A 143,239-nucleotide genomic window follows, 5' to 3' on the forward strand; every position below is an offset into this window, starting at 1 on the left:
GTCAGCTCCCCAGCTGCCACTGTCCACGCTCCATCTTTGGGCTTTGGCTCCCATGTCCCCTGGCCGTGCTGACTGGACGCCTCTGTGCAGCTGTGGGGATGTGCGGGTTTGTGTGTGTGTGTGTGTGTGTGTGTGTAGTGGGGGGGTCAGGTCAGGTGACAAGCCATTTGTCTCACAACACATAGACACACACACACACAAATATGTGACTTAAGACAGGGTCTTACTTATCATTTCAAAGTGGTGCATTCGGTTGCCATGGAGTTTTGAGAACAACAGAATGAGTTCCCATCTTCAGCTCGGTCTCTTATTGGAACATTACCACGGGAGTTTACTCTCACATGACAAGGATGACCACCAAGGAACTATAAAATAACACATGAAGATCTTAGGAACACCTGTTGGTGATGTTTCACCTCTTTTGTATAAGGATAATGACTAATTACCCACTCTTGATGAGTCTGCTACATGTTTTAAAATAAATGCATACATATATATATTTAACCATTATACCCCACTTCCGTCTAACGCATCAAAAAAAAAAAAAGAAGAAGAAGAGAGTAGTGCTAATTAGAACAAGAGTGAAGACAGAAGCATTTATTTATCTGTTCTCCATCTTCCTCCTAGCAGGGGGCAGCTGGCCAGCAGCAATCAGCCCTGTCCCCCATAGGCATCTTCTGGCTACCAGCTGGGAACAGCTGGTCTCCCCTTCTGCTAGCAGTGGAACTGGGCCCTGCTGGAAGTCCTGCAAAGGAGAGAGAGCCTTATAGGATCTGACAAACAGGCAGCATTCACTCATAGACACGTTCTGCTAACGAAGGGGCCTCATTAGGCTTCATTTACAGTTTCTCTCGGGGTGCATCTATTGTTTGGTCCAGATGGGGAAGTGCAGCGTCAGGTTTCCACGGGACAGTTAAGGAACCTCGTCAGGTTGTGTTGCTAGTTTCACCGCAGCTTCAACATGGAGTCAACGGACCGCTGTGTGATGTCAGTGGCAAACTGTTGCTATGTTTAAACAACTAGAGGGAGGGGTGAGGTGGGATTGTTAAATAGTTGCTGGTGGTGCTGGGGGTGATGACCACTGAACGGAAACAGGACTCTGCCGTTATTAGATTTGCAACAAGCCGTAACACTGTCTCCCATTGTGTATCCCTCCACCCTTGTCCTCCCCCAAGCCGCTGACCGTAGAGAGAAAACTACCAGTCCTGCCTGAACGCCCCCCCTCCCCACCTCCACCTAACTCACATGCACACTCACTCCCGACTAAAGCTCTCTCCAGGCAATTGCCACTGGAGTGGAAAGTATTCCAGAGCACAATGCCCATGCTCTCAATGGGTGCTTTAGCATGCCACCAGTGCGCTGTCACCAGCAGATGGGGAGCTAATTAGAAGCCATTAAAGGGCTTTGATAGTGTGTGTGGGAACCAGGCGGAGGGAGATGGCCACAGGGGTGTAAAGGAGGGGTGAGGTTTGGGTCCGGTGAATGCACACACACATAAACACAAGTGAGAGAAAGAGATAGAGAGAGAGAGCAAGCTGTCTCTGCGACTCCTCTCAGGCCAAGGACGCAGAGCAGAGGACACCTGTGGGGCTTCAAGGATCTCTGAGGTTCCGGCGCGCACCAACTATCAGATGGAGATAATGTCCATGTAACCTGCCCCTGGCTCTCAGGGAAGGGCATCTATCTACCCACCCAGTCTGCAAAATAAAACAACCAACGGGCGCCCAGGCTCCAGTCGGTCTGTGCTGCTCATGACACATCTCTGAACCAGGACTCCCACAGGAAGTGAGTCCTAACCACCGGCCCTCAGTCATTACAGAGCCGGGGCTGCCCAGCGCAGTGCCAGGCCATGCCCAGGAATCCAAGAATAAACATGCCTAACACACCCCCACGGGAGCATTGCAAACTCCTACATTCACACACATCCTGCTCTTGTACCTGCTGCTGACAAGTCTTATGTGTCACCAGTCAGTCATCACTCAGATTTGACACTGTGTTGCGCTAAAAGTTTTTGTATCTGACACCAGGCTCACCCCTCCCAGTCCCATATGAGCCTCTCCACACACCTGCACACAGGTGTGATCATTATCGAGCAAACAGGAAGAGCCTGACTGGGAACTGGAAACTAATCCCACAGCTGCGGGGAGATGGCCCGTGTGTGTTAGTAAGAATTGTTGAAAACTTGCATGTAGCGCTCTCCTCTCATAATCAAATTCCTCCTTTTTTCTTTTTATCTCTCGTGTAAAATCCTCCATCTAAGAAACCGTTTTTTTTTTTCTCATCCGCTGTTATTACGCTTTGGTCACTTTTCATGTTTCAGGAAGTAGTATGAGCCCTACTCATTGTTCTCTCAGCAATAATAACAGCAGCAAAAGTGTCAAAGCATTGCTGGAATGTCCCTTTTCCTCTGAATGAATTCCTGCACCAACGTCTCCCCATGTGCCTTCCTGTCCTGTGCTTTTGTAGATCTATTTGCCATAGTGATAAAGAGGGCGTATCAGTTAATTTGTTTCCCTTCTACTGAACAGAACAATTTCTCCTGAAATACGCTACTAGGAAACTGTTTGGTGTGCTGGTACAAATATAGCCAAGACACACATTGTATTGCAAAGAAATACAAGTTTTGATGGATGTGTGATGTTGCAAGAGCTCTGAAAACAAACAGTAGCCATCGCGGGAGCAAAACACCAAGCGATAATCAGTTCACACGTGAGGGGTCCACTGGGAAATGAATTCAGTGTCTGCGTCGAGGGAGCTCAGAGAGGGCACTGTCGCTCTGTCAGTTAAAATCAGGAGCTAATATGTTTCACTTTTCTTTCCCCTCCTCTGCCTCTTCCCTCGGTCTTCCCTCTCCCCTTGCCTTGATGTGCTGTAAACAGGCTAAAAAGGGCCCAGCTGTGTGGAGTTATTGTTGGTGTCAGTAGGAAGTGCTGATAGCTTTTGCAGCTGAACAAAAGCTGGATGAGGGGAGTGGAGGGGCGCTCCAGACACTGTGGCTCCAGCCTAGATTCTCTCCCACAATCCCTGCACCGCACTCCCATTGTTCTGCCCACCCGGCCTTCCCTCTGCCCCGTCAGCTGCGACCTAGGACAGAGGGCAGAGAGAGAGAGAGGGAGAAAGAAAGAAAGTTTTTGGAAAAGTTTTTATGGGCTACTGCGACAGCTAGAAGAAACAGCCGGCGGTAGTTAACTTTGTTACTGACATTAGTTGTGGTATGCTGCAACATCTGTGCAGATATGAGCAGGGACACTTTATGTAGCATTTATATTGAAACATGAAGGGAACACACGGCTTATAACCGCTCTAGGACATTTCAAATAGATTCAAAGTTACTGTGGAACTGCACTTCACCAGTCAAAAATCTTGAATTAGCAGAAACGGACAACAGCATGTTCCAAACGTGATCAGTGAAAGAAGTCATATTAGGCTAAATATGGCATTGAACTATTACTGTCGGGGTCTGAAGTCAGAAGTTAAAAAAACTTTTTGTTCCTGTATCCTAATGCATCATTGTATGTGTGTTTTTTTATTTTGTTTGTTTTTTTGCATTTTTGGCAGTTTAAGGTGAGAGTAATCTAAATCCCTGCAAGAAATCCATGGCATGGAGTGGAGTTTTTACTTTCAAACATTCCTAGTAACCACAGTGAGAGTTGGATGTTTGAAGGAATGCAATAGTTATTTTGCCTTCAAATGCGGCAGCAGCGTAAAGGAGGAGCCTCCCTCCTTTACGCTGCCCCGCCGTAAACCGGCTGACAGCCTTCTGTGTGCAGGTGCGCAGGGCGGTAATCTCATCCCGCTGCTTTAAGGTGATAAATGAACGACAAAAGCTCCAGAGCTGGTTTGTTCTCAGGGCTTCAGCGCAGGTGAATGGAGGAGTGAGGAGCGCGAGAGCTCTCTTGTTTGACATCTCCATGGAGACCGCCCGAGCGGCGCCAGGCTGACAGGCGTCAAGGCTCGGATGAATGGGTGACGTCACCGCGCTGGCGCCTGCCAGTCTGCTCGGGCTTGTTTGGACAATCTGGGGGGAAGATTCGGAACAGAGCGATGCGATCTGAGTGTGCACACAAGGCTGAGCACACACTGCAGAAACATGTGAAGGAATCCGTGAAGCTGCTGCTCACACTGGCTCTCCTTCAGTCCAGAAAAATAGAGACTCTGTGCCTCCAGAAAAAAAAAAAAAGTGTAGTTTGTGAGCATAAAGAGAGCATTGAGTTAAAAGACTACGGATTTTGTCCAGGGTGCGCTGGTGGTGTGGGGATGACCGCGCAGCGTGCTTTACCAAATCTGTCACAAACATGACATCAGATCACAAAGCTCTTTAAATGAATGCTGGGATAAATTCAATAAACCGCTAAACTTGCTCAGCTCAAACTTAACCATCATCTTGAATTCATTAAAGTTAGAAAAAGGGAAAGATCCCCCTCAGTCTGCGGGGCCACTCTGTGTGATTAATCCCATGAATTTACTGTACCATTGTCTGCCACATCTGCACCGCCACCAACAATTGTGAAAGGCAAATCTAGGGCACTGTGGTAGCCTAATTGTCATTAGCCATTCATCCCATTCACCCCGTCCCCATCCCACACACATTCTCACAGCACACATACCCAAGCATCCACCACCCATTGACTGTCCCCAGGCAATCTACACCTGCAGAGTCCCCAAGCCATGGACAGCTGGATTCCCACATATTACCCATAAAAGACACACATTTGTTTCCATTTGTAACGCCATTCCTCAAACAGATTGTAAATTCCGATAAGCAGCCGAGCGCGCTCATTGGCTGGGAGGGCGCCGTGAGGCCGCCCCTACAACACAAACACAGCCGTCTCATTGGTCGACTTCCTTCAAACGGGACGATTCCGACACGCCCCCTTGCTGCTCCTCCGCTATAAAAGCGAGGTTGTCTCCCCATGTGGATGTTGCGAACTGTCAACATTGACTTACCGACACCTCCAAAAGAAACGCTACTTCTGAAGACTTTTTTTCCCCCCCTCCCCTCTTACTATTTGTGGAAGCTACACGTCTGATCGCACAAGATGAAGGTTGTCGGATCTACCTGCGCCCTGAAGAGCAAGGTCGGCGGTGAGATCGGGCTGTCCGATCAGAGCCTGACCATCTCCAAGTGCAAGATCCCGCTGCTGGACGAGCAGATGAACGTCTTCCTCCAGGACATGAACAGCTGTTACAGCAAGCTGAAGGAGCTGGTGCCCACGCTCCCCACGAACAAGAAGGCCAGCAAAGTGGAGATCTTGCAACATGTCATCGACTACATTTGGGACCTGCAGGTCGAGCTGGACGAGCCGGAGAAGAGCCGTCAACACTCTGCCGGCGGCGTCCCCCGCACGCCGCTGACCACATTGAACGCAGAGCTCGCCAGCATCGCAGTGGAGGTAAATATTTTGCCGTGGTTACCATGTAGCAAAGTAACAAATCTGTAAAGGCTAATGTTGGATGTCGCCAGACGTGCGTAAAATGGCAAAATCCGTGCGTAAAAGGTCGTTTTTGAGGCCTTTCTGAGACACTCTGTGTATCACCACAACCAGCATGTACTGACCAGATTCTTCTCTCTTTTTTTTTTTTTTGTCCCAGCAGAATGGCTGCTCAGACGACAGGATTATGTGCCGCTAAGAGCTCGTGGAGCATCGCCCCATCATCCCACAGCGTGAACCCGCGAAGAGCGAACAGGGCGACTCTTATGTGACCTCTGGGCCACATCAACCTCTAGAGCCCGTGAACTGTGTAGGGACGTTTCAAACTCCCATTCTAGAAAAAAATTGAACCATGCCGTTGTGTGGACATCCTCCGGCAGCGATGCTCTCCGTCACTCACGGCTCTCGATTTATCCGAGGGCCCCGAGACAAGAGGAAGACATGTGGTGTCCAGCTTATTGACTGGGTTAGTCAGGGGGACCAAGACGAGTTCAGAGCAACAGGCGTCGCTTGTTGCATGTAGAGTTTCTAAAGCAAACCTATGTTTCTGTCACGCGCTTTGTATCATGTGTAAACCATATAGAGAATTCAACATTTTGTAAAAGGAAAAAAAATAATTTCTCAGATTCCTGAGCGACAAAATCTGTATTGTATATTACAATGCCATAGTATGTGAAGATATTGTTTTCTTACAATGTACCTTATCTGTGTTTTTATTAAAACAAGACAATTATTTTTTGAACAATGATTCTTCTGTGTTGTCTGTTTGTGGGAGAGCTATAGGTGGTGACGCAAACTAGTTTTATAGACTCATAATCTAAGGGGTTGCTGAAGCCCATGAGTTTATTTCCCATGAAGCATACACGTGACGACCAACACGTCGGCTGCTATCACATACTGTTACAGCCCTATTATCATTTAATTTAAGAGCAGGTCTCTTTATATTCGCCTGAACAGCTTTCCTGGTGTAAACAGGTTGTCTCTAAAAGGCTTTGTCACCTACTAGAAGCTGTTAGGTCATTCAGGTAACATCAAACCACAGCTGGTGGTAAACATAATGGCTCATAGCCAGTTAAATTGGTCATTTGCTTCTTTTGTGGGTCATTAACGTATCACGTTACAAGAGGAAGTCTCTAGACCAGCAAGATCTTGATTAAAAACAGGCTAAGTTTGAGATAAACTTTAAAATCACTGCTGCCCGGACACTTATTTAATGTTCTATGTGTGTTAAAGTAACTCTCTTATGGAGATATCGCAGCCAAAAAAAAAAAGTTTGCTTCACGTCATAAAACATTCATTTAAAACCTGGTGTTTCAATATGTTATAGTGTAAATCAGAGTGTTTTATATGTATATTTTTTTTCCCCCGTGTCTTTCGGCACCGCAGGGGTTAAAATGGCTTTGGCGAGGCGATTCGTTATAAGATTTATTCTGTCTCCCTGGTGCAATGTTTTTCCCATTTCCCTGCGGTGCGATGCGCACAGCTGCAGCCCCGGCGTGGCCAGTGTGTGATTGTGTTTGTGTGATAGCTTTGTGCCAAGGGCAGGGGAGGGCGGCGGGGCCCAGACTGAGCGGCGCCTCGGCACACCTGGGGAAGTTCAGGTTAAATAGCTCCACATTCCTCAACACACAGCTGATTGAAACATTAACAAACAGTAACGGGCCAGGCCGCAGATGGGCCGGGAACCACGCCAACAGAGAGTGAGACAGAGAGTTGCTCTCGGGTAGAGATTCCCACAGTACACTCATAAGTTTGCTGTCTATAGATAAATATATATATATAAAAATACATACACACCTAAAAACAAAACAAGAAGAAAAACGTCCACGGTTTTAGCAGTCAGCTTGTATCTAGTTCAATAGAATAATTCAACAGAAAAAAGTCCTTTCTGATTGCTCATTCATCCTTTTTATTTGAGCTTTTAATGAGATATAGGCTAATTATTTACATAGCACATACATATGTCCCCAGAGTTGTGGAGACAATGAAGAGCATGTAAGTAGTCTCCATAAAGACTCTTCACTCAATATTCCGTCACTACTAAATCCGATTAAGGCTCTGCGATAGCTTTTCCTCTCGCTTCAGTCTTAATTATCATTATAATTTTAATCCCAACGTCTTCAAAGAGAACGAGTTTAGCTCCAGTTTGTATGTAGCGCCCTCTTGCGAGCATAAAACGAGCTGCAGTCATGTGAAGCGTAAAAACAAGCCCGCATGCGCAAAGGGTTGGAAGGTGGGGGAGGCACGAGAAGGCAACAGCGCCATCTGCCGGAAATAAGTTCACAATACATGCTGTTCCAGCACACTCGGTGCGATGATGCAGAAGAAAACTACCAGAGGTGCAGGTCTGAATCCTTTAGATGAGTAAAAGTTGTGACGCCAGACTGTAAAAGTATTCGGTAGAAATTAAATGAAAGCACCTCTGTGACTGAACCATTAAACAAACACTATTTCAAGAAAAGTTGGGAAGTTTTCCTAAAACGCAACAAAACACCTTCATCTGTACATTGTTTATTCATCTAAATTTTTATCAAACAGACACAAGTGCGAATAAATGACTTCTAGAGACTTCAGTGACCAGCTTGGGTTGTATGAAAGGAACCTGAGTTTGATGCCAGCAACACACTCAAAGAGGCTTGTGTTCCACTCGGTTTCAGCGCCCTTCCATTTAATTACACCTTTAAAAGGGTTGGAAATGAAGATACTTGTTGCAGATTTGCAAGAGGAATCTCTGTCCATCCTGGCTCAGTGGTTCATAGTTGTCATCTGATTCTCCTCCTTGAGATGCACCGTACATTTTTGATAAGAGACAGATCTCGATGTTGATCTTCAGCACATAGAACCAGAGGACAGTCTTTTTGAATCATTGACCTATGGGACCACCGAACGTGTGTCCACCCGTCTTTCTTTACATCTGAGATGAGCTCCTGTCCAGAGAACTCGTCTGCGTTTCCGCACTGAGCCGATTGACGACTTCTCCCAGTGTAATACTTTGCCAGACTGTGTTTCTGGATGCAGACTGTGTTGAGTGAAAACGGTTTTCTGCGGTACCCTTGGCCCATGTAGCTAAACTGATCACGATGACACGATGGTTTATTGTGCAGAGCTGCCTGAGGCCTTACAAGCTGCACACCTCCATTATGTGTTTCCATCCTTGGCCTTTAACTCGCTGAGATTTTCCCAAACTCCATGAATCTCTTCTCAATGTTATGCACGGTAGATGTGAAAAGACCAAAGTAACTTGCAATAGGCTATTGCATAAAGAATGCTTTCTTTTTTACCTCATCAACGTTTCTCTGACTGAGTTTGGCACAAAGTGGCGGGCTGTGACCCATCCTTGTTTGGAAAGGCCTTTGGGAAATGCTTCCTTTGTGCCACCAATTAACCTGCCGATTGCAGAAGCTTCCAGAACACTGTTACCTATACTATCTATAAACGTTTCTGCCCTTTGCTGCCTGTCTTTTAGATTTGTTTATATTTTCTAAGCACAATGAAGCTGGTCAGTGAAGTCTGTGAAAATAACATTCTTAAAAACGTCCTCCTTTGCTGCAAATGTGCTTTGTACAATTAGATTATCGTTTCTAAAGCAGCCATGTAAAAGCAAGACTTTTGCTATCGGACTTTAAGATATTTCAAATCCAGCTGTAACCAATAACTGTTTTTTTTTTTAATTAGTATTATTAAGGATTCATTTGCTAATTATTTTCTCCATAAATCAAATGGATTGATGGGGTTGTTAAAACTATGAAAACGGAGAGAGATTTCATAACAATTTGTCCAAAGCGACACCTTCATCATGCTCGTTTTGTCCAAAGAAAAACTGTCCCAACTTGCTCTCTCTCGGCTTACACGAGCTGAAAAATTAAACTCGAGCATCTGCCCACAACTAACACTGACAGGCAGATCAAGTTATCATCCATCATGTTGGAGTGGGATGAAAGCTTTGAAGGTTTTGCCTGAAAATGTTACATTGAACTAAGTGGTTTTCTTTTTCTTCTCATGTTTTTAAAAACCACTGCATCTACACGTTTGTCATCTGCACTTATTCACCGCGTTTCCACTTCAGGCCAAAGTTTATTTCCTCCGTTTATGGGTGAGAAAGTTGTTCTTTATATCAGTGCCCGTCTTGCAAATCTGCAAGAAAAAAAAAAAAAAGGAAAATATCTGTCAGCAAAACTCAAATGCAACACATCCCTATTAAGACATATTCTTATCCCAAAATAGATGAGTCGTAACAGTGTAGTGAAGTAAACAGTATGAAGTGGAGTGGGAAGACATCGTATAGTACGTATAGTACGTATAGTACGTATAGTACAAGTCATCCATCAATTCTTTTTTAATTGCTTAGAAGCAGTGATGAATGCTTTTGAGTTCCTCCTTGTCTATGGGGGCATTTCCACTTCAGTTAAAAAGGAAACACCGTACACTGGTCCATTTGACAGCTTTAGTCACGAGTTACTTTTAAGATCACATCTTTTACTCACTGGATATTACACTTTATTACAATATTACAACGTAAATTTTTAGTTTGTGGTCAAATGAGCCAACATCTCATCAAAAATCGAAGACTAGAATCATTTCGCTTGCTCTCAAGACTCATTTGCACATAAAACTGTACATGAAGCAGAACTAAAAAGTAGCGTAAATAATCACGGTTTGTCATGTTCGTAAGTGTGTTGAAGACTCATAAAACCCTGGAGCTGGCAGAGCGGGGGAGCGCCAGGTTAGATGATTGTTGATGAAGTTGAGTTACGCAGAGGACTTGCTGAGGACTGCGGCTCCTCGACTGGCCCTGGGGACCGAACTTACCACTGGGAACTCTGCCGAACGCTTGAAAGCATAGAAAGTGAACGCATCGTCATGGTGACACCTCCACTTGCATTCGACATGCAACTCTTTCAGCTTTAATAGACGTATAGTGTAGTTATCACATCAATATTTTAGAATTTATTGAGTAGCGGAGACAGGAAATACCCGTGTCAGCCGCTGATGGGTGGAGATGTGGGGTGGGTCAGTTTAACATATTCACTAAATGAGGATGTGGTCATAACTAGCTGTTTATACTTAGCTGTTATGCTGCAAACAAGTGGAACAAACTGCCAGTGGAGATTAAACTTTCACCAAATGGAGACATTCTTAAATCCAGGTTAAAAACATTTCTGTTCTCATGTGTCTATGCATTAAATCTGCACGCTATCTTTTAACTTATCTGGACTGTTGCTTGTTTTTAAATTCATTTAAATTATTTTATTTGTTTCTCTTTATGTTCTTTTATGTATTTTTGATGCTTCTTACACTCCCCGCTGCAATGCTTTTATTTATGTAAAGCACTTTGAATTGTTTTGTACATGAAATGTGCTATATAAATAAATTTGATTTGATAACTAAGAGCTGTTCAATTTGGAGCTACCCAGAAGACTTTTTCTTTTTTCTTTTACAGGATTAATAACTTGGGACTTTAATCATGGGGCCAAATCAGTAATTACTGCATTGTTTTGCTAATGCTCACTGATAACTTCACGGCATCTATTTCCTTATAAATGCACCACACTTAACTCAGTGAGATGCATTTATCTGGCAGTGACTGAAAGGAACCCGAGGTCACAGCTGGATTTATTATCGACTCCTTCATATCCGCATCTTTGTGCAAATATTTCTCCGTCATTTTTCCCTTGTCCAGTTGAATCTTTTCCGATGAATTAACCTAAATGGGAATGTTACAACAAAAGACGGCACAAGGAGTCCATTTGCTTTGATTCTTCAGTCCAACTGTCTCGATCATTCCGTGAGCCTGAACACCCAACAGTGTATAGCGTAGTTGAACAGGCCAGCATTTACATCCGCTGGCAATTTAGGAAAAATAACACCATACGGGTTTGATAATGACCAGAAATTAGCAACTGTTTCCAAGATTTCTTACTGACCTTTTGGTCAGTGCAGCGAAGCTCCTGATATGCATTGTTAAAACACAGCGTGCACAGAGGTTCCTGCTGTTCTTAACCCAAGGCAATAGGTAGTCGCAGAGGCAAGACTCAAGAGTGTTTAAATATAAATTTGTATTTACATCAATATCAACATCAACAGAAAAGAAGGAAAAAAAAAATCTGTAATATACATACTGTAAAATGACAGCTTATCTGACCTCCAAAGAAAGAAAGCTCAAGTTTTTTTGTCTCTTTTGCACTTCATTTAACTCTACAAAGTTCCTTTTTCCTGAAGTAACAAAATCTGGACATAAAATGAAGTTGTTTCCTGAAAAAATAGATGAGATCTTGATATGTTTTAAAGTGGATTTCATTCCATTGGTATTTTCTTTGAGATAGCAAAACATGCCCCCCCCCCCCTCTTGGATGTTCAAACTCTGTTGAGTCGAGAGTTTCAGGCCCTCTTCACACTGCGCCGTTTCGCAACCTCTTCAGTGTCCAGAATCATCCTACGCTTTTACAGAGCCATGATATGTACCCATTTACCATCACAATAGATATCATATTTCATCAAAAGAAATGTACACCAGAAACCTCAGAAACTATACACAGATGTGGAAAAATATCTTTGGATTGCGCGTGTTGGAAAAAAAAAAAAAAAAGGTAGATTCAGTTGAGTTGATAACAGTCAAAACAACAAGGAGAATAGAAAAAAATACAGGTGGGGGAGAACACTGCAAGAAACAGAGCTGTTGGGGAACTGAGGAATTCACTGTTCTGCAGACACACAGCACACCGAGCACAGAACCCTACAAAAATCAGCTCTTTTTGTCACCTTCCTATAAAAGTCGACGGTGTCGAGGCTCAAACCTTCAACACGTCACACGTAAAAAATAAAAAAAAAAAAGGAGAAAAAGTGCCTCGCTAAAACATGACAGACGGCACTTTTTGGGGGTGGTCAAATAGCAAATCTGAAAATGACAAGAGAACAGGAAACCCAAATGTGCCTAAAATATTTCCAAAAGCCTGAAGAGAAAGACAGAGAAAATGAATCAAGTCAGTATTGACCTATGGAACACAAAAATACAACCAGGTCTCATACTTTGTGCAAGAATGGGCCTTTACAAAAAAAAAAAAAAGCAAGTCTGATATATTTTGTTGAATATTTACAATTCATATTCACAGAGGACACTTGAGACATCTAATACTGCAGTACCATGTGTTTGCTTATAACAGGGAGTATGATGCTCAGCTACAGTCGAAAGCATAGAGGCAGGAATTATTGCTCTAATTTGCATAACATGGTAAACTGTGTGCTTATAGCTTTCAATGACTTAAGAATGAGGCTCATTCAAAGGATAAGAAGGAAAAAAATAATAATAAACTCACTGCTGTGAAGGCATTGAATCTCTAATAAGGCTGTAATGATGAAGAAATATTGCATCACCCCCCACCCCCCCCATCCCCACCCCCCATCACACACAAAGAATCCTCCCGATAAAGTGCAGCCGCAGCCAGTTGTACCGTAGTCCTGTTCTGCAGCCTGGCTGCGACGCCGAATACTGCCTAACAGTCTGACGTTAGTCACCTGAACAGACACACACACACACTCACACACGCACACGCAGGCGCGCACAGAGCTATTTCATCTTTGTGCATGCGAGGATTCAGCTGGGGATGAAACCTCGCACAGTTTAGTCTTTGCGGCCCACTTCTTCTATTGCAACCGATGCATTATGCAGAGTCTTGCATCACATTTATTTGCTGGGGAACTCCTACTCTGTGTGTGTGTTTGTAAGCGTTTCTCTGGTCCTGGTCCAGACCATTTGTCAACAGCTGAAAGTGTCCACATTCTGGCATCAGCCACAGGTCCTCAGCAATACTTCTGAAAAGACAGAACAAGGGTTAGACGTGTAAACCCTCCGCAAGGTGAGAAAAACTTACACGTCTTTGAGAAGGTATGAAAATATCTGCTGAAGCACTATGTTCACCAGAGTATTATCTACCTGATCAGGTCCCATTGGCATTCTGATCATTCCCATAGGGTTCATGCCCATTTGACCCTGCATCTGTCCTTGCATTTGGGCCATCTGTCCTGCACCGGACCCGCTTACTGGTCCAGGTCCACCCATTGTGCTGTTCATCATCATGGGTCCAAACTGGCCCTGGTTGCCCTGCTGAGGGAACTGCTGCTGGGGATACGGACTGGAAAACCAAAGGCATAAAAGAACACCACTTTTAGAGGTAAGACAGGCAGAAACCTCTATGGATTTGGTCCTAAATTTGTAATTAAGCAACAAATAATCAAGCCATAAATATCTAATGACTCAGTAATGGTAGGAAGCTCAAATAGCTGATGATGCATACTTGTTACGAGGCATGCCGCCCTGTGGCCAGCCTTTCATGTCTCCAGACGGATACATGTGTCCTCCCTGTGGATTCCCCTGCATCCCTGGCATCATGGTGTTCTGCGGAGGACCTCCCATTCGTCCTTGGATCATATTTCCTGGTGGACTGCTAACAGGAGCCATGAAAGAGGAGTCCCCCTGCTGGCTCATGCCTGAAAACACAAAGAAAGAGCAAAGAGAGATCCGTCATGACGGTGAAACATGAAAATCTACAGCAGGTAGACTGGATGTGGCATTTGGCTCCGTCTCAGTTAACTCACCGTAGTTACCTCCATAGGTGAAAGCCTGCTGTCCAGGTTGGTTCATGGGGGGGCCTCCCATGGGGCTGTCCATGCCTCCTGGCGCTGTGACATTAGGAGGAGGGCTGAAGGCTCCTGCTGCTGCCTGACCTTGTTGCTGCTGCTGCTGCGGTTGCTGCATCAGCATCATCATCCTCTGCCTCCTCATCTGCATGGTCGTCATCACCTCTCTGCTGCGCTGAGCCATCATCTGGGCATTCAGGAAACCGGGCTGTGGGACAAACAACACTTGAGCTTAATTAGGCATGTGCTGACTTGGCTGTGGTTAAAGTGTCGGAATCATGTGACCTGCTGACGACATACCTGACCACTCATTCCTGTGGGCTGCATGCCAGGTTGCATGCCTGGGCGCATGGCGGGGTTTCCTCCAGGGGCATTTTCCATCTTCATACCTTGTCGTGCCTGGTTCATAAACTGCTATACGAGATGAGAAAGACGGTTAATTGTGCCCGCTTGATTCTACTGTTATTCACGGTTAACCGAGACGTTGAAGGAGGCGCACACTTAATATATGAGGGCACCTTCAGGATCCTTTTTTTCTGTGTGTGATCACCTGCTGTCCTTGTATTCTCTGTTGTAAGTGCAGTCGCAGAGGCTTGGCGGCAGTCATCATGCGAGGTCTTGGCATGTTTGCACGAGGGTTACCCATGCCCCCCATGCCTGCCATGCCAGGGAAGCCTCCCGTCTGACCCATCTGACTCATAATGGGGTTGAAGCCTCCAGGAGACTGGCCCTGCATCGTGTTGCCAGCATATCCAGGCTGCATTCCCATGGAAGGGGGCCCTGGAGGCCCCGGATAGCCCTGGCCATACATGGGTTTTTGATCCATGCCCATGGGGGAGCCCAGGCCTGAAAACGACTCTGACGGTGGGCACTGACTCTGGCCTTGATCCTGGCCCAAGTGGTGGCCTTCAGGTCCGTGGGTCTGGTACATTAAAAGTAAAAATAGTTAGCAGGTAAAGCAAACTTTAATAAGACAGATGTTCAGAAGTCATTGAAGTTTTTAGGTTTAAGAATAAGAAAAAATAAGCCAACTCCACAACAGAGGAATAAATTCTGAAGCCGTGGGTAAGTTATGTCCTCAGAAGAGTGGGATTTAATCCATCAACAATTAAACCCATCTCATGGTCCAATGCAGTCATCATAGTTTCTTATAATGTCAAGTAAATGCATGACATTGTATTTTGTACAGTGTAACTCTTGAAGCTGACACCAATAACAACAGACCAGTGGAGTAAAATATGATGTCATTTTGGAACACAGATATATTAATATTAAAAAGAATAGGTTAGAACAGTTTCATTGACTTAAACCTAATTTTTCACTTCTGTCTTTAGACACGACCACTTCTAAATGCAAAGTTGCATGATAGACACATGTGTGAAAGGCGCATATGCAATGGAAATGCATGCTCCAGATAGTCTTATACCTGGCCAACTATTTCAGGGATGCCTAGGGCTCGATCTATCTCCTGCAGAGCAATGACATCAGCAGTGTTCAGCAGAGAGTCCAGCTGGTCCAGAAGGGCCCTTTCATCACTTGGGCCATCACTACTGGTCAAGGGCCCTAGGAGCTCCTCCAGGGGGTGCACAAACTGGTTCCTATAACCCAACACATGACATAGATGGTGCTGAGTCACCTCTTGCAAAGATGACTGACAAGCTGAATTACCGCCTGCTTCTGCATTTAGCTTCAGGCTCAGTGCAACAGAATCTGGAAAAATAAAGATCTGCCGTTGTAAAGACTTTACCTGTTTGTGCTTCTCTGTGGTGGGTCTATTCCCATCCCAGAGTCTGGCCAGGAGGGGGACTGCGGTGGGGGCCCATGACCACCAAATGGGCTCATGCCCATATTAGCTTCATTGTTACCTACAGAGGTAATAGAGGACAATGTATGATCAGAGACAACTACTTAAATGATACACCAGTGAATTGACTGAAAACTGTGCTCATTTGATCCAATTACAGGACTGTGGACACAAACTCCAGGGTCCATCGTGTAAAATATCACTTCACTATATTTCAGCTGACATACCCATATCCATAAGTTGCTGCTGCAGCATAGACCGGGTGTTTTCAGGTGCACTGATGGAGCGGTTGATCATAGGTAGTCCCATCTGGCCAGGGCGACCCATGCCTGGATGTCCTGGTCCGGCCACAGGGCTTCTGGTGGACCTCGGCGTGCCCCATTCCCCTGCACCTGCCATGGGAGGGCGCTGATGAACACCCATGCCTCTACCCATACCTCCTGAGTGTCAGAAAAACATGGTCTCATCAGTAAGTTTTGACAACACACAGTGAGCACAGAGCAAAAAAAAAAAAAAACTCTACTTTCAAAGATGGTGAGTTTAACCAAAAAAAAAGAGAATTCTGTAAATACTCTGAGACCCAGGTCTTCATAGAAAGTGTAAAGATCTTGAGCATGTGAGGTTGTAAGTGTTTAAGTTACTTGTTGGATTGCCCCGCGGTGGACACACACCCATGCCCCCAGGAAAGCCATTGGGTACAGTTCGAGGTCGGATTGGTGCATCCATGATCTCTTGTTTGACCAGCGTGGGGCAGGGAACGTTCCGTCTTGTTGCCAGTCCACCTCCCATCGCTGTCTCTCCACCCATGGGCTTGGAATCCACAGACAGGGCTCTTTGATAGGCCCCACGTTGACCTGGCAGTATGGGGCCTCTCTCCCCATCTGAAACACAAGCTAACATGTTTACGATGCCTGTACCATGTAAAATATTGTGGTTTTTTTTTCCCCTCATCAAACACGTACTGCATTATAGAAAAAGTTTAAAATGCTGAAGATTTAACTGACACACGTACCATGCAAACTATCAGGTATAGTTTCCTGTTTGTTTCCCACTTCCTTTCCAGCTCTGGAGTCTGGTTTTGGGTAGAAACCAGCGTTGCTCCGTGGGACACCCAAAATGGTCTCCAGGGTCTCCGTCTGAGGCATCAAACAACAAAATTAGTAAAAAAAAAAAACATGTCTGTGGAGATATTTCAAACTTTCTTAAACAACATGCATGCAAAACAGATTTTAAGCAAGAGCTCTACCTCATCAGATGGCTCCAGTTTCACCTTGCCATCCATGCAGTGGAGGTCTGAGCTGGTGACACCTGCCCCCTGAGCCCCTCTCCCATCTAAATCCTCTAGCTTTGGCTTCATATCACCACCTTCTTTAGAGTCATCTTTATTGAGGAGATAATGAAGGAGGGCATGGGGTTTCTCCTTCTTAGGGCTGTGCTGTTCCTTCTTTGATTCTGATCCCTTAAGTCCTCCAGTGGGTGCAGGCCCTGGTTCTGGTGCCCCTGAATCCAAACTAGCCTTACCTGTGGCCTCAGCTGTGATGCGGGCCACATCGTCAGGGGTGTTCCCGTTCTGCAGGAGCTTATGGAGGATTTTGTGCTTCTCCTGCAGTGACTGGCTTGTAACATGTCCAGGGCCACCAGAGGAGGACACGGCGCCATGATTTCCACTTGTGGAAGAGGACACGCCTGTTGTGGACGAGGGACTGGTAACACCAGCTGCTCCATTCTTAGTGTCGGGTGTGGAGCTGGGTCCGGAGCCTGGTGTGTGACTAGGTGGCACCATCTCATCTGTATTGGAGGTCAGGAGCTGCAGGAGCTTCTTGTTGCACTTGTCAGGGACCCGTCGGTTGGATTCTCCCCCACCAAGGCAAGCCTGACTGTCTGGCTTGTCAGGAGGACCCTCGCTGGTGGGAGTGTGTTGGTGCTGCTGTGACTGCTGCTCTCCACCAACTCCAAGTGAGCTGCCTGGGCTCCTGGATTCAGAGTATGGTGGGAGGCCTGCTTTACAGGGCCCCCCTGCAGCCTGATTGGTGGAGTGGATGCTTGGGGAGCTGTCAGGCTTGTGAAGTGGAGGAGATGTAAGGGGTGAGGGCATTGGATTGCCAACTCCCTCACTTATTGCTTGGAGGGCATTCAATGAGCTGCTTGAGAAGGTGGTGCCTCCTCCTCCGCCTCCAGAGATCGCAGTGTGAGTGGAACTCATGGGAGAGTTCATAGCTGCAAACGACAACCATGAAGAAAATAAAACAAATCAGTCGTGAGGTCATGAGGACTTACATCACCTCTAACCAATCTCAATGAACCTGCATCTTAGAACTCTGTAAAAGTTTGGTTTGTACCTCCAGGAGAGAAGGGGCTGGCTCCCATCTTGGGGCTTCCTCGGACTCTGGGTGAACCCATGACGTTGTGCGGAGGACCGTTGATCCCTGGGCTGGCCTGGGGAGGGCTAGTCATACCCATCCCGTACCCTCCACCTCCAGATCCGCCTCCACCTCCGTGGAACTGACCCATCTGCGGATGCTGGTGGTGCTGCTGATGCATTCCGTGATGACCTACCTGGTTCATGGACCCCATTTGGTTTACAGAGTTCATTGGATGTATGGGATTCATTTGATTCATCTGACCCAAGCTGTTCATCTGATGCATGGAGTTCAATTGATTCATGGGATTCATCTGATGCATGGGGTTCATGCGACTGCCCCCAGCGTATGGCGGCACTCCTCTTTGCGACATGTTGCCCTGTTCGGTCATGCCATAGCCCCTGTTCATGCCCATGGCACTTCCTGGGCCCATGTTCATTTGTTGGTTGGGGTTGTTCACACCCATGTTTTGGGGCCTCATACCACTACCCTGGTTCCCACGGTAACCATTGTGCTCCCTACCCAAAAACAGAAATAATAATAACAAATTAAAACAGAAACAATCAAAACAAAAATGAGTTGAGTGAAATCATGTTCCCATTTTCAATCGCATCTGCACCTTTGTAGGAAGTGTGTGGAGAGGAAAAAGTGCGGTTCATTTGTATTGGGATTCCTACAGAGATCACTCCTTGTCTGAGCGGTAACTGGAGTGCCATCAGAAAGAGAGAAGCGGTAGAGTGGCGTCTCCGCATGGCCGGTATGGAAAGCTGAAATACAAAAAAGAAGTAGATAAGGTACTCCCCCCAAAAAAAGCTGACAAACACACACAAAATTGCTCTTTATGCCTATGATGGTGGATAATATCTTTAACATCTGCGACCATGCTCCACTGTAAGGTAATCCATTCAAATGTGTGGATGAGTGTAGAAAATAATCTACTGGGTTACAGACTGAAAAAGTAGGATAAACTGAGCAACTGCTAACACAAGGCTTCTTGGTTAACTTACAGTTACGGTAACTAGAGTTGTGATGGCAGGGACAAGAAGGAATACATACCATCTTGATAGTGGCGTTTGTAGGACCATGGCTGTCCATCGCTTCTATGGAGGAACATCTGCATGCAGCGTCTGACTAGGTCCTCCCAGCCTGGACGCATTGTGGTGTGAAGAGAGCCCTGCTGTTCAATTTCAATCAGTTTACCTACAACGGAAGATGCACAATTAGAACTGCACAACAAAAGATGGAACTTTGTGTGTAGTATTCATTTCAAAAACAGCATTCACCCGAGAAATCCTCCTCAAACATGGCTTAAAAAGGCACATAGTTATAGGAATAAAAATGATGAAAGTAAAAGTGATGATAAAGCATCAAAAATACCACCTCAGGGAGAATTTCTGCACCATTGTTTGCCCATGATTAAGGCCTAAAACGTTTCAAAACTGAATGCAACATGTGGGTGCAAACATGTTTTTGAAATATAAAATGACAGAGATACAAATGCAGTAGGGCTGAACGATATGGACAAAATTTCATATCTCGATATTCATGCCAGATATCTCGATATCGATACGATATGACTGTGGGTTCAGTGAAAACTAAGCATTTTTCTGAAAAATAAAAAACATAATACAAAAGAAGGACGTCTGCAGACCTCGGGTCTTGAGTTCGAAGTTCGTTGTTATAAAATGGACCGTTAAACTGATGTAAGGTTCAGTCGTCCGGCTCGACCACAGGTCCGTGGTTGTGGCAAATGTTCAATTTCACGGAGCTCGGATTCAACATTCATTTTACATTCGTTGTAGATTTTTGGAATGGCCACTTGATTAAAATATGTTCGGGATTGTATTTTGTAACGTTTGTCCAGCGTCCAAACCATTTTCTGAAAGCCCTCTTTTGTGACGGTGTACACGGGCACCATGTCTTTTGCAATGTGGTATGTTACAGCACCTGTAATGTCTTTGTGCCTGGTGGACGTAGACTCATATGGCGTAACGCTACTGAAAGCATCAGCAATCAAACTTTGCTTGGGCTTCACTTTAGATGACTGAGAAGTCTCTGCCATTTCTCTTATTGCAATGCACTCTTTGTGCAGCGGTGGTGTTGTTTCAGGTGGTGGAACATGTTTGTTGTGCTGCCTTACCTCATCGCAATTTTTGCCAAGCACGACCTGCACAACACCTCACTCTGGTTCACATCCTCTTTTCTGAATCCAAAATACCTCCAAATAATGGAGAATGACTTATTTTATGCCACTAAATCCGTCGACCGTGCAGATTCTGCACCGGCCTCATCATCCGCACTCATGTTTCTCTTTTTAATTTCCCCGCTGTGAATGTAGTTTGTGTGTCTCCCGTCTCCCTCTCTCCCTCCCTCGGATGTTTGTCATTGGCTGGCTTCAGCTCTACATAAGGGCAAGCCGCAAGCGTAAGAATGATATTTGCGACTGCCTGAGCTGCACATGCAGGGGAAATATATCGTTGATATTGTTGAATTTGCGATATTAATATCTTGAATGTTCATATATTGATACGATAACGACATATCGTTCAGCCCTACTCTGTAGTATGATTTATTGCTGCCGATTCCTCCAAATCCCTTTCTATAAAAGGTCAAAACGGTCAACCCACTCACATATGGCTCTTAACTGCAATGTGAAAATGTTCAACCGGCATTTCGTCCAACATGAAATGGTGGTCCTGGGTTTTTAAAAATCGTCTCTGCCTCAGTATGGAATCAACGGAAACGCAACACCCGGGTTGACACACAAATTTTCACTTAAGGTGCTGCAGTTGGGGCAAGAAGTGTGGCTGCAGCTCACATTTTCCTTACAGAAAGGAACTTCTTGAAAAATTAGGCAGTGGAAATACAGAGCTGGAGGCTCTTTGATAACTGCTGAGAGCAATCCCATGCTTTTTAGGCCTCAATAATTTTCAAACCCTCTGTTGTTCACATTAACCAAAACTTAAAAGGTCTGAGTACAAGGTTTGAAGTGTCAGCCAATTCACCAAGCTCTTGAACAAGTTGGCAGTTCTTAACCTTTCATTTAAGTCTTAACGAGTCAATTAAAATGAAGGGAATTAATAAAGTTCAGAGATTTTTGAAGCAGAAAAGTGCCCAGACTTTGGAAGTGTTTAGACTGCATCTTTGAAGAGGATTTGTTGTGATTTGGCACGAAATTAATAAAAAAGTGAAATATGAAAATTAAACAGAAAAGCATTTTCAACTATGGTTTGCTGGAAGAGTTCCAAACCAAATTCCTAGAAGAAGAAAAACAAAGAAAAACAAAGAAAAAAAAACTAAGAAAAAAACACCCTAGAACTTATGCAACCTGCCTGAGCAGTAATAGCTCTACGCAGTTCGATGTGGACACTTACCAGACAGTTCATGCCGAGTGCTGAACCTCTCCGTCCTCTCTACTGCAGTGATTCGTCGTGCCACGCAGATCATACACGACTGTAAATCTGAGGAAAGAAGCAACACTGTGTTAGGTTCTCATTTGAATGCACTGAAGAAGAAACTGGACAATCGACATTTTCACTGTTGAGACAGTGCAGTTTAGAACATTTTAACTAAGCTGAGCGATAAAAAGCTGAATCACACTAAGCCGAAGACGAGAAGCATTAAAACAAGTGATGAAAATGTTTATGTTCTGTAGCAGAAAAGCTTCTTAAATAATACACCTTATTATCAACAAGTTGAAATGGATTATGTGTTTTATTTTCACATCTATTTTTTCATCTGAAACCACTTCACACCCATGTGTGCATACAAACGCATTTAAAGCTGTGAACAATGACTTTTACCATCTCCCTCCTCCATCATGGCCCGGGGCTGAGTGAGAGCAAAACACTGCATGGTCTCATAACGCTGCCCCCCTGGTCTTTCTTCAGACAACCCACGACTCTGACCGTGAACAAGGTTCACCAACATGCGACAGTTGAAGGTGTGGCTTTTCTGACGGGGTGCCTCTCCACCCCAAGGTGCCCCATTGGGTGCTGTGAAGAGAATAACAGACACAGGAAAACAGGTAATGATCACTGTGTGTGTTTGGTTATTTCTATTCATATTTGTGTTTGTAAGCCTTAAGCCTCAATGTGTTAGCCATAACACAGGCGCACACACACACACACACACACACACACACACACACACACACACACACACACACACACACACACACACACACACACACACACACACACACACACACACGCCTCACCATTAGACTTGGGTAGGTTCTTGTGAAACTCCTCTCTGTCGTCATCGTGGATAATGTTGTACACGCTGGTGTTGATCAGCTCCTCCTGCTTGTACTGCAGATACTGCGTCACGTTGTCAGACACAAATACGATGCTCCTCTCTCGGTTGACCACAAATAGAAAACCATCCAAAGCCTAGGAATAGCAGGTCCACAGCTAAATGAACGATGAACTTATAAATGCAATTTTTGATTATAAAAAATGTACTACTTTAGAAAGCAGCTGAGATCCATCTATCACCATTATGCAAGAAAAGACTGCAAGGTATCAGCCCAGCTTTGGCATCATCTGTTGGCCAAGAATGATTGTCCCCACACTGACCTGCAGAAGCAGTGGTCCCAGATGGTCCTTGTCAATGACCCCTTGACCAGTGGAGGATACATCTGCCTTCTGTACATCGTCATCACTGCAGGAGCTCTTTCCTGAGGACAGATGAAGCACATGGTACTGTTGATGTTTTACAATGTCGCACCTAAACACTTTACTACATTCCTTGTATTCTGCAAATGATTTATACAGTGAAAATGTTCCATTTTTACAACACTATAAAGATGGATTTTTTTTTTAATTATTATTATTTTTTGGGGCTTTTTTATGCCTTTATTAGATAGGACAGTGTAGAGAGACAGGAAGCAGGGGGCAGAGAGAGGGGGAACAACACGCAGCAAAGGGCCGTCCGATGCGGGACTCGAACCGGGGCCAGCTGCAGCGAGGACTGTAGCCTCTGTACATGGGGCGCCTGCTCAACCCACAACACCACAGACCACCCCAAGATGGACTTTTAAAAATATTTTTTTCTGCCTTTCCCATCATTATACAAGTCAGTCATTATTACAAATGAACAGTGCAATGAAATAGAAAATAGAAAATCAATCTTATATCCGCCACCAGATGGCAGCATAAGTCCTAGATGCATGGCCTGCATGCCTTTCTATTTTTAAAATCAGCATGTGTCTGAGGCTTTGGCAGATACCACTCAATATAGCAGGGTCATCCGTGGCTCCAGAGAGAGACTCTACACAAGACGAGAAATCGTACAATGCTGGAATTAAAGCCATTTCAAACCAAAAGCTGTCCAGGCAAATGAATGACTAAATGAATAATCTAAAAAACAAAAACAAACACATCCACTCAAAATAAGCTAACTGCAAAGCAGTTGAAATGCGTTGAAATAGAGAAGCCCTCTATCACCCCTCTATTTCCACCCTGTAACTATGGTAACCGGGCAAGCTGCACAACGCCATGACCGTTTAGATCGATTCCAATATGACTATTCATCTTCCAGACGAATTTGTCCTCACAGATCTAATCTTAGTCGGGCAAAAACAGATGACAGAAAATATCTGTCTTTGTGCAATTAATACTTTCAGATCTGCAAAATGATAAGAAAAAGGCTTCGGTAAAAGAGCAACACTCTATAACAATTTCTGAGTCTCTGGTGTCATCGGTCTCCCAGTAAGAAGCATGGTTTGGCACTAACAGATACACACTGTCACCATCGGCCTCGAGCCATGACCACCAAGGATTGGTTTCAATTACTGGTGTTCATTTACCCCAGGCAATAAAAAACTGGCTGTTGCTCTGAAACGTCCTGGCCACAAACCAAACAAACTACTTAATCACTGGCATCATCTGTCCTGCAGCACGGTACTTGACATACCCAACTTCATCCAGTCCCCAAATAATAAAGGTAGACAGAAAAAAATTCTACTTTTTTTTGTCTCTGCTCATGACCAGGAGCGTATAGGTGTGATTTGGACAGAGGTGTTACCTTGCTCTTTGATTTGTCGGATCTGCCTCACGGTCTCCTTGAGGATAGCGCATTTGTCTGGCTTGACGTTGAAGCTGTCAATGTTCGAGAGGTTGGCAGAGATGAGCTCAGCCAGCTCCTCGATGTACTTGCTCTCCTGTTCTCTCCGACGCTTGTCACACCTGCCGGGGACCCAAAGGGGATTAGACATGTTGTCATAACAACCTTACCTCCCCCAAGCCCGATCTGCATGCAGGCCATCCAAAGCTCAGATACCGCCAATATTCTAAGAGCAGCAGACACATGTTTTGAACCACGTATGTTTACAAAACGCTTGCAGTAAGAATGTCACCTTTTACGCTTGCTGCCATTTGGAGTAACAACCACAGCAGGTAGAGTCACCAGATATTTAAAACACAATTAACAGAAGTTGGAGCACTTACCCTAGTCCTGGTGTGTCACAGGTGGACAGCTTTCGTTTGCGGTCGGAGCACAGCGGCTCTAACGAGTTGTCTCCTACGCCACTCATCTTCAGCGCATATCAGCACCTGAAAGCACACATCCGTATACATACAGCATAAGCAACATGATCAGAGGGAATAAAGCAAGAGTGCTGTGGTATGCTCATACGTGTGGCGGTAGAAACTGATCAAAATATAAATGTGGATTGGAGAGAGCTCTTAACTGTGATCCCCCCCCTAACAAATCCACTCAGAAATGAATTACTATAAATCAAGTGACTTCCATGGGAATATAAGACTGTAGCTTCCTACAGTATTATAGGGAAAGACTATCCATGTAGTAAAGCAGCCTTGGTTTCTGCTCCATGTTTGATGGGAGTGAAATCTCATCCGTTCCACTGTGAAGAGCGACTGATGATGATGTAGTGATTTGGAGCCTCGGGGGAGATGGGTCATCCTGCGTTCAGCCAGCCTACCCGCAAGAACGTTGCCATTCTGCTTGCAGCAGCAACACGTACACACTGCTCATACAAACCATTTCCAGAACACTTACATGCTCAAGCATGCTGCAGCACAATCTGTGACAGAGAAGAGTGCAAGCAGCCACTGTCCCATCCAGGAACATATTCACCAGCCCGTCTCCGCCTTCACAGTCTGGAACTGTGCAAGCGAATAATACACACAAGCTTGAGGAACCTCCAAACTACCGAGACAAGCCACCACAGTGTACTCCAATAACTAGCAAGAATTATAACCATATTCTCCTAATTCTTCAGTCTCCGCACAAGGCTACATCCATTATTTTAACTTCCATTTCACCCATCTCATTCTTATACAACCCCTCCCCTCTGTCCGTGAGTGTAGGAGTACAGAGTTGTGGACCCTGCCCTTGTTTTCTTGCTCTGGTATTGCCCTGTGTCTGACCCCTCAAGAGTTCACATTAGAGGAAACCCTGTAGCAAGTTTCTAAGGTCGCTGCTCTTTCCTTTTCCCACCCAGAGAAGTGCACAAAGCTCCAGCATGTGGCTGTCCAACCAGATTGTTCTACTACAGCCCCATACTGGACTCTGTCTGCATGTGTGTGAAAGCACACACATACGCTCCGAGTGAGCTCATTCCTGAGAGGAAAACTGTAGAACGGATGGGAGGCATTATGCAACTCCTGCTCTTTAACTACAGGCTAGGACATGTAGCCCAGTCACCACCACAACTACTATTACTATAAGAGCACCAGGTCTCAGACATGCATCCTGTGCTGTAAATCTACATCTCAAACTTTCTGTCCGTCTACGTTTCAGCACTCGTCAAAATCTGTCTGTCGTGCTCTGGCTGGGACTCTCTGCCCTCCCTTTTCTCTTTCTTCCTTCCTGGTTTCTGTCCTAAAGCTCACCTCTGCAGTAGTGGAGAGAGATGACATCAGCCCTCAGTCAGGCTCACATCCTGAAAGAGACAAACAGCAGAACTGTGGCTGCTGGAAACATTTTTTCTGAACAGGGAACACATTGCATGACAGCAAATGTAAACGTAAACAGGTTCCAACGTGGACGGATAATCTTCTTTCACAAAACCTTCTGTCACCAATGTGCACAACTGCAGCACAACACGTGACTTGAATTACTTCAACGAACAAACTGCTGCGTTTTAAAGGTGCACATTTCACTGGCACGTTCCTGTGGACATTTTACAAGTGCTAAAAGTTTGTAACAGCTCAGATCACAAAACAGAAAGTGGATAGGCAACACCTCCAGAAAAAAAAATGAGATGTCGCGAGCAGCAGCCCACCAAAACCACAGCCAAGTCTCAACAGGCTGGTGGTATGCCACTGACGTGTATCAACTTCACTTGACAATGTGAAACTAGCTCTGAGACAAGACTGTTTTAGTACAAAGCATCAGGTATGCATACTGTAGCTGCCTGTCACAGATAACACAACGTAGCTTCAAACTAAATGGTGGAAATCTTTAATGAACTGAACAGCTCACCTTAGCCAGTACAATCCCCAGTCTAACTCCATGCAGGGCCTATGTGACTTCAGTGTCTTAACATTTCCTGAAATAAGAAAAAGAAAACAAGGTCAGGAACTATGGTTCTCTGGAAATCTCTGGATGTGTCAATGAGTGCATTGTCTTAACAAGACTGCTTCCTATAAAAATAGCATTGGCTTTATAGGTTTAGTCTTTCAGAGATTCATGGGAAAAACTAATTTCTAAAATTGCACAGGAAGCCACAGCAGATAGCATCCTGTTTGCGTTCTCCTCTCAGCCCGTTCCACCGCGTCATCACTTCCCTTTCCTGGAAATGTGGCCACTCATCCACCCCATTTACATATTCTGTTTATCAGTCTGGTTCCCTGCCATCCCATTTCTTACTCTCAGCTTGTATGATTGCTGCTGGCCATAAGGGGTTCTATCCAAGGCTTAGTTAATTCACCAATAAACAGAAAAACACAGAATGCAAAGTCTCCCATTCTAACAAAATGTAAGAAAATTCCAACCATTTCAAACACTGAATTTAAACTTTTCACTATTTGAGGGAAGCAAGAAGCTTCTGAGGATGCTATCTTTCCGTCTCCACCACAAACCATTATATTAAAAGTACTTTTGGTAGTTTAGAACCATATTTCTGAGTAAAGACATACTGTTAATATTTAGTGTTTTCTGTATAAACTTTAATCAGCGGTATCTTTGTACAATAACATCCATCCATCCATTTTCTATACCCGCTGAATCTGTCGGTCGGGTCGCGGGGGGGCTGGAGCCTATCCCAGCGGTCATTGGGCGAGAGGTTGGGTACACCCTGGACAGGCCGCCAGTCCATCACAGGGCCACACAGAGACAAACGAGACACACAACCACATACATGCTCACATTCACTCCTAAGGACAATTTTAGAGACACCAATTAACTTAACATGCATGTTTTTGGACAGTGGGAGGAAGCCGGAGTACCCAGAGAGAACCCACGCATACACGGGGAGAACATGCAAACTCCACACGGAAAGGCCCCAGCTGGGAGTTGAACCTGGAACTTTCTTGCTGTGAGGCGACGGTGCTAAACACCACACCACCATGCAGCCCGACAAAAACATTACACATTGATGATTTTTTTTTTCCTCTAGATACAAATTCATATTAAAATTCCTTTAAAAGTCTGAACTCAAATACTGAGCGACTGGAGTTCCGTGTTATAGGATACCAACTACTCATAAAACCAGCAATCCAGTGCTGAGAATAAACTTATAAACTACTTTTATTCTGCAAGGAAAGACAAATAAATTAAACATTTATTTGAAATGGTTTGAAAAAAAAAAAAAAAAAAAAAAATCCATGTAGGATTAGCCCCATTATTCAGCTAACTCAAAGTCAGAGCCACATGCAGAGTGCTAGTTGCAAGCTGCTACTCCCCCGAGCGTTACTTTGTGTGTGTGTGTGAGTAAGTGTGATCCCCCATCACAGACCACTGATCACATCAGTCCTAAACACAGAGCTGCAACTGATCTAATGCTGCAGCTGAATAATTTAAACACAGAAAAATGAAGGAAAGTGCCCACCCCCCCTCTTTGCTGTCAATGTTTAACAATCATTAGACAGCTGTTAATTATTCCCATAGAATCTTTAAAAGACTGTTAATCTTTTATGATCGGTTGCTCTTGTTCTGCTTTACCGACACAAAAACACAAAATGCACATACATGCGTTGCCTCTGTATGTGAAATGTAATTCACACAAGGAGATATGAGCACCATGTGATTATGGGCTGCAGGAGGTGGAGGAGGAGTCAAAGCAGACCGAGTGGAATTAGAATAAAGAGAGGAAGGGGGAGGGGCAGAAATAGGAGCTGCTGCACTGAGTTAAACGGTATCCGAGAAGAATTCCGAACAAAATGTTAGTGGTGAAATGTTAGTGGTGAAATGTTAGTGGTGAAATGTTATGCAGGTTATATGACTTTAATGAAGTTAATTCATCATGCTAAATGATGCCGTCTCACTTTAGTTCCAAAAAACTTATTAGATCACCGAATGTCCCATAATACTTTTATGTATCAAAATAAATAAATAAAAGCAACCATATAAACAGTTTTAGTTTTTGTTAAATAAACAACAAAATAGTTCAAAGTAGGTTGTTGTTCATCTGGGGTTGTATTGACGGCTTGCTTATTTTTTAACGTGACAACATTAGGCAGCAAATGAGTCAGTTCTTCATGTCGCTGTGTCAGAGGCAGAAACAAATGAGCAAATATCCGATTGACTGACTGGGTTACATGGCACTGAAAGGATCGGATTATTGGCTAAATTACAATAAGACCGAGTTATTAAGTGCATGTAGACACCTTAATCTGACAAGATCGGATCGGGTTACTCGCAGTCGGATTAAGACCCCGAGATAACTCGGTTGAAAGTCAAATTAAACGTGCTTGTAGACGGTGAAGCACGTGGTGAATTAGACTTTGCGTTCTGCACATGTTTGAGATTTTTTCCCGGGGTGGTGAACCAGAAGAGACGATATTACTGTTGTCGCCGCCGTCGGAAAGAAACAACGCGATGGAGAATGCGCCGTTGTGCATGGCGTTGGTGCAATAAGCAGCTCATCACAAACGAAACGTCTGAGTTTGGCGTTGAAGGGGTTAACCGGAAGTGGCTCTATTAGCAATAGTTGAAATAGGTACAGCGCCACTTATCGTATCGGAGTATGACATGCTTTGTGCCTCTGATTCGATTCATTCACCGCCATATAGCCAAGGATAATTAGCCTTGCTCAAATAAGGAGCATAACCCTACTCTCATCATGTAACCCCACTGACTGTGAAGGCTAAATGACTGGACACAGACGTGAATATCCCAAAAAGACAGATTTTGTTGGGAGGATCCGAGTACCTGCAAATACCCACAAAAGTGTCTCCCAAAAGGAGAACTATGGTACTTTTTCATTGCTCATTATGATTTGATTAGTCACAGCTGACATGACATGCCTCTTTCTTGCCAACTTCGCCTCTATAGAAGGTATCCCCTCGACGTGGGAGAGCTCAGGTGTTATTATCGCAGAATTTGTAAAACTGCAGTGACACAGAAGTTGGACACACAACTCCCCAGTGTGTGTGTGGAGAGGTTAAAACCCTAAATTAGTGGCTGTTTTTCCACTGGGGAGCGATCACATCGACTGTGAGCTGCAGAGTTCATCTTTGATCGATCAACCTGTTAGTCCAAGCGGGCACGTTTTTACATGTAGCTATCCGTGTTTTAGTCTGCATTTAACGATATTTCTGTCATTGAAGTCCGCGACTGTGCTGGTTTAATGTTTCAGACTCGTCAGTGGTCATATGATACGTACAGTAAAGTAAAGTACAGTAGGGTTCACTTCGGCATACCTCTGCTATGCCTCATTTTCGACTACAAAAAATATGTCTTCTACATAGTAGGGATCATCCATTTGTCATTGCAGCGTGTATCTTTTGGGAGTGATCCAAAGGACCAAGAGCGACAGAGCTCAGTTTCAGCAAGGACAGCAAAAAAACAAAAAGAAAAACAAGATAAATCTACAAATTTATACTACATACTTTGTGCACTGCGTGTGCAAATTAAATGTTGGCTATTCAATTTATTGCTATAAATTGTGTGCCAGACTTTCAAATGACTTTCCATCAAACACGAAATCTAAAATGAAATAAATAAGCAACATACTCTTCCATGTAATAAAGAAACACCTAAATTAGTCTGGCTGTGGTATAATCATGCTTCAGGACCTCTGGTATTATTTAATGTTCAGCTGTTTTGTTTTATTTCTGAAAAATTAATTAACCTTTTGCCTGTGAGCTGCTTTATGAGGAATTCAGTGCATTAATATACAGTAAATGAAAGCAGAGAAGCAAAAGAAGAGAAACAACCAGATGTTCATTGCTGACAGTGTTTGGCAGTCCCATGGGCAGAGTCTAAGAGGATTTCTTGGATGACTTTATTTTCTTTATAAAAAATAAAAAAAATCTGACTGAAATGGCCATCCAGTATAAAATGTTCACATTCCTGATTAAACTTTTATCAATGTTGAAGAAACTAAAAAAGTAAGCCGTCTTTTACAAACTAGTTGGCCAGCACCGTTTGATTAAACTTGAGACTTAATACAAACTTTTAAGTTAATTTTTCTGTTAGCATTACCACATGCCTGAATTCAATATATATTAGGTTGGCTCAAGGCCAGGCCAGAGCAGCAGTCAGTCAGGACGAGAATAGCAAGGACATTCCTGCACAGCCTTAAATAAAGCCTGCAATCTGAGCTCTCCAAGACAAAGAGTGGCAGCCTAACAATAAACACTGGCCCACCCAAAACAAAGATCAAACTGGGGCACACACAATAACCCCCGCCCGCCCCCAAAAAAAAGCATATCCCAAACTTATGGGAGAGGACGTCTTTTGTAAATATAACACTGTAATCAGTACATTTTCAGTCCACTTTAACTCATCACAGACCTGGGCTACTAAAAAAAAAGAAAGTTGCTTTCTCATTTCATTGCAGTCAAATATGAACACAAACACAACTGAGACAAGGTTATAAAGCAACAAAATGTGTTCACTGGAGTCTGGGACCTCAAGTGCAAAAAGGAAACAAAAGGACAGAATGACTTCCTGTTTTTCTTCAAAGGACTTCTCCGCCTCCAGCAGGGCATAAACCCAGTTAGATACTGGGCTGAGTGCACCTGGAGGCTCCACCAGCTCCAGCCTCACCATAGTTTTTGTGGGACATTTCATTCTGATGCCATGTCTTATTGATAATCAGTCATGGTTGGTAATTTCACCCTATACCTGATTGTAATGCAAGCCATGCAAGTCTAATTTACTGTTCTCAGATCATTTGCCAAACTCTTTATGATGTGCCGGTTTCCTTTAGCATATCTGGCACTCCGTTACCCCCATTATAGGAGTCATCTTTCCATTCTCAAGTCATCTGAAACCGTAGACTGTATCTAGACATCTGGCTTTTTTATGAGTGTGTAGAGGTGCTTTACATCTGAGCTGAAGTTAAAACATAACGTGAGATTTTGAGAAATAAAGTTCATAAAGAGAACTTGATTAAACAAACAAGAAATAAATATTGGGCTTACTAATGGCGCTTTTCCACTAGCTCGGCACGGCTCGGCACGGCTCGGTTTGGTTGCGTTTCTATTTACAACTTCGTGCCTCTTCGACGTGGGCGGGGTCGTCGTAACACGGCTGCGCGACCAGAACAACAACAACATACGAGGAGGATAGCATGGAGGACATGGAGGCGCTCGTGTTGCTGCTCACCCTGTGGCTTTTTGTCGCACAGAGGGCAAGAGAAGAGAGCCAGAGAAGACTCCTGGCCGCCAGACAAAACAGTATTGAAAAGTGACGACACTCATCGGCCAATCAGTGGAAGGCAGTCGGCTGACGTCACGTTTTAGTAACGCTTCGGCCCGCTTGGAACCAGGGCTGAGGTGATACGGAAAATCTACCTGGTTGCAGGTACGGCGGGCTAGTGGAAACACGCAATAGCGCGCCGAGCCGAGCCGAAGCGAGCTAGTGGAAAAGCGTCATAATTTATTCATGAAGAAAAATAATAAATTACAGAAGTGTGAATGGCAAAGTTAACCCTCCAATATTAGCAGTTATTGTGGGTTAAATAAAGCATTTTCAATCAATGTGATGACATTCAGGTGTGAGTGTGTGCCCTCTGCTTGTTATAAAAAAACAGTGATATACCAGTATAAGCCGCAGGTAAGATGACCAATGAGGCTATTCAGGACATATTGCGGACAAAGTTGATCCGGTCTTTTTCCGCCGTCTCCATGCACAGCTCATCACAGCCAGAGGCTTTTTGCTGGAGCTACTCGAGAAGGAGGTACGGCGAGCACATAGGAGAAAGCATGTGATGCAGAAACCATGCTATGGAAATCTCTGCGTTTCCTTTAAAACACCTTGAGAATAGCAGATGCGGCTCCTTACTGTTTGAATACGAGTATTGCATGCATCTGCACGTATTCCCAACGGCTGGGAGTGTGCTGAAGCAGCATACACATCTGCAGAAAGGACAAACGAAAAGAAAGGACACGCTCGCATATCGTCTCACCTGCAGATGTTCTGGAGATTTCATTAGCGGGCTGGGTGAAATATCTATGCAACTTTCGCTCCAGAGTTCTTGCCGACATGTGCGTTCTTAACACATCATCGCTCTAGAACAGTTTGGGACGCCAGTGCATGTGTGAAAGCCGCTTTCATGCGACACTTCCAAATGACTGACTCCAAATAAAAAAAGCCATTTCATGATGGATTCAGGAATCTTCAGGATAACATTGTAGTCCCTCAGTCTGCGCAGTTGAGTCGGGCTACGTCTACAAGCTCGACTGGGCCATTTAATTGGAACACCATCCCTGTAACAGCTTACATGCACAGAAAAAAACAAAGCATAAGACCAACACTGTGGACTATGAGAAAACATTCAAGATCTTTTTTTGAAAGGAATGGTGATTTTGTCCGATAATGCCAACATCTGGATTGTTTTTTGCTAGGAAATGCTCTAACCAACAAAAAAAGAAGATTTAAACTTTAGAGTATTTTCAAAGTATTCAGTACCATTTGATTCTACCTGAGTGCTTAGAAGTAGGAGGAGTTATTCAAACCCGAATGGAATTATCTGGGTGTGTTAGTTCAGTTTGGAGAAACATAATTTTGTATGATCAGACTGTTCTACATGCATTTTGTCCAGATCTGGTTGGACTAACACAACAATTCAGTCCGAACTGCTTGATGGACCATAGTCACACAGTGAGATTCAATAAACTTGGAGGACAACATATGTGAAGCATGTGAGCTTAGCTGAAGAGCAGATTTATAAAAATCAAAGCTGTAAATTGTTAAGACAAAGCTTCTGATACAAAGAGTTAGCAAGGACATTTCTACGTGCTTAGTCCCTCATTTGCTCGCAGTGTGGCTGGTGATTATGTAAGATATCAGTCTTTTCCTCTGCATCCTTTCAAAAATACATTAAAAGCAGGTTTGAACTGACGCCACCAACAATAATAAAAAAAAATTGCTGAAACAGAAACTTTTCAAAGTGCTCTCATTATTGTAAGTGTACAGGCTGTTCAAATAAACAGTTTCTACAAGTATGACTTACTGAGTTAATGTAAGGGTCAAGATGGAGTTTACAAAGGAATAAAGCACACCTTTCAAAGCTGTGCTGAAAAGAGGAACGGGAGGTGGAGCTGGTAAAGCAGAGAAAAACATGTTTAAAATATTCAGTATTTTAAACGCAGTTCCATCAGAAAGACTACAAATCTTTATTCTATGGAAACCAATCACGAGTCAAATACTTTGGAGGAAAAAAAACATACATGTGGTGAAAACCTGAAACATAGTTTCAACCATCTGTGGCTTAAATACACACAATGCCTGCAATACCACAAAAATCACATTAGAAACTACATTAGAAATTTCCTCCAAAGAAACAAGTACGTAGGGGTGCGCGATTTGACGATATAAAATCGTGACTGGCGAGGAAGAGTGGAGAATCGCAGGCGATCTACCAAATTAGAGAAACCGTATAGATCGCGTTTGCCAATCAGCGCAATGATTTTTTTTTTTAATGCTGGTTCCCGCCGATGCGGCAGACGTAGGGCGTCCTTAACCTAACCGACCAATCATAGCGAACTGTGCGTCGTGACACTTTCTTACACGCCTCCATGTTGTGTTTGTAAAAACTTAGAAAACGCATGGACAGCCATGGCTTAAAGCCAAGCCGACGAGCTGGTGAAGAAGAGGAAATCCACCTCTGTAATTTGGAATTGGTTCGCAGTGCTTCCCACACAGACTAATTCGTGGCGGTGCGCCACAGATTAAACACCGGCCGCCACATATTGCGTTTCGTTATTTTTTTTTTTAACGCTATTTAAAAAATACTCGTATTCGTTAAGCTGCATTTCATTTCCCTGCTCTACCTCCGTCTCTCTGTCCCTCTCTCGCATAGCCTACTCACACACACAGCCCCTCCCCTCCGTGCTTCCCTGGAAGCATGGAAGCTTGCTAGCTTCAGCGTCGCGTTAGATTAGCTCAACCGAAAGAATTCACGAAAGGTTGGTATCACGTGCACCTTTATAAAATCACACATTAAAAAGTCCTATAAAAATATTTTATATTTTTAATACAATGTTGTCCCGTCTCGACCCATAGCAAACAAGCGATTACGCCTTCTTTATAAAGTTAACTAGTCGCAAGTTTGCCGTGAAAAAAAAAAAAAAAAAAAAAAATGTAGTTGGGTTTGTCGAGGTCAAAACACTAGCAGCTGTGAATCAAATAAAGTAGTTTTTTTAAACTCTTACAATGAATGTTTGTTGCTTCAATCCAGATGAGTATTGAAAAATATTTTCCGCGATTGAAAAAGAGAAGTGCGTGTTGATGATGATCGAGGACCAGCCTGAACCGGAGGTATCAGTCTGAAACAGCTGAACAGTCCCACCAGTGTAATTAATGTTATTAATTTGTTTACAATGAAGATGTGAAAATCTGCAGATAAGCCGCACCGGTGTCACCCACCGTGACACAGGTGTCACACATCCTTACGTCCCCCATAATTTTCCTTGATGGAGAAATTATCCAGGTTCTTAAGTCCCAATGTGACATATATGTCACATTACAGATCTCTGACAATGGGGGGTGGTATTTTGGAAAAAAATTCTGAAATGGGTTCTATGTGGTCTATTTAGAATTTTAATTTAAGCAGAAATGGGTCTGGTTAGACTCGGGGTGAAGGATAAGCATTAATTGGATCTATCGCTGTCTGGATAAAGACAGTATTCCTTTAGGGCGCTCTGGTGATGGCAGTGCGTGGCTGTGGCTGCAGTAAATGAACATGCAGCGTTGCTCATCTGTTGCTAAATGGCATCATGAGGTGGAGTCAAGTCGTCATCAGTGGTTCGTTTTTCTATTTCCGGTTGCTTCACTCTCACTGTGTCAGATGTCATTAATTAAATCATTATTTTTCATCTTGAATTTTACAGTTGAATTACAATGTGTTGATTGCCAAATTCTTTCTTTTACTCCTTAGCTCTTCTGTGGTTCAGCATGTCGACTTAACTCTACTGTAATTGGTCTTTTTTTTTTGGATGGAAGATCGTGATAAAAAAATCGAAATCGTGATTTTATGCAAAAAAAATCGTGATACAACATTTTTTCCATATCGCCCACCCCTACAAGTACGTAATGTGTATCGATGAATGTGTTGAGACAGAATGGGGCACTTCAAAGCAGAGAAACTCCCTTCGTAACATTGCTCTTTTCCTCTAGAAAACACCCCCCCCACCCTTGCACAACGCACACGAGCTTGGACAGGCTGTTTGTGCTTCTCCCTGTTTTTCTTGCACAATCTGCAAGGTGTAGAGAAACCAGGGAAGCAAATGAAGGTGAAAACAAAGAGATGTCCTGCTCTACATCACTTACAATTATCCATCATTACTACTGAGAAAGAACAGAAGAGGACAGAATGGGACAAACAAGGACATGGACTCAGTCGGCTAACTGATAGCACAACTATGAAGCTGTATTTTTCATAATCCCTTCATTTTACATAAGCTTGACATGTCGGTGTGTATAGAGAACTGATGAGCGCAGAGACGGAGAGATCAGAGTTATCGAAACAAAATGCAGTCTGCTGTGAACACACAAGGCTAATATTATGGAAATTAGTTCATGAATCAATGGGAAAACAGCCTTTTATCTGAGGAGCCAGAATGTCAGGGTCTGATCAGCCTCCATGCTGTCCAGTCTGATAACACATGAGAAACTGATACAGATGCAGGGAGGGAACAAGTCTTTTGTAACCAAAAACAATTCATTGTGAAAAGATGTTAACCACCGTAATTAAATGATCTGACGTCAATACATAAAACCCTTTTTACTTTGCTGTTCGGTGGTAAATTGTGCGTCTTTTTTGTACACGTTTAAATTGTGCCATTCTGGTTTTCTCTCTCTCTTTCCTTCCTTCCTCCCTCCCCCTCGTGCCTGTGTCTTTCTCTCCTCCCTCTCTGTGTTCCCTCCCCCCCTCCCCTTCCTCCTCTTCTCCCCTCTGTCCCTGTTGGATTGGTGGAGTAAACACAGGAAGAGAGCGGGCTCTGTTCCACCACGCCAGAGCTGAGCCTGGGCGTTCCTGCAGTGCTGCTGTGCCGGGGTCAAAAGTTTACCGTGGTTTTCATTTCACCTTTCCTCAGCCAATCACAGCGCCACACTGCAGCACCTGAACTCTGACCCCTGCAAAGAATTCCACTCAAAAGATGGTCTGACGCCAGTTTCACAACTTCAGCCCCTCCCATCTCCCATTTTTTCCCCCTTACTACTCCTTTTCCTTTCTTTCAACTGGCCGGTTTCATGTGTTGACAGAGCCTAGGTGAAAAAGATTCCAGAGACAGAGGATAGAGGGAAACAGAGAGCTCTACCTGCTTTATCCCCCGACTCAAGGAGGAGGAATGGAGGAAATACAACAACACATCCATAATTCTATTGATGAGGAGAATGATTTTACAGTCTGGCATGCAATAAGAAAACATTTTAGTTTGCCTTGTTTCAATCCCAGTGTGTGTGTGTGCATCTCGTTCTTCAACTCTATTTGTTGGTTGCTACTTCTTTATGTTACTTCATCTACCATTTGTACAAATACAACATTTAAGATGGGTTTAAATTGCTTCTAAATAAACAGTCACAAGGATCAGTTGTTGAGAGGCCGACAGAGTAGACAAGTATAAAGGAACGAAATGAGGATATCTACTGGGATTGTGCCACACCACCTGGGAACCTGGTAAACAATCGATTTAGAGCTGCCAAGTCTAACTAGATACAAACATACATGCACGCATGTAAACATACACACACGCAAGCATACACACCATAATCCAACTGTGGGTTTGTTTTTGCCTCTGTGACACTGCACTCAGTCCCATCTGCTGAGTGATTAAGTCTGCACTGCTAATCAAGTCATTTGCACTGTAAAGGGCGGATTATACTTCTGCGTCTATCGTCTTGACGTGTTGCTTTGCTCTGGTCGCGAACCACTTTTCATGTTATGGTTCTGCAACCTCGGTCTGGAATTTCTCGGGACGCACAGCAGTTTCCCCTCGCGAGAATTTCGGTGGGCGGTGACGAGAACTTCGGGGGTGCCGGCGGAAGTGTATATTTAAAAAAAAAAAAAAAAAAAAAAGTTTATGCAAGATATGGATCTAGAGTTGCTCGACATCGAAGAAGAACAGCTTATTTTATTGGAGTTGGTGAAAATGCAAAGGAGGAAGCTACACAGACAACCGGAAAGGCACACCGAGGACCAATCACAGCCGCTTTTGTCTGCGCACTTCCGTTGGTGGTCTGCGTGCGTCCGACGTGTAGTCAGGATTTTTCTGAGGTGCACGACAACGCGCGCAGAGCCTCTGCGTGGGGGAGTGGTCAAGATTTTGACGCTCGCAGAGGCTCTGCGTCCGAGCGTCAGAGGCTTTGCGCCTGAAGCATAAATCAGGCTTAAGGGAACAGGCAAAGGACCACACGGCCTACCTGAGTTGATGCACACCATCTATGCTTCATCCTGCCCACCTAGACAAAAAACAGCATTCACTGTGTCTTGTAGATTAACTGCAGAATTAAATCAATTTAGGAGTATAGAAAGCATTTTTAACTTTCAAACTAATACAATAGAGAGACATGCTGTAGTCTCTTTATTTCAACATGTGAAATCAAAGTAACGTAGCTAGGGCTGCTCATGAGAGAAATCATACATTCTCCAAAAGTGGTCAATGGGGCCTTTCTTTGTAGCATCATTAAAAATATATATATACTCCAGGGTTGAGCCTTGAACAATGTGGTCTTTAAGCTTTAAACTAACTCAACTAAAGCTGAGACGGAAAAAAAAAACAGTCTTTTAATTGATTATGCCAAAACAATGCTAGCACTGGTTTTAAATTATGATCCTCAAACCCAACTACTGAGGAGTAGTAGTACTCAGATTATTACGTAACTCTTTCATAATATTTATATGTAAAAAAAAAAAAAAAAAGAAACCAGAAAAACCTCACGGCAGCTTGCCTTTCAGGCCGACAAAAGAACAGGTATGGAAGATAAGGAATCTTTTATAATGAAGAAAACAGAGGGGTGGAGTCTAAACAATCCACACTGTGTCTGTACAGCTCACTACAAATATCTCAAATTTCCTTTTAACAACCAAACTGGCTTTGGGTTCGCTTTCAAATTCAAATTTCAACCTAAGAGAAGAGCGGAGAAGTTGCACAGCATACACTATTGAGAGATGTGCTTACTGCATGGAGATCTTTTTCTACCCCATTATGGTCATAAAGATTCACTTGTTCCAACAAGGCGATAGCAATTAGATGAGAAAAGGAAAACAATGTAGGAAATCAAGCTAATTGGAAATGATAATCAGTTGCCGAAGCTGGACTTTTTCTACACTAAATGCTGGATTAGATCTATGTCCAACTATTGAGTTTTGTTTGTTACTTACTTAAACGTAGGGTAGGAGATCCTGGATTTTGAGTCCAGCGAAGCTGCATTTTGAAAATACACAGGTAAAAAGTCCCAACCCTTTTCTTCACTTTCCCCCCGAAGGCACGCCTCTAGAGTACATGAACGCGCACGAGCACGAAGGTGCACGAGCGCTGTTCTGACAGCAAGCATCGATCATTGCCGTATTTAGTATTTAGTATATGCTAACTATACGTTTAATAATGCTAGGTGCTAGCCAAGCTGGCTCTAGTTTAGCTTCCTGCCAAGCTTCTGGACGCGTAATTCGTTCACAGAGCAGGGTACGCGCACAGGGGGAAGGAGGGGGAGGGAGGAGCAGATTGCAGTTTGATAGACGGCATCAGTATCCAATCATTGTGAACGGTCCGTTCACAATGATTGGATACTGTTTTTCCTAGATTGTACGTTCTAGAGGCCACTAAAACTTTTCATATTTGTGTCAAAACTTTTAATTAATTGGTTGCAATGAGGGTGTGAAGAGTATTTCAAGCAATATGTAAAAAAAATGTTCCAGAAAAAGATCCCCTACCCCGCCTTTAATGCATTCAATGCAAAGCTTTGTGTGATGTGGCAACGTCAGAAGGCGACTGTTAGCTTGTCTATTCTGTGGACAAACAGCGAGCTCCGGTGCAGCAACCTCTTGATGACTGTTGCCTTAACGACAAGCCACATAAACAGCGGTGACATCACCAGGCAGAGTGCAGAGCAGTTATGGAGAAAAGAACATTTTCCACTTCATCCAGAGTGAAAATAAAAACAGCCCAATTAAAAAATAAGCGTAATAAATTATGTGACATATGCCTCGCCAGTGCTGACATGCTGTATTACGTCTGGAGCCTTTAACGACAGCGTGTAAGTCTGTCATTTATGACTTGACTTTTCTGTGAACTCAAAGCTGCAATAAAGTAAATTCGCGGTGGAAAAAAAAATGGTGTGCAAAAAACAGTGTTGAGAGCAAATGCCTCCACATTTGTTGCAACCCGTGCTCATTTCCCTAATGAAAGGACTCTCTACATTGCAGATGGACCAGGAGACGGCGTCCTTACAGTCCATGCTTGCATGGTCACAGATCTTCTTTCAACATCCAACTGCAACGCCATGCCAACCACAGCTGCTATACAAATCCTGACAAGACCCAGAAACCACACCCCGCTGCCACATAAATTCAAATACAGCTTCGTTTTGGAGAAGCACAGAGAAACAAGAACACAATGCAAACGCAACAAGATTCGCTCAGGCGAGCCTTTGAGGTCGCTGCATTATGAACAACGGAGCACTGAGAACAGTAAGGGAAAACTTTCTGAAAACTAAGGAATGAGAACTTTGAGCATTTTGCTCTGGTTGTTTTGTCTTTATCCAGACAGCGATAGATCCAATTAATGCTTATCCTTCACCCCGAGTCTAACTCAGTTCTGTAGTGTAGACACACACACACACACACACACACACACACACACACACACACACACACACACACACACACACACACACACACACACACACACACACACACACACACACACACACACACACACACACACACACACACTTAACTTCTTCATCTGTCCATATCCGTAAAGCAAAACATGTTTGGTATTCATTTAATTCTCATTCATTCCCTCAAATTTCTGAAACGCTGATTTAATTTCCATCTTTGCTAGCAAAACACCGGGTTAACAAAATGAAGCAGCATGTGATACATGTCCAACCCCGACTGACAGGATGTTCAGCTGAAACATTTGAAACCAATACCCCACCGACAGGGGCATGATGGTCAGTTTCAATTAGAACAAATTTTTCAATTTGCTTGTAATTTACATCAAATATTCATAAGAGAAGAAATGGTAATCATGAAATAAGATAAGAAATGTATATTTAACGGTTAAATAAATGTATTCAAAAATGACAGCATCCATTTTCTCTTCCCTTCTCACCAGCCTCTTTCTCTTCTTCTTCATGCTGAATAACAGACAGAGAGGGAGCATCTGGTAGCAGTTATCTCAAACCATTTTTTTCACCATTGCTGTCTCTCTCCAAAGCGCTCTTTTTTTTTAATTTATTTTTTATTAAAGGGGGTCCTAAACAAAATACAAACAAGGTCTTACTAACATTTTACAATAGTAACAAAGCTAGGCCAGGGTTCTACCCTCCCACTGGCTTGTTCAGGTGAACCCATTTTACGAGCATTCTTCAGCTGGGGGAGCGAAAGTTAAAGGGGGAGTTGAAGTTAAAGAGGAAGGGCAAGAAAGGGAGGGGGACAAAGCTGTTGGCACTCCTTTTCCTAATAAACTCTTGCCCTCATCCAATCAATGGGGACTACAGCGAGAACTGTTCCAAATCCTTGCTGGTTATAAACTAGAATTGGGTGCAATGATTGCTTCAGGCTGCCCGTTTGGCTTTTAGAAGTGTGCATGGCTCACATATGGCTCAGCTAGCCTAACACTTGGGTTCTACCTCAGAGTTGAAGAAGAGGGGACCGAGGGGACGAATGAGAGTGACTTCAAACACAGTCAAGAGTGCAAACTGCACCACTTAACTTGGGTCTAAATGAGCAAGGAATATGTCTTTCTCTGGTCTATCTTGTTTCAGCAGCTCTCATTTCACACTCTTACTCTCACTTGTTTGGGCAAAGAAACTAAATATTTTAGCAGTGGAAACATGACTATCTTGTTGAGCAGAGATTTCTATATTTAGCTCTACAGAGGTAGGCAGAAAAAGCAAACCTACCTGTTGAGTTCTACCCCACCAGCATGCCACGAGCACTTTAAAACAGATTATGGTGACAGTACCAACGACCTTGAGATGTGTGGACTAAACAGGATGAGTTGACTCCAAGAGCCATAGTATGGACTTAATCTCAAAGTCTCAAACTGACTTGGAAAGAAAAAAAGAAAAGTTAAAGGTGTAAAAATGCATGTTCTAATTGACAAACAGTACTGGTTGAAAATTATCAGTCAGCAGGAGCAGTCATTTTCCTTGACTAACCCTGCACTCTGTGTACAGCTGCCTAACAAAAAGGTACTAAGACCACAGAGTCATATTTCAATTAAGAGAAACAATCAGGCTGTCCTTTTAGCTCTGCGTCATCAAAAGTACCCTGACAGTCACTCAAAACTGAATTATCTCTATTTCTTGATCTCCTTTAAAGCACACAGACGGACATAAACACTCAAAGAATGCCGTCCATTCAAATGTCACAGGCATAAAAATGCCACTCAACAAAGAGAGTGAGTCACCAAAAATGGCACGCCAAAGCCACTACCTCTCCACTTACTTTATTTCCTTGTCTGTGAGGGCACTGTATATAACAGTCAATGAGGCCACATACCAAAGAAATGTTTAAAATGTCCGTGCTGCGTTTTATTATCAAAACATGAAGCTTTTTCATGGTGCTGCAGATGTACTTTGTATAATTTACATATATCTGTTCCAAATTGTCTCAACATATTTTGATGAGCAATTCAAAGTTTGGCTTTAGAGATGTTTGATGGACATGGCAGAATTTGAAAAAGGTTTCTCAGTTAGCAAAAGAATTTTCTTAGACTTAACTTTTTAGAGAGAATTTGGGTACCTGAAGGGAGATGAGATCGCCCTAACTCAGATCAGTTATGACACACAAGTCACCCATATTACTAATTAACCCGTTTCTGCCTCAGGACAACAAACATGGCCAATTCGCACTGAAATGAAAGTAAAACACAGCACATCGATTTGAAAAGAATTCCTGAAGACCTATATGGCCAAAGTGACCCCAAGTAGGGTTTTTTTTCTGGTTATCAACAACTTCGCTGTTTATCAGAGCAAAAGGCATCTGAGCCTTCCCTGGTACCTGCTCACGATACTACACAGCCTAGTTTATTTGCTCCATGCCATCCAATACTTGTGTGTGCCCAACTTTACTGAGTAGCTATGAGAAATGTGATGATTCTTCAAAACCGTGGTTTAGATCATGCCTCATCTTTTCCTTTTAAAATACTTCCAGTGTTTCCTGTTCACTTGTTACATGAACAATCTTTATACACTTAACAGCTTTTGCTAGACTAAAAAAAAAAAAACAGCGGCACAAATCCAACGGCATTTGTTTCTGATGATTTGCTTTTGGTTTTAGATTTGTTACACTTCTAACAAGTGGATATATTTGACAACATCTAGTGTCTGTTTAATAGGTTTATTAATTGGCACGTCTACCCGTTACTAGACTTGTTTAGAAACTTACAGGGAAACAAAAAAAAAAACTATTTTCCCCAATTCTAATTGCACAGTTAACAGGATATTTAATCATCTGGATTCAATAAAAGAATATGTATGAGAATTAGCTAATTACAATGTAATGCCACCAAATGCTCATTTCAATATCAATCATGTGATGTAACTTCAGAATCTGACACCACAGGGAGACTTCTCCCAGACCCATGAGAAAAAGTGATAAGTTAATGAATTATTGAGAGCACAGGGGATAGCAGACAAAGAGCGAAAGCTATGGACCACAGTCACTTCTGAACCCCATCTGCAGTCAAAGAATCCCCCGAAAGATTGATTCATTGTTAACACAGCCTGACACCCTGTGTGAGGGAGAAAGAAAGTGGCAGATAAAGGAACAGAGAATAGGGGACAGGGGGCTCCATTTGCCAAGAATATGAGCAGAAGCAGTTCACTGGACAGGTTCCCACAGTGGATATTCTTCCACTTACAAAAATACCACATACCATCGCTTGAGTAATGGCTTTCTATCAAACATAAGAGAAAGGCAAGAAAGCTCATCTGATGGCTCCACACTGCCATCAGTATAATTCTCACTTGCTCAGTCCCAGTTTCACGCACTTTAATGTCCCCATTCTTTTTACTAAGTGACCAAACGAGGTACAGATATGCCAAAAAAAAAATTCAAGATGATTTCAGAGACTCTTTAATGAAAAAAAAGCACTGAGATGTATGTGCTCGCAAGTATTTGCAAGGATGGCCCCAGGCAAAGAGATACCTAGATCTCAACTGTTTCGCTGGAATGACTAACCTACCACCTCATTGTTTGCTTACACATGAGTACGCTGTCCAAGAATGTCCTCTTACAACTTCAGAAACTGAATTCTCAGCTTTTCTAGCACACAGAGACTCAGCCTAGACACTTAGTCTTCTTCTGCACTAAAATACATCCATCTGCCTCCGTCAGTTCATCTCACACGCATGTACCAACTCTATCAGCAAAGAAAACCAACATGTAATCATGTTGTAAGGGGAGTCATTGTAATAATGGATAACTACTCTGACCACAGTCCAATAAATGACAGATGCAGTGGATTCCCTCGAGCAGCCACGTTAATACACGGTCAGTTCAAGTTTGGTTGTCAGCACTAGAACAGAACTAGATAAAACAAGTCTAAGAGTCACAACACGACACTGTTTCACGTCATATAGGTACCGAGACAATAAAAAGACATGTCGGACAAGTAGCATTTTTTCCTAATTTGGTGTAATTTTCGAACAGCTTGATGCCATTTTTCATTATATGCGAAATAAAATTTAAAAAACTAAACAAAACTGTGAAAGCAGATACGCTCTACAGCATTCAGGTACACCCCCTGACAACACTCATGATGTAGACTAGACAAGGATAATTTTCCTTGACTGGACAGCTACTGCGGTGGAAATGAACATAGACGACTCCAAGAGCTGCAGTTGAACAGAAACCGTAACACAACACGGGCTCTGGTATAATATATAACGCCCAGAGCTGCTTAGTGGACAGTGGGAGCACCTCAATAGCACAAGAGTTGCAAATCAACATTTTGAAACACAAACTGGCACACTCAAAAGCAGTGTTCTGTATTAGGAGCAAGGCTACAGTACCCCAGCGAATCAGAGTCAACGTCTCGTAAACTTTGTGGCTAGCGCTTAATGGAAACGCTAATAAATACGAAAACTGGAGGGAATGGCCCGTAGTGAAGCCGAGTTTGATGCACATCATTGTCGCATTTAAAGCGGAGGGCGCAATTATATCTTGACTAACATTCCACAACAAATAGACAGTGATACGTTGGCTCGTTTTAACACGGTAGCTTAAAACACACAGCTTGGTCGGAGGCGAAGCAACACCAAGTGCTCCTGCAACAATTTTGCGCGTTCAAAAACACATAAAAGTACCAGAGTTAAAAACTTATCTCTTTAAAAAAAATAAACCAGTTGCCAAAACTCACCGGCTTCGACACTCTCATTGACTACACCAGTTTCTTTTACGTCTCTACAAACTCTCCGCCATCTTCGGCAAGACCGTGTTTGTTTAAATGGGAAACACTCCCGGAGCGGAGGGAGCCAGCTTGTAGAAGCGCAGTGGGACTTATGGGTAATGTAGTTACTTGTCCTGACAAGCCGCATCAAACTATCTGGCATGTTCTGAAAATGAACTACACGTACAACAGTACCCTGAGGTGACCAGTAGTCACTGATATTATTAGGGGAGAGATTTAAATTTTTATTTATAGTCTGGCAGAGAAGCAGCTTCACACAAATGAGTTATTATATCTACATGGTATCATTGTGTTATCAACAATACATGCAATTATAGAAACAATTTCTCAAAATGTAAAGGACGGAAGCTTCTAATGCTAATTTGCAATTTTGCTCTTTACTGAAGGTTAGTATGTAGGCTATGTAGAAGTAAAGTTTTTCTGTGAAATTAAATTGTAAGAATAAATATAATATCCAACATAAAAAACTTGTTATTATTACTTGCGTCTATGACTTGTGTACTTCACATTATTGATCAAAAACACTTCATTCACATCATCATTCACTTTAACTTTTAAGAACGTCTCAGTTATGGCAGTTACAAAGTGATAGCTGTTCACACATGTGTACACCCAGTGTAGCTTTAAACTAGTAGAGGCCAAGGTTGGTGGGAGATCAACAGGATGGGGTTGAAGGGGGTAAACTGACTGGTAAATCAGCTCGTTACATTTTTCATGTACGAACAAAATTCCCATGGCAATTTCCAACAAAAACTTTGATAAATGAAACTTTAAGGCAACCATTTGCAGGAGTAAAATGCTTCTGCCTGCTTATAGGACAAAAGTTGCAGCAATCACTGGAAACACAGAAGTGTTCGCTAAAGTGTAAAGGTCATTTGTACAAGATATCACAATATCAACAGAAAAAAATTGCATCCACATGAGTCCAGTTTTGAGCAGATTGATCGTTAAAAGGGCTTTTAATGTTTCACGAGAAGAATACTCACCAAACGTAAAAAGTGCATTGTTGTTGTGTCAGTGTTTGGTATATTTGTAGGTTCACTGTTTGAGAGCCTCAATTACATTCCATGGAGACGAAAAGAGGGGCCCTTGGCCCTCTGTTTGTGCCCCTTCCCCCATTAACCATGGTAAACTGGCCTCCCCCTTAGTAAGTGTGAGACACTTTATCCCAACCTTCCTCCCCACTCGCCCCCTCACGACTTTGAAAGGACAGGAGATAACACTTTGAAAGGACAGGAGATAGCCCCATAATCATTAATGTATTCAGATTGGTTTACCTGCAAACAGCTAACAGCATGCCTTTCTTTGGACCAAACCAATTTCCCCTCACCCTCCATTCAAGTCTATGTGAATCACAAAAATAAGATTCATCCAGTCATTATAAACTTTATGAACTCTATTACATTTTGAGGTTTAATTTCCAGGTTGGTAATGGAATCAAATGTTGATTTAACCTTAGACTGGTGCATAAAAAGTGTACATGAGGATTCAGCTATAATGACGTGAGCCAAAAATCATTTGAGTTCAAACTGCAGCAAAGTACAAAAGAAAGCAGTCCAATAAACAGGAAAATCCCTGCCATAATTATTGACATGAACTATCATTACTTTAATAAACCCTAAGAAGACCTTGTGATTAAAAAAAAAAATAAAAGTAAACATTTCATCCAGTGAGTAGAGAAACATAATTCAGATAAATGCCTAACCTTTGTTGGAAACTAGTAATACTAGTAATGGGGACATAAAACGGGGCCAGAAAGATTGAATTTACCCAGACCTGATATACTGGGAAAAAATAAAGAAATTACACAACCACTCCGGAGTTTGCTCTACGGGATGAATAGGTAGCTAGGGCGCCATCTTGGGGACTGTAAGAGTTATTACAAAATTCAGATTTTGAGGTCACTGCATGCACCCTGGACACCAAACGGTACTGTTGGAATCGAGTTATGTAATGCTAATACAGCAGTGTTGGTCTTTGGGTGTCACTGAATCGTAGTTTACTAGTTGTTTTTATCGTTTACACGTAGGCAAAGTATTTTCGGACGTCATTGGTCGACTTGTTCAGTGTCGTCTCGTGGAGGCTCACGTTGAATGTTCTCGTGCTAACTGGCAAATAACTGTGGCTTGATGTTAATCATGCAAGTTTTAAATTGCACGACATGTTTAGAATGCACTCTTACTAAAAATCGTATCATTGTCAAAAATACTCCTAATTGTAATTATCCAACGGAGTTTAGTCAGTTGTCATGATAACCCACTTTTTATGCTTGGGTGGAAACTAGGTTGTTAGCAAAGAAGAGAGACCAGTCCAACCACACAAAACTTCATTTGTCTGTAGTCTCAAATGTTATATCCAAAGATCCCCGCGTTTGCCAACTGTTTTGTGACTCATCATGTTTTCATTGCCTGCTTTTGGCAGGAAATGTGTTCTTCAGATATAGGTTGTCAACTGCTCTCCTTGGTTTAAGTCCTATTTATTGGTCAGTTCTTGATATGAACAATCCCTGCACTAACATGTAGTGTGCTTTCATAAGGTTCACCCACAAGAGGTCAGTACTGCCTTTCGCCCTGTTGAAGTTTGAGGCCATAGTCAACTGAAAAAGGCATTCATGTTTAACCAGTTTAACCCATTCACCCACACCTCAGGCCTGGACCACACTCCTAAGAAAGGTGGTATGAGGCAGTATAGGGCTAGTATTGAGACGACACAGGTAATGATGCTGTTTCAAAAGAGGAACTCCAATTCTAGTTCCTCAAAAAATATTGGATGTCAGTAGCACATTTCTCCCAGTGTATGATGTTACTTGATTGTTCAAGAAACCTGGAAGAATGTAAAGGGCGGGTGTCCTACCTGCAGTCTAGACCCATCCCAAATAGTGAGGGTTTTTGGGGATTTTGAAAGCAAAATTAAAAAAAGGGGAAATGCAACCACAACCCCGTGCTGTTACAACTTCTTTTGGAAATGGTTGTATGTCTGAAATGTAAAAATGGATGTTTATGAACAAGTGAGATTAAACTCAAATGAAACTCAATTAGGAAAAGCATGAACAATCTTGGGTTCATACTGCCTACAAAGAGAGAAATATCAATGTGAACTAAATGAGCTGAGGCTGTTTTTATGACCATTTCAAGTGAAATGAGCTGTTCCCATACAGTTCAGTCATTTATAAAGTTTGATTTTGATTGAATTAGATAGTTATGAGTGTAGTTTTTATCTTATTTTTAAAAAGCCTCTTTATTCCCATTGCATATGCCTCGCAACATCCTGAACATTTTTGATTGTAAAATAGAATACGATTTCCAGTCAGTAAAAGCAAGACAGGATTTTTCTGAAATAATATATTTTCAACCTCATCAGAAGAGGAAATTAGTAAGAAACTAAGATTAATGGCAATGAAGATGAGTGAACTACTATGGGTGTGATATGAAGTAGTATTCATTTCCTTTCTTCGTCTCTTAATCAGGATCACATTGTGAACGTGTAGTGACACCAGTTCAAAGGACACTGTGAGAGGAATCACATGACTGTATTTTAGCACAGTCATTAAACCTTTATAGGTCTAACAGAAGAAATTTCATGTAGTGCTTATCTTTTTTTAATTTTTTTTTATATAGCAGTTCTTTTTGATCTTTTCCCATGATGATTAGTTTGAAGGCGGGAGCTTGTTGGAGAAATTCCTTTTTAAGAACACACAGACTTATTCTGCACATAGCCCTCACAGTTGAAACAAAGGTCTCTTTTATAGCAAGCTAATGAAGCGGCCACAGTATGCAGTCGTCTTTTCAGCTGATGTGTGTACAGCAGCTGATTATTATGATCTAGGCCTCGGTTTTCTTGCTCCGAGTACTTTGTTTCAGCTTGCTTGGGTTAAACAAAAGACATGCAGCCAGGAAATGCACCAGCCAATCAGCAGCTGCCTTACATTTGGTCTGCATGTGGGGCCAGTCTCAGCGTGGCTTTCATCAGAACAGTGGAGTCAGACAGCTTGGAGTGTCGTGGCTGTGCTCTGAGCAGGGTGAGGGCTGACAGGGCTGTCCTCCATGTTTTACTAAGCATTGACATATCACACAGAGTTTTTAGCCATGCATCCACACAGGTAAGCCTTATTTTCATTTTTTCACATATACTACTTTGCTGATAAAGCACCAGCCACTGTGTGTGATCTGTGCCTGACTAATAATACAGGTTTGTCTGACAGACTGGGGGAAGGGGAGGAATATTTGTCACCCCACAGCATAGGAGTAGAGCTTGGAGGGAGTGCACAGTATGCCTCCACTGACTACATGGCTACGTGGGTACATACACCAGAAGGCTACGGGCCAAGTGCAAGGTTATTGTATACTCATTGTACACTGAACTCAAATCTGTTTTCTTTATTAAAGTTCAGAAGAGAGCTGTGTTTTACGGCTGGGCCTGGCCTATGTTGTCAAGATGACAGGCCCTGTGAGGGAACCAGGCAGGATGGGAGAGACAGTGAGCAATGCAGAGAGAAGTCCCCAGAGGAATTAACAGATGGTAAACTGACAGCACAGCAAGTTTAATCTAGGCCTCAAACTAGAATTAGAGCCAGGCAGCAGGGTACTCTTGTCCATTGTTTGCAACAATAGCAATGCAATGAAGAAGAGACTCTAACTCGTCGTATAGGATATTTCTAATCCTCCATTTAATCTAAAACCTTCACCTAGAAAGGTGCCCCCTTTTTTAATGTTTGAGAATTGATTAAAAAAAAAAGAAAGAAAAAAAAACATGCATTTGAAAGGCCTAATCCTGTGATTACTTCAAGAGTTTTCTAAAATACCAATTATCTGCGCACCAGATATGTTCCAGCAGCTTATTTATCGCAGGATTGGAGGAATAGCCAGAGCCTCATGGAGAGCACTGCCTCCCAGTGTTGTTCTCTGCTGCCGAGTGTCAGCCATTTTAGAAAGCTTCCCCTTTCTGTCCCTCTGCTCCAAACACACTGGCTATTTGTATGTAAGAGAGAAGGAAAGAAGAAAGGAAGTACTTCCTCTGAACAGGCTTTGCACTGAAACATGATCTCATCAAGAGAGGCTTGAAAACCCTTATTGAAGTCGACCAGGTTAGACTGAATTCTGTTTATCTGTAATGGTGTTGGTTATGCATGTGCATAGATAAGATAAAAAGGATGAAGTTTGATATAGTATCAGTATTATTTCTGCCAGTTTGATGACGATATTAGTTCTTCTTTTTATATGTATTATAATGAATATGTAATAAGTGTTTCTTTTATTATTCGTGAATATTTTATGACAGATGTGTTGAATATAACTAGTGAAGCTGTGGATGGCCTGTTTGTAATGGCAGACAAAATGTTGCTGGACCATGAGCAGCCTGCACTGACTGAAACAGCAAATCCACCCCTCAATGCTTTGTTTATGGTGCCTGGTAATGCGTTTAATCCCTTCATTCCACAACGATGTGACGATTGGTACACTTAAGTGTGTTTCACCCCTATGCACCCAGCCCATTTAGCTTGCTGTCTGTCTATGAAGGTCCTTTCAAGGTTGGTTTGAAAATATAGAAAGAAATATATACAACAATAATCCAACACAATTTTTTAAAAAGAAAAAGAAAAAAAAACCTCAGTTGCCTTGTTAGAGATTCGTACAATGGCAACTACTTCTCGACCTTCATGGAAAATTGATGAATTAATTAGGACACAACAGATCATGTCCAAAGACGGACTTCCTCATGTCAGACTTTAGGTGACTGCAGAGAAGCTTTTCCACTTTCAGCTGGAGAATTTGACAAATTTGCGATGTCAAACTAAATATATGTCATTTAAATGTCACTGAAGATCAAAAATCAAAGAGAAGCAACAGCCACTAAAACACATTGCTGAGTGGAGGGAGACACTAGCACATCCACTAGATAAACTTGTATCTTCTCGTATTTCAGACGGATTATACTTGGGTTGACTGTGTCTTTGCTACTGTGCTTCAATTATGTGCTCTGTTCAAGATGCATACGTCTGAAGCTCCTCTTTATGAAATGAAATGCATGTGTTTTGGTCGCTATAAGAGTGTATCTTTGTTCTCGTGGTCAGCTGACGTCATAGTTTCATGCTAAGATTTCCAGGCAGGTATAGATTTGAAAGCATAGTGTTCTCCAGATAAGGATTACGAGCATTTTCCCCTCTCATGCTGTCTGAGAGGCCTGTGACATTTTCAGGCCTGCCTTTGTGTCCACTATTTGGCCCAGTGCTACATATCCGCATGCTGAGCCACATAATGAGCTGCATGTGGTCCTGTACAGTTGATTTGCATGGTGCTGTGTGTACGTGCTGTGTGTGCAGTGGTGAGAGAGAGAGTGAGAGAGTGTGTCTTCAAAATGGAGGCACTCGCATACACAGGCTGAGAGTGTAGCGAGGGAGGGAATCTAATCCTCTTCTTGTCAAGCCTGCAGGGCTGCACCCACGTTTCTGATAAAAGGCACATAGCCAGCATATGTTGATATGAGGTTTTAAGAGGGTTAGGGACATGATTTTGACCAGTTTTGTATCCAAAGCAACGATCAGTCCTCTCTGCATTGCAGCACTGTGGTTGAGGAAAGCGGGGAGAAGAGAGCCTGTGTTGCATACCGAGCTGAGCACCCAATCAGGTACCTCCGTGTGGTGCCTGAGCCAATCGGCGGCTTGCAGCTGAGGTTAAAGATTGACAATTGCAGGAGAGAACAGCAGGGAGAGAAGGCCTTCTGGGAAACCTGGACCCATCTTTTCCCTCATCCCCCAACGTCCTCCATAATTGATACAAGAATTGATATAAGAATAGGCTGAAGAATCTGTATGTGAGAAAGGAAAAAGGTATGCTGTTATTTTCCTTCATTGAGGCATGATTGTGATGGAAATGGTGGGTGTGGACAGGGATGTATCAGTGAGTTTCAGTTGGCTGCATTAGATGTTCTGTGTTATTTGGTAGAAATTATGTGTTTTTGTAAGGATGGGCAGCATTGATTTTCTATATGTCCCTATCTTTCTCCGTCCTATTGTATCTTGATGTTGTATATCTTGGCCTGGACAGGACAAGATGTTGCTTATGTAAACTGTCTGAGGCTGTCCAGACTGGTTAGATGAGAAGGCCATCAAAAGCCATTTCAATGCACTGTCTTTGTGTCTGCAGATGTGCTGTCTCTGTATGTCATTCCATCCTTCTGTAGTGACAGAGGAGGCTGAAACATATCCGTGGGTTAGTGGACAAGATATCAAACTGGAGGCAGTGTTTTTGTTTTGAGTGAATGAAAAAGACACTTGAATGTTTTTCTTCAGGTGTAAGTGATGGGAAAAACAGACATAACTCGAGTCACGTGAACAGTGTGACCACGGCATCTGCAGTGGCTTCAAGGAAAATGATAACAACAACAATAGAATCGACATTAGGGTGTCTGCAGACCAAGGTGAATTGTGCTTACTGATACTGAGAAAAACCTGTTTGGCAGATTTTAAATCAAGCTCGGGTGACAGCACAATATGGCTTGCATTTTAAGATTTCCCTTGCCCTTCCACCTAGAAGAAAAGACACAGTGATTGTGCAATTCATTATGATTTGTTGTTTGCTAATAGGTCAGTGAGCATAGTCTGTTGACATGGTTATTATGTGCTAGATGTCCGACAGTTGTGACATTGTAGATTCTGCTGTTCTGTATTTTCATGTTGCCTATTTATAAACCTACAGGCCAGTGGAGAAAGGTGTCTGCTATTTATAATTGCTGTGACAGTGACGCTACATGTTGAGCTGCAGTTGCTCCAGCACTGTTGAATTTGGCTTTGCTCTGCAACCTATGCACGTTTAATCTTTTTGCTGTTGAATGATTTGCGCGATATCATTTCTGTAATGTCAGTATTTTCTGTCATTTTGGGTCTTGAAAGTTGCAAGTGATTGATTTTTGGTAAAAAAAACACAACCAGTGCCAGAATCACAAACGGGTGACACTTTGCATTAATATTAGGCCTTTTAGGCTTCTTGTATTTATGCAGTATATGTCAGAAATAGTTATTTTAAGATGTGTTTTATGAGGCTAACGCTTGTAAATGTTTAAAGCTGAACATCCAGCTCTGACCAAAAAGAGGGAGTCTATTGGCAAAACTTAACTTTTCTTTTTTTAGAGTAACTTAATTGTAGCAAGATAAAGCATCTCCTATCTGTGTCTGCTGCCGGTTCTTCCCAATGATGTGTATTTTGTAGATCATCGTTTGTCTCTGCACTTGTGTACCCCGCCAACAATTTTAACGTACATGAGAAAAAAAGAAAGATTTAAACTGCAACATATGAAAACTTTCCTCAGTTTTGCAAAAAAAAAACTTTTTATGTTTGCTTGAGTTGGTTTTTGCCCTTTTTTAGACAAAGGTTGGTGCGCTTTGAAGTGACTATTGACGGTCAGTTCTGATTAAGCTAATTGGTTACTTACAAGACTGATCAAATGAACAAGCAGCTAACTCTTTATTCAAACAATAAACAGGATCAGCGCTAATTTTCAGATGTGGGTCACACCTGACTGATGTACCACTGACGGTATTTTCTTTTCTTTTTTAATCAGTGTGTCAGAGGAGGGGGAAAAAGCAGAGAAACAGACCACAACAGAGGAGATGGAGATCTCAACAAGATCCAAAGGTAAAAGCATACTGTGCATGGTGTAGCATAGTAAGAGTCCAGGTCCTAAACTGATCTGTCCGCAGTTCAGAGCTGTTGTCTACTGAAAACACATTATGAAAACAAAAAAGGACGATGAAGGAGGTAAAAAACCTTTGAGCAACTCAACTGCACAGTGTCCCGTTATTTTTGTAAATAGGCTTGAATGCAAAGTGCTTTTGTTTAGGTGGTGTGGTGAAATACTCTTTCTAGAGACTGTGCTGTTTATTATCTTGCTGTGGTTCAATTGATAATCTGACTTCAGGATAAAATCTGGTGTGCCAGTGCTGGTAGTTTTCTTGCCTTTTAAAAAGACCAAGAGTTTGCCCTCCCAGATTTGTGTAAACTTTGACATTTGCCTGCCGTTTCAGACACGGGACCGACGGAGCGGATGGCCCCAAAACGAAAGATGCCCAGTCCTTCTCACTCATCCAATGGTCACTCCTCTGCTGAGACCTCGCCCTGCCCAGTTAAAAAGAAGAAAAAGCCAGGCGCTGTTGGTAGCAGCAAAGACCAGGTACCCATCATGTGCAAATGTAAAGAAACAGTTTACTTTTTCCAGCACTATTAACAAAAGGACATTAGACCTGGGATCTATTCTACAGAAATTGATTTGGTATCGTGGTAACAGATCCTGGAAACAGAACTTGCTCTGGAACAGATATGTAGTACTCACTTATCAGAGCAGCACCTACTGACCAATCGGACCAATTTTTGTGTGTTGATAGAGAGGTTCTCCTCTCACCGGCCTCACCTCCTCAAAAGTTTGACTGTAGAGGCCCGTTTTTTTTCCCTTAAATGCTTAAATCAGCTCAAATTAAGAACACCCCGGAGCCAACAAAGCTGCGCTCGTTTAGACTGAAACAAGCCTCCTATTTGTTAAATCACAAATGCAAATACATGGCTGTTTCAGCAGTGTGTTGGTGTGTCCATTAATCCCAGCTGTTTCCAGTTAAAATTTGTAACAGTACCAGGTGAAAAGTGAGACGAGTGTTGGTGGTGATCCTCAGTTTTATCACCATGGCTCTGCTCAAAAACAATCAAAGCTTTGATTCTGAGAGTAGGCACAGAGCACTTTAACATCTCAGGTGTGGTTCTGACTTTTCACTAAATAACTCCAGTTAGAATAAGTAGCTTACATTTAGCAAATTGTGGTATCCAAGCAAGATTTATTTACATGATCAAGGCAGGACAGTTAGCTGGCTTCTTGTCAGATATGCAGCTAGATGGCTAGGTTAGCCCTCAATGAATAGACTCACTACAAGGCTAATGAATCATAGTAGGCCTATTTATAACATTGAACCTGAACCTAAAAGTCCTGATTGAAAAAGAACTCCACAAATCTATTTTGCATCTCCACAGATCTGTGAAACATAGTTCTTAAGGGCAGATTATAGTTCTGCGTCTATCGTCTTGACGTGTTGCTTTGCTCTGGTCGCGAACCACTTTTCATGTTATGGTTCTGCAACCAACATGACTCTCGCGAGTCGCGAGAACTTCGGTGGGGGGAGTGTATATATTCCGCTGATCCTGGTCAAAACAACAATGGCGCATCTGCAAGATACTATGGAGATGGATATGGAGTTGCTCGACTTTGAAGAAGAAAGGATTCTGCTATTGGAGTTGGCGAAAAGACGAAGGAGGAAGCGTAGGTGGTATGTACGCCCGTTGAACCAGACCAGGGAAGAGACTGGGGAGTTTGCTACACTTGTTAAACCCGGAAAAGCACACCGAGGACCAATCACAGCCGCTTTTGTCTGCGCACTTCCGTTGGTGGTCTGCGTGCATCTGTCGCGTAGTCAGGATTTTTTTGAGGTGCACGAGAACGCGCGCAGAGCCTCTGTGTGGGGGAGTGGTCAAGATTTTGAGGCTCGCAGAGGCTATGCGTCTGAGCGTCAGAGGCTTTGCGTCTGAAGCATAAATCAGGCTTTAGTCTTCTAACATATTTTAAGCAACTGTTGTACAACAAATATAACATGTCTCCATTGCCAGTTTGTTCATTTGAGTCTGTGTTAACCACGGTAAAGGCCAAATGCTGTTTTTATTATGTCCTGATATATAAAAACATTAGAATTGAGAGAGGATACTCTTCCTTTTCACCTGAGAGTACATGCTGTACATGAGAGGGTTGGTTGTGATCAGCAGTTCATGTTCTGTCAATAGTCTAATGTCTATTTATTCTAGCCCAGTTCACTGGGCATGTATCCTGTTTTGCAGGAACAGGTTGTTCTACATCCTGCACACATGGCAACAGAAGCGTTGTTACACTCAGAATTGTTTACCACTTAGAAATGATTCAATTCAGTTGAACTTATTTAGTGTGAAAAGTACAATTTTCATTCATGCAGACTTTTGGTTTCCTCTTTATCGACACCCCTCTGCCCGTAACTTTCACCAGTGCTCGACAATATGTTCTACAGTTGGGACAAATTGCTCTGGAAAATTGTGTCTGTGGAGCTCAGTGGAGAAGTCTTGTGTAGTTTTGTGTAGTAAATCTAACTGACTTTTTATTGATGCTTTGCAAATGTGCTTGGCGTCTCTATTCTGTGGCCCAATTTTAACCTTCCCCATGTTATAATTGGCTTTGTTCCTAGACATTATGTATTCATATTCTGTATTTTACGAAATAATCTATGTTCCTAGTTTGTACTTTTCCACTCTGCTCATACAAACGCAATGTATATCCAAGACTTTAAGATGACGTAGCGGGATAAAGTAACTGGGTCAGATAAAGCGTCTGGTACAGTAGATACAGTAGATGCAAAAGTATTCGCCCCCCTTGAACTTGTCAACCTTTTGCCACAATTCAGGCTTCAAACAAAGATATAAAATTTAATTTTTTTGTGAAGAATCAACAACAAGTGGGACACAATCGTGAAGTGGAATGAAATTTATTGGATGTGTCAAACTTTTTTAACAAATAAAAAACTGAAAAGTGGGGCGTGCAATATTATTCGTCCCCCTTGCGTTAATACTTTGTAGCGCCGTCTTTTGCTGCAATTATAGCTGCAAGTCGCTTGGGGTATGTCTCTATCAGTTTTGCACATTGAGAGACTGAAATTCTTGCCCATTCTTCCTTGCAAAACAGCTCGAGCTCAGTGAGGTTGGATGTAGAGCGTTTGTGAACAGCAGTCTTCAGCTCTGTCCACAGATTCTCGATTGGATTCAGGTCTGGACTTTGACTTGGCCATTCCAACACCTGGATACGTTTATTTGTTTATTTGTGAACCATTCCATTGTAGATTTGGCTTTATGTTTTGGATCATTGTCTTGTTGGAAGATGAATCTCCGTCCCAGTCTCAGGTCTCTTGCAGACTCCAACAGGTTTTCTTCCAGAATGGTCCTGTATTTGGCCCCATCCATCTTCCCATCAATTTTGACCATCTTCCCTGTCCCTGCTGACGAAAAGCCGGCCCAAACCATGATGCTGCCACCACCATGTTTGACAGTGGGGATGGTGTGTTCAGGGTGATGAGCTGTGTTGCTTTTACGCCAAACATATCGTTTTGCACTGGGGCCAAACAGTTTGATTTTGGTTTCATCTGACCAGAGCACCTTCTTCCACATGTTTGGTGCTTCTCCCAGGTGGCTTGTGGCAAACTTTAAACAAGACTTTTTAAGGATATCTTTGAGAAATGGTTTTCTTCTTGCCACTCTTCCATAAAGGCCAGATTTGTGCAGTGTACGACTGATTGTTGTCCTATGGACAGACTCTCCCACCTCAGCTGTAGATATCTGCAGTTCATCCAGAGTGATCATGGGCCTCTTGGCTGCATCTCTGATCAGTCTTCTCCTTGTTCGAGATGAAAGTTTAGAGGGACGGCCGGGTCTCGGTAGATTTGCAGTGGTCTGATACTCCTTCCATTTCAATATGATTGCTTGCACAGTGCTCCTTGGGATGTTTAAAGCTTGGGAAATCTTTTTGTATCCGGCTTTAAACTTCTCCACAACAGTATCTCGGACTTGCCTGGTGTATTCCTTGGTCTTCTTGATGCTCTCTGCGCTTTGAACAGAACCCTGAGACTATCACAGAGCAGGTGCATTTATACGGAGGCTTGATTACACACAGGTGGATTCTATTTATCATCATCAGTCATTTTGGGACAACATTGGATCCTCACTGAACTTCTGGAGTGAGTTTGCTGCACTGAAAGTAAAGGGGCCGAATAATATTGCACGCCCCACTTTTCAGTTTTTTATTTGTTAAAAAAGTTTGACATCCAATAAATTTTCATTCCACTTCACGATTGTGTCCCACTTGTTGTTGATTCTTCACAAAAAATAAAAATTTTATATCTTTATGTTTGAAGCCTGAAATGTGGCAAAAGGTTGAAAAGTTCAAGGGGGCCGAATACTTTCGCAAGGCACTGTACATTCCTAAAACAACACTCACACACACGTTGTTTATCACATCCAAAGAACACGACAAAGACGGTGGTTGGCCTGCTCATGTCACTAACAACTGTCCAATTGTACTTTGTTGAGTGTAAGTACAACCTCTGCGAGATAAACGTGAACATAAATATTAATGTTTCCGGATATCGGGGCTCGGTCTGACGGAGGCCCTGCGAGGGCTCTGTCACTCCGAGTCAGCGCTGCCATACTCTACATGTTACCACTAATGAATACTTTGTTTAACTTAAGATTTCTCCAGCTTGTTCTTGGGCTTCCAATGAAAGAATCGGGCTAACACCCAACTTTGTGTTTCTTTTGCCTGCATTCCAGTCAGAACTAAGACATGGTCCCTTTTACTATGTGAAGCAGCCAGCACTCACCACAGACCCAGTTGATGTTCTACCACAGGACGGCAGGAATGACTTTTACTGCTGGCTGTGCCACCGCGAGGGCCAGGTGCTCTGCTGTGAGCTCTGCCCCAGGGTGTACCACGCCAAGTGTCTCAAACTGCCAGCCGAGCCCGAGGGCGACTGGTTCTGTCCAGAATGTGAGGTACTAACCCCAAAATGAGTGCTGTGAACCGTACTTACAACTTGCTGTCAAAAGCGTTTGTAATGGTATTCTAATTATGTATGGACATAACTTCCAGTCAGCGACAGAGTCTTTGTGTGTTCCACGCAGTACTTGGAAACAAATAAAGTGCTTATTTCTTTTTGATGTCTTTCAGAAGATAACAGTTGCAGAGTGTATAGAGACTCAGAGCAAGGCCATGATGATGCTAACTATAGACCAGCTCTCGTACCTACTAAAGTTTGCCTTGCAGAAGATGAAACAACCAGGTGTAAGTATTTTGTAGCCTCTTTCTAGGGTATAAAGTGATAACAAGCTGTTGTTATTCTGTTTGTTCTCACTTTAAATTATTTTCTAATTATACATTCATATATATATTATTTATATATATCAATATATATTTTGTTATAAGCATGCATTCTTTGCTGACTTGTCCTCATTTTTTAATTGCTTATGCAACCAAAATATATGATGTTCCTTTCAGCTGTGCCAGATCTGCACCTTGGTTCACTTTTCAGTCCAGCATGATGTAATAATGATTTGCATGTGCAGACAATTTCCAATAACAGAACTAACAACCACATTAATTGTATTATATTTGGCCTCTCGTGGCTGGAAACCATGCAAGTAAACATGCTAGCTGGTGGTGAGGATACAGCTGCCCCTCTCACTCTCTTTCAGGATCATCCCCGCTTGTCATCTCGCCCCCCCCATGCAGCTTCCACGCAGAGAAAGACTTTTAATTGGGTAATCAATTACATCACTAACAAGACCCCGTCATGATTTCTTCCTTCACTGGTTTTTCCTCCTTTTGTCTGAAGCGAGTTTTATAGCTTTTAGTAGTGTGGCTGTAGTATGTTGGTGTGCAGTAAGGGGAGGCGATTATGTGATGAGGAACAACCTTAGAGATTGTTACATTCACTCTCTTTTCTGTTGACTCAATTCTATAGACTGAACCCTTCCAGAAGCCCGTGTCTCTTGAACAGCATCCTGATTATGCAGAGTACATTTTTCATCCTATGGATCTTTGCACACTTGAGAAGGTAAAATCTGAGCACTGTGGAAAGCATGAATAGAAACAGAATGCAACAGTAGAAACAGGAACTAAATCATATCGGTTCCATTTTTTTGTATGTTTAGTGTGTTTGACGAAAAATAGCTCAAATAAATACAGAACCCAATGATTTGAAAATCATTGGGTTCTGTATTTATTTGTTTATTACAGTGTCTGAACACAAAAAAAAAAAATACCAAGCTGAGCAAAAAAGTACGGAAAAGTTGGAACAGCTGTCAGAGCAATGAATCATCTTTTCCTTTTGTGCTACAGAATGTCAAAAAGAAAATGTATGGCTGCACGGAGGCCTTTCTAGCAGATGTGAAATGGATTTTGCACAACTGCATTATATACAATGGAGGTATGTTGCATATTGATATAAATCCATATATTAACATACATACAAAAGTAATTGTCTTTCCAAGGAATCTGTGTCCATTCTTGCTGAGTATAAGTTCAGCTCCGTGGTTGTTATCCCCTCCTCATGTGCCATACATTTTTAATAGATCAGGGCCCCGATGCATAAATGATGGCTACACGCGAAAGCGCGTGTGCGCCTTTTCCTTTGAAGAAACTGGCGAATGAGCGCGCCTCGTGCATTCTTCAGACAATGCGTGCACATAGCTATTTAAGCCCGATATGAGAGGGAAGCCCGAAAAAAAAAAAGGCTGCATAACACAAAACCAAACAAACAGTTTTCACTTTAATTTTCCCCCCATCTATTCTCACATTGTACTCTTATTTACAGTAATTGTGGGTGCTGTAAGTAACTGAAGCCCTGCATCATGTGTAGGAGCTGTTGAAGACCTCTCTAAAGGGAGAAAAGAAAACAAACGGGGGCTGTTTGAGAAAACTGCAAACCAGCCACGCTCCAGTCCGTACGTCTGTGTCTGTTTACAGCGCAGGCCCTAAATGAATAATATAATTGCGGATGAAACACGAGTTGTCTGTCCTCCGCCGTAGCACTGATAGGATCCTTGCTTCTCTGATGACTATCCCAGTTTTATTAATGGTGGAGCGGCCCTTCTTTTACGCCACTTCTTTCATTGCCATGGTTATTTCAAGATTCAAGAAGTTTGAAATTCTTACTTTGCTTGCTTCACAAATTAGGTCCACATCCATTAATGGCTAGGAGGGAGTTGAACTCAAGTTTGTGCATATGCATATAGTTTCTTGATGATGTCGATTTTTAAAAGGGAACCATATGTACAAACGCCTTAATAAATCTGGTTAAGAAATATTATATATGGACATTCCAGCCTTTGTGCATGCACATGTTTTATGCATCTGGCCCCTGAACAGTCCCGACACCCTCACCATTCAGCATTTAATCTGCTGATTGGAGAATTTTCCACAACGCTGTTACTTTTTATTCTGTGAACTTTTCAGTTTTTCTTTGCCTCTTTCTCACATCTTTTTGAGCGCGCTTCTATCATCAAATTTTGAATTTGTTTGTATTACCAAATATAACGAAGATGGTCAGTGAAGACACTGAAAAGCAGTTCTTTGCAATTGAGAATATGATGTAACTTGTAGAATTTGTTACGGTGGTGAATGAAATGGGAATTAAACAGGGAATTCTTATGTTCTTATTACAGGCAATCACAAACTCACAGCGACTGCTAAAGTGATAGTAAAAATCTGTGAGCATGAGGTAAGGATGCCATTTGATACTTTCCTTTCAGTATTAGCATCAGACGGGCTGGTAGCTCAATTAGATCTGACATAATTTGTTTTCTTTTTTCCTTTTTGCAGATGAATGAGATTGAAGTTTGTCCAGAGTGTTATCTTTCTGCTTGCCAAAAGAGAGACAACTGGTTCTGTGAGCCTTGCGTAAGCTGGCTGAGTTTGCTGATACTTATTATTTACCCATACAAATATAGATCACTAGAATGAAATGAAAACTCCGTAGTTTCAGTGTTTTACTGTATGTCTGCAGAGTAACCCGCACCCTCTAGTGTGGGCCAAACTGAAAGGATTTCCATTCTGGCCTGCTAAAGCTCTGCGGGACAAAGATGGACAAGTGGACGCACGCTTCTTCGGTCAGCATGACAGGTATCAACCGTTTCTGCTTCTGTCACATGAACTTGAGAGCGCGTTTCAGGCTTTGTATGAAGACCTATTGTGCTGTTCATCTTCATCTTTCAGGGCTTGGGTTCCTTTAAACAACTGCTACCTCATGTCCAAAGAGATTCCATTCTCTGTGAAGAAGACCAAAAGCATCTTCAACAGTGCCATGCAAGAGATGGAGGTCTATGTGGAGAACATGAGAAAGAAGTTCGGAGTGTTTAATTACGCCCCCTTCAGGACACCCTACACCCCTGACAATAACTTCCAGATGCTCCTTGATCCCTCTAACCCCTCATCCACCCCCATCAAACCGGAGAAACAGGAGAAGATCAAGCTGAGCTTTGATATGACCGCATCGCCCAAGATTCCATTGACCAGGACAATGTTGTCTGGTGCTGGGGTGCCAGGGAGCGCGGCAGGGCGACGGCCCCCTCTCACTGACATGCCTCGCTCCCCGATGAGCACCAACTCCTCGGCCCACACAGGTTCTGATGGGGAACAGGAAACGGCAGACAAGTCCCAGATGAAAGCAGCAAACAGCCAGTACAGTACAGAAGAAGAGTCCATGGACTGCGCAGGTACTCAAACTGATGCTTTTTACTGTAGTGTGTCATTTACACCTGTAGTCCACCGCTGTGGCATTTATGAGCAAAAAATCTACATTTCAATATTTAACAGTTTCTGATGGATAATTATGTGAAAATATGCTGTTAAAGGAAATGTTACAATTACCGTAAATTACTCAACATCGGATCAACATCGCACACTTGCCTTCAAAATACATTAAAGAACGTCAGAACCCATTTATTACATGCTTTTTGATTACTTTGAAACTCAGAGGGGTATCACATTTGTGTCCAGTCGGTTAACGTGATTTTCTAGTAAATACCTCTACATTCGGTCACTGCTGCCCATCTTCAACCTGTTCCTGCAGGCAATTCCCCTGACGGCCCCAAACCACTCCAACCTCAAGCTCCTGGCATCACCAAGCAGGAGAAAGCACCACAAACAGGAAGCATTCTCAACCTTAATTTAGGTGAATCCTTCATGCCTTTGCAAAAGAACATGCTAAATGTGGCTCAATGTGTTTATCTAAGATAATACAGATCCCTACAAGTATCTGAAATGAGATCGTTCCATCTTGCTCATATGACCGAAATTCGTGTGTCCTTTCAGATCGAAGTAAAGCAGAAATGGACCTCAAAGAGCTAAGTGAAACGGTTCAGCAGAAACAGGGAGCCACGCCGGTCCTCACCTCCCCAAAAAGACAGATAAAGAGCCGTTTTCAGCTAAACTTGGACAAAACCATAGAGAGTTGTAAGGCACAGCTGGGTTAGTACCATAGATTTCTTTCTGCCGTATCTAAAGTACTTCTGTGTTGATAGCAGTGCTTTAATTGAGCGATGCTTTTTTGGGCATTTGCCTAGAACATGAGGTCCTTGCTGTTCTGTTACATTGGGCCTTCTTAAACTGCTCTTTAGTAGTTTAATCCTGTTGCGAACTAGTTTGTTGTGTGATGTGAAAGACTCTCTCTTTGCTTTGCAGGTATTGATGAGATCTCTGTGGATGACTATAAAGGTGTGGAACACAGTGACTCAGAGGACTCTGACAAATCCGACTCCAGTGAGAGTGAATATGCCAGTGATGAGGAGCAGAAGAACAAGGGCGGCCAGGACACAGCGCCCAAAGAGGAACCCCAGAAGGAGTCTACCAGAACTAAAGTGAAAGACCAACCTTTGGTAGGCAAAGAGGAGGTTGAAAAAGCCGATTTGGTTGTATCAAGTGACTCTGCAGCAGATGATTCCAGTGCAACACTGCAAGATGCATCAACTAAAGAGAAAATAAGCACTGATGTGGAAAAAGAAAACCTGGAGAGGATCAAACCAGCTCCTGAATCACCAGTTTCCAAAGAAAAGTCTCAGGTGAAACAAGAGACAAAGCAGAGTGTTCCAGTGGAGGACTCTGACTCAGAGAGGGAGCTGGTTATTGATCTTGGAGAGGAACATGGCGGCAAGGAGAGGAAAAGGAGCAGAAAAGATAGCAACAGTATTAAAGAGTCAACTGCTGGTAAATCTGAAGGTGAGAGTTGTTTTTCCCTACTTATCCACTGAGAAATGATCCAACACAGTGTGAACGTAGCCTCAACCTTTATTGTATGTGAAAACATCTGCAGTTTTGTGTAATCGAAACTGGTGAGTGATGTAATGCGATTTGTTTTGTAGGTAAAGCTCTGACCACGTCAGCACTCCCATCTCTAAACAGCACAGCTCCTTCCACTCCCTCCAGTGTTTCCACACAGTCCTCCATGACCATTCCTGTCACTATGGTCTCCTTTACTGCCCCTTCTCCAGCAACAATTAGCCTTGCGTCCATGTCCAGTGCCACCGTAACGCCCCCGTCTTCCTCCTCAGCCTCTGCCACACCAGCTTTAAAGAAACAGCGCCCTCTGCTGCCCAGAGAGACAGTGCCAGTGGTTCAGAGAGCTGTAGTGTGGAATCCCGCCGCCAAGTTTCAGACCTCTTCTCAGAAGTGGCACATGCAGAAGGTGCAGCGTCAGCAGCAAAGCCAGCAACCTGTGGCGGCCACGCACGCGCAGGCATCGTCTCCCAAGCAAGGCCAGGCTCAAGTGCCGACCCAGACACAAGCTGCAGGAAATGGCTCCACAGCGGTCCCCTCATCTTCAGCACAGCAGTCTTCACAAAGCACACGCTATCAGACCAGACAAGCAGTGAAGGGTAAGTAATGCGCTTTTGGTCACACACTTAACTGAGTCCATCTGCTTGTCCATAATAATGGGGCTGGTATTCTTGAATCCAGCTGTTCAACAAAAAGACACTCCACTCAGCACATCCACGTCAGCTGTCACTCTGGTATCCAGCAGCCCAGCCTCCGTTGCCATGATGGCAGCATCAAGTTTGGGCACAGCTGCAACAGCGTCACCAACAGACTTGTACATCCCAACAGCCTCAGCAGACGTGGCTGCAGACATTGCCAAGTACACAAATAAAGTTAGTATTATTGGCATTTTTCCTCGTGATGGGCCCGATCCATAAGAATGAACACATACTGTTAATTTCCCAGCAGGCACTGTGAGCAATTTGTTTCATTTCTCCAGGGAAAAACATTTCTGGTATCTAGTACAGTGAGATATATCAGCTGAAGGCAGATTTTTGACAAACTTTCTTTCCTAATTTTGTGGAGGACGCCAGGCTCGTACAACCGTAACATATCTATTTGTGTCAGCTGAACAATATAATGAAATCATTTTTCTCCTTTTCAGATAATGGATGCAATAAAAGGCACAATGAATGAAATCTACAATGACCTTTCTAAGAGTTCTTCAGGGAATACAATAGCAGAGGTAGGTGTTCAAGAGACTGTAGACTCTGCAGAGACTGAACACTTTTCAGATCACAACAGTGGTTTTACATAAGACTCTCATATCCGCATGTTTTTCCTTCAGATAAAACGACTAAGAATTGAAATAGAAAAGTTACAGTGGCTGCATCAACAAGAGTTGTCTGAAATGAAGCACAATCTTGGTGAGAACCTCATTGTTTAGCTTCGCATCAACCAGTCTTTGTTTTCCCAAAAATGTGTGTTGAGCTCTTTATCTTTGCCTGTGCTATTGCTCTCTATTCTAGAGCTGACAATGGCAGAGATGAGGCAGAGTCTGGAGCAGGAGAGAGAGAGGCTGGTGACTGAGGTGAAGAAACAGATGGAGCTGGAGAAGCAGCAGGCTGTGGATGAGACAAAGAAGAAGCAGTGGTGTGCAAACTGCAGGAAAGAGGCAATCTTCTACTGCTGCTGGAACACCAGCTACTGCGATTACCCCTGCCAGCAAGCCCACTGGCCAGAACACATGAAGTCCTGCACTCAGTCAGGTAACAGCCTGTGCCATGATAAACAGATTCACATAAAAATGATACCAACAAAAACACTTGCATGGACATCCACAAATTTGGTGACATTTTCACTGATGTAATGCAGTTTTTCACTTTTTTTGTATTTGTAGCCACAGCCCCACAGCAAGAACCTGAGGCTGAGCCAACAGCAGCAGACCTCCCAAACAAAGGTTTAGGGCAGACGAGCAGTGGCCCAATCTCTGTCAGAGACATGCCAGTCTCTGCGCCGTCAGACAAAGACTGTGACACGGAGAAGAGCACCGACGGTGTTGCTGTAACTTTATCTTAACCCGGTTTACAACACACGAAAATGTAAATGTGTAGATTGTCATTTTTTTCTTTTTTCCACTACGAGGATATGTCTATATGTTAGCTGTTCTGTTCAAGAGCCTGTTCCAAATTATCAGCTCAAATTATTTTTACTTATGTTTTGTTCATCTTTCAGGGTTCATATACTGTCCCTAGTGCACGGTGGTGTAACCACTTGAGGGGGGCAGCCTAAAAAACAGTTGTTGCATATATATCTATATATATATAGATATATATGCATATGCACACTCCTTTGCTGGTTGTACAGAGACGTGTAAGAGCATGCGCAAGAGTAAGAAAACACACTCGTAGTTCAGTGAACGACAGTTATACATTTTCTTGACTGTAAAAATGTAACCTATGTTTAAGAACCATCTTAATTTAGATTAGAGGACTGTTGACAGAGATGTCTGTAAATTACTTATTTTATATTCTTTGTTAATTTATTTGTTATATTAATGTTGCCTGATGTAAATTGCAAAGAAAACTATAAATACATTTTAAACAAGTTGTCTCTATGGTTGTACTGGGGTCTAATTAGCTACGACACAAGTAGCTTTGACACAATAGATGTTGGAAAAGTCTACTTTAAGCAATGGTTAGTGGGAACAGAAACGAAATTACTATTTTTGAATACCTATTAAAGAACGAGTAATAATTTAGATATACTGTTTAAATACGGCATAGGCAATGTGCCAGCCAGACACAAGCCCGGAAACCCCAGCACTATTTCCTTGTTGAGCTGAATTCACCTCCTGACCACTGGGGGCGCTGTGTGCACGAAGTGTTTTCTGTTCTGTAAACCGTCAGCCATCTGCCGCAGTCAGTTTGATCCAACGGGAATGGAAAATGGAGGACTGACCGAAGAAAAAAACGAGGGCATATCTTCGGTATTTCTAGAATGTTGGTGGGTAGAATGAATGCATTTGATATTTAAGTCGCATTTAAGCTTTCCACTATGTGTAGGCGACGCATTATTTCCAAAACTGTTACGTTTGTACCAATGTAGGCATTGAAGTTGAGGTTGAACGTGATGCCCCTAGCTTAGCGTTTCCCATTACTTGTGCACACCTGCTTTAAAAATGTAATTTGATTTCTCAACATCTATCATAATTGTTAATCTCTACGGAACTAGCATTTCGTACTGTTTGTGTTTTGTTGGGTTTTTGTTGTATTTTTTTTTTTTTTTTTAAGGTTGCCTAAATGCTAACGTAATCGGGTCAAGAGCGCCGTTAGCGGCTAACAGCGTTAGCTTTGCTTGCTGGTTGGAAGCGCACGTTTTGAAACACTCAGTTCCACGTTCGAGACTAAGGACAGACCACCAGAAACAAAATATAAATGTTTGTGTTAAATGCAGGTTTAAGATTGCAATAGTTTCGGGGTGTTCCTCTTCGTTACCAAGAACTACCTGTGACAGTGTCTGTGTGTTATTTAACCTAAAGGTAAATAGTGAAGTGGTTTGGCGGACTGTTTTGCGGCCACCGTTGGCAGTGTCGGGAGTACAGTGGGGTTTTAGTTACTATCGTAATATTTATATTGCCTTGTCTTAACCTTCGAATAAAGGCGGGCTTTCTAAACTTGTATGTTTTTTTTGTCGATATGCGTGTATTCAGGACGTATATTGTTGGTAGGAGATTACTCTTATGTCATGCGCAACAAGGCCCATATGCAGCTTCCATCTTTGGGTGTCGCGCGGCCACTGCTGGGCCTACGTAGGCCCACCCTAGACACCCTGTATTTGCCTCGTAATAAAATCTCTGCGTGTCAAAGTGGAATTAATTTAAAACAATCCACATTGTTAAGCCAAATCGGATCTTTGCCGCGGGCCCCTCCCACCTCTCTCGGTCACAGTTGCTGCCCCATTCACGTGGCACGGTGTCGTGACCGCATTTTACTCGATCACTTGCAGGCAATCGGCGGATATCTCTCCCGTTGTTGACGGGGCGGGCCGCGAGGAAAGCAAACGTAAATAAGACCTATGGCAAGATATGAGTACACGCGATCGTGTTTGTATTTTAAAGTGAGCCAGCCCCAAATATCTGTAACGTACTTTAAACGGGTTAACAGTGCAACTTTTCGCAGTGCTTTGCGTAGCAAACAGTTCTATTTTCATGTTAAGTTATTTCTTCCATTTGTAAGTGCTCAGACTAGTTGGGTTACTGTTTCATATCCCATTCATGCATGTATTCAATTTTACCAAGATGTACGTGATTTATTTATTTATTTTTGCCATTGTCACACTGTTGCATCCCTGTTTCTTTTTGAGGCTCTGATTACTCAGAATCTACCCCCACTGTTTTGTTTTGTTTTGTTTTTGCAGATCCTTTAACCTTCAACTGATGATAACTGATTTGATGCCTTTTTGTCTGAAGAGACATCCTATTACCTATCATTGCTGAGCTGCAGGTATGGACAGTGGCTGTTTATTCCCTTTATAATTGTACTATAGGGTAAAAATTTAAAAGATTTATATATTCCTTAATTTTCATTTGTTGTAATTATCAACACAAGCATTTTCTGCATAATGTGTGCCCCTCATAATATCAGTCATTCATTCTAATGCTGACCATGCTGTCCCAGTTTTCATTGTCAACTTTGACTTGTGGACACTTTGTCAAATAATTGATAATTATTTGAATGATCAAATCAATGTTATTCTCTTTGTTTTGTAGATAATCTGTATATGCACATGAAAACTCAGTTTCTGAACATATTTCATTTGTCAGAATGTAACAACTGTAGGACATTACATAGTTAATCATTTAAAGTGATATTTACTACCTTTAAGCTCATTCCTGTCACTGTATCTGTTCCCCTTCATTGCAACTGTAGGGAAGTTGATAAGCTACTAAATTGAAAATGCCACATATATTTATGTATACTTAGATCAAACCATTCGTGTAGGATTTGAAAAAACTCTTTGGTTTGTTAATTTAATGGGTACAAGTAAGTCTAAAGACAGCTAAAGTCTGGCAACCCCTTCAGTGTCTGAATGACTCATAGATGGTCTCTTGTGCTCTTCTCTTAACTGTAGATGTTCAGTTTGAAAGTAGTGACTCCATCATCTATGGAGGAGAGTGTGAGCCCTGAGCTCTCTCTAGCTCCTGAGCCAGAGCAGAGCCAGAACTGTTTGGATAACTGCTCTCAAGGTACCTTGAATGAGCTTTTATTTCCCTCGTGGTATTCTAGTTATATTGGACACAACTTCTGTGATCTTTAAATTGATTTTAGATTAAGGTTAAAAAAAAAAAGTATGGTAAGAGTGGTGGCAAAATGAACCAGCCACCTTCTTTCCTTTTCTTTTTTTTTTTACATTTGGTACGTTTACATGCACAGTTGAGTTGAGCTTTGGTTTAGAGTCTGGTGATTTCATTGAACTTGTGTCCTTGTCCCCTGTTGCATTTACAGGATTGGAATTGATTTATTTTCTGATGTATGTTTGGTTCTGTGACGCAAAGTGGGGGTATGTCCCCCTTAAGCTTGTTGGAATTGGCCTTCTTCCAGTCAATATATTACGTTACGGACCCAAACAACTGACTATTTAACTGGCGGCAAATTGGTACCATGTTGACCAGTCAATTCCACAGCTCTGTCATTTTAGTAAACAGTTTGACTGTTTTATCAAAAGATGGACAATATCCAATGCGTCTTCTTCTGTGTTCTAACATCCTTTGTTACGTGCCTCAGCCGATTTGAATCAAGTTTAGTAGATGCATGCTGAAGTAACTGGATCCCATCATTATTATCTGTTGTTTGTCTAGCTTTGATTTCATATGATTTGAGTTGGACTAGCATGTTTGCATGTATTTCATGGTCTGACAAGCATGTTTTCTTTTTCTTTTTTTCTGGAGTCATGTAAATGTGCTGAGTGAAGCTAGTTTTGTGGCGGTGTTGCCATGGTGCACATTGGTGATTGCCTGTCATGATTGTTTGTTTGTTTACAGGGTTAGGAGAAGAGGATAACAAGCAGAAGCAACGGTTTCAAACAGAAAGCGAGAATGTGGTCAAAGAGTTGCTAGAGCAGCCAGATAAATCTGTGAATGCCAACAGTGAGGTAAAGAAGACTTGGGGTTTCCGTCGGTCCACTGTTGCTAAGAGAGAGATGCCAGTGGAGGCAGCAACCGACAGCCCTGAAAACCGCTGTCCAGTGCGGCGTAGTGGCAGACAGCCCAAGCGTACTGACAAACTTGAAGAATTCCTCTTGACTGCCAAAAGAGGGGCAAGGAGGAGTGCTCCTCCCAGTGTGGAAAGTGGAGATCCTCCTTCTCAAACTCCAACCGATGCAGAGACTGCTTCTGAAGCCAGCTTTGACGGCAGTGCTGATTCCAAGGCTGTAGAGGACAAAGCCGAGTCCCCTGAGAGGAAGACGAGAAGTGGCGCAAAAAGGCAGACTCAAAAGAAAACTCGAGGAGGGAGAAGGACGAGAGGCGGTGGCAGAGCAGCGGTGAAGGATGAGGGCAGCTCTGAGAATGAGGAGGACCCTAAAGATGCTGGCAAAAAGGATCAGTCCCAGGATAACAGTGAGGAGAAAAAAGATGAGAAAAGTGATCCCAGTACTGAAGTTGTAGGGAGCCTCACAGTGGCGCAGACTCAGCCTGTGCTGGACCCTGAGCAAAAAGAGGCCATTGAGGAGATGGATGTGTCGGAATTGAAAAATGACAAAGACGAAACTGAGATGGAATCCGACGAGAACAGCACAGACCAGTCTGCAGCTATGGCAGGAAGACGTGGGCCAATAAGAACTTATGTCAATAAAATGAGGGCAGCTAAAAAGAACACTACACCTGTGAAATCCCCTGCTCCTGCCAGCAAAAACCCTGCTCCTGCTAGAAAGGACACAAAGCCCAAAGGCACCCAAGCTGCTGGAAAGATGAGCATGCCTCAGATGGAGGATGACGAAGATAATGACTCTTCTATGTCTTCGTCCTCATCTTCCTCATCCTCATCATCAGTTGAGTCTGATGATGGAGGCTACGACCCCAATGCACTGTACTGCATCTGTCGTCAGAAACACAATAAACGGTACGTTTCATTCAGTAATGTGGGATTGGGAGGGATTACTATACTCACTGCCGGCTAATATTCAACTTAATAGACACAACTGTTGTTACAAATTTCCTCTCCACATTAAAACACAGTAAACGTAAGCTTCCTTTAGCTGGTGTATGCAAGTCTGAGGAAAGGCGGTGACCGTTATGTCCTTTGCCTGCTAGGTTTATGATCTGCTGCGACCGCTGCGAGGAGTGGTTCCACGGGGACTGCGTGGGCATCACTGAGGCTCGCGGGCGCCTCATGGAGAGAAACGGGGAAGACTACATCTGTCCTAACTGCACGGCCAAGAAAAACCAGCTGGTCAGGCCGGCCACATCCATCCTCCCCACAAGTGCAGAGATATTGAGGGCCCAAGCCTGTGTTGCTGCTTTAGTAAATGTTTCTGGTGCTGCGAGCTCCTCCACAGCCGCTGAGAAAGCTTTCTCCGCTGGAGCAGACTCGGGTCCTTCAGCTATTCAGGCCGTGGCACCACATCTGCTCTCCACAGCGAGCGGGGCTGAAGAAAAGGGAGCAGAAGACATGGGTATCAAAGGCAGAATAGAGAAGGCCACTAACCCAACCGGAAAGAAGAAGATCAAGATCTTTCAGCCGGTAGGTCCCTGCACCTGATGTCAGTCAGTGTGAACACTTTCCAGTCATTAAATAACTGTTTGAGGCTGCTAATATATTCTGCTGGTCATCCAGTACATTAGTGAGCCATAGTCACGATTAAAGATTAGATTGCCTATTTTTATGCTTAAAAATAACTATAACTCCAAATGATGCATACTCTTCTTCTTCTGCTTTATTCCTGACATTGTAATACATGATCTGTATATGCACACAGACATCAAGAGCATGGCAATGGGCAGAATAGCAGAGATTAGTTATCAGTTGAATAAAAAAGTCCTTTGTGTATCAGATAGAATTTTTGCTTTGGTATGCTTATTTTTATCTTCCGTCATTTGGTTAGTAATTTTATTTCACACTGACTCTTAGCAGGCAGCTCAGCAGCCAGTTCAACCTAAAGCAGACCTGAAGGCCGCTGCGGAGAGAAAGGGAGCATCCACAGTAGAGCAGAAAGCAGCAGCAGACACAGAGCCGAGGGTTGCAACAATCGTGGAGGTGAATACAACACCAACGGTGGAAGTGCCAGAGGACCAGTCCGGGCCGAAGGCCGAGGACGACTCTTCCTTACCCAAATGTATTGGCCCTGGTTGCGATAATGACGCACAGCCAGACTCTGTGTACTGTGGACCTGACTGCATCCTGAGACACGCTGCCGCAGCCATGAAGTCCATCACCGACGTCAAAGAGCCCAAGCTGAAGGACAAGTCCAAGGCTCAGAAAATCAAGTCCCCGGCAAAGGTAACACGGACTGCCTGAGATTCTTTCCTAAAAGAATGGGTGTAAATGCCTAACAATTATGAAGTGGTCAGCTAGAATTTCACTTGTGGCAAAATTAAAAGCTCTCTAAAGCCTTTTAAGGCAAGCAGCTGTGTGCCATGGATACAAAACTTAGAATGTGTCACTTACTTGTGTTTTCTCGCCTGGCACCAGTGGCTACATCAGTTTGGTATGAATGTGGAAGGCTAGTACTTTACTGTCCTGTCTCTGAGATCACAGAAGTGTTTTTTTTGTTGTTGTTTCACTTTTAATATTTGTCTATTCCAGTTTTTTTTTTGTTGTTGTCCTGGCTGCACTGTACATATTAGGTAAATGTTGGTATAATTGAAATTATTGAGAGTTTTACTGTTAATCTGAACTGCTTGGAACAGTGACTTTCAGCTGCCATGTTTAGCTCTCAGATTAAGTTAACGTGTCTGTCTAATGAAGAACATTTAACCTAAATTTGGTCCAAACAGATACCCCCCCTCTCTCTGCAACACAAAACTGTCACTTGGCTGGCCACATTTAAAAAAAAAACAAAAAAAAAAAACACGTTTATATCTTACCAGTCAAGGCCTGAGGTGGGTGTGAAAGTGGCTTCGTCCGATTTGGAAAGTAACTACATTTATCAGCACGAATGCCTCTTCCTTTGTGGTGGTAACGGGTTTCAATATATCTGACCTTTTGAGGGTTTAAAGAGTATATTATCGTTCCCACTGGGTTATGCAGTGGACAAAGGCACACTGTATGCAGACGAGCCCCGTTGATAAATTGCGGTGGTATTTGGTGACTCTATGCAGAAATAATTCCAGATGAAACACTGCGGAAATGATGTCTGGTGACAAGCCTTAGCATCTAAATGAATTTGACTCAGTGAGTATCCATTTAAACCTAATTTTATACATTCACAGAATCTACAGGGAATGGTTTCTTTAAGCTTAACCGTTATAGAACAGGCTGTAAAAGAAATCCTGGTTCTCTGCTGGTTTCTATTGTCAAACTTTATACTGTTTTGCCTCTGCAACAGTAAAGATTACGTTCAGAAGTCGGTACCTCGAGTTTACTTTGCTATTCGAAGTGAGTCGTCAGCTGCTTTAGACTTTTAAAACATGCTTTATGTTAAACCTCTCTGATATAAAACTTTTAGATGCACTTTTTAACACCGGCCCTTTAAGGGAGTGCTTGAAGTAAACAAACCCTGGACATGTAAAGTGTGCCCGCTATGAATATCTTTGTCCACGCTGTGCTTCTTTCATGAAGCTGTAACCCAGCTTTATAGCGGCGCTGATGTTGACTGGTAAAGCAATGCTGTAGGCTACTAGTCCCAGACTTGGGAGTTTGCAGGAATGCCGTTGACTTGCTTTGTATTTTCTGATTTTCACATTGTGCGTAGTGCTTAAAAGAAAGAGCATGCCAGAGAGCTAATGCGTCGGCATTTGGCGCCATTTCTTAGAAGGAATCTTTCTTTTATGTTTTAGTCAAATGCATATTTCTGTATTTGTTTTATTTTTTTATGTAGTGTTAATGAAAACAAAACTGCTTCCAGACTTACTAACATGTCTGAACATATTTGTCTCTTCTCCTCCACCCAGAGGAGCGCCGCTAGCTGCAAGAGGGCACAGAAGAATACCCGGGACGAGTCGGACAGCGAGGACGATGACAGTCCCGATCCATACGAGGACGACGAAGATGAGCATGCTGAGGAGCACCCGCCCCCGCCGGCCACTGCCTCCTGGTCCAGCGACCATAATTACATTGCAGTAACACCAGAAAAGACTACACCCATATCACCAACAGTGTTAAACAAAAAGTGTATGTATCTCTTTGAAGGTCTACAGCTGTTGTTGAAACCACATTGTTGTTTTTCCATCATATATGTGGTTCTTGTCACGCTAACATCATTTAAAAATGACCCATACATTTGCGAGAGAACGTGATGAAGTGATCTGTATGGTAGAATTAATTGATGAGGTCTTGTGATTTTAATAATATAAAGAATTTGTTACTCAATGAAATGTTGGCAGCTGTGAAACAGGTAAGTGTCAGCCATTGCTCTGGTAAGTATTCAGTGATGAAGAACAACACACAACAAAAGTTGAATAATGTGTTTGGTGGCTCAGTGGAGCCTCCAGAAGCTTGACACAGGAACTTATTTCTTTAGGGTTTATTTCAGCTTGAAATTTGAGACTTCAGTTTGCGATAGCCCGAGTTCTAAATTGAAGTCAGCACTTTTTCATTTGTAGACACTCAGTCTGAAAAGTGATGCTGATCTTAAAGGAAACGGCAACGTTTCTGGATCAGGCCCACACTGTGGACTGATAAAATAACCACAAGCCTCAGAAATCACTACAGGTACCCCTTTATAAGAAGTTACAGGGCTGTGTATGAAAACTTATACACCAACGTGTGGACACATAAAGGAGGGTAATTCAGGGAGTAGTAGAGATCAATGGATTTAATGAATGAATTGGGTTTGTTTTGAGCGAGTTTTCAGTTGACTTGCTGCGTTTGCCTCTGCAAGTTTCTGCACTTCTTCAGCTGATCCTAAAAAGGTCCTTCCCTCCCTCTCCAGCAGGTAGGTGTCTCAATAGTCCTCCAAGTTGATGTGAATTTATGAACATGACTCAAATGGAGCTCATAATGTCAGCTGTTGTGGCTTTTCTCCCCTCGATATCTTGGGTTACAAGCTGTTTTTTTTTTTTTTTTTTTTAAATACACATTTTTTCATATTGAAAATGATGCATCACTACCCCGTGAGAAACTGGCTTTAAAATAAAAGGTGTCAAACTAATTTTTGGATGCCTCGATTGATTATGTGAGCAGTGTTGGCTTGCTGTCGGATGTCATCAGTTCAGCTGAAAACAAGCATTTACAACTGTTTAATCTGCACACATTACGGAGACGCGTGAGAGCCTGGAGAGGAGGTGGTGGGCCACTGGTCAGAGAGGACCCAGTCCTGCCAAGACCTGACGTGGAAAGACGCAGTGCAGTTCAGGAAGCCACGGCAGGGGATGGAGGCTGATGACTGAGGATCATACAGATGAAGAAGATGGGGGAAGACCAGCCTCACAGTTTTTCCATATACTTTGCACCTGATGTTTTTTTTATATATACATATATACATATGTTAAGGGGCTTATTTATGAGATGTGGACAGTTGTATGTTCTCTCAGCTCTTCCTTGTGAAATGCTCTGAAGATAAGAGGACATGATCTGGTAGGAATAGCAAGAGCTAATGTTATTTGAATGTGTCCTGTCAGATCAGGAGACCAGCATGGCCACTGATGGTTGTGTTAACTGGAGAAAAGTAGTAGCTCCTTTAAAGCCCTGCTATTGCTGATATGTTTGACCGGTGTGCCAACTAGTGGTCCAATGAAAACAGTTGATTTTGGTTGCTGTGGTTCTGTTGTTCTGCTCAAATGATTGTGGATTATATATTCTGTGGGTGAACAGTGTCTCCAGTGGGGTTAATCCTCATGCTAATGCAGCTGTAACAACACACTTGATATGATCAGCAGAGCTCCAACAGATCATTTGACAGGCAGCAGTTGTATCTCTGTGTTTTATGTGACTGTTGAAAGAATTAGCCAAATGTGTGATTACTGTATCACTGCGTAACTGATTTAAATGATTGATGTATGAATGTGACTTTGGCCAAGTGGCTTTTGAGGTCAGAGCTTTCATCGTTTGTTAATAGTGTCTCTGGATGACCCAATGATCTGATCATGGATTCAACTAAATTATGAGTAGATTATAACTATTCCCAAGTTGGAGTCTAAACTTTTAATCGGCTTCTGTCCAAGCTGTAGACACTGGTGGCCCCAACACAATAGCCAATGGATAAATGGTATAAGCTGCTTATCTTGCACCATTTAAGTGGGGGAAATGTCCAGCTGTAGTCTTCATTTCAGTAATTGCTGCAAATAAATTCACTGTTGGAGCTTGAACAAGCAAATTTGTCCAAGCACTCTAATCAGTTGCTCATCTCCTGTTTGGAAATGAAGATTTAGATGGAGAGTCGTGATGTCAAATGAGGAGAAACTGTAAACTGTTTTAAGGATCATGACCTCACAAATTTTAAGATAAGATTTTTCATTTTTTGGGGGATCAGAAATATTTGGCATTAACAGCACAATGTATCTGCTGCCACTGCTACAAATAAAGAGGGTCTGTTTTTATCTCCTCTGTTGTCAACATTGTTTTTATTTCAACATGTTTTTACCATAAATTGACTAATAATTACTTTAAAATGCCCTTTGGTTTAACATTGTCCTTCAGTATTTTGTGGTGTTGGGTTTTTTCAGCAGTTTGGTAGTCCGGAAGTTGCATCCAAAAATGATCATCATTGTAGTCATTCGTGTGCAGTTGCCATCAGCTGGATGTACTGTCATTTAGCGTAATGCTGCGAAACTGCTCATCACATCGATGAGGGGGGGAAAAAAGGCATGTTTTAAAATGTTGGATCTTGTTCTTGATTTTCAGCTTCTCCTAAAGAAGAGAAGCAGAGCGAGAAGGATCCAGCCCCATCTCCCGAGAAGTCCACCGCGACATCTACACCGCCAAGCAAAGGAAAAAAGTCCCCGTCAAATAAAGCGGCAAAGGTTTCCTCCAAAGGCAAGAAGCCTCCCCTTCAGGCCGCCAGCTCAAAGATGTCCAAGAAACCCTTGACACCTCTGACTAAAACTGCAGCAAAGTCCAAGAAACCACATCCGCTGCCCACCCCTGCTCCGTCTTCGTACCCTCGAGGTCCGATTCACGTCACAGGGGCGCTGAGGGTCACCAAGTCCAACTTCACCATTCCTAAGAAACAGCCCCAGCAAAAGGATTCTAGTTCCCAAAGTCAGTCCTCATCCTCAAGAGTCCCATCATCATCATCATCTTCAGCGTCCTCAGCTCCCTCCAGCCACTCTTCATCTTCCAGACATTCACATGCACCAGTTTCAGCGCCCCCTAGTTCCCCCATGCGGCCTCCGCCCAACAACCAGATGAGACAGAACATCCGCCGCTCACTCACAGACATCCTCTTTAAGAGGTGAGTCGCTCGCAGAGTTCAGCATTTTCTTTCCTTTTTTTTCATGTTTAAAGTTTGATATTTTGCATAAATGGGTCTAAACAAAAAATGTTGTATCTTCCTTGACCAGGGTTAGTGACAGCGATGATTTGAAAATGACAGAAAGCGAGGTGGGACGGCTTGCAGTTGCCATTGAGAAGGAAATGTTTAACCTCTGCCTGAGCACTGACAGCAAGTACAAGAATAAATACAGGACTCTCATGTTCAACCTCAAAGATCCTAAAAACAAAGTGAGTCGTCATGTGTGGGCATAGAATATCTGTTGAGTGCAAAGAAAATGGCTCATGTGAAGATGTCTAAGCTTTGGTTTTGGGATTTGTGATAAATTTTGGGACATGCTGTGTTTTTGTCTCAGGGCTTGTTCTACAGGGTGATAGGTGCTGAGATTAGTCCCTTCAGACTGGTGAGACTAAGCGCTGAAGAGTTGCTTTCCAAAGAAATGTCAGAGTGGAGGAAGCCTGAAGCTTCTGAGGTAAAAGTTTCTTCCTTTTGACCAAATGCCAGCTGCACCTTAACCTGAGAGTCACAGAATGCCCGTTTTGGATTCCTAATCATTTCATGGCGTGCTTTGTTTAATTAAACAGCTTACATAACGTCATAAACATTACATGGTTTTATCTGCAGGGTCAGTCTCCCAGTTCCAGGGGCCATTCAGGGCATTCCAAACTGGGAAGCAGGCATGACTCTGGCTCCCACAGTATCGACATGGAGGACGCTCCACCATCATCTGATGCAGATGTATGTATTTCTGCCACCACTTCGGCTTCTCGCATTGCTTCTGCTTCAGTAAGTGGTGGCAAGCTGCTCCTTTCCTACCTTCTTTTCACTTTGCATTAAGCTTGGGCACAATCTGCCAAAACTTGCAAATCTTTCTTTCTTTCTTTCTTTCTTTCTTTCTTCTTTTTTTCTTTTTCTTTCTTTCTTTCTTTCTTTCTTTCTTTCTTTTTTTCTTATTAATTCTTTTTTTTCTTTCTTTCTTATTCTGTCTTTCTTTCTTTCTTATTCTTTCTTTCTTTCTTTGGGGATGCACATAATATTAATGTGGAATTGTTTGTCATCACTTGCAGTTTAGGCAAGGTTTGACCTGTATCCTCTTATGTGTGTCCCTAGGAGCAAGATGAGTCTTGCTTCACTCCTTCGACTTCAGCTCAGTCCTCTGCCACTGACGGGAGCAGCAGTGGCTTGGCAGACATTTTCAGTAGCATGCTCAAAGACACCACTTCAGAACACAGAACTCATTTGTTTGACCTCAACTGCAAGATATGCACCGGTAAACAAAAAAAAAAGGCTGGCTTGACCCTGCAGGTGGATTGAACATGTTTGGGTTTTTTTTCTATTGAAAATGAATTCATCATTGTTTTGTTCTTTTGTAATCTTGCCCTGTAGGACTAAGGACAGAAGAGGAGCCTGCAGCCAAAAAAGCCAGACTCGCCAAGAAGCCTGATATGAAGCCACCTAGACAAGAATCACTTTCTTCCAGGTCGGGGGATATTGCTCCTGTCAGTCAAGCACAGGGCCCCACAGCCTACCAGCACCCAGATCCCTCAATGTATCAGCACCCGGTCCCTCTGTCCTACCAGCCCACCGTAGAGCCAGCTCTTCCAGAATCCCAACCGCAGGTCTATCAGGAGGACCTCAACAAGATGGCCCCTCCAGTTCAGACCCCTCTGCCCGTCGCCCCCGCCGTCTCTTCGGTCAGCATCACCCGCAGAGACCCTCGCATGGCCAGGCTCACCTCCAGTATGAATGTCGCCCAAGCAGCTCCAGATAAACCCATCGGCGTCGCAGCAGAGCCGCTCCCAGCTCCCGTCAGTGTTCCAGCAGAGGCCGCAGCTAAAGCGCCTCTGCCAATGCCTCTGCCGATGCCTCTGCCGATGCCTCCGGCTCCGCCGTCGTCCGTGGTTTTGCCCAAATCTTCAAAAACGAGGTGCTATATCTCATCAAGCTCTCTCATGTTTGCCAATGCCAAGTACCTCCCTAAAATTCGTTTTGCACAATTATTAGTGTTTTACCAAAATACTTGGTTTGCTGTTTTTTTTCATAGTATTATTATAAAAGAACATCTTTTAAATAAAAAAATAGTGTTGATGGAAAAACAATCTGATGACACACATCTTGTGTTATTTTTAAAGAGGGATTTGAACTAGCTTTTAGTTTTTGATGTTTAATTTCACGTAAAGAAGTGTCGGACCCATCTAAAAGGAAGATGGTTTTGGTTTTTACAGTGCATCTGATCCTCCTCTTGAGGGAGAAACGGCAATCTTCCTCCATGGTCAAGAAAAGATATGGAAAGGGTTTGTCAACATGCAGTCAGTAGCCAAGTTTGTGACCAAAGCTTACCTGGTCTCAGGATCCTTTGAACACCTGAAAGAGGTAATTTTACAAAGGAACGAATGCCTTTTTTTTTTTTTTTTTTAATTTTTAAATCTTCATTCATAAAAAGTGCTTAAGGTTATTGGTCAACACTTAACTATAGGCCTTGTTATCCTCATGGTTGCAGGATTTGCCTGACACCATTCACATCGGAGGACGGATATCTCCCAGTACTGTGTGGGACTATGTTGGAAAGCTGAAAACTTCACTCTCCAAGGTTTGTAAGAGATGAGCTTTGAGAGCAGTTTTTTTTTTTAAGTTTAAAACCTTGTATTACTTTACACTTTCTTTTTTCTTTTATTCCCAGGAGTTGTGTCTGATCCGTTTCCACCCAGCAACAGAGGAAGAGGAGGTCGCATACGTCTCCCTCTTCTCTTACTTCAGCAGCAGGAAAAGATTTGGTGTGGTGGCTAACAACAACCGCCGCATCAAAGATCTCTATCTCATCCCACTGGGCTCAAAGGACCCTTTACCCTCCAAACTGTTACCATTTGATGGGCCAGGTAAGCAATTAGGGGTGGGCACAAATGGGCCTGTGTGGTCACTTGAGTGTTTATTTGTGATTAGATATGTTTTCTTGTCAAACAGCTTTTTTCATGTCTCTGTACATGTGGTGAGTATATTTGGTGTCCTTGATGCTCAGATTGGAATGAGAGCTTGTTTATGGGTGTTTAACTGTAGGGGGTGCTAACACTCCTTGATGAGACTTCCCTGGAAGGTTTAGTGTTCATGTAACAGCTCCTGTGTTCTCTTCTGTGTATTTGATTCTGTATCACACATTTCAAATAAAAGACGTCTGCGTCGCAGGTTGGTGCCCTTTCAAGCCAGTCTCAGCCTGTTGTTTCTTAAGACTTGGCTCAGTGTAAACATTGAGAACATCATATGCAAAATTTGCCATTTTATATTTAACATATTTAATATTTAACACCAGTGATGGACAGTATCACAAATACGGCTGTGCCAAATGGACAGGACGACCATATTGCAAAATAATATCAGGTGATCTTTTTTTTCCTCTTATTGTGCCTCAGATTATGAGATACTTTGGTTTTCTCTTGAGAAGTGAAGTGGCTTTTGAAAAAAAAAAATTGGTCAGATATCTGTAAATTGATTGCTAATGCAGACAGCAATTGCTAATTGCTAACCAAACAGAAACAGTGTGACAGAAGCTATACCAACTTTATTTGAATCAGTTGAGGTATTGGTTATATCCGACTCTAGATTAGCGAATTTCTTTTTATCACCATCACAAACCTGCACAGAAAATTCATCTGGTGTAACAAAATGCTGACTTCTTGCTTGGATGCCATCAAGCCATCTGGCAGTTCCATCAAAGAATATAAGTATTAAAGCTGGCAAAGCCTCATTTCTTTCTGTCTTACTCATGGAAACATATTTAAGCTCTCATCCCAATCTTTCTTTCTTCTATAAGTTATGAATATTTGTACCTTCATCATGCTGTTTTTGTTAAATTGAAAGAAAATGGCCGTCGACTTTAGTCACTTTCGTGTGTAAGTGCTTTATTATCTTCCTGTCTTGTATGTCACAGGGCTTGAACCAGCTCGTCCCAACCTCCTCCTGGGGCTGCTGATCTGCCAGAAGGACAAAAAACGTGCCGGTGCTCCGTTAGAAGCGGAGGAGAAACGCTCCAAGACTCAAACCAAAGATGCAGATGAAACTGGACTACCAAAAGCGTCTCCTTCAGTTAGAGCAGAAAGGAGCACAAAACAGAATCTTGAGATCCCCTTCAGCACAACCCCCCCAGGGTCACCTCCTTCCAGCTCTTCTGAGACCCCCAGCAGCACCACAGCAGCCTCTGCTGTTCTTTCTCTCTTATCGTCTGTTAAAGCTCCATCTGCATCCACGTCCACTGGCAAGGATTCTCCATCCACATCCAGTTCGGCTGTTACCTCTGGTGGATCCGCCACTCCTCTTCAGACCATCCTCAACACTCTCTTCAGGAAGAAAAAACATGACTCAGATGCTTCCAATTCTCCATCTGATCAATCGGGGGAGCTCCCTGTACCTTCCACAATAATTGACCCTATTGTGCGGCAGTATGCGCAAAATTCTAAGGATAAACCAGTCGAGGAGGATGAAGACGACCGACCATATGACCCAGAAGAGGAGTATGATCCGAGTAGAGGCTATAACGTGCCCAAGAAGCCTGTGGAGGTTGTTGTCAAACGTGAGGTCTCCAAGCCGTCTGAGGTGGTAGCAAGTGAAACCGATGATGTGGCGTATGACCCCGAGGATGACTCTATTTTTGAAGAGGTCAAAACTTTAGTCCCGGGCCAAGCTAAACCTACAGCAGAAAGTATACCCAATCCACAAAAGATTCTTGAGAACCTTAAGAGGATTGGAGAGCAAGCGTTGCAAAAACAGGCAGAACAGCAAACGTCATCCACAGGGACGTCTGGTACTTCGTTGGCACTTCCAAATACACTTGCAACCCAGCCTCCTAAATCGCTCTTGGCCAGTAGTCAGCTACTTCATCTTGGCAAAAAAGTTGAAGAACTAGTGAAGTCTTCATCAGCTACTCCCTCGATCAACCAGAAGAGAGATCCCAGGCAGAGCAGGGACCCTCGCCAGGCTACGAGTGGAAATAAACCGTCCGACGAAGCAGAGGAGGAGAAGGAGGAGACATCTGCTCAGTCAACTGATTCTGTTCCTCCCATGCAGCCTGTGGCGCAAGAGCCAGAGCAACCTATTACGGCTGAACTTGCCGATTCCTTGCAAGGTCCCGAGGCATCACCACCTCAAGAGGAAGTGAAAAGTAAGACACTACCCTTCCTGCAGTCAGACACAGAAGAGGTGTCAATTCCTTTATTAGGGGAGGAGGTAGAACCTGATATGGATGTCAACTACATGGATGAAAAAGAAGTGAAAACTGAGGAAGAGGAGCCAGTCATGGCTGAAACGGAGATGGACAAGTACAGTCTTTGGCCAAATGCTGCAAGTATTTTAAAAGCGAACGAGGACTCGGAGTATGAGGAGAATAGCCAAGATGCACCAACTTCAAGCTATTATAGAGAGTCTGCAGACACATCCACAATAACTTCTACAATCCCAGTACTCACTCAGAGCTCAATAGCTGACACTCAGTCCCGTCATGTGCTGCATCACATGTCGGGGCCAAGCTTTGATGATGAGTACAGACCTACAGCTGACATCCCCCAACAGTCCAACTTCCCCGCACCCCATTCTATGCAGGGGCAGAACCTGATAATGAGGCCTCCACATGTGTCTATGCTGCCGCCCATGCAGGGACCGCCGACGTCAGGCCCCCCCCCTATCCAGGGGCCACTTCCACCCATCCATGTTCCTCCCCCTGTGCGTGGTCCTCCCCACATACAAGGAGACAGCAGTCAGCAATATGGTCCGCCTACGTCCACATACCCTTCCTACCAGAACCAGTGGCCAAGCGCCCAGCCGCCCCCGCAGCAGCCACCTCACAGACCACCACCACAGAACATCATGCCACCCAGAGGACCACACCTGCCATTCCCTCCAATTGCTCAGAGAGGCCCTCCTCCACAAATTTTTGATCACTCCGTTAACCCTCAGCACATTGGACAGCAAGGCCCCCCCCCAGGCCTGCACCCACTACCTTCTTTTGATGGACAGAACAGTTTACCTCCACCAAGATTTGCTGGTCCTCCACCTCCTTTTAATTTCCCTGCAAGTAGAGCTCCTCCTCCACCTTTTGCTGCACCACCACCCAGTCACTTTGATAACAGGCTCCCACCGCCATCCCTCTTCCCAGGGCCTAGGGGTCCCCCACCGTCTCAGTACGGTGACCAACAGTATAACAAAGACACTCCCAGTAACTCGTTCAAGCCAAATATGGACCAGAACCCAAACGCTCTGCATATTTTCAAAGACAATCAGGGCCCTCCACCTGGCCCAGCTTACCGGGCTCCTAACCAGTATGAGGACAGAAGAGGTCCGCCTCCCGGTGGGGAGATGAGTGGACTGCTGTTCAAGCCACAAAACCCTTATGGGAGTTCCAGATTATCTTCTTCACCACCGCACCGAGGGTCTTTTGATGAGCTCAGAGGTTCCCCGGCTCAGGAAAATAGGCCCCACTCTTCTCAACCTTTTGCTGGATCAGAACGGTACCGCTTTGATTGGCACTCAGATGAGCACAGACCTGTTCGCCACGGCGGGCCTTTGCTGCCAACTCCGATAGAAGGACCCCTCGGTCCCTCAAGTCGCCATGGAGCCCACAGCCCAGAACTTCACAGGGAAGACCTATGGCGCCACCATTCTCCTGAAATGAGGAGAAGGAGCAGCACCACCCATGAGGAGCCAGATCCTCGCGGCATTGAACGTTTTAGCCGCTTTGAAGGAATAAACAGAGAACTTGTTACTGGCTCCTTACAGTCCTCGGAGGAGAGACAGAGAGAGCCATCTGAGGACCGACGGAGGGAAAGGGAGAAGGAAGCCCCTCATGGTGGCAGGCCATCATGGGACAGAGGGATGGGAAAGCGCTGGAGCCGAGAGCACGAGTGGGACAGAGGCAGAGAAAGAGAGCGGGATCAGGAGCGTGGTCGAGAAAGAGAGCGCAGCAGAGGGAGGGACAGCGAGAAGCAAAGGGAGGCGGAGGGAGAGCGACACAAGGACCAAGACTCTGACAAGAGGCGAGACCGAGAGAGAGACAGGGAAAGGGACAGAGACAGACCTAGGGACACTGAGCGGAAAGACTACGACCGTGACAGGACAAGAAACCGTGACAGAGAACGAGAGCGAGACAGAGAAAGTAGACGAGACAGATCCAGAAGCAGAAGCAGAGACAGAGACCGTGACCGTGGCAAAGACCGGGGCAAGGACAGAGACCGAGATAGGGAAAGAGATAGGGAGAGAGAAAGAGACAGGGATAAAGATAGGGAAAGAGAAAGGGACAGGGACAGGGATAAGGACAGGGAAAAGGAGAGGGACAGAGAAAAGGAGAGGGACAGAGAAAAGGAGAGGGACAGAGAAAAGGACAGGGACAGAGAAAAGGACAGGGAAAAGGAGAGGGATAGGGAAAAGGAGAGGGATAGGGACAGGGACAGAGAAAAGGACAGGGAGAGGGAGAGGGACAAAGATAAGGAGAGGGACAGGGGTAAGGAGAGGGAGAGAGATAAGGAGAGGGACAGGGGTAAGGAGAGGGAGAGAGATCGTGACAAAGACAGAGATCAGAGCAGAAGTAGAGAAAAGAAAGAGGAGAAAAAGGACAGTAAACACGATACATCCAAGGAGAAAGTTAAAACTTCAGAAAATGACAAAAAAGCTTCCTAGTGTTAATTTTGTGGACATCACACGAGGATTTTCACTCTTAAATCTGTAACCAGTCAAACGTCACTGTAAATGTAGATGAGCAGTATTTCGTTAGATTTTCATTTGTGTTCCTGTTAGGAAAAAAAAGAAATTGAAAATGTTTATATTTTTTGTCACTTTAAGGTTTCTACGTTTGTTTTATTACCTTTGAACACAGAAAAAGACCACCTAAGTTGCTTGTGTCCAATGTGCATAATAAGTAGGCTGCTGAGTCCTCTTACATGTACCATTCTCTTGTTGAAGCCTTTTTAAAAAAAAAAATAATGTAACTAATGAACACAGCATTTCCAATATGTAAATATGAACATATTTGTATATATACTGATGTTTTTAATCATACTTTTTCTAAATGGAGAAAATAAAAGCCATATATCTGAGATGGATAAAGTGAAGGTTAAGACGACACCGTTGAGACACAACTTTGAATGAAAAGGCTTCTACTATTTACATCCCATAAATAGTTCATATTAATGAAATGTCCAGATTTTGTCTCAGCTCAACCAATTAAACCAGTTCAGTGAAATCCGTGTTTGCTTTTGTTGTTACTTTGATGCTATTTTGGCTGTTTCGAGTCGGATAAATCGGGTTAACAAGTGATATCGCTACTGCTTCGATAAAAGTGAAGGATCTAAAATGAAGGACAGTTCTCCAACAGAAAGCAATTGAATTTGAATTTTTGAAAATTGAACATTAAAGGGATAGTTTGCCTCATACAATACAGCTTCATGTCAAAAGAGGCGAACTATCCCTTTAAGTATGGGATCAAACATTTCCAGTGAAATAATCACAGTAGTTGATTAGCAACGGTCAGTGCTTTATTTGCTCCAGTTAGCCACACGATAACGGGAGCTTCCACTTTCATGGAAAACATATTCACCCAGTTAAGATTACAGAAGACCAGTTCAAGTGAAGCAATACAATTTGAATAACAGCACAACGTCATAAAGTCTATAAATACTCGTAAATACTCGTTTCATTCAACACAATAAACCAATGTAGAAACTTATCAAATGACATTAGATCATTTGAAATGAAATGATGAAATGAAAGTATCAAGTTACCAGCAATATTTCAGAACATTTGTATAAACTAGAATCCTACTGTCATCAATTTATTGTGCGGTGCTTTGGCTGCCTCCTTCGTGTCTCAGCATGGGCTTCACTGTCAACACAAACAAACACTCCAGAGTGGAACTCGAGTTGACAAGCATTTTGCTTTTAGCATTAATAATGTTGGGGTGCATGAGGCCTCGCCCACAACGTTTGGATTTTCTTTGGGCACCACACAAACTCCTCTTTAGGATTGTAGTTCAAAAAAGCAAACTCGATGAGTTCCCTGCGCTTTTTCTTATCGAGCACGGCGAACACAAAGTAGTTGAGGACGCTGTCTTTAACAAGTGGAAGCTCTCCGTTGACGAGAGTCTCTCTCAGGAAGAAGTGGACCAGAGGGGCTTGGTAGTGACGGTAACCCAGGGTTCCCAGGCACTTCAGTATGCGGGTGATGCGCAGGTTGTTGTGCGTGCGGCTGCCAAACCACAAAATACAGAAAAAAATATATTTAAAGGATTTTGTTACTTTTAGTGAATGCTTTCTTAAAATGTACAGATGGCTCACCTGTTAAGGTTATCAAACCTCTCTTTCCAGTTCTTTGCTCTTTGCACTGCCCCTGTCTCCTCGTCGTACATCTCAATACCGTAGAAGTCCAGCATGAGTTTGTATGACTCCAGCAGATTCTTCTTTGCGATGTCATTTTTGATGAATGCCTGAAGGAAATGGAGAAATCCTGTCGGAATTTTCTCAAGTTGGGTTTCACTGAAAACGTTAACTCACTATCTTTAACAGGTTACCTCGATTTCCTCCTGTGTCAGTGTACTGGCTTCATAGTTCATCCCTGGCTCTTGCAGTGGAAACAGCCTTTGACAATAAAAAAAAAAAAACAAATTAGAAATTGTAACTGGAGATTTTATTTTACGTGTGATCGGAGAGTAGCTTACCACTGAATGAAAGTGTGAACACTTTCCAGTGCGTCGTAATTTCCACGCCATTGTTCGTGGAAAACGGATATGTGGACACCTAATAACAAACGCAAGTCACCAACAATAAATGATTTCATGTACACAAGATCGGCCGCAACATTGTGACCACTGACAGATGAAGTGAAAAACACTGATTGCACTGAGTTGCTGTGTTGGGAGCAAAACGGGTAAACGTAAGATTTTATAGCGACTCTGACCAGGGCCCTACTGTAATGGTTTGACAGCTGGGTTATAGGGTCTGCACTAGTGGCTGCCGTGGGATGTTCCTGGTCGGCAGAGGTCAGGGCCTATCAAAAGTGGACAGAGGAAGTAAAACCTGTGAACCGGCAGCAGGGTCATGGGTAACCAAAGCTAGGTGCTGAATGTGGGGAGCAAGGACAAGGTCGCGCGTGTCGTCCAATCAAATAGAAGACCTAATCTAGCTCAAATTCCTCAAAAGGTTCATGTTGGTTCAGCGCTCGGGTTGTTGCATATGGGGCTATGTGGCCGCAGATTGGTCAGGGTGCCCATGCTGTCTTTTTCATTTACATTATGTGGATGGCGTTGGATATCTGTGCATTTATTACCTGGTTAAGACATACTACCACCATGCATTATGGGAAGAAAGCATGCCTGCAGACTTTAAGCAATGTTCGCCACGGATACCTTGGGTTTCTGCCATTTAAGTAAATTCTACTTCTAATTTCTACACCTGGAAATGGTGTTACCTGATGTCAGCAGCCTCTTTACAACAGTATAAAGTGTCCCGTTACACTGCAAACATTGTCCATGAAAAGTTTGAGGCGTTGACTTGGACTCCAACTTTTAAGGATCTCAGTTCAAGTCAGCATCTGTGGGATGTGCTGGACAAACAAATCCAATCCATGGAGGCCACACCCCATAAGCTACAAGACTTAAAGGATCTGCCTCTGCTGGCTTAAGGCGGTAGCATGGTTGCCGCGTCTGTCACGGCGGTGTCGCACCGTGACGTCAAAATGACGTTTCAGGCCTGGCGCTTCCCTTGAAAAGACGGCGCAGCGCGTTGTCGTGCACCAGTCGATTTTTGTTACTTGGCGGCGCCGAGCACAACGAACCGGATGGACTGTTGTGAGACCAGGCTCAGTGAGGAGGTGCGTTTGTACAGGCAGCTGTACGAAACTGCAGTGAAACAGCACAGGGAGCACGTAAACTCCCAAAACTGGTGCACAGAGATGGGCAGAACTTTGGGGAAAGAGGGAGAGTTCTGTAAGAATGCGTGGAAGAAGCTACGGGACAGATACGTGAAGGCAAAGAAGAGGGCAGAGACTCTGTTGATGCCGGGGGCTTCAAACCTTTACCTCTTTTAACTGAATTAGAAAATTAAAATGATCCGAAAACTGCAGCAGTATCATTAATTACAGTATTCCTGCTCTTGACAGCGGCATTGTTTTCTTCTCCACTTTCGTGGTTGTAGAGTAGAGGTAACCTTCACGTAGCAGCGCCACCTCTGTGACGGAGAAAATTGCACCTACTGGCGCGCAACGACTTGCGCCACTATATAGGGTCCTATGGCGGGCACGAACTCTTGACGTCATCTACACCGCTCGCGCGAGCGGACGCAGCAACCATGCTAGAGCCTTTAGAGCCAGATACCACAGCATATGTTCAGAGGTCTAATGGAGTCCATGCCTTGCTGAGTCGGGGTTGTTTTGGGGGTTAAGGGGAAGGTTGGTGGTCATAATGTTATATCTGATCAGCATGGGTAAAAAAAATCATCAGATTTTCTGCTTTACAATAAATAAATAAAAAATACTGTCTGTATTAATGAATAGATTTACTATGACCCCAATTTCCAAATGAGTTGGGACACTATAAAATATAAATAAAAACAAAATACAATGATTTGCAGACCCCATAAACCATTATCTGATCCACAATAGAACATAGAAAACATATCAAATGTTGAAAGTGACACGTTTCACTATATATCATGAAAAACACGAGCTCATGTTGAAATCGATGTAAGAAACATGTCCCAAAAAAGTTGGAACAGGGGCAGCAAAAGTCTGGAAAAAGAAATGGTACCAAAAGAAACAGCTGGAGGAATATTTTGCAGCTAATTAGGTTCATTAGCAGGAGGTCAGTAACATGGTTGAGCACTGAAAAAAGAGCACCTTATAGAGAGGAAGAGTATCAGAAGCAGAAATGAGCAGAGACTCAGCCAATGGCAGAACACTACCGTATGTCTACAAATTGTGAAGCAAATTCAGCACGATGTTCCTAAAGACTTCCTAAGACTTTGAGTATTCCATCCATTCCCACAGTACATCCTATCATCAAAAGATTTCAAGAATCAGGAGTCTTGTGCAAGGCCAAAAATCAATACTGGACACTTCTGACCTTCACACCCTCGGGTGGGACTGCATTAAAAACTGACTCTGGAACACAGGAGTCCGGACCTTTCTACCCTTGCTGCGCCGGGGGAAACATGGTCCAGTCCCAACATTCTACAGATGCGTTGCTGTCATCAAATTTACAGTAAAATGTTTCACTTTCAACACTTGATGCGTTTTCTGTGTTAAATTGTGAATAAAACACTGACTTTTTTTTTTGCAAATCATTGCATTCTATTTATATTTGTTACAATTCAAAGAGTCCCAACCTTTAAGGAGGTGGGGTTGTAAAGCTTATAGCTGAATGTCAATAAGAGTGTCGAACAAAAGAAGTCAGAGTGTAGAGTTTCAGTAACCCGTGTCCCTTTTGCATATAGCAATTACTGTCACGGACACCCCACTGTGTGCTGGCAGCAGGCCTACCGTCTGGTAAAGAGCATGTCTCTCCGATGTAGAAGCTCAGATTGGGCATGTCCTGTTCAAAACAGGAGAGAATTTCCCTTAGACTATATGTTGTTGTTTTTTTTTAAATCAATAGTTAGCATACTTACAAATGTTTGCCCTCCCCATCTTTGCACCCTGCTTTTGTTCTGTGGGGAAACATAAATAAAAACATTTAAAAACATTAAAAAAACAATGGGACTTATGCTTCGAAGTGGGATAGTGCCGCTTTGTGTTCGTATCGGACTTACTGGGTAGTTATGCCTGTAGTTCTGCATGTCCTTTGCAGCATTTTGAAATCTGTTGAACTTGTACTGGAGGACAGAAAACACACTAAAATCAATTAATAAATAAATAAGACGTGTTATCAAATCAAATCAAATGTATTTATATAGCACATTTCATGTACAAACAATTCAAAATGCTTTACATAAAATAAAAGCATTGCAGCAGGGAGTGGAAAAAGCATTAAAAATACATAAAAGAATATTAAGAGAAACAAATAAAATCATTTAAATGAATTTAAAAACAAGCAACAAGTCTAGATAAGTTAAAAGATATTTCATGCATAGACACATGAGAACAGAAATGTTTTTAACCTGGATTTAAAAATGTCTACATTTGGTGAAAGTTTAATCTCCACTGGCAGTTTGTTCCACTTGTTAGTGGAATTACAAGGTGAACATGAGAGAGTTCTTCACACGGGAGCATGAGGTGACAAACAGGGACTGATTGCAGAACACGCATGAGGGGAAATCCTTCATTGCAGGACCTGGGGGGGCCCAAGCAGCGAGCGTCATTTGGTGAACTTACGAATCTGCTGCCGGCAGAACGAGTGGTCCTCCTGGATGTGCTCATGTCTTGACTCGGCTCAGTCTCCCAGGTTGAATCATAACAACAGTAAAACTCATCCGTGGTCTCGACTTGACAGTCATTGTTTACTTCAGATCTAATCTCCGGGACGCAGCTTGGGGCCTCCGTCTCACCGGCAGCCTCACGGACAGGCCCTTCGACATCGCAAGAAAAACGTCTGACGGGCTCTTCAGTCCCGTAGCTTCTCTCCGGCTCATTTCCGCCTACCTTTCGCCACGGCAGCGGCAGTCTACTGACAGACCCAAATGTTATAACCCATCTGTAAATGTAGCACCAGATTCGACCAAACCACCCGAGAACAGTTTGAACTTTTCTGAATATAAACATTGTGCGTGTTGACCGACCCAGCCACACGCAGGAGCAAGCTGGGAGTTAGTTTCGCTTTCTCTATAGTTCCTTTTACAGAAAACCGAAACTTTGTGCACTAACAACTCCCACAAATGGACCATCTGTTGTGTCCTAATTGGCTGCTTCTTTAAGAGCCTTTTTATTGTAATGATCAGCCCACACTGTGTTTTGTTTCAGCAGGGTGTGGAAGTTTTTTTCTGTGCCATCAGAGTTTGAATACGAATTTCTAATATTGAATTTTTACAGCATCAAAATCAGACTTTGAATTTGAAAAACCAACAGTGTAAAAAAAAAGATCAATTTCTACAAACAAAAATCAGTGTTAAAAAAATTCAACATCTAAAAAAAATTCAGTGGAAAAAGAACCAGACTCAACATCCGGGTAAACAGGGAGAAGCAATCGATCCCTGTCTCAATTCATCCAACGGCAGCCAATCAAGTTACGCTCCATTGGACAGATCAGCCATGTCCACCAACACGGGTGATGGTGCTTCGGTGAGTTTACTTTATTTGCCATTTGTGTTAGTAAAATTAAAGGTAGGGTAGGAGATCCTGGATTTTGAGTCCAGCAAAGCTGCATTTTGAAAATACCCGGTTTAAAAGTCCCAACCCTTTTCTTCACTTTCCCCCCGAAGCCACGCCTCTAGAGTACATGAACGAGCACGAAGGGGCACGAACGCTGTTCTGACAGCAAGCATCGATAGTTGCTGTATTTAGTATTTAGTATTTAGTATATGCTAACTATATGTTTAATAATGCTAGGTGCTAGCCAAGCTGGCTCTAGTTTAGCTTCCTGCCAAGCTTCTGGGCCCAGTTTTTCAAAAGTAATCCAATGGGATTTCGGATAACGGATTGGATCAAATCTTGAAAATGGGTTGCTCAAAACAAAAAGATGGATTCCGATAGAAGATCAGATCATGTAATCCGATCTTACATTTGATCTGGATAAAACCTTCGTTTTGTGTTGTTCAAAACTTTGAACTTGGTTTGGGATATATTTGATCCAAAAAAACAAGATAATCCTGATCCCATCAGAAGGGTGGATTCAGTTGTGATTTTCCAAATATTTCAAGTTTTTTTAAAACAAAATGAGTTCTGACAAAATCAATGTTTTCATATAGCCTACATTTATTCATATTTTGGATGAATACAAATAAAAAAAAGATAATTAAAAATGATAATGATGAGTAAAAAGAAAACAAAAAAAAGCTATGAAGCATTTCATATCTAATGAGATATGTCGAAAGAAAAATCTCAGAGCTACCAGCCATCCATATGAATTAGAGACAACAAAAAATGTTACTCAGTTATTCAGTAGCTAAGTTAAAAGTAGTTTTGTAGCATTCCGTCTCTTATTACATGTCCAGTGTGTCCCTCATTAGGTAGTGGCTGTTCTGGGTCTACATCAGGCTCAGGTCCATCATAATTGTCACTGGCATCGTAAGGGACATGACGCCTGGTTGCAATGTTATGCAGAACAATACAGGCCAAGATTATGTTGCATGCCACCTTCGGTTCTACTCGCAGGTAGTTCAGACAGGCGAACCTTCTCTTCAGCACTCCGTTTAAGCACTCAATGGCACATCTTGTCTTGCAATGAGCAGTGTTGAAGCGTGCCTGCTCAGGTGTATTTGCAGCTGGAAAAGGGGGCATTAGCCATGGTAGAAGAGGGTAAGCGCTGTCTCCCAATAGAATGCCATTTGGTCGGTTGGTTTGAAGCTCTCTGTAAAGTGCACTCTGTCTTAGAATGCGTGCATCATGGACAGACCCTGGCCATTTTACAACACAGTTGGTGATGATGAGGTCGGCGTTACCCACAAGTTGTATGTTGATGCTGTGCCTCCCCTTCCGATTGACATACTCCCACTCCCTCTCACGAGGTGCTTGGATATGCACATTGGTACAATCGATAACACCGATAGTGTTAGGCATGTTCCCCATGTGAAAAAAACGTGTGCTTAGTCTGAGCAATCTGGTCATCCTTGGGAAAGGAAACAAACTGATTGATCAGACTCCCCAGTGCCACTGACACAACCTTCACCACGTTACTCACGGTTGATTTATCCACTCCCATATTGTCTCCTATTACTTGATAGAAAGTCCCACATGCATAAAAGCGCAACGCAATTAAGCACTGTTCCTCCACAGACAAAGCATGACTCCTTTGGGTTTTGTGTTGTAGTGTTGGTCTGACCAGATCTGCAATGTACTTAATGTCATCTCTCCCAAAGCGAAACCGTGCATATAGTTCTTCTGACGAGTATTGCTCAAGTGGTTTGGCACGTTCAGCATACACCCTAGCATGGTGCCTTCTCCTATGGTAACGATGAACAATACCCGCCATGTGGATGCCTCTGTAGGTTAAGAGAAATGTGTGCAAAACACGATGTGTTTAAGTGGTCGATCCAGTTAACCACCAACGAGCTGATTCCTGCATGCCTAATTGATCACAGGCCAAAGCAATAATGGTCAAGGCTTATAAGATCAGTGTTGGCTACACCAAGGAGAAATCATGGAGTCAAAAGGGCCTAATTTCACTGTGGCAGAAACGTATGCACTGCTGGAGGGTGTTCGGGCCAATTTTGCCACTATTGTAGGTGGTTTCAGCTCAGCAAAGGGTGGGGAAGTCACCAAGAAAGGTAAAGAGAGCATTTGGGAAGACATCACCAACCGGATTAATGCCATGGGGTCTGGCCAAAAGAGGACCACAAAACAAGTTACACTGCGCTGGAAAAACCTGCGGGCCAAGGAAACAAAGGACCTCAGTGAGGCAAAAAACCCTAGCACAGGTAACAAGCCATGTAAAAGGGGTGATTACACCGACATGGTCCTCGATATCATTGGAGGTGAAAATTCAGAGGCTCTTCATGGAATTGAAGGTGTAGAAGGCAATGGAGAGGCCACAATTTCAGAGGCTAGAGAATGTGAGCTGAATCTTCCTGCAGAGGAATTTGCCCTGGACCTGACTCCAGTGATTCAGGAGGAGGAGATGGATGGATCCCAAGTGAGCATGGAGTTGTATCTATAATTGGCAAGAGAATACGTAAACGTTCCTCGGGCCAAGATGGTGACACCTATGAGCTGCTTCTGCAACGGGAAACGGAAAGAGCGGAAATGCAGATTCAACTGGCAAAAGAGAAACTCTTGCTAACCCAACTGCAGCAGACAAAAGTTAAAATGGAGATACAACTCCTAAAGGCAGAGATGGAAAGAGCTGGTCTCTGTCCTGTAAACAATCCTAATATTTTTTGAATATTGGACAGTGCTGTTTTTTTGTTTACTTATCATAAGAAAATAAGCAATGTAAATGTTTCAGTTTATTATAATTGTTCTGTTTCTTCACATTAAAACAAACAATGGCTGTTTGTGGCCACCTGTATTTTAGGTGTACCTGTTGTTCTTTGCTGAGCCAGTAGGCTACACTATTGAGTCTATTTTAAACTTCTGCTAACCAAGATTTGGTAATTCTGAAATTCCGTATTTGGATCAGATCACAGTGATCCAAAGTTTCTTTAAAAAACTGGCATAAAAGTAATCTGGATCAGGTGATCCTGGATAGCAAAACATGGGATTTCCAAATCCGGATCATTTTGATCCAGATTAAATTTTTTGAACAACTGGGCCCTGGACGCGTAATTCGTTCACGGAGCAGGGTACGCGCACAGGGGGAGGGAGGGGGAGAGAGGAGCAGGTTGCAGTTTGATAGACGCATCAGAATCCAATCATCGTTAACGGTTCGTTCAGTATGATTGGATAGTGTTTTTCCTAGATTGTACGTTCTAGAGGCCACTAAAACTTTTCATATTTGTGTCAAAACTTTTAATTAATTGGTTGCAATTGGGGTGTGAAGAGTATTTCAAGCAATATGTAAAAAAATGTTCCAGAAAAAGATCCCCTACCCCACCTTTAAGTAATAGTCGGTGGCTTAGTGGGTTGAGTGGCCGCTCCATGTACAGGGACTACAGTCCTTGCTGCAGCTGGCCCCGGTTCGAGTCCCACACCGGATGGCCCTTTGCTGCATGTCTTCCCTCTCTCTCTGCCCCCTGCTTCCTGTCTCTCTCCAACTGTCCTATCATTAAAGCTGCCGTTGGCAGGTTTTCAAAATTCCGAGTCTAAAGTCGGAAAATTCGAACCGATGCAACTTTCAGGTCCCTCCCTCAACCTCCATCAAGCTCCAAACCGCCCCCCAAACCCCTCCCCCTCTGTGGGCGAGGTTGTGCACGTGAGTTCACACCAGTGTGCGCGCACACAAGCTGGGGGCAGACTCACGCTCAGCATGGAAGACGTGGTTGGTGACTGTTCTGCTCAGATAATAGATCAATAATAAACCTAACGTGATTGGTTAAAAAGAGCCGGGAGCGCTCGATTTTTGCAAGCACGATTACAGGCTTCAGAGGGAGCTACAGAATTCGGGATTTTTCCTAAACAGCCTATTTAATATTCTACTTCCAGAATCCCATGACAGTTCAAGCTAATATGACTAAAAAAATGTTGCCGACGGCAGCTTTAAAGGCATAAAAAGCCCAAAGTATATTAAAAAAAATAATATAAAAAAAAATAAAATTTGAGTAATAGATATTACTAATATCTATTGAGCTGATCTGTCTAAAGGAGCGTAACTTGATTGGCTGCCGTTACCCGGATGTTGAGTCTGGTTCTTTTTCCACTGAATTTTTTTTTAGATGTTGATTTTTTTTACACAGATTTTTGTTTTTAGAAATTGATTTTTTATTTTACACTGTTGATTTTTCAAATTCAAAGTCTGATTTTGATGCTGTAAAAATTCAATATTAGAAATTCGTATTCAAACTCTGATGGCACAGAAAAACTTCCATACAGCAGCAGGGATGCCGATTTTAAGTCGATCTAACAACAAACGGCAAAGAGATTGAGAAACGTGAGCAGCCACCACAACCAGCCTGAGAATGGAAGATTTCACCGGGAAAAAAATCCACAGAATTATACACAAATAACTGTCTTTTTAATGCAGCAAGGACGTTTAATTACACAGAACTTTTAATGGATATATTTATCACATTATTTGCTCTTTCACTCCTTGAGGCTGACCATTTACAGCAGAATGTGTTTATTGATCATTCAAGCATTAAAAAAAAAAAAAAAAAAAAAACTTAAAGAATTACCCAGTATGACTTCTACACATAACAGACGATTTAGCAACTTTCTTCCAAGACACACTGTGTTCCCATTTCTTTAGTGGTATCTATAACAGTAAGAAACAGGTAGAAAGTAGTATTTTTCATCAAAAAGGTGATTCTAAAAGAGCAATTACATCAAATATTTTACAACTCTGCAGTGTAAATAAATGATGTGCAGTGTGTCCTTTTGAAAGAAAAAAAAGGAGGAAATTTGAAAAGTGAAGGACAAAATAAGTTGCAGGACTAAGAAAAAATGTTCACAGCAGATTAACAGTATCTGAAAATTGTGTCCTTAAGAAATAGGAAAAAAAAAAAAAAAAAAACGGCAAAGATCTGACCCAGGACATGAGAGATGCATCTGGATTTTGCACATTTTTCTTTGCCTGTCCAAATTTTTGGAAACAAAAGCTTCGTTCATCTACAGGCAGGAAGAAGAAAAAAGACAGTTTATACAAAAGAATGATACAGTGACTATACTTTGAGATCACAGGGACTGCAGTCATTTGAGAAAATATATTTTCTGTATTCATAGCCATTCCCGCTCCATGCGACTCAGAGGAACCTTTCCCCCAAACCGTCAGGAATTGAAGAACAGATCTGTGCCCTTTTGGTAACAAGGCTCAAAGGCCTGCTTACATTACCTGCAAAGTTCAGGCCTGTTTCCCCCCGTGACCACAGAGACATTTGCATGCAGTTCATCTGAAGCTTTTACTTCTCATTTTTTTTATTAAACAGGTTTAAAAAAAAAAAAGATAAAAAAGGTGACATTTTGATTATCAAAATGGGATTCATCGTGTCCATGTACCATATGATCAGCATAACCACTGTCTCTATCTCCACTGCTGCTTCCAGCTGTTATCGATGTAAAGTTGGCCTCGTGTTTACAGCATGCCTCCGCGCCTCATTTTCTACGAGATTGGCCCTTGGAAAGATGAGCGTCTCGCCTCCAGTCAGTGGACATCCTGCTTTTAATGTCTTCCTGTGGAAGATAAAGGGATGCACGAACCGTCCTGTAGAGCAGACAAATATGAGATGAGCACATCAGATAACGCGGCATCATTACTCGACGGAGCTGTTAAACTGCAGAGCCCTTTTTATGAAAGTCACAAGTCTTTTTGCGGTTATTGCACATTACACTGATGAATGATGCGTCCGTCTCTGACTGTAGAAAATTCCCTTGTGTATTATTTCTGTCCAAGAATGTGAAATGTACAGATGGAACGCCTCTTGAATCATTCTGATGTCTTTCGTTGTCTCTGGTGAGGCCATTATCTCTCAGTGCCTCTTTCCAAAAGTAAATGATTGCACTTGCTGTGAGTGGAGAAAACTCCATCTTGTTTCAATGCTCCACAGTTAACATTTGATCAATTTGTGCTTACTAAAGCAGGTCAATGTCTGTGCTGCCTGTGGCCGATAAAAACCCAGCACAGAGATAGCCATATGTTCTGTGCAGAATGGAAGCAATAAATGTGGATTTTAATGATAGATTGTCGACACTTTATGGCCTGCTTTAGAGCATGAATAGTTTTCACAGATTGGACTGCCTTCGTGAAATAGATGGAATCTTACGCAGAGTATCAAAGTGAAATAACCTGCAGTATGGAGCATACAGCAGCCAGCCTATATTCTGATTGTACTGCCGTCAACCTAATTAGCGTGACTGAGAAAAAACCCTACAGATGCCTCATGAAAGCTCAGTGGGGCTCCACCAGCCAGGCCCCTGCTCTGTGCGCCGATACCCTCACACAAATCATCCTCTCTCCCTCTCAGGCTGTGTGTTGGGTTCGGTTAACTACATGGGTTCTGTGGTGGATCGCTCTGCGACTGAGTGTGCTTGATAAAGGTCAGCGCTGCCACCAGCTTATGCTGCGCCGCTCTGTGTAATACTTTAGCTGAGTGTTGCATGAACACTCCCCACGGGAATGCTTCACAGCGCAAAATTATCAAGAGAGTGGAATCCAAAAAGTCGTTCCTGCTGTAATTCCTTGCGGCAGACACAACACACCTGTGTATCCAAAACCACTCAGTTTTTGTCCACTTAAAGGTGGGGTCTGTGATGTTTTCTGGAGCATTTTTTATCATATTGTCTGAAAACCTCCTCACGACCCCATTGCACCCACTAAAATAGAATGTTTGGGAAAAAAACGAAATCTTTGAGTCCATTGTAGAGGGTGTAGCAAGAGGAAATGTCTGACCAATAGAAGTAATGATGAGAGTTACTTCTATTGGATTCTGACACGCCAATCAACCGTCAGCCCCCCTCACCCCTCCCCCCTGCTCGTTACTAGTTCATGTGTTTTGAAGGCGTGGTTTCGAGGGGTGGGCTGAAGGGAGAGGCAAGGTTGTGTATTTTCAAAAATATAGCTTGCAGGAACCGTTTTTTCCAAAATCTCAGACCCCACCTTTAAGCTACATTTTGGGACAGACCCTTATTTTTAGTGGCACATTTTTTACACAGTTCCCAAAAGTAGATAAAGATCATCCCTAAAAGAAGAGATAGAAATGTTTTTGGTTATTTATTGGGGGAAATAGGACATATCTAGAAGAGACTATAGTATGTGCGCCTTTGGTCTCATTATCTCATGTGTGACTCAGAGTTTCCAAAACCTTTCTTGGAATTTTTTTCAAACATTTTTCCACGACCCATTTTCTGTTGTTCTTGGGCAGATATCCTGGTATTTTCATTTTGGATTCACTGGTTTGAGTCAGAATTCATTGCTGTGATGGAAGATGCAACTAAAAAACCCAAACCTGCTCAAACCATGATACCACGATACTACCACCATCGTGTTTAACAGATGGGATAAGGTTCTTATGCTGGATTACAGTGTTTCCTTTTCTCCAAACATAACCCTTCTGTCTTTTATTTTAAAAAGTTCTACTTTAGTCCCGTCTAGCTCATGTTTTTGCTCGTAGTCTTCCAGCTCAGCTACATGATATTTAGCAAACTACAAACAAAAAGCCATGTTCTTTTAGGAGAACTGTAGTTTCCGACTTGTGGCTGTCCGGTTTGGGTGGCAGGACACGGATTCGGACTCCAGAGGTAGAAAAGCAAACTTGGTTTATTTACTAAACAGGGTTTAACAAAAGGCCAGAGCTGGGAGTGATTGGCAAATGAGTGCAGCTGGGGACAATGAATGCAGGTGACGTGAGTGAAACTAATGAACTTAACATGGGAAGTGAGGGGAAAAACAATGGCAAAACTAAAACTAAACATGAACTCAAAAACCAAGACATAAAACTAAAAACATGGAGAAAACCCCATGGACGTGACAGTGGCCCTGCTGTGCACACCCTTGTTGTTCAATGTTGTCCTGATTATTGACTCGTGCTCCTGCACGGTGCTCGTGCACCAACCATGCAGAATGTTAACAGAGCTTGCTCTTTAAGTGATCTTTGTTGGGCAACGACTCCTCAGTGAGGTCATGATGGTCTCTGATTTCCTCCATTTGTACACAACATGTCTCCTTTTCCAGACCAATGAGCTTTTTTTTAAATCCTTAGAAATCTCCATTAAAAAAAAAAAAAAGAGCATTTCCTTTCCATAAGATTGATTATATCTGAGTTTGGGTAAATTGGACCATGGGGTTCCTTTAAGCTTAAGAGACTTATTTTCTGAACTTCTACAAGCCAAACAAGTTCTTTAATTGATAAATAACCAGCAGGTTAATGTTATTTCTCAGGAGTTGCAACTTGATTTGTTTGACTCCATCTCCACCAAATGCATAAAATACTTATTTTTTAAAAGAGCATGCTTTATAAATATAACAGTATGATATTCATTCGGGCTGTTATTGTGCAGTACTTTTAGTACTTTAATCAGCATTTACTACTTACTGTATCCTTTATTACTTGTACTAGTAAAGGGGTATTTGTGTGGTGTTGTAGGCCTATTGTTCAAGTGACAACCTTAGACATGATATGATGAAGCTGACCTGACTGGTGCTGCTGGGATCATTTCACTGGCTTCAGAATGACTATAGTAAAAGTATAGAGTGTATTATTAATGAACTGACCTCTGGAAACGTGAAAGTAGCAGGTTTTTAGTACCTTTTAACTTTGGGGTTCAGTGAATGGGTTCATGTGAGCACTGGAGTATGCTGGACACAAATCCTGCCCACTTACGTGGAGCGCGGGTTATTTTCTAAAACACGCTCGGTGCCATTTCACCTGCTGACACAGCAGTGTACAGTGTACTGACACTTGTGCTGTAATCCTAGCAAACCAAAGGTGCCCCGACACCTCAGCTCCCTGCGGATGTTTGCAGCCCGAGCAGCAGAAGACGTCTGTCCCTCTGAGCAGCAGCGGCGGCGGCGGCGGCGGCGGCACCCTCCCCGCTCCGCACTCCGGAGTTGAGGATGAAGACGCAAAACATCAGGACTCTCACCCTCATCCTCTCCGTAGTTTTCTACCTGCTCATCGGAGCCGCCGTCTTCGACGCGCTAGAGTCGAAAAGTGAGCGCTCGAGGCAAAGAGCTCTGGTGCAGAAGCTGAACGAGCTGAAGAAGAAGTACGGCTTCACGGAGGACGACTACGGAGACATGGAGAGAGTGGTCCTCCTGTCGGAGCCGCACCGCGGCGGCAGGCAGTGGAAGTTCGCGGGCTCTTTTTATTTTGCCACCAATGTTATCACCACAATTGGCAAGTACACCATATGGTAGTTTCCTCACACCTTGTCCAATAAAGACAGGGCAAGCAGAGTTTCCACGTTTGTAGCCGCCGTATGTGTGCGTGCGTGCGAGCGCGCGCTGGAGCTCTCTGGGACGCAGATCTGGAGGATCCATTGTGAGGAGGAACATGTAGAAATGCCACCCAATAGGTCCAGCAGGAAAAAACGACAAAGCGATATTGCATGTGAAATTAGTTTTAGGGGTGGATTTTCACTCAATTGGGCCCACTTCGTTCAGCGACCATTTTCGGCACTTGAACTCTTAAACCCACTACATCTCGGATGAAAGTATTGAGCTCATCCCGCAGTTATTACTGATGATTTCTGACAATCGTTTAGAACACCTCTGACAGCATTTCTGACTGTTCTTTGATAATTAAAAGCCAAAAATATGAATTAGTATAATAATGAGCAGATCAGCCAGGACAATACTTACGGTAGTTGCCCTTGGATACAAAATAACTAAAAGGAGCTCAACTTACAATATTAAAATCCCACTTTTACATTGATTTACAAGTAATGATTTAATACTTGTATTTATTCAGAGCAACACACAGGAAACATCTTTTTGGCTGCTGCTTTTACTTTTAGGGCTGTTTTGACGACATTTTAAGTATAGTTGATTAACATTTTCAAAGTGTAACTTGTAACAAAGTACTTTTACTGTAGAATCACTACTTTTATTTAAATGAAGGATACAGATTACAAACTATTCTAGGAACAGGAGATGAAGAATTGCAGCGGAGTGGTCATTTTAGCCATAATGTGATCAAATGATGACGATTTAGGTATTTGCTTATGGAACAGAGTTTGCAGAGGGTCTCTGATGTTGCTGATAACTTCAGCTTTTGTTCCTTGCACCACAAGGGGCAAGACACAGTGACTGAAAACAGTGCTGTGATACTTTCTATGTTAACGTTGAGAAACCCGAACCCAAATTCATTTGATCTGTATTGATTTCTCAACTTTAACCACACAAATTTAGGATTTATGTATACATTGTAATTGTATTTTAAGGACTTGACACTGTCTTTCACTGAGAGATGACTAAGTGACTCAGCCACTGTATATTTTGCTGGCTCTGAATCTTTAGAGACATAAAACAGTGCTACTTGACATTATTTAACCTGCAATATACTGTGACTTTGTAGGTTATGGCCATGCTGTTCCACGCACTGATGCTGGGAAGGCCTTCTGTATGTTTTACGCAGTCTTGGGCATTCCTCTGACACTGGTTATGTTCCAAAGTCTGGGCGAGAGGATCAACACTTTTGTCCGATACCTGCTGCGCAGAACCAAACAGTGCCTGGGTTTAAGAGAGACAGAGGTGTCTATGGGAAACATGGTTCTGGTGGGTTTGTTGTCCTGCATGAGCACCCTGTGCATTGGAGCGGCAGCCTTCTCCCATTTTGAGAACTGGACCTTCTTTAATGCCTGTTACTATTGCTTCATCACTCTCACCACCATCGGCTTTGGGGATTTTGTTGCCCTGAAGGAAGGAGATGCCCTGGAAAACCGTGCACCCTACGTGGCCTTTTGCTTTATGTACATTTTGGTTGGGCTGACAGTCATTGGAGCTTTTCTTAACCTGGTGGTGTTGAGATTTCTCACTGTAAGCTCTGATGGGTCTGTGAGGGCTGAAGTAGGCGGAGAAGAGCAGGGATGGCAGCCTAACGACGTGCAGGGGGAGAGGAGGGCGTTACACGCTGCTGGACCAGAAGCTGAAAGAGCGAGATATAAAGATGGTGAAGATGGACACAACAGTCGGTCCAACCTTAGCCTTCCCATGGAGGCAGGCATCAGCTGTATCAGCCTACTTCCTTCTCCTACAGAGGAACACCGACTTATTGGATCTGAGCGTGCTAAGCTCTCTGAACCCAGCAGACTCGGGGCCTTGATCTCCCGCGTCTGCTGTGGCCTTGATGCGTACGGGAGCACCTCTCATGGTCTCTATGACCAGACAGGTGGCCATAGCAACCCTGTCTTTTACAGCTCCATCTCCTACAGGCTGGACCACGTCTCTTGCAGCTCCTGCACTGTGTCATCACAGGCCTCCCCTCGTGTTTTAGCATTCTGTCAAGGCAAGAACAATCACATCAGACGGAATTCATTCTAACTCAGAAATGTCCTTTTGTCTACACCATAGAACAGATAAAGCCTTCAGATTTTCTGTTTGGTGGAATAAATTGACCCGTGCTTTTCATGTCATGTATGTAGCTCTACTTGTTATCAGATGAAATGCAGCATCTAGTGCACCAGAATATATTTTTCTTCTCTGAATAGCACTGCTAAACCAAGATGTGTGAAAACAAATTAAAGTATATCTATTAACCAAAGCTTTGCCACCTTTAATTTCCCATTGTTCTGTATTATATGAGTTATAGAAAGTGTGATCAACGAGCAAACAATGCACCGCATGTGAGAGGTGGGGTTGTGTGCATGAATGTTTTAGTCGGCAGACTTTCCGCAATGCCGTCACCTGTGACCTTCAGCTATTTCCAGTCAGTAACCATCACTGTTTTTATATTAGAAATGTTCATGTCGTTGCCCTGGCTCGTTCCCAGGGTAATGTCTCCATCGTCGTTGCTCAGTGTTGCGGAAACTGGAGACGGACAGGCACAGAACTGTGGATTGTATTTTTCTGAAGCCAACCCACCCTATCGAATCTTCTGTGATAAATGAGATTGTCAACAAAGAAAAGAAAATGATAAGTTGCACTAAATTGGTGGCAATTTAGAATAGTCTGCGAATGAGTGTTTCAATGCCTTCTTAGATGTGAAAAACAGGCTTTGTTTAATATGAAACTACCGAAGCTTTTATTGAAAAATTGTAAAGCAAGTGGAAACTTTGTGACATTTACACAAAGAGGAGCTGTCAAATCTTTGAAAACCAGTTTGTAAAAGCTTCCCACAGTCTTAGATATAATTGAGATGTCAACCTGCATTTGAAACTGATGTGGAGGTTGAAAAGATTGGGTTATTTACCAAGAAAAGAGAGTTAAACGTAAAGATGCCACTGGATGCATGATGGTTCGTGCTAGAATGTAACTGAGAACAGAAGGCAAAACTTATAAAATCACATTTTTATATACTTAGACTTTACAAGTAGTTTCATTCCCGACACACTATATTTGTACTTCTAAACATTTTAAAACACATATGTTCTGAATGAGCTTTCCCACAGAGGATCTTTTGAATGTCCGATAACACGTGACTGTGGGAGCATCTAGAGAAAATTGCAGAGGAGCATGCACATTCCACACAGAGAGCCCCAAGTTGTGGTTCAATCAGGAACCTTCATGCTGCTGTATAGATGTGCCACAGCATGATTTCAAACATCTGCCGTTTTAAATCACCTTCTTTTCATGTTTCGTTAATCTGTAAGTGAGTTTTAGTCTGGCCTCCCAGTGAAGTGTCAGCTTGATTTTCACTCATGGTTTGCCTTACATTGTATCACTGACAGGAGCACCCGACTGTTATCAGCACGACTGGAGCCACATTCGTAGCCCTTGGAAAGTATTACTGTGAAAAGAGAAAAGTGATTTGAGGATGAACTTATCTGTAAAAGTCATTAAGTTAACAATTTAAATTCTTGTCAGCATTTTAAGTAAGTATCTATCTGGTTTTTCTTGCATTTCTTTGCTTTTTATTTGGTACTTTCACTGCTGAAAAAAAAGAGAAACTTTACCTTGAGTCGAGTACTGAATAAGCTTGCTAGGGACATAGCTTGTTTGCAGGCATGGCTAGGAAAAGATGCACAACCTTAAAGGGGAACTCCGGGGCATTTGAAGCGCGTTTCCATTGCTAGAGGTTGTCAAATAATGCTAGTATGACACAGAGAGGTGCGTATCTGCGCTCCCTGTGTGGAGATCGCTCTGTCCGCACAGCATGTCATGCGAGGCTAATACGTGGTGGCTAAGGGGCAAGCGCTAACCCTTCCACGTAAAACAACAACTTGCACACTGCAGAAACGTCACACCACTTTATAACCCATCCGACAATAAAGTCACAAGCCTTACCATCAAAACCATATGCATGGTTCTCACATTACTGGCATGGGGACGTTACAAAACAACTTTATAAACAGCATGTAACTCACCGGCTGGTTGTAGGCTCGCGCATGTGAAAGCCCAAAAGAATCAATGGACAATACTCCCATATACAAAACAATTATCTTCTCTAGAAAAACTGCGTTCAAGTATTTAAAACATTACAACAATACATGCCCAGTAATATTGTTGTAATGTTTTAAATACTTGAACGCAGTTTTTCTAGAGAATATAATTGTTTTGTATATGGGATTATTCTCCATCGACTCTTTTGGGCTTTCACATGCGCGAGCCTACAACCAGCCGGTGAGTTACATGCTGTTTATAAAGTTGTTTTGTAACGTCCCCATGCCAGTAATGTGAGAACCATGCATATGGTTTTGATGGTAAGGCTTGTGACTTTATTGTCGGATGGGTTATAAAGTGGTGTGACGTTTCTGCAGTGTGCAAGTTGTTGTTTTACGTGGAAGGGTTAGCGCTTGCCCCTTAGCCACCACGTATTAGCCTCGCATGACATGCTGTGCGGACAGAGCGATCTCCACACAGGGAGCGCAGATACGCACCTCTCTGTGTCATACTAGCATTATTTGACAACCTCTAGCAATGGAAACACGCTTCAAATGCCCCGGAGTTCCCCTTTAAAAGCTTCAAAGATACTTCAGAAGTACTTCTCAAAGAATCAGCTGCCATGATCTCTTTTAAGCATCTGCCTGGCATTCAGAAATTGGAAGTAATTGATGGCAAAGTATCTAAGAAGCAATGCAATGCTTGTGGAAGAATTTCTGTTTCAACCACGCTTTGTGTTGCAGTGACTGTTAAAGGACACATCTCCCTGATGTGACAGAAGAATAGATTAAATTAAATACTAGCGACCATCAGGCCATCTGTAAAGAAAGAAAGAAAGAAAAAGGACTATCTCCCACAGTCTGCCTGCTTCTTATCATCAAGTACCTGTGGATAGACCTTGAAAGAGCAATGCATGCAAGAGAGCCCAAGAATCTTGTTAAATGAAGTCTTTATTCTGACAAAATAGTTTGAACATCACCACACAAGAACTGGAAGCTGGCTACAAAGAGCTCTTACAAGCTGTGATACATTCCAAAAAACGGGTTGTTAAGTGCAGCACTGATGATGATGGATGCCTAAGCATTTATTTTGATTCTTTCAAAATACTGTTTTCACCCTGTAAAATATAAAAAAACAGCGTGCAATCTTGCTTAAATAAAATGAAAGTTCCAACTTTATACTTTTTTTCAAACCGAGCTTCATCTCAGCGACTCAGAATTTTTAAGAATGGGATGGGGTGGGATTGGAGGGCCCAAACTTCAGCATTCCTGTATTTTCCTCTTGTTCCCATTTCTAACACCAGGGGGCAGCATTGTCTTGCAAAAAACCCTAATCAGAATTCTGAGGTCTGCAACACATCTGAGGACCAAAAGTTACTGAAATAAAAATGCAACTTATTTTACTTCTGTTTTCTGTGAGTGTTGGTATATCTTTCGTTGTCCTTTACTTCTGCATGCCACTGGCGTTGTACGCGGAATCAAGAGCATCGCAGCGGACAAAAACTCATTTCAGTTTGAAGCATGACCTATGACATCGCTTACTTCTGTGAGAACAAATGTTCGGGTGCTGTAGATAAGTGAGCAGGAATGCCTCAGTCCAGCATACAAGCATGTATCAGTAGTTTGTGAGTGATGACATCTGATATCCAATTTACACAATTATTTCAATAATATTAGAGATTTGATGTTAACCCTCAGATACCTATGCATGCCTATCATATCTATGATTTTCCCTGGTCCAATACTCTGAGCCTGCATGTAATGGTAACTATCAACAGAGACCTGTGATTAGATACCAAAAATACTGATGAGATATATGATGGAGCTGTAGAAAATGAATTTGACACACAGAATGAGTGGTTTTACCCAAAAACAAAGATCATGGTTTGAGGAATTTCTACTCTTGTTTTGCCCTGATGCATGACTGTGAGGAGAAGCGACACCCCTTCTTTTATGGCTCTGTCAGTGTTAATCAGTGCAGCAGTTTTATAACAATACATCCAAAGATAAAACAGTATTTTATGTGCACACAGTGGGTTTTACAGGCAGCGAGCTGCAGGTGGTGGTGGTGATCTTTTTAAATGACCCATTTTCCTGATGCAGAAGATTTCAGTTGGGTCCATTTTTAATGCACGCATTCAATCATGCTCCCCTATATTCACCTCCGTTCACATTTATGAAAATGCAGTCCTGTGGGAAGTCCATTTATTTTGCAATTTTCTTTTTTCTTTTTTCTTATGAGTCCTTATGAAGGTTTCCGAATAAAATCTGCTCAGCCCCGTTGGGGAGAAAATTAGTGCAAAGCTATGAAATTGTAATTTAAGATATTAATATTCACATAGCAATCCTGAAGTCCATTAAAAAACAATACCAAACAAAGATATCTTTCCATTAACCGCACCATCCATTGATTACTGTGTTGAATTCAATCATCAAAGCTGCATACATGCATATCCTCTGCTGAACTGAAGTGGTTTTGGCCAGAGAGAGGGTGAATAATTCATTATGCTGTTAGATATTTTTCTTTGTGAACACACACTGTTAAGTCATTACTGTTGCATGCTCATCTATTATGTGCACTCATGGGGGGACACTGGAAACAAGTTGTCAGTTCATGCTGAGTGTAACTCAACTTTTCAAAAAGGGTAACTAGCTTTATTATAGCAGAAATATGGGCTAGATATTCATAATAGAAGTGGTATTTATGAGCACAGAAATGAACTGAAGCAACACTGGTTACCATATTTTTTATTACAGAGGGACATATTTGTGTGTGTATACTGTATTCAGTATCTTTCAGGAAGAGCTGGGAGATGTAAGGTCTTTTCTTGGAGCCGACTCAGAAAGCAAAAAACCTTCTCTGTGGCGCACGGTGAGTGTAGTGAAAGATGAAGGAAGTAAAGACAAGAATCATATTTACTCAGATTAATTAGATAAATAGGAATTGAGATTTGTTCAAAATGGAATGAGAAAACAGACATCAATACAAGTAAATTGGTGGGGTAATTGCTCATTAGCTTCAATTTCCAGTCAATTTGCCGCTTGTGTCAAACAGGGTGAAAAGGCTGTTTTTACTCAGTGGTTGTCTCCTTCTATCAGACTCTTATGTTTGACATAGTGTGCCGCTTTGATATGTTGTGTCAAAGGGATCACATTGCTTGGTTAATTGCAGTTTAAATTAAGCCTTAAAGGAGAGTTTGAGTCATCTCTTAATCAACAGGGACACAGATCTGCAATAATGACATCCATGTTCATATTCACAATGACAGGCAACAACACAGCAATTAAGGTGAATATTTCCATTCTGTGTTTACCATGTCAGAGCTAAAGGACTTATGTTCATGCAGCCTGGTGCACTCTACATATATATGACTGTTATTGGGTGAATTAGATGCTGTTCAACGTTGGCTTTTATTTCCATTTTAAAGTAATGTCAGTCTCATTATTCATGTCCTCCTGCAATAGAAAACAAGGCTTTTCCATGTAATGCGGCTCAGCTCTGGGGGTGGTAGTTTCTGTGGCTGTTTGATACACCACTTTGGCCCAGACTGAAAACATCTCATGGATATTCAAGTTCCCCAGAGGAAATATTCTAATGACTTGATGGTAACTTAACATTCCGCCTGCTCTTGTGGTAAATTGTAAAATAGGCACAAAGCTATCATTTAGCAAACACAACTTTCAAAGTTCAGTGCGTCTTTCATGTCAGCTCCATGCTTGTGCCCTCTTTTTAGATAGACTGAGTGAAAACAAAAGTCCGGTTTAAAAACAGTTAACGTGTAAAAAACTGCAACTTGGATGGAGTCCTGAATAACAGCCATGTGTGTAACTCCTCCACCACTTCATCCAGCCTCCAAATATCTTCTTGTTTGTTAGACCAAACTCTTTGTTACAGTTGCAAAAATTAGGAGAGACTGTGCTCCTATAAGCAATTTTCTTTAGTGTCCCTGTACAAGAAAAAAAAGTTGTGCCTCAGCAAACAAATGAACAGATGGGAGCTAGAGCTGCAACAAGACTGTGCAACTTTCTGTCTTGTGCAATCATTCGGGCAAATTTGAATTTGTTTAACAGTTTGGTTTTTGTAAACCAACACCATTGCAATCACCCTCAGCTGCACCTGATCTTCAGTATCAATAAGTAAATGTTAGCATAGAAACAGGTTAGAGTAGGACTCTGTATAACTTTACCAACTAATCATAAGTATGTCAATGTCATCACATTGGTCATGTTTGTATGCTCATATCAGCATTACAACACAACTTCAAAGTCATTATGGAAGTCTGAAGTCTACATAGTGAAGTGAAACTGCGAGAGTACATTCCCATGCAGTGCATCTCTGCTGCTGACCACCTACTCAGACACCTAACCCTTCAGTCTCACAAACTGTGATCTGTTTGTCAGATAGTCAATAATCCAGGCAGTTGTAGAGGCATTCACCTGTATATTTTGGAGATTCTAATGTAACAGCACAAGCTGAATTGTGTTAAAAGCGCTGGAAAAATCAAAGAACATGATCCTCACAGTGCTTTCTGATATGTTCAGATGAGAGTGGGCTCATTGAAGCAGCTAGATCATAACATCTTCAACACCAACACCCGAGACGATAAAGAAACTGTAGTGGATCATGAAAGGTGTTCACTTGTATACTGAGGTGTGCTCTCTCCACCACAGAAAAATAAATAATGGAGTGCCCCTCTGATAAAATTTAAGTCTGTAACCTTGCTAATATCTCCATAAGATTTTTTTTTTTTTTTATCTTTTTCAAGACATATTACGAACAAAATCAGCTGAGTTTTTCCTGATTTGAATATTTGGAGAACCACATACAGTCTCAGAGAAGCTAGGTCTGTGTTCAGATGTAGAAGATGGGAGAGACCAATCTAGTCCACTTAATGGGTGGCGCTTTACAACCAATATGAAAGAAATGTGAAAAATGAAAAGGCAGACCTGACTTTTTTGGTCATAGCAGTTAAAGCACTTTGAAAGATGAGAAGTAAGTTAATTTGGAGACAATACAGTGTCTGACAAATGCCAAAGAGGACATGGGTTTATAGACCTAATTTTTCAGGTAGTTGTTAAATTTGACCCAAACACAGTTTGGTGATGCCATGAACCTAATTAGAAAGTCTGATGTTGTTCTGATCATTTATCCCGGAGACGCCATCAGCAGCCATGGTGATATATGCTTTCTCTATTTCCTGCTCTTGTATGCAATTTCTGCACTCAGCTGTGTCTCTTGGGCCTGTGGAGACTCACTGTTGACCCCAGATGTCAGTGGTAAGTGAGACTGTTGCAGCAACTTTGCTGCATCACAGGCATATGCTGGAGATGTGGGCAGAGCCAGATTAGCATATTCAATGATCACCATTTCACTGAGAGGGAAAAAAGGTCTAGAGTCATACCTCCAGGGACTTTGTGAAATAAATAATTACCATATGAATGTTTGATACAATGGGATAGTGTACACTGGTCAGGAGCTGAACATTTAATTTGCTCAATCACTGTCAACTTTGGAATTTGTGGTCTTTCCAAGACTTTCATTTTGCCAACTGTGCATATTGGATGAGAAATGTGCAGCTCTTTGGTCTCTTTAACATCATAGAATCCAAAGTGAGTTTAAACGCTTACCTAAACCAGCATTTATCAAAGTTTGATTCACTCTTTTGTTTGAAACAGAGAACAAAAAAAAATAAGTAAGAAAAACAAGAAGAACAGAGTTGTCTTTCATCTATTCCCCCCTCAGGTGTACCATTAAACAAGACAACTATTTCTCCGGTCACATGACTTCCTGTCTCAACAGTGGCGTGGTGATGGAGCGAGAGATCAGAGAAAGAGAAAGAGGTACAGAGTAATAGGTGGGGAGTTGAAGCTCTTATTTTCCTTGGACAATATATCTGTGGCCATGAGGCAAGGCTGTGGCCAGTGGCAGATTAATGTCTGTGTGAAAGTATCTTCATTGGGTCTGAGTGCTCATCTAGCAGAGGACAGGTTATAAAAAGTGAAGATGTCAGAAGTAAAGTTAAAAGCTTATCCCGAGAGTAATGGCGTGTGAGAGTCTCGGCAATGAAAAACAACGCAGATGTTGTGAGATGAGGGCATTTGTCTGTTGTACAAAATCTCTGTCCACATTTTTGTCATTTTGTGCAGGTCCACATAGAACTTGCACAAATGTGTTTTCTCTTGTTAGTCAGACTGATGCCGAAGTTGCTGCCGGAGCGGAATTTGAATGAGTGGGCTAAGGCAAGAGAGAAAAATGCAACACAATGGCCCTCAGTGGCTTTATGTGACAAATGTATCTTTTTTCCCCCTTATTTTTAGACGTACTGTGACGGGAAGATAGGAAACGTGGTCCCTCATAAAGAATAGTTCCCACTGGAGATATGAAACCCAATTTATTCCTACTTCTTTTGCTCATCAGGGTAAAAGATTGACAACAGACTGATTTGTAACATCTGTTAATCTTCCCAAATGAGCAAGTTGTCAGATCTTTGCTACGGCCCTTGCACTGATTAATTTACAGTACTGCACTTCAGTTTGAATCCATTTTTGTCTTTTTCTTTTCTCATTGTCAACTTTGAAAAGCCTGTTTCTTTACTTCTGTATCACGAGGAAGTACTGCTGTGTTTCCCTTTGGAGCCATTCTCATTAAAAAGCTGCTTTTTATGAAATATGTGAAAGGACAAACAAAAACAATGACAAAAAAGGAACATTTATCTCACCATTTAAACTGTTGCTTGCATGGTGACATCACATTTAACTGTGATAGCTCCTCATGTGTGAGCATATACTCTCCTATTAAGACCTGAATGAGCCTCAAAGCCTATTAATCATCTGTAACTGCAGAATATTTCATTGTCCACCATAAACAGACATTATTCCATCTCTGGCAAATATTAGTGATGACCACAGCACAGATGAAACTCAATTCTCACGAAATGGTTCCTTGAACAATCCCTGCTGTTTATCGCAACACCCTTTCCTGCCAATGAAGCTCTCGTTTTTTTTCTTTCTCAGATATAATGATTTTAATATTCCATTGACTGCGTCTTTCCTGGTCTGCTGAGCAGGAAGCAGACATATCCATCAGCATAGCTGCGCCTGGCATTCTTCATCACAGGTCTGCCCAGGAAAAAGACAGCTTTACACTCATCTGCATCTGCTTGGTATGCCAACTGGGTGAACATCCACATCATCCTACCCACACTGTTATTTTTGATTAGCATATAATGCATCAATTACTTTACTTTCACTAAACAGAAAAGCTACCACAAGTTTTGTTTCCAAGGCAACAGAAGAGTGCTGGCGGCAGGAGTAAATTAGCTTGGCCGTGGAACTAGTATTGTAACGGTGGGACAAAAATATGGGACGATTGTTGTCCGTCACAGCTGATCCTGACATATGGAATGTGACGAGGACTGAGCTTTTGTAGCAACACAAAACACACCAACATTGTGCTTTTTCTCAGTTTGTAAAGACAAGCCACTGACTGTGGTGAAAAAATGCCTTCACTACACATTTAAATGGGAATTTACTTGAAAAGGGATAACATTAACCATCACATAAACAAGTTAAATGTAACTATAGCAAAATTAGCCGAACAGCTCATCTTTTTTGTTTGCGGCCCTTTTACCGGCTGTAAACAGCCACCTGAAATGTAAACCAAACACACAATCACATTTGCTGCCATGTTAGGTTTTTTTTTTTTACATTTGCTCCTTTTAAAATGTCAGAGACTTTATTACATTACATCATTCCACTTCAAAAAAGGCCAACAAAGGCTGTTCATTTTCAGCCGCTTTTTTCCCATAGGGGAATGCTATATATAAGAGGGGCTTTCTATTTGGTTCACAGTGCCAGTCATAGACCAATCTAATTATAATGATACGTCATTTGAGAGGAGGATATGAGAAATCTAAGCTAGACATGTTAACCCAAACTCAGTTCTGACAGCCCATACTTTGTACGAAAAATACTTCAAATTACTTTGTGTTTGGCTTGTATCCATGCAAATACGTTTGTTACTCGTTCGTGACTACCAAGCTGTATCTGGCCAAAATAAAAAAACTAAAGTTGTCTTCTTAAATCTCACAACACTCACAACATTTCTAAGTTCAATTGTCACTTTTAAAAGAAATTATTCACATGGGACTACCGTTTATTTCTGATCTGAGGCTTGCAGCAAACAGTTAAACAGGGAAATGATGAGGCATATGCCTAAATTCTGACTAATATTTCCACATGTTTGTCTTTTTGAGTCATTCTGCCTCTGAGGAAACTGCAGCATGGATGGGTCTTTTAAGTGAAGGTATCAGGAGTTCCACTCAATTCATACCACCCGCAACATTTCCCTCTTTCCTCAGTGGCATTTATTCAGCTTGGCTGTTAAGTTAGGGAGAGTCCTGCTGTTTGCCAAACTTGTCTGGGAAGTGTCACCCTGCAGGATAATACATTTTTTTACAACTGTTTTGGCTTCTTAGTTTGGAATTTTATTTCTTTTGATAAGGTCTCTTGTGGCTAGTATAGTCTTCCTTTTTTCACTTTGTCATCTGGGTTCTCTTGTCTTTGTCTTCCTCTGATTGTTTGCCTTTGAGTTTCATGTCTCCTTTTTCCTGCCATATTTTGGTCATCTCTAACCTTGAATATAATGTCTTGTTTCATTTCCTTCCCTGCCCCTGTGATTGCTGTTCTGTCCTAATTGTTGCCACAGTTATCTTGTGAGGCCTCTGTGTATAGACACAGCCCTGTCTCTTCCCTTGTTTCTTGTCAGTCAGCCTGTGATCCATGTCTGTTTTCCTTGACCATCCAGCTGTTTTTTTCTGTTCCCCATGTTCTCTTGTTCCCCTAGATTCTGTGGTTTAATCGACTTTGGTCACAGCCCTTGTTTTCAGTTTGATAGTGGAAACTTCAACTCTGTTTTTCACAATAAAACTTGTACCTGAAGTTATCGTTTCATCAGACCTTTTTCTCATTAAGGAGGCATTAACAGTGACCTAATATTTAACAGATTTGTTATGGCAGTGGGATGCCCACAATAACTGATTTGATTTTTTTTTATCAATGAAAGAGTTCTGACATTTATTACACAGCTCATTGCCCCTGGATATGATATTGTAGCAGATTTTTCTTTCAGAAAACTTTTCAAAGCTGAGTGTGATTCAGTTTTTTGTTTTTGCAATGAAATTGCATTGATAAAGTTCTGCCCTTCAAACTTTCTTGATCAGATCTGGGGCCCGTTGCACAAAAGTAGGATTTAGACATCCAGGATGAATTACTTAGCCAGGTTCAAGGAATCCAAAACATGGGCGCCCAGGCTTAGTTGGTTGCACAAAGGCCAATCCAGGATGAGCAGACACGGATTCATTAAGCCAGGTGAAACCGATCCTGGATAAGTGCTGCACACGGCTTTCTTAAATAGACCCCACGATCGATCATAGATTCACTGATTCACCATGGCAACAAGGGCGGCGTATTTCTCCCCAGCGGAGCAATAATTATTAATGGAAGCATATGAAGAGGTGACGGAGAAAATAAAACAAAAAGGAAATACTGCCACAGTTAAAAAACAAAGGGAGCAAGCGTGGCAAACCATTGCTGACCGCCTGAATGCGTAAGTAGTGCACAAATACACACTCACCACTCCACTGAAATTATCACAATTAGGCAGTGTTCGAACTACGGGGGACTCGGGGGATCCGAGACCCCCTGAAACTGACACGAGACCCCCCCGAAAACATGATTTGGGAAATGTTGAGGGGTCTCTAAAATATTGGCAAGATGTGATTTCCCCTAATGAGTTATGATTGCAGACGCGATGCGTGTGGAGCCTGTGTGCGTAATTGGCATGCTGTGCTGTCCGCCGCGTATGATTCTCATGTGTTTTCGAGATCCGCGCTCTGAGTCAAGCGCAAGCAAGCAACCAAAATGGACATGGCAGTAACTTTTTATTAAGAATGTGCCTGCCCACACAATGCCTGTACTGTTTTAGCAGTGAAAAAAAAAAACGCAATTAAAGGACTTGCAAGCATCTTCATCTCCTTCCCTGGGGATAGAAGACTCTGTGACATCAAGGAGGAGTTCTATAGGTAAGAATTTTTATTTTTTTTTAAATTACAGTTACAATTACAATTTTAACATTCAGAGTAAGATACTCATTGCATCGTATTACAGGTTTCCCCAATGTCATTGGTGCAGTGGACTGCACACACATCAAAATAAAATCCCCCTCAGGTGGCCATGAGGGGGATTTTGTGAACAGGAAAAACTTCCACAGCATCAATGTACAGGTGAACATGACTTTTGATAAAGTTAATTAATGAACACTGTACATTGCCTGTGATGTGCATTAATTGGTTTAACATCTTATCATTTCAGATGGTCTGCAATGCTGACTATTTGATCAGTAATGTTGTGGCAAAGTGGCCCGGCTCGGTCCACGACTCCCGAGTGTTTCGGAACTCAGAGATCTATCGGCGCCCATCACAAGGTGAGCCACAGAACCTCTATTGATAACCACTTTTAACATCATGGCTGTGTTAAGACTGTCACTACTTATGAGGTTGTGATGGTAACATTTTGTATTCACAGGTGAATTCCTGGGTGTATTGCTGGGTGACAGAGGGTACGCCTGCCAGCCTTTTCTGCTCACTCCATTTGCAGACCCTCTGGAGGCACAACTGGCATACAACCATGCCCATGCCAGAACAAGGGCCTGGATCGAAATCACATTTGGCCTACTGAAGGCACGCTTTCTGTGTCTGACCCACCTGAGAGTCAGCCCAGACAGGGCATGTGATATCATTGTGGCCTGTGCTGTCCTCCACAATGTGGCCTGCCTGAGAAAGGAGAGGGCCCCCAGAGTGCCGGCTCTCATAGACTGGGACATTCCTGCCATCTTCCCGGATGACGACTGTGGTCAGCTGGTCAGAGACCAATATGTGTTAAATTATTTTAATTAATATGCATGTTGCTTTAAGTTGGGCCTGCAATGGCAGAGGAATTTTTGTTAGGTTTTTGTGCTGTATAGGCAAGGCAATTTTATTTGTATAGCCCATTTTTACAAACAGTTTGTCTCAAACTGCATGCTTTGATTCTGTGCTTTTTGTCTTGTAGAGCACTGTGTGACTTCAGTTTTGAAAGGAGCTGATGGTTTACTTGCTTTGATTCATCCTTGTGCAATAAAGGAACATCATGGTACTCTCTAATGTGTATTTATATTTATATGGTGATGTACTTTATGTGTAGTCTGTGGGGAAACTAAATTATCTAGTGGTTCATCTAAAATCATCAGTTATCTAAAATGATTTCAATTAATGATCACAAATGTTTCAATAATGATAGTGGGTATAGTTAAATGTTTTAACAATATGTTCTAGGCAGTGGAATAAATATTGGTTTCCAATTGTGGCGACCGCTGACTGAGATAAGGAATGAGATTAAATAGATCCTGGAACTTAGCCTGGTCTGGAGCAGGCTAGCTTCACAGAATAAATCTCCATGGTAACTTACGTCTGAACATATCCCACTTCCCTTATCCTACTTTTGTGCAACCGGATCACGGATAAGTTGATCCAGGATAGCCAACATATCCCCGCTTAATCCCTTATCCTACTTTTGTGCAACGGGCCCCAGAACTTTACTGAAACTTTCCCCAAAGCGTCAACAAAACGATCCATGATAGTTCAAAAGCACAAACTGGTTTGTTACTAAATGTAAAATTGTCACTGAAATTAATCACATTTTTTGTCAAAATGTGGTTAATTGTCCAACACTTTCTCATTGTCATGTCATACGGACAGCTATGATTTTAGCCATTCCTGATAACATTTAAATATGCCAGTAAAAGACTCCCAGATGATTTGTATTTTAAACTCTGATTTATACACACTTATGTATAAAACAAACGAGTTTTGACACTGTGTAAAATATAAATAAAGACAGACTGCCATTAAATGGCAATTCTGATGAATACTTATTTCATTGACAATTAAACATAAAGATGTCAAAGGTGAGACATTAGACTGGGACTAAGAAGAAACAGCAGGAGGATCATTTTTAAACTAATTGGGTTAGCAGGCAGACTGAAAAAGCTGTTCTGTGGTCTGATGAATAAAAATTTGGAAATTTGTTTTGGAAATCATTTACGCCTCATCCTCTACTGAAGAGGAAAAGGGACCATATGGGTTGTTATTAGCACAAAAGTTCAAAGCTCAAAAGTCTGCCATCAAACTCAAGATGAGCTCATTATTTTTCATTAAATTGTGAAATGTCTCACTTTTGACATTTAATATATTTTCTTTATTCTCTTGCCAATAAAATATTGGTTTATGAGATGTGCAAATATCTGTTTTTCTCAGAAATGCCCATCTCACAAAGAATTCAGAAATATTTACTTCAGTTGCATCTCCTGTTCCTACAGTTCCGAACAGCAAAACACGTGAAAGGACATCAGCCGTGATTTATAAATAAAACAAGAGCGTCACTCAGCCAATTGATAGAAATTACATGACATATGAACTTCAAATCTCCTGCTTTTTTTGTTGGATGATTCCTCACTTATGTGACTCACATTGGCTGTGCGTGGGTCCCACTTGAGCATCAGTCTTGTATCTTCAGTCTTTTCTTTTTTTCCACCAGAGAAGCATGAGGCATCTGAATTAAAGATGGGCTTAAGACACACCATCGATCATTGTCTTTAAACAGCTTTGCCACCAGCAGAGATTCTCTAACTCACTCACACCTGCTCTAACAAGAATATGGTCAACATGCAAGAAATAGTAGAAAGCAGTTCTGGCAATTCCAACAGAAAATGCTGACTTAGGGTTTACACTTTTCAGGGTAAGTGACTTAAACTTTCATATATGTAGTCTGGTTGAAAAAAAAAAAGTTGTAGAATGAGAATGAGGTTTGTAGTGATATTGTTTGTGAAATCCTTGGAATTTTTAATATTATTTCAGTTTGTTTTTTTACTCCTTAGCATATCCAGTACCTAAAGCATTTACCTAATCTAAAAGTAGATAAAGATAACTCTTCTCTTCTGGTCTCCTCCATTCCAAAATATTTCCAGACTGAACAGGATGTGCTATACGACAGTAAACATGGCCTTTATCTAAGAAAAAGAAAATGTATAGGTTAAGGGAAAACAAAAAGCTCATTATTAGATCGATAGTTAGATAGTCTGTGGGAGAGAAAAATCTGATTATTACAACACTTTCTGAGATTTCTGAAAACTTCTGAAAGAGTTTATGATGCTGAGAAGGCTAGAAATGGTTACAACCATCATTGCCCTCCCCAAGAGCGGTCAACCAACAAACATATATCTAGGAGCAAGCTTTGTAATATTCCATAAGGTTACAAAGGGACACGAGGTAGCATTTAAAGCCATTTTAGAAGCCCTGAGAGGCATCTATTTGCATTGCTCTTAGCCCCTGCAGATGAACAGTTTTTCAATGCTGACTTCTGTTTTCTCTACAGCATTGCAAAGCTAAAAGGCCAACAACAGAACCAACACAACTAAGAGTAGCCCGATTTCAGATTGCAACGTATATTTATGTGACTACATCAAATGTCAGCAAAATGTTACAAAATGTAGACATGTGATTGAGCTTATGGCGATCTATATTGTCGTGTTCGTTTGTCTGAGAGAAGATCTCCAAGTCCAGCTCAGTTGATTAATTGATTGAAGGTTCAAGTTACACAGCGCTGTGGACCTCTCTCTGCCAGGCAGTCTGATTGGAAAAAGGGTACCACTCTCTTCCAAAATAAACTTTTATATTGCCATACAAACATGATGTAAATATTATTGGTCCAAAAGTTGGGGAGAAGCCATGGTTTAGACTTGGCTTTCCCTGATTGGTACTTGGTCCGACATCAGCCTCGTAACCCATCTCTGCTCTGGTCAGATGTCTTCTCCCTGTGTGGGAAAGCTCCTCCCTATCTCCCTGTGTATGGTAATTTTCCACTATGTGCTTCATCCCAACTGTTTTGACCCTCCCTGTAAGCATGTAGCAGTTTCTCTCAACACCTCTTTTAACCCTTCACACCATGGGGTTAATGCTTGTTCACTTCAAAAAGCAGTGTATCAACTCTGTATAAGCCCAATGCATAAATATGCAAAAAAAAAAAGGTAATATTAGACCCTCAACAATATTCAGCCCTATAAGCAGCCAAATGCCTCTTGCACATTGATAAATGTTAAGGTTCAGAATCAGGGGGAAAACTGAACACAGGTGTGGGTGTCAAGGTTGATAGGAAAACGCCACGGCTATTATGGTTTAAGGTAGTTTTGCATCAAATTGGACAGAATGGCTTGCCATTATGTATGGATTATTCCAAGGAATTTGTCTCATCAATGAATGCTTAAAGAAGTTGTGCAACAAAATAAAATGGCCGAATCAAAGTCCAGAAATGTTATGGAAGGAGCAGTTCCTGTGAAGAAATCCATTAACATCCAAGAGTTGAAGGACAAAGGATGGGCTAGAACTCCTCCAAGCTGATTTAAAAGACTAATCAATAGTTATGGTAGATGTAGCGTTACCGGGTATTTATATACCTATTAAATATAAGGATTTATGAGATGTTCTTACAGTCTCAAATAAACCTTACCTCGAATTCAGGGCACCACCTACCTAGGTTTTTAACTTAATTTAAGTCACAGTCAGGTAGGAAAACTGTTCGAAATCTTACGATCCTGGTGTTAAATTAATTAATAATCAATTAATAATCAATTAATATTCAGTCTCATATCTCGCTACTTTCGTGAAGTTCTCGTTTGGTTGGACAGACATTACGTAAAGAAAGCATACGACACAATCTGTGATTATAACATATATATAGATATATGAGCTGTTTATTACAATGATATGATCTTAGACATGAACCTTTAAACAAACAGGAGATGCATGGAATATGGGTGATTATATAAAACACTTAGTGAATATAAAATAAAATATGGGAATGGGGAGATACTGGATGTATTCATATAGTTTAGGTTGGCTGACTATTTGAAGCTAAATACTGACATTTCGGATTAATTTATCATTCTGTGAAAGCCTCGAGACATCCATCAAACCCACTTTAAGGTGAAAACGGGTCGGTCTTACTGTGCTGAAGTTCTGTTCAGTCGGTCCGGACCACGGCAGCGGCCACGCGGGTCCGAGGGGATTTCTCTTCCGCTCTCTGGGCCTTCCTGGCTGTGGTGGCTGACTTTAGCGGACTTCTCAGTTGCTTCTTTGATGAAGTGAACTTAAGTTCACAGAAGATTAATAAAAGGTTGCTTGGAGTTGGCTTTCTTGGTAGGAAAAGGTGATGGTGGCGTGAAACAGCGGAGGTTAGGACGTGCGACGTAGAAGGACGTGGATGGCGAGGGACAAACAAAAACACGTAAAACGTGCATCTTCAGAGTATTTCAATCTGTTTCTTTGTTCGGGTCTTTCTTTCTCGTCTCCGGGGTCTCACTGGGTTCTGGAGGGTCTCCTCCGGTCGTCCGCTGCATCGTTATCCACACGTCCTTCCGCTCTCTCCTGAGATTATGGGAAAACTCCCAAACTCTGGTGAGCTCTTCTCTTCTGCTTAAACCATCTCCAAAACTCTCTGAGCAGCTGTTCTCTGCTCAAATCTCCTTCTGAAACTCTGGGTTGGCACCCTTGTGGAACAAGAGGCAAGAAGCAAGAGAGCAGACGCCTGAAGCGAGCCAGCAAAACGAGAGAACTAGAGAGAGACAGAGCGCGTGTTTTCCGCGGGTTCCGGGTTTTGACTCTCGGAGGCGGGGCTTACACTACTTTTTCAGCCAATGACATGCTTGAACTGTGTGCATGTCTGTGTAAGGTGATCTGTGCTATATGGGGATTTCTGGATTTAGACAAAGAAAACTCTTATTTCTCCATTACTCCCATCTCATAGAACATTTGTCTCGGTGATTCTGAAAACACCACATCTTGTTAAGATATGCAGATTAAAGATATAACATAGACTTGTAATATAAAGACATCAAAATAACACACATGATAAAGACAATTATGACTTTCAAAATTCAGATGAATATCTATGAAATCGTGACAAATGAATAGTGAACTACACAATGCTAATTTCTGTGTTAACAATGGGGACACCAAACAAATACCAAATAGATACCGAAGGGACATCGTTAGAAGTTACTAGTTGCATATATTGTCCATTTTACTGAGTCCTCTGGGATTTAAATGTTCAACTAATCAACACTGCAGACCACTAGGGGGCAATGTGGTTCCATCAGGCAGGTTGGGCATTTTCCACCAAGATCAGTTCTTTGTCAATATTTAAGCCAGAATCGTACAAATTGTCTCTATATGCGTCTTGTGATCAAGCTGGAAACCTGAAAGAAATTGTACACGGTTATCAAACACATTTAATATAGTTTTAAGATTCGACTAAAAGTGAGCCTTAGTGAAGTCTTCTCAGTTTGTATGTAGCCATCTGGTCGGTTTGCTGGTGAAAAGGGGTGTTAAAGTGTCAACTTTCGAGTTATGGTCTAGATAAGATAGTAAGTGTCCCACTTTTCCAAGAGTGAGTTCTTTGTTCATTCGAGTTTTCCAATTTTTATGGCAAGCGTCTGTTGTGAGTTCGACTCCCCAAAAGCTCTTAAGAGTGTTGTAAATTAGGCAGTTTCTGTCTCTTTTTCCTTTGTGGAAAGAAAATGAAGATCTGGTTTATATCCACATACGTAAACATCCCCCACAGGAATGTTGGTTTTGTCAAAGTTTGAAAAACTCTTAATCCACACGGCACTGTGACTGCTACATAGACTTATATTGTTACGACCCCACTCCACTAGTTGTCCCTGTCTTTTTTGTCATTTCTTCCCTTTTGCAGGGAGTAGGCGGACCAGGCCCCCCCTGGATTGACTGAGTTAGACCAGGTTACGGGGCAGCTGCTGTTTTGTTCTTGTTTTCGATCACTTACACATTCACACCCTCGTGCATGCATACACTATTGACAACTGACTTCTACGGTGCTTTAGTTTAGTTAATTTTGTGAATAAAAGTTATTTTCGTCATTAAAAACCCTCGTCTGTCTCCCATCATTGTTGCAGCCTTAGAGCCGGGCTGTGACAATATTCACACTTGCTGCACAAGGTGGGGTCACACCAGATACTGTCTCTGATATTAGATCATTTTCTTTATAGATCAATGGTCAAATAACATTTCTGTCTTGTTTGTTTAAAGGTGAAATATAGAATATGCAAAAAGGGTAAACAAACTAACTGCAAAGCATTGCTGTTGGTCGTTGGTTAGGGCAAAAATGTCAGGGGAAAGTAAACAGACCTTGATTTTAATGAGAAAAAAGCAACTTCAAAACCTCTGCATTTGCCAGATGTAATGTTCCGAATAATGTTTCACATTTCTCTTTTGTCTGCTTTGATTCACAGGGGCCTTTGCTGTAATAAGCCTCCAAAGTAAAGAAGATGCACTGAAAAGTAGTAGAGACGTGGCATAGAGGAAGCACGGTCAGGTACGGAAATTGTTATGCTGCTGAAAAACTTAATTCCATCATTACTGAAAATGTGTTCACATAATGTAAAGTAGCAATGTGCTCATTCATAAACCATGAATGTGAAAATCATAAGTTAAACAATTTGTTTAAAAGTTTCTTTGCATGGTTTTGGTGTGCATGATAATTCCTGCAGCTAACCTGGCTCAGAGCTGTGTATCCCTTTGAGGGGTGATCAAACAAAGCTGTGAGAGCCAGAGGTCTTTTCCTTTGTTGGAACCCAGTAGACTAGTCAGATTCCATGCTGGTTCACTGTCTTTTCTTGAATGTCATGTTTTATTACCAGCAACAGTGAAATGCAAAATGTGCTTCACCCAGGCCATTATTTCTGAATCTTTCTTTCGACTGGTCCTGCTTAGACTGTTTCTGCTCTGTTACTTTGACTGAGGTCATCATGTCTTGATGACTCACAGTTGGTTGGAGTTCTGCAAGCCTTCACACCAGAAGTTGAACAAAAGCAAGCAATGCTCTTACACGCATTACACGTATTCCAAAATAGTGGCGATGTCCTGTTTCGCAAATGATTGTCATTCGGAAAATTTCAAAAGCATTTTAAATCCCACAAGACAATTTCTTAAAAGGTCTTACAATTAGTAGATGTAACCTCAGATGAACAACAACCCATGACAAAATACCTTGTGCCATTTATTAAACAAAAGCCAAGTCAAAATGCAGGAACAGTCTGTGAAAAGTAAGTCCACCCTTTTGGCAGAGAGCATTAAGGTTAACAAAGTGCCTGGTAAGAAAGATGCAATTCTTGCTGCCCATCAATCTGCAAAGTTTTATAAAGCCATTTTCAAACAATTTGGAGTACAAGTACAAAACATTCAAGACAATTGCCTGTCTACCCATAAGTGGATGTCCTTGGATGTCATGTTAGAATGTTAAGTATAAAAAGACTGATCACTTATAGCTTGTTTGGAAGGGTTGCCAGGTTTCTCTCAGGTTCACTCTCTAAAAAGAACATGGTAGCACAGCTTAAGGCCCTGTCACACTGTTGCGTATGAGAGAAGCGTATGAGTTGCGTATGAAAATTAATCATACGCACGAAAAGTCCTTGAAAATAAAGAATGACTAGCTTATGAGTAGCATATGAACTGCGCATGCCCAGCGTACGTTTCAATGCGCCTATTGAGAATGAGGAGTCACGTGACTCCGGTCGGCCGGTCGGCCATGTTGGCAGAAGACGCTATTGGTTGCCAGGGGCAACGCCATTAACTCGGCAGCCTTTCCACATTGCTCCATTATTGCAGTAGACGACGCGCTATCAACATCTCTCGAGACATTCATCTCGATCATGCCTCCCAAGAAGCAATCGTAGTTTGCTCGGGCCCTGGGCCGAGGAAAAGGCAAAAAAAACACAAGAATCATTCTCACCCAAACCTGCTGAAATGCCTGATGCACCTGCGGCTGATGAGTTACATGCTTCTGAGCGATCAAGATCCCTAACTCCTCCTCCTGACCGCTCCCGTGAATCGTCGGTTGCCTGCCGCCTCCATCTCCGCCCGTCTGGCGGAGATGGAGGCGGCAGACGGGCGGAGGCTATAAATACGCTAGCTGTACGGTACACCTTCATGCCAACATATGGCAATTTATGTCCAGCGTTCTCGACCTATCAGTAACGTACCTATATCGTACCTCTAGCGTATTCAGCGTATGCCTAGCGTATGCTTAGCGTATTAACCATACGCACAAAAGTTTTGAGCATGTTCAAAAATTTATTCCTGCCTCAGCGTATGCCAACGTATGCCAACGTGCTTGAAACGTATACAACCTATGCCTAACGTTCCCCTGGCGTATGTCAGCGTATACCAGCGTATGAGTGATAATTTTCATACGCTAGTGCCATACGCAACAGTGTGACAGGGCCATTAGGTTTGCAAAGGAGCATCTGAACAAACTACAAGACTTATGGAGGAATGGTCTTTGGACAGATGAAACCAAAGTGGCGATGACTCCAAACACAACATATCAGCAGAGGCAGAGGGGAGATGATTTAGGATTGTTACAATCCTTACAATCTCTACCACGAACTCTTCTGTATACCAAAGTATTCAAGAGTCAAATATGAGGTAGTGCTTTTCTACTCACTTTCTACTATATGTATTGTGTCCCTGTCAAAGTTTGTTATTCATTCAAAATACTTGTGATCGCTTTAAGATCTAAAGAGACTCTATGGTCTTCCTAAATTACTGACCTCCGAACGTACTGTTTCTTGTTAGGTCTCAGAAGTCACTGCATCTCCAGCTGTGTTGTAAACTTGCAGCTGTATTTTATTTATTGGGAATAACTTCTGCCTGTGTTTATCTTTCCTGACTTACAAAGGTCTGATGTTGCAAAAAAGTGTCGACAGTGATAAAGGTAATGAGTTTATGATCAACCATACTTACTGCCTGCTGGGACCTTACAACACCTGATTTCTTGTGTGGGAGAGCATGGGAGAACAGAACATTAATTCAATGACATTGTACTTGTACAAAACAACAAATTAAACTCAAAGGATATAAATGAGTTTGTACTGCATTAGCTATATAATTTCTGCTTGTGTACACAAGTCTCAGCACCAGTTTGGGGGCATTCTGGTGGCAGAGAAGATGTAGAGGATATTTAGGATCATACTGTATGATATTATAGATAAATAATATAGTATACCTTAAAAGAACAGAACAATATGTCACGCCCACGGGACTTTCCCCATGTTTTTAGTTTTGTGTTTTATCATGTTTTAGGTCTTGGTTTTTGAGTTCATGTTTAGTTAGGTTTGGCCATTGTTTTTCCCTCACTCAGTTCATTAGTTGTCACTCATGTCACCTGTTAGTCATTGTTACCAGCTGCACCCTGTCACTAATCACTCCCAGCCCTCCATTTAGGCTACGTGCCCACGACAACGCTCTGAAGCATAAACGCAGATGTCCGTTTTTTTCCTCCACAATTTATCTGCGTTGTCACGAGCGTCTTGGGGTGGATATCTGTCTACCCATGGGAACAGGGAAAACGTATAAAACTTGCAGTTTGCCGATGTAGTATGCACACCCCGGACGTAGGTGGCAGTAGCAACAATACCTTTGGTATTGTTATATGAGTTATATCGTTATATATTAATAAATATGAGAAATGCCTGTTTTGTGGCTACTTCCTCCACGTCAGTTGGAAGAAAATGGCGAAGCGCGGCGGCAACAACAGTACGCCTTCAAACTTTGTTTGGACAGATGATGAGGTCCAGTTGCTCCTGAACACGACACTGAACTACAAAGCCAGGAAGGCAGTGGATAATGTGGATTGGGAGAGTGTCCAAAATAAATATAGTGAGATATGGGAGTCGTTCATGGAGAACTACCCACTTAACGTGTGCAAAAAACACACTTCTGCGTTTTGAACTGTTCCTACGGCGACGAGAGGTTGGATCGTTTTCAAAATCTCCACTCTGGAGGGCATTTGCGTTTTCTCCGTTTTGAACTCCTAAAAACGCCGTCGCCGTGTGCAAGATAGGCACATCTGTCGAAATGTTCTGCGTTTATCTGTTGTTAACGTTGTCGTGGGCAGGTAGCCTTAGTTTCCAGGTTTCCCCTTTCAGTTTGCCAGATCCTACCGGTCTTACACCCTTCATTATCCCTCATTCCATGCCAGGACCCTTCCTCGCTAAGTTAAGTATTTATCCATGCCATGTCAAGTCTTTTGTTTTGTTTTGTTTTTTTGGTCAAGTATTTATTCCTCAGATTAGGTTTTTTTGTTATCCGGCTCAGCCGTGACTTTTGTTTAACGTTTGTTTTTTGTGAATAAATCCTGGTTTGCTTTCTACATCCTCACTCTGCATCCATGTCCTACCACCCCCACCCAACCTATCACATTTAAGTTTAGTTGTAAAGGCAGTTTCTTACAGAATTGAAGGTTTTGTGATGATTCTTAACTGGTGCAGAATATCGACTACTGATTTTGGAGTCCACACAAAACATAAATTCAGGAAAGATTCTACTCAGTTCATGCAGTTTTTCATCAGGGACGGTATTTACAGCACTTCTGTTTAAAGGAAACTCATAGAAAGAAGTGCTGGATGTGCCCTCAAATAAAAAAACTTTCTGTTCAACAGTGCCAGCTCAGCCCTGAGACCAAAGCTGAAACTGTTTAAGACATTTTTGGTGGCTTTTAGCTTCTAGATTTATATTTATTTGGTGATTTATTATTTAATGTTATAATTATTAATTAATTCATCATTTATTTTTAGCAAAGTTATGCAAGGTTAAAAACAAAACAAAATGCAAAACCAATTTGAACAAAAAACATGCAAAAGAGTTACTTGAGTTAGTGTCAAAAATTACTGAAACAAATAACCGCTATTGTTGCGTAAAAAATGAACAGTTAAAGTTCACTTGTCACCCATCACACTGGAATTCTGGTACAATGAAATGTGCCCGTTAGAAATATGCAGTTTCAGCTTGACAAATTAGCTCAAAATCTATCAGAAGCTCAATCAAAAGTCTATACAGTATATCTATGAAAAGCAGTTCAACAGGTAAAATCATCACGTATCACTAGCAAGGGTTACTGAAGCATCCCTACTTACGGACATGTGAATACTGTTAAAACAAGCAATAAGGCACCACCAATCAAAGAGTCTGAGTATGATCTGGGTCAGTCATAAAAAGTGTAGAATTTGTAAAGACAGATCTGTTTCCACTGTTCCACTGAAACTGGCCTCTACTGTACTGTCAGTGGTTTACTGGGACTTGGATGTTGGACTTGGATTTTAGAATATTACACTTGCTCGAATGAAAATTACTGGCTAAGTGCCTGACCCCACCCACCCCCTTATGTAGCCTCGCTTTACTTCTTGAGGGGCACACTAAGGAAAATCTGAAGCATGCTAACTAGAGTATCCAAAGGACACTGGCTAACCAAAAGCTCAAAGTCCTAAAGTGTGATTTATTGTATAACATGTTCAAATTGCCCATTTCTCCTCAATAATTGGCAGGAGGCTGCCACTGGAAATGCGTTTGGTGATGTAATAACGACTTACAGAAATGGTTGATAAACTACTGAATCTGGCGAGCTAGCTGCTAATGAACAAGCAAGCTGAGACACATTCAATGAAAATATTCATGCAGTTAGTGACCACATTCCAATAAACTGACTAAATGTCAGTTTATGACTGTAATGACTGTACATGTGATCAGATGAAGTCTTTCACAGTATTACACATCCAATGGAGGATCCTTTTCAAACACTGTGAAATAACAAACTGCTACATCCAAAGGGCACTAACAGTTTAATTTAGCTTACTACCATTCTCTCATGGCCAATAACATCTGTTTATTTCCCCACAAAGCTGCTGCTTGTATGCAGCTGGCAGGACTTTGCAGTGCACTCCGGAGGCACTTTAAGTGGACCCCTTTGAATTTAGAGACATTAACACTGTGATGAAAAGTCACATGAAAGTGTTTTCAGAAATCAGGGTTCGGATGTGTCTGAGATATGCTGAGGTTAGTTTAGTCCTTTATGCTGTGGGCAACTTTTTTCAGAAGCAGAAGCTCCAAAGTCAGCCTAAAATTAACCGGTGACAATAGTTTGCTCTCTATTTCCTCTCCAGCACACACACACACACACACACACACACACACACACACACACGATCACAGCCTAAAGAATCGATGTGTGTGGATTTAAGGTGCGCCACAGAAAAAGGGAGGTGCAAACAAAAAGCATCCTGAAGTCGCAGCATGAAAAAAACACAGTAAATCAGCTTTGAGAAGCTGTTAAGCTAAAATTCAATTGTGTATACATGGAGGGCATATTCCTATATCTGCGATGACAGTTACAACATTCAAGGTGTTGTTAAAGAGGTTTTTATGCCAGTTTTTGTGTGGATGATGCATTAATGTCGCAGTAATCCTCACCCACAGGAGAAATCTCTGCAACAAATCTTTTGTTTAAAGCAGATGGATGCAGAGCAGCAGAACATCTAAAACAGCTTCCAGAATAGCAGCTACACTGTGGTGCAGTGTAAAGGTGACGAGAAGCGACACTGCTATCTCTCTGGCCCAGTCTATACCGCAGCATTGTGAGGTTGCAGAAAGCAATTCTCCTTGTAACCCTATTGTGACTGGCAAATGTGACGACGCTGCTGCTCCCCGCTGGCGGTGCCGCAGTTGATGAATGATGCCACGCTGAACTAGTTTAAGAGGAGCATCACACAATCGTTCATTCCAAAAGGCGCTGCTTCCCACGGTGGCCTGGGGAACGGTATGGAAAGTAATATCCATCAACAGTCAGCCAAGCAGTAGCGCTATCAGCAAACACAATTTAGAGCTCAGAAACATTATTGTTTCCCCTCCCTTCTCCGTTCATCTCACCACGATGAACTGTCTGAGTGATGCTCATTTGATGAATATGATACTCCTGTCATGATAATAGGAACTTGGTCATTACTGGGAGGAATTGAGTTTGGATGAAAAGATGCTTTGTAAAAACAAAAAAGTTCCTCTTTCCACATGTGTCATATTGTTGTAACACTTATAGACAACATTTCTTCTGTGTCTCACATGAAAGTCCCTGCCTCATTATTACAGCCGTGAAGATCTGCACAGTTCACAAACAAAATTTGTCAAATGTAAAACCAACTCTTATTGTAAAAAAGAGGGACAAATAAGTAAAATAAGTAAAACCCTTATTGTAAAAAAAAATTACAAATCGTTGCATGGTAAAATACAAAACAAGCCACGTAAAAACAAAATGAAGAGCAAAAACTAATAGAGAAATTCTCAAATTTAAAAACATTTTTCTAAAATGCTCAAGTTCAATAGAATTTAAAGACTCAGTAATCATACATCAGGAGTTGGGTAATCTATTACAGTGTAATGTTATTTGAACACTAATCTGTTGATTGTTTTTATGACCGGTACAATTATAATTACTTATTGCTCCACTGTGTTTCCACCGTGCAGTCTTTTGAGCTTTTTCCCCCTGCTCTTTTAGCATTTTGTCTCTGAAGTTATTTATGCTGCCTCAGATCAATGCCTCTTTTTGTATTAGTCACCAGTGTGAAAGCTGAAAAGTTTCTGCTCATCCAGCAATATGCAAAACATCTATGCCTGTTTGTTACATGATGTGGTCTCAATTATTTTTATCAGTACTGGCATCCAGCAAAATAAAGAGCTGCTACACTTATTCATGATGACAAGTCAAAGTGTTAAAAAAAAGTGTTTACTGTCTCACAAGACTGACATTCAATCTGTAATTTATGATTGTGTTAAGGAAGAAGTCAGAATTAGACAAAGTACTTCTTGTGTCACTCTGATTTGGTGAAAAGTACGGAAGCCCAAAACGGTCATACATACATTTTATTAAATCCGTTTTCTCATGATAACGAGATATTTTTCCTCCGTTTTCCCGTGATAACGAGATAATTAATTCGAGATCTCGAGAAAACAAACCTAAGGTCTAGTCTATTAAATCATTGCAGGAAACATCATTTAGTGTAGCAATGTCAGAGGAGAAAGAGAATATCGATCACCGCATCACATATCTCTTCAATCAAGGCCTGACACAGGCTGAAATAGCTTTATGCCTTGCTATTACAGATAATGTACACATTAGTGTGCGTCATATGAGAAGACGGTTAGCAAAGATTCAGCTTTATCGGAGACGCAATCTAACTGATGCTGATGTTGTCATTAACTACATAGTTGACCAGCTGAGTTTTGAGACGAAACAAGAACAAATACTTTACTGATACACTAAAGGTGTGCACTGTATAAGTGGACCAGAGAGGCTTTGACCAGCACCGGAAATCAGTGTTCTCTGACCAAATATGATTTGACTGTAAAATAATAAGATTAACATCATATTACATTTTAAAATCAGTTGAATGCAAAACATTTGAATACAAAAATAAAATGCAAAAATATTTTCTGAGTGTGATTTTTTTTTTCATTCCACAACATCACAACATCTCATTATACCGCAAAAACTCAGTCTCATCTCGGTCTCTATGGTAAATAACATAAGGCAAGTCAAGGCAAGTTTATTTGCTCAGCACAATTCAACAACAAGGTGATTCAAAGTCCTTTACAGATACATTAAAACAGTAGAAATAAAAAGCATGATTTAGATTTTAAACAAAAAAGAAAGAAATAAGAACAATAGATAAAATCAGATAGAATCAGTAGTTAAAATATGATTAAGTTTTAAAACTCAAGCTTCAGATTTGGAGCTTTATTCAAATGCAGCTGAAAAATAGGTGTGTCTTCAATCTGGACTTAAATACACTGAGTGTTTCAGCTGATCTGAGGCTTTCTGGGAGTTTGTTCCAGACACGTGGAGCATAGAAGCTGAATGCAGCTTCTCCATGTCTGGTTCTGACTCTGGGAACTGATAGAAGACCGGATCCAGATGACCTGAGGGGTCTGGAGGGTTCATACTGGGTCAGGAGGTCACTGATGTATTTTGGTCCTAGACCATTGAGAGCTTTATAGACCAGCATCTGAACTTTAAAGTCTATCCTCTGATGGACAGGCAGCCTGTGTAAAGACCTCAGAGCTGGACTGATGTGGTCCACTTCTTTGGTCTTAGTGAGGACTCGAGCAGCAGAGTTCTGAATAAGCTGCAGTTGTCTAACTGACTTTTTAGGCAGACCTGTAAAAATTCTGTTACAGTAGTCAAGCCTACTAAAGATGAATGCATGGACAATGTGTTTTTCCAAATTCAGGCCTGAGTCCATCACTGCACCCAGATTTCTGGCCTGGTTGGTAGTTTTTAGGTGTATAGATTGAAGTTCTGTGGTGACCTGTAATCGTTTCTCTTTGGCTCCAAAGACAATTACCTCAGTTTTGTATTTGTTTAGCTGGAGAAAGTTGTGGCACATCCAGTCATTAATCTCCTCAATGCATTAACCAAGAGCCTGTACAGGGCCTCCCTTGGTCTCCTGATGACATTGTAATATATATCTGCGTGTCATCTGCATAGCTATGGTTGTTTATTTAGTTGTTTTTTATAATCTGTGCCAGTGGGAGCATGTAGATGTTAAACAGAAGAGGTCCCAGGATGGAACCTTGGGGAACTCCACATGGGATTCTTGTCTGCTCAGATGTAAAGTTACCTATTGACACAAAGTACTTCCTGTTCTCTAAGTATGTTTTGAACCAGTTTTGTGCAGTTCCGGAAAGACCCACCCAGTTATCCAGTCATTTGAGTAATACATTGTGGTCAACTGTGTCAAATACACGGAGGCGAGGCTGTAACTTGTGCTCTTTTAGCAGCCGCTCAACTTCATAACCACATACAGGAGTAATCAATCACCGAACACCTGGAGTGTCACAGTCATAAACAGTCAAGCACTGAGTGCTCGATCAGATACACCACAAGCAGACACGCAGCACGCAAATGAATTATCTCGTTATCTCGAGAAAATGGAGGAAAATCATCTCGTTATCACGAGAAAATGGAGGGAATAAAATGTATGTATGTATGACCGTTTAGGGCTTCCGTAGTAAAGAATAAAAATGATTATTTAATTATTATTTTTTTAAATCCAGAAATCCAAAGTTTGTCCAATTTGGCCTCAGTTTCATTGTTAGTGATTTTTTTTGTTTCTTTTTTATTGTACGTATAAGTCTCAAATGAAAAAAAAATTAATTAATTGGAACAAAAGAGCGAGACAAAAAAGCACTTGAAGGAATAGCTCATTTGTATAGGGAAATATGCTAATTATCCCTCTTGTGGAGAGTGCGAAGCACCACAAGCAATTTGGCTAAGCTTTAGCTTAGCTAAGCACAAGGACTGTAAATAGAACAAAATAGTTTCTTTGCTGAGAAATATTCATGGATCTGTAGTTTTTTTCTCTTCGGTTATCTTACACACGAACAGAGAACAAACTGTTAACAAGTCAGCTTCAGTGGGATCCAATGATAGATTTTGTTATATTCTAGTTAGAACCAGGCTAGGAGTTTCCTCTGTAGTCATTTAATTTAGCTAACTAGCTGCTGCTAATAGCCTCATAATGAGCATACAGATCTTGATAGTATCTTGACAAGAATGTGAAGTGAATTTCCCATTTTTTTTATATGAATTTAGTTTAAAATTAGATGTGACAGAGGTGATTGCTGAAAATAACCATGGCTGCAGTATTAGCTCAGTCTGTAGAGTGGGATTTAGCTTTGAAGCAAGTGATAAAATGCTCAATACTTTATATGTTTTGGGATAATGAGATACTTCTCTGTGCAATTTCACCAAGCCTCTTCCTTTAATGGGGCTTTTTAGACCTCACTTATATTCATATCTCTAGTGAAAATTTGCATCTATATGCTCAGTTTAATCAGATTGAGCCCACATCAGGACTGTGTTATCTAAATTTATTTTCCACTTAACCAGAAATCATGATGTGATGGACATCCAGTGGATATCTCTTGCTCTGATGAGACAAAGACTCTGCTGTGGATTTTCCTCTCACACGGTGATTCAGCACTCATGTGTCTAAGGACTGTTGGGCTTTATCAAAATCTTTGTCTCTGAGTAAAAGAGGAAAAGCTAACAGCTCCAAAGAATGATGAGAGCAATAAACCCTGCCCCGAGGCTTGTTCTATAGAAGTGCCATAAAAGGAGGAGGCTGTCACCTCTTTGATTGAAGAATGTTTAGAATGTGCAACTCCTAAATATGTTTGGGCACAACTGTTATAAATGCAGAAATAGTTGTTTTGAGTATTTCTTAGTTTGGTTCAATTTGAAGTTCTTTATGATGTACTGCAATTTGTGGATGTGACATCTAAAATTCCACTGTGTGACTGTTAGATGTTTACATGGCACTGAAAAAAATGATTATTGTGTTAGTCCAATCAAAACTGGGCTTTTAGAAGGAATGTTGATGTTTTAATCCAACTGAAATTGCACAAAATCAAACTTCTGAAACTGGACTAACACATCCAGATAATGCTCTTGGACTCACTGCACTGGACTCTAATGAGCTCATGTTCTCTGTACATGCTTCAAGGTTACATCTTTTAGCATATTCTGACAAAATCATGAGCAAAGTAACTTAAAGGCAATGTGTGTACAGTGAATTCAGCCATACTTACATGTACCATGATCTCCCACAGATGAAGATAAAAGAAGTAAAAAAAATTCACACAGTCCACTGTACGGCACTGTTGCACATACTCCAGTCAATAAATTGGTTCCGCTCCTGTGCATGTATTCTGTACGGTGGCCGAGAAGGGCAAAACAAAATTACAAACTCTGAAACACTTTTACATTTTGGAAAACAAAATAACATTTCCCAAAACAAATTAACATTTCAGAAAACAAAATTACAAACTCTGAAACACTTTTACATTTTGGAAAACAAAATAACATTTCCCAAAACAAATTAACATTTCAGAAAACACTTTTACAAAGTCGACAATATTACGGAAAGGGAGGTTCCAAACCTCCAAGCTCCGAGGTTGACCCGGAAGTGATCCAAGATGAACAGCGATATAGCAGCGTTTTGAACATAGACATCATATAGAACACTAGACTGAGCAACGAACGTAACCGCTCTTGGGCCGAACGTAACGCAGGGCCGCCATATTGGAGTGGTGATTCGCTCCATTCAGTATAACCGGGTTGATAGGAGCAATGAACAGTCAGCGCATTTAATTAATAATATATCGCTGAATAACACTCGTGTTTATGCGTTTTAAATGTCAAGCACTGATAAAAAAAAAACATGGTTTGGCGGGATTTATTGTTCATACTTGGCATAACGTAACACAATATAGGCCTACATGAGTCATTAATAGTTCATGGTTCACCTTTGAAAAACAAACAATGAGATAACGAGTCATTTTTTCATTTTATTTTTATTTTTAGTTCTTAAGTGAATCATACACAGACCTTCAACATTACATTTCAATATTGTTTTTTTTCACACTTCTTTTTTTCCCCACAATTATATATATATATATATGTGTATGTACATATATATATATATGTAGGGAAGATATCCACTGGCCATTAAAGACATGGTTGGTAATCCTGTTCAGAAACACATTTTGTAATACTGGGTGAAATGGTCCGTCTATCCTGAGAGAAATCTATACAAGATGTATTTAGAAAAAGGGACGAAAATAATCAGACCTCTGTGGCAGCTGCAGGACTGAGAAAAAGCTGACCCGCTGATCTCGGATTGGTCGCCTACAAAAAACCAATCAGATGCCTCTGCTTTCTGCCTACGCCCCCCTCTGCCGGCTCCATGCTCCATGTGCGCACGCGGTTCTACCGGCTTTGGATGAAGCACTGACGGAATGGGGAGGGGGGGGGTGGAGCTTAGAGGAGGGGACACTTTCGAATCTTGCTAGCTCTCTTGCTAGCTCTCTAGGATTACCTACCATAGCTTTAATATACAAAAAAGAGCACTACAATTTTGGATGCACCTCAAAATTAGTCCCTCAGACACACTGCACTTTATTGCAGCAAAAACAATGTGTATAATATAAATTAATCATTACATGTTCATTATATTTTATGCTTTGGCAATACATTTACTTTTTCATGCCAATAAAGCTCATTCAATTGAATTGAATTGAGAGAGAGGGAGAGACAGAGAGGACTAAAAGCCCTGAAAGAGAACTGCTTTGCATGAAATGTTGGCTGCATATTATGGAATGATCCGTTGCTGCGAACCCATCTCTCCTCAACGCCACTTCCCACTTTTTTCTCAACTCTGTATCCTGTGGAAACCTTAAAAAGTGTCAGATGTAACTTTGGTCATTCCTTGTTGTTCATCATGTTCACATTCATGTTCTGGTTTTCATTTGTAATGTGCTACGTCTCCACCACCCATATCAACAGTGATACGACTCAGTAACCTTAGCATACGTTCGCCTAAAATGAAGTTCATAAAATGCTGTACAGTTTTTTATTGTTTATCTTTATTTTAAACTTTGTTGTTAAAGTATGTCATGTTTTCATTTCCTTAATTTCAAGCCATTTATATAATAGGATGCTATGGTTGATGCCGAGCTGTCAGGTCTCAGCTGTCATCTGTCAGCTGATCGGTCATTCATTTACGATGTGGTCGCATAGTGTTAATATGCCAATATTACTCTGCCGTTGCCCTCCGCTATTACTTGTTGTTCAAGTAGCCTATGTCATGTTTTCATTTTCATTAATTTCATTATCATATCATCAAGCCATTCATATTCACTTTGTGAGCTAATCTAGCTAGCCACGGCCTCAGGAGCATCTATTTATACTACAACACTCTGGTAAAACAAATAGATTCAATAGTACGGTAATGTTAAATCTTACTTGTGAAAAGTAATCCCACGACTTCTGTTTTCCTTGGTTCGCTCGTTTGAGCAGTTGTATGCTGAACACCAGCCAGGCATCTTGACAAGTCTCTAGTTGCAAATTCAATGACAAACGTTATCGTGAGCTTGACGTTCACCACTCCAAGATGGCGGCCGTTTTTCTCGCGTCTCAGCAGCCAATGCTCAGTCTAGTGTTCTATATGGTTTTGAAACGATGCTATATCGCTGTTCATCTTGGATCACTATGAATTCAAATCGAAGGCTTCCGTTATAACTTCCGGGTCAACCTCGGAGCTTGGAGGTTTGGAACCTCCCTTTCCGTAATATTGTCGACTTTGTAAAAGTGTTTTGTGAAATGTTAATTTGTTTCGGAACTTGTAAAAGTGTTTCGCGAAATGTAAATTTGTTTTCTGAAATGTTAATTTGTTTTCTGAAATTTTAATTTGTTTTGGGAAATGTTATTTTGTTTTCCAAAATGTAAAAGTGTTTCAGAGTTTGTAATTTTGTTTTCTGAAATGTTAATTTGTTTTGGGAAATGTTATTTTGTTTTCCAAAATGTAAAAGTGTTTCAGAGTTTGTAATTTTGTTTTCTGAAATGTTAATTTGTTTTCTGAAATGTTAATTTGTTTTGGGAAATGTTATTTTGTTTTCCAAAATGTAAAAGTGTTTCAGAGTTTGTAATTTTGTTTTGCCCTTCTCGGCCACCGTAATTCTGGGACAATGACAGTGGTTCAGTTAAATGGCCTAACCAAGTTTTAAAGTATGTAAGGGTGCTGAGTGATGCTCACAATCGGTAGGTATCCAAACTATTCTGTGGAGAAGTTTTTGTGTACAATGTAGACTTGTACAACATCCGTTCCAATTCGATGGGTCCCTGCGTTAAATGATCTCATAAACCAATATTCTATTTAGAATAGAGCACAGAAAACATATGTTTTAAGATATGATTAAATAAGATTCACTATTTACAAAATAAATTATCATTAACACTAGAAACACTATTAACAAAGTTCACTATTTCATGAAAAATATGAGCTCATCTTGAATTCGACTGACAGCAACATTTCTCAAAACAAATTTGGGTGAGCAGCAAAAGGCTGAAAAAGTAAGTGGTACTAAAAGGATACAGCTTGAAGAATGTGTTGCAACTAATTAGGTTAATTGGCAACAGGTCAGTTACATGATTACATGATACAGAGAGAGAAGACCTTAGAGAGGCAGAGTCTCTTATAAGCAAAGATGGGTAGAGGATCAGGAATCTGCAAAATCTGCATATAGAAGAAATTTCAAGATAATGTTCCTTAGCATAAAATTGTGATACCTTTGTATATATAATCATCTACAGTACATAATATCAAAAGATTTTGAGAATTGGAGGCATCTCTGTGTGCAGGAGACAAGGATGAGAATCAATATGGATGCCTGTGATCTTTAGGCAGCACTGCATTAAAATCAGTCATGATTCTATCATAGACAGTGCATGGGCACAGGAACATTTCCAGAAATCATTCTATGTGAACATGGTTCACTGTGCCATTCACAAATGGTTAAAGATCTATCATGCAAAGAAGAAGTCCAATGTGAAAACGATTCAGAAACGCAGATGTCTTCTCTGAGATGAATCCCATTAAGAATGGATTTAGGCGAAGTGGAGAATTGCTCTGTGGTCAGACAAATCCAATTTTGAAATTTATATTGGAAATAATAGAGGTTGTTTCCTCCAGACTAAAAAAGACAAAAAACAGCATGGCTTTTCAGTTTCTGGATGCTGGACCGGTCTGCCTGCAGTTAAGACCTTTCACCAACTGAAAACAAATGGAGCATTCTGAAATGCAAAATACACAACGACAAGCCAGGACTGTTGAGCAGCTATAATCCTATATCAGACAAGAATGGAACAACATTCCTCTCTTAAAGATCCAGCAGCTGGTCTCCATCAGCTTCCAGATATTTACAAACTGTTGTTAATAGGAGAAGGGATGCAACACAGTGGTAAACATGGTCCTGTCCTAACTTTTTTGAGTTGTGTTGTTGCCATCAAATTCAAGATGAGCTTGTATTTTTTTCATCAAATAATGAAATGCCTAACATTTAACATTTGATATGTCTTCTTTGTTCTCGTGTGAATAAGATATTTTTAGGAGATTTGCAAATCATTGCATTTTCTTTTTATTTACATTTTATACAGCCTCCCATTTTTTTAAATTGGGTTGTAAATGATGGTATAATGATGGTGATGGTTAATGGTGTGTTATAGACACAAATACTTCTTTCAGATTCTTTCCATTTACTAATCATCATAATTTTATGTCTCTATCGCCATTTCATTTATGAAATGTGCCACAGTAAGTTGCAGGATCATTGGGAGAAAAGAGACTGTGGACACCGCTTTGTTTGTTCCATTGTAGAAATGTTGACAGCATTACAAAGTGGATACATTTAAACAAAATCAGAGGGTAAGCCACTGGCCAGTGAATAAGGAGGTATTTTAGACAAAGTCAATGGACTGAAATGAGGTTTACAATTGTCTGTGGTATTTCAAACTAGGCTGCTTTGGGCTGACCTTCCCAGGAAAAGTGCCATGTGGTTTTCCATTTGAGAGCCTTGAATATTCCACTGTTGCAGCTACTGACTTAGAAAATTCAATCAGTGAAACACAACTTTGCTTTTACTATAAATTAGTCAAAAGAAATAGAATTTTTCTACCTCCTGTTTAAACAACCTGTTCTGTTCTCAACTCAGTTCCCTACCATTGGATTTCTGCTGCTTGACTTCATACCAGCCTTCTGTGCACTGCATCTGTGTCTTGCATTAAATGCAGACAGTTTGCTGCTGTATTACGATTAAAATAATGTACATTTTACATTTAAGACACACTATCATTTAATGTTTGATAAGATTTAGGCATTATGGTTGAAAAGTGATGCAAAGGCTAGACTGTTTGTTATTATGGGAAACCAAGGAGTAATGTGTGATGAGCTTGTTGTGAGGCCGGCTCCACCAGGAGTGTTTAACTGCTTTTGTTGTTACCACCAGTAACTGCAATTGTTCGATGGATTTAAAAATGACTTTTTTGGTTGCAACACCTAGTGGTGCATTCACGATGAAACCTGACTCCGTGTCTTGCTGTGACAGGATAATGTCAACAGGTTACTGCACACAGATGTGGGTCTCGTAGCCTAATAACTGTCGCTCTGAGAGACAAAGTGCTTCCTGGGGTTTCTTCATTATCTAACTGCATTACTCAAAGCAGCTGTTAAAGTGAGGCTACGAGCAACATAATTAAGTATATCTTAATTAATGCTCCTCTCTCCCTCCGAAAGGTGCTGAAATGTTGTTCACTTGTTTTCATAATGGCTGATTTGTCTAATGCAACTGGGATTATGTAAGTACACTGCACTGTAAAATGAAACAAACTTGATAAAACACAATTAGATGAGCTCAGAGACAAAGACTACAACACGCTATCCCATAGTCCAATAAACGCAGAGTTATATTAATGGATTCTGTGTTAATAACACATTTGCCCTGAAGCAAAAAAATATAATAACCTTTCGTGTAGGTGTGATGATTCTTATCATTAGCTCTCATGATTAGCTCACTGAATAACAGAGCTGTTAATTTCAACTACAGATTAATAAGATGGAAGAAGAGTGGGATGAGGACTGGACAAAAAAAAACTGTAGCTGCGCATGAGCGCTAGAGGAGTGATTTTGAGTTTGATAAATTCTATAGATATGCTTTTCCATTTTGGAAAAGTATATTATCAGTATAATATTTCATAGCCTGTTTAGCTTCTCTGAAGAGGAACTTGTTGATTCTGCTGCCCTCCGAATAAAGTATTGGAATTACATCTCCTGCATCTGCGTCCTCCATTCTGTAAGTGTGACAACAATGATACAAAGGGGTTTTCTCTAATTTTGGTAACTTATTCACAGACCGTTTCCCCTCCCCCGCCTCATCTAGATGGTGCAGATGTAGATGAAAACATAATTTCACACCTCATGAGGTTTTATTTGAGTTCTGCACTCGTGTTTCCTTGTTTGTGCCACTGATTGCCACCAATTTCATTTTTCAGAACAACATCAAAAGAAGCCTTTTTTGCTCTGTGGTAGAAATCAGGTCTCAAGTTGTTTGTGTGCTTTATACGCTCAGTGAAATACATGCCGTGATTGTATGTGATGACGAACATTGACTGATTGTGTGTGCGACCAACACTGTTCATCATCAGATCAGGACATAATGGATTCTGTGTGATGTTGTGATATGCCTGGGCTTTGTGCCCACCAAAGTGAACGCTTCTCCGGGCTCGTGTTTTAAAAACGCAGCCATATGTGATAAAGAGAGAGATAGATAGAGCGAGAGCATGAAAGGTGGGAGATGGAGTGAGACGAGAGGGAGGGAGGGAATGCTTGTGCTGTAATCCTTGTCGTCTTGGTAGAGAAGCTGTGTGTTTGAACAGAGAGTGACGAGGCAGGGCACAAACCTCCAGGATGGATCGCTAAGATTAAAGTGCCCCGATCGCTGCTCTCACATCACATCCCCTACCATCAGGGGGGAATTCATTTACTCACACAGAGAGTCGGGGCAACTGAGAGCAGAGAGGAGAACACACAGAAAATGGAAAGCAAAGCCTGTCTGGAGGCTTTGTAGGAATTGAAAGCAGTTAAACTCTCTGAGGGCCTGTGGTTCTTCTTAAAGATGACAAACCAGAGGGAGACACACTGGAGTGAATACCCTGCACTCAGCTTCATTTGTATGACTCAGATCTTTTTTTTTTAACTTCCTTAGTTTGAATTTACACTGAAAATAGAGCAATGTTACCTATATGTTGTTCATTGAGAGATGCGACATACTAGTTTTGTTTCCAAGTTGTTGTTTTTTATGTTTTGTGTATTCTGAAGTTGTGCATTAAAAATGACTGATGTAAATAAAAAAGTTGAAAAACTTCCACCATCTTCTTAGATTCTTTTTCAAGACTTGAATGAACTTAATTTAAAACTTAAATTATTATTCACTCACTCTCAAATATTACCTCTCTTCAGGAAACATCATTAGATGGGCTTAGAACGGCATGGTCTGAAGAACTTGGCTCTGAAATTCCTGGATACTTCTGGGAACGTGCTCAGGAAAGAATTAATGGAACATCCTAATGTGCCCGGCTTAGCCTGATACAGTTCAAAGTCTTTCATAGAATTTACTACACTAAATCTAAACTCTCAAGAATTTACGACGACATTGATGACAGGTGTGAGTGTTGCAATTCTGCTCCGGCAAATATGACCCATATGTTTTGGAGTTGCCCTAAGTTAACTGAATTTTGGTCATCTATCTGTAAAATACTAAATGATGCATTTAACACCAAAGTCAAACCGTCTGCAGATATGGCCATCTTTGGAGTGTTGGTTGATGAGCACATGCTACCCATTGACAAGAGGAACGCGTTTGCCTTTGCATCTTTGATAGCACGTGGAAATATAGTTTTACTTTGGAAATCCCCTGAACCACCCAAAGTGTCTGTCTGGCTCACTGAATTAATGTTTTTCTTGAAATTAGAGAAAATTAAATACTTTTCTAGAGGCTCAACAAGACAATTTCACAAGATGTGGGACCCTCTAATTGAGTACTTTAAAAATCTCAATACCCTTCCATAAGCCTATGGAGCCCTGAGATATATATTTGACCGTACCTAATTATTGACATGTACTTGAATATGTAATGCCCCCATTGTCTGTCATTATCATTATTTTTATTTTTATTATTATTGTTTATTTATTTTTCTCAATTTTCTCATCACTGTATGGACACTTTAATTCTTACTAGCATTACTACTATCATTATTACTGTTTTTCCCTTTATTTATTTATTTATCCATTTAATTTATTGCATTGTTCATTTATTTAACTTTGCTATCTATGCTTATATGTGTTTTTTTCCCTTTACAGCAGTATATGGGTGTTGTGGGTGGGTGGGTTCTGTTTGTTAAAAAGAAAACCAAACCAATTCAAGATATTGTATTTAAATGAATCTTACTTTGTGCTTTCTTGAATAAAAAATATACTTAAAAAAAATTTTTATATATTATTCACTGAGCTTTTGATGGCAGTAGCATGCCAGTGTAATCAAATGTAAAACATGCCACACATGAACTGTTCCTTGACCTTGTTGGAAAAAGTCATGAGGTCATGGAAAGATGCTTGGAGGATTTCTTAAATCAACCACGCTTCAATGAGAATCCAACCACATTTACGCGAAGCTGTGATGTTTTCTGTGCTTAAACTGCAGAGGTTAAAAAAAAATGTCCTACAAAAGAGTCCACAGGTGCTTTACCTTTTAGCACTGGATATGAATTTGTGTGATGAAATTGATCTATTTATTTGTTTATTAAGACCATTTCATTACCAAGGTTCGTAAATGAAAAAAAAAACATATTCATATTTAGTTACACAAATCCCAGTTACTATGTGAAAATAACTGTGTGTCCCTTTTGAACATAATTGTAGAATTTAATTATTCCTATTTGTGTAGATGGTCTGGTGTTTCTTAAGCCAAAGTTAAAAACGTGTAAAGAGACTGTAAATATATAGCACTTTTAGCTTAGTTGACCAGTCAGAGCACTTTTACACCACAATCCACATTCTTCTAATCACACATCCGGCTCTTCTTATTCTGTACAGTTTTACAGGCAGCACAGGGCTTTTTTCTTTTGTCAAATACATTCACGCTCTCTTTAAAGCATCAGAGGAAACATGGGCTCAGTGTCTTGCCCAAGGACACTGACATGTGGTTAGGGAAATCCTGAGAATGAATTTCCAGCTGGAGCATGACAGCTCTTCCTCCTGAACTACAGTTGCCC

General features: G+C 42.0%; 6 protein-coding genes and 1 long non-coding RNA gene across 17 annotated transcripts; 5 read left to right on the top strand and 2 right to left on the bottom strand.

Moving 5' to 3' along the window:
- Positions 1-4,913: 4,913 nt before the first annotated feature.
- On the top strand, positions 4,914-6,180 carry id1 (inhibitor of DNA binding 1, HLH protein). 2 transcript variants are annotated; one of them, XM_075462023.1, is made up of 2 exons: positions 4,914-5,393; positions 5,593-6,180. In XM_075462023.1, the coding sequence occupies exons 1-2, from the start codon at positions 5,040-5,042 to the stop codon at positions 5,629-5,631; spliced, it is 393 nt and encodes a 130-aa protein (XP_075318138.1). In that variant the 5' UTR covers positions 4,914-5,039; the 3' UTR covers positions 5,632-6,180. The 2 variants fall into 2 exon arrangements, with proteins under 2 accessions (XP_075318138.1, XP_075318139.1); XM_075462024.1 differs by having other exon boundaries at positions 5,596-6,180.
- A 5,293-nt stretch (positions 6,181-11,473) lies between these two features.
- Positions 11,474-45,484, bottom strand: ncoa3 (nuclear receptor coactivator 3). 3 transcript variants are annotated; one of them, XM_075460351.1, is made up of 23 exons: positions 45,407-45,484; positions 26,682-26,748; positions 24,683-24,787; positions 24,261-24,421; positions 22,811-22,911; positions 22,450-22,624; positions 22,034-22,225; positions 21,605-21,691; positions 19,287-19,430; positions 18,850-18,997; positions 18,210-18,748; positions 17,117-18,087; positions 16,883-17,006; positions 16,512-16,751; positions 16,098-16,310; positions 15,814-15,931; positions 15,493-15,664; positions 14,617-14,988; positions 14,367-14,477; positions 14,025-14,274; positions 13,724-13,916; positions 13,363-13,561; positions 11,474-13,241 (listed from the first exon to the last, which is right to left on the bottom strand). In XM_075460351.1, exons 3-23 carry the CDS (start codon positions 24,766-24,768, stop codon positions 13,230-13,232), a joined length of 4,608 nt encoding a protein of 1,535 aa, XP_075316466.1. In that variant the 5' UTR covers positions 24,769-24,787; positions 26,682-26,748; positions 45,407-45,484; the 3' UTR covers positions 11,474-13,229. The 3 variants fall into 3 exon arrangements, with proteins under 3 accessions (XP_075316466.1, XP_075316467.1, XP_075316465.1); XM_075460352.1 differs by having other exon boundaries at positions 14,034-14,274; positions 14,367-14,480; XM_075460350.1 differs by having other exon boundaries at positions 14,367-14,480.
- Positions 45,485-49,445: 3,961 nt separating this feature from the next.
- On the top strand, positions 49,446-66,916 carry zmynd8 (zinc finger, MYND-type containing 8). Of its 5 annotated transcripts, XM_075460359.1 has the most exons (22): positions 49,446-49,556; positions 49,659-49,790; positions 54,014-54,087; positions 54,477-54,622; positions 58,831-59,052; positions 59,228-59,341; positions 59,752-59,817; positions 60,021-60,113; positions 60,398-60,485; positions 61,723-61,778; positions 61,880-61,957; positions 62,064-62,179; positions 62,273-62,772; positions 63,129-63,230; positions 63,371-63,526; positions 63,740-64,273; positions 64,417-64,929; positions 65,012-65,202; positions 65,475-65,555; positions 65,658-65,736; positions 65,839-66,078; positions 66,210-66,916. In XM_075460359.1, the coding sequence occupies exons 1-22, from the start codon at positions 49,543-49,545 to the stop codon at positions 66,386-66,388; spliced, it is 3,774 nt and encodes a 1,257-aa protein (XP_075316474.1). In that variant the 5' UTR covers positions 49,446-49,542; the 3' UTR covers positions 66,389-66,916. The 5 variants fall into 5 exon arrangements, with proteins under 5 accessions (XP_075316474.1, XP_075316475.1, XP_075316476.1 ...); XM_075460360.1 differs by lacking the exon at positions 59,752-59,817; XM_075460361.1 differs by lacking the exon at positions 49,659-49,790 and having other exon boundaries at positions 49,447-49,556.
- A 295-nt stretch (positions 66,917-67,211) lies between these two features.
- dido1 (death inducer-obliterator 1) lies at positions 67,212-86,117 on the top strand. 4 transcript variants are annotated; one of them, XM_075460354.1, is made up of 17 exons: positions 67,212-67,315; positions 68,729-68,814; positions 69,443-69,557; positions 70,353-71,430; positions 71,622-72,051; positions 72,439-72,807; positions 74,421-74,640; positions 77,311-77,860; positions 77,970-78,129; positions 78,255-78,371; positions 78,524-78,685; positions 79,010-79,169; positions 79,286-79,826; positions 80,125-80,272; positions 80,400-80,489; positions 80,580-80,775; positions 81,822-86,117. In XM_075460354.1, exons 3-17 carry the CDS (start codon positions 69,443-69,445, stop codon positions 85,553-85,555), a joined length of 8,070 nt encoding a protein of 2,689 aa, XP_075316469.1. In that variant the 5' UTR covers positions 67,212-67,315; positions 68,729-68,814; the 3' UTR covers positions 85,556-86,117. The 4 variants fall into 4 exon arrangements, with proteins under 4 accessions (XP_075316469.1, XP_075316471.1, XP_075316470.1 ...); XM_075460356.1 differs by having other exon boundaries at positions 78,524-78,637; XM_075460355.1 differs by having other exon boundaries at positions 72,442-72,807.
- A 270-nt stretch (positions 86,118-86,387) lies between these two features.
- LOC142376789 (opioid growth factor receptor-like) lies at positions 86,388-91,690 on the bottom strand. The gene is made up of 8 exons (XM_075460358.1): positions 91,235-91,690; positions 90,673-90,735; positions 90,532-90,570; positions 90,404-90,455; positions 87,588-87,666; positions 87,441-87,507; positions 87,208-87,356; positions 86,388-87,118 (listed from the first exon to the last, which is right to left on the bottom strand). Exons 1-8 carry the CDS (start codon positions 91,619-91,621, stop codon positions 86,818-86,820), a joined length of 1,137 nt encoding a protein of 378 aa, XP_075316473.1. The 5' UTR covers positions 91,622-91,690; the 3' UTR covers positions 86,388-86,817.
- Positions 91,691-101,038: 9,348 nt separating this feature from the next.
- Positions 101,039-103,752, top strand: LOC142377718 (potassium channel subfamily K member 15-like). The gene is made up of 2 exons (XM_075462025.1): positions 101,039-101,439; positions 102,619-103,752. The coding sequence occupies exons 1-2, from the start codon at positions 101,157-101,159 to the stop codon at positions 103,581-103,583; spliced, it is 1,248 nt and encodes a 415-aa protein (XP_075318140.1). The 5' UTR covers positions 101,039-101,156; the 3' UTR covers positions 103,584-103,752.
- An 11,989-nt stretch (positions 103,753-115,741) lies between these two features.
- Positions 115,742-116,335, top strand: LOC142377719 (uncharacterized). The gene is made up of 3 exons (XR_012769541.1): positions 115,742-115,863; positions 115,952-116,063; positions 116,165-116,335. It is a non-coding gene; the product is annotated as an uncharacterized LOC142377719 (long non-coding RNA).
- Positions 116,336-143,239: the final 26,904 nt, after the last annotated feature.

The sequence above is a fragment of the Odontesthes bonariensis genome, chromosome 3 (assembly GCF_027942865.1).
Source record: "Odontesthes bonariensis isolate fOdoBon6 chromosome 3, fOdoBon6.hap1, whole genome shotgun sequence".
Lineage (NCBI taxonomy): Eukaryota > Metazoa > Chordata > Actinopteri > Atheriniformes > Atherinopsidae > Odontesthes > Odontesthes bonariensis.

Coding starts and splice junctions, on each gene's coding strand:
- dido1 (XM_075460354.1), top strand. CDS start 69,443: ATGTTCAGTTTGAAAGTAGTGACTCCATCATCTATGGAGGAGAGTGTG. Junction 69,558..70,352: donor TTTGGATAACTGCTCTCAAG/GTACCTTGAATG, acceptor GTTTGTTTACAG/GGTTAGGAGAAGAGGATAAC. Junction 74,641..77,310: donor AACAGTGTTAAACAAAAAGT/GTATGTATCTCT, acceptor CTTGATTTTCAG/CTTCTCCTAAAGAAGAGAAG.
- LOC142376789 (XM_075460358.1), bottom strand. CDS start 91,621: ATGTTTATATTCAGAAAAGTTCAAACTGTTCTCGGGTGGTTTGGTCGA. Junction 90,456..90,531: donor GATGGGGAGGGCAAACATTT/GTAAGTATGCTA, acceptor TGTTTTGAACAG/GACATGCCCAATCTGAGCTT. Junction 87,119..87,207: donor AGGTTTGATAACCTTAACAG/GTGAGCCATCTG, acceptor GTGGTTTGGCAG/CCGCACGCACAACAACCTGC.
- LOC142377718 (XM_075462025.1), top strand. CDS start 101,157: ATGAAGACGCAAAACATCAGGACTCTCACCCTCATCCTCTCCGTAGTT. Junction 101,440..102,618: donor CAATGTTATCACCACAATTG/GCAAGTACACCA, acceptor GTGACTTTGTAG/GTTATGGCCATGCTGTTCCA.
- zmynd8 (XM_075460359.1), top strand. Junction 54,623..58,830: donor TTGGTAGCAGCAAAGACCAG/GTACCCATCATG, acceptor CCTGCATTCCAG/TCAGAACTAAGACATGGTCC. Junction 60,114..60,397: donor ATCTTTGCACACTTGAGAAG/GTAAAATCTGAG, acceptor TTTGTGCTACAG/AATGTCAAAAAGAAAATGTA.
- ncoa3 (XM_075460350.1), bottom strand. CDS start 24,768: ATGAGTGGCGTAGGAGACAACTCGTTAGAGCCGCTGTGCTCCGACCGC. Junction 22,912..24,260: donor CCGACAAATCAAAGAGCAAG/GTAACACCTCTG, acceptor ATCTGTCCTCAG/GAAAGAGCTCCTGCAGTGAT. Junction 14,989..15,492: donor TCCCTGAAATAGTTGGCCAG/GTATAAGACTAT, acceptor TTAATGTACCAG/ACCCACGGACCTGAAGGCCA.
- id1 (XM_075462023.1), top strand. CDS start 5,040: ATGAAGGTTGTCGGATCTACCTGCGCCCTGAAGAGCAAGGTCGGCGGT. Junction 5,394..5,592: donor TCGCCAGCATCGCAGTGGAG/GTAAATATTTTG, acceptor TTTTTGTCCCAG/CAGAATGGCTGCTCAGACGA.